This window comes from Lycium barbarum, chromosome 10 (assembly GCF_019175385.1).
Source record: "Lycium barbarum isolate Lr01 chromosome 10, ASM1917538v2, whole genome shotgun sequence".
NCBI classification, from domain to species: domain Eukaryota; kingdom Viridiplantae; phylum Streptophyta; class Magnoliopsida; order Solanales; family Solanaceae; genus Lycium; species Lycium barbarum.
This window is the reverse complement of record NC_083346.1, coordinates 19,984,092-20,119,468: the sequence shown is the minus strand read 5'-3', so window position 1 is coordinate 20,119,468 and position 135,377 is coordinate 19,984,092. Positions and strand designations below refer to the sequence as shown.

The following is a 135,377-nucleotide window of genomic DNA, read 5'->3' as shown; positions in this document are numbered from 1 at the left end:
ATAGCACATGATATGGAGGGTTTGTTAAAACACGCTTTATTAGGTTAAGCCTGGTGTTATCTTAGACATCGTGGAGAATTATTTATTTTCCTAGATCCTTTTCATATCAGAGTTTTATAAATGGGAAGCGTCCCAATTCATGTGGGGGGTTACAGCTCCTTGGATCTAGCTTCTGGTTAGTTCAATCTGTTTCTTTATATTTATTTATTTACGAATTTCTTCATTTAGGGATTTTTGTATGGTCTTTGCATTCTACACCATGTGTGCTTAAAATCCAGGCGCGTATTTCAGTTTATTCAGATTTTGCGCGTGAATGCAATTACTACTATTTTTGCTTTTTAGCTAGGAGCTTTTAAATCAGATTTTCTTTCAAAAGTTGGTGGTTATATTTTTATTTCAACTTCACTTCCGGAGTCGGTGTCTCTGGGCCCCCATTATAAAATCCACGTGACTACTCATCGAACGTCATCCTTCAGGTTTAGTCCTGGAACAACAATAAGTCGAGAAAACGGTAAAGTTGGAAGTGTTCCAGTATGCAATAAAATTGAAGAGAAAACATATACTATTACATAAATCAGCCTACTAACTTTCAAGCTAAAACATTACTACACTCCTTTCCTTAGGAGAATCTCACATTTAAAGCTTGTTTTAGAACTGAACAATTAAAAACATATCACTCATTCTAAAGTTAGTTGGATACTAATCAACCTGTTATAATTTAATTTTAAAACTAAAACATAAGTACATATATAAAAAATTCACATAGTAATAAAGCATCAGTAGTAGCAAGTACCTTCATAAATTTGAATATACCTCGTGTTCAATATTTAAAACAAGCAAGGTAAGGAAAAACCTAAGTTACTAGTGCTGATGAAGTTGGAAAATATATTGGGGGCCTCAAGTGCAGGAAAACTAATATTTTAAATCCGAAATTGGAAATTAAGTTGGGGCCACAGTACTATAACTTTCAGCTGGTACAGAAAGTAATTAAACTGAAAAGGAGCTGCTTTCTTGTAAAACGATGAAAAAATATACTCAAGCAGCAATATAGTACAATACCCTTAAAGCACTAAAATTACAGAATCCCGAAAATAACCCCGAGCTCAGCAAGCTGACATGTCAACGGAGTGCAGCCTGCTTCAGCTGCCACTCCGTGACTTGTTATATAGGAAGTCTAGTGACAAAGCGGCCATGCTAAGCGCAGGCCCAATGACTTATATTGTACTTCAACTGTGATCCTTAATATTTCTTTTTTCGGAGAATGTGAAAGGTGCATTACTACAAAAAGCAGTGGAAAGCAAAACTTTATGAAATTGTCAAAGATCTTCTCAAACTCTTTATTTTTTGAAGACCAAAGTACGTTTGTACAATAGAACGTATAATAAGATGTTATAAATACCCAAAAAAATCCCAAATTAATGATACAAGTATTCGAAATTCGTTTTCGTCAAGGGGGAAACTTGTTCTTCAGCAATAGTGTTGTGCTGGATAATGACATTTAGGATGAAACACATTTTCTAAGTGTTTTGCTGCCTTCTCCTTTCCAGAAAGACAAGTATGCAGATAAAGCAAAAAAGCGGCCGCGCCAATATAGCTTAATCATGGCCAGCAGAGCTGCATTAAACATTTATGATGGTAAAAGGCAAGAACCATACCTAATCGAAACGTCGATCAAGTAAATTAGACAAGATACTTTCTAATCATCTTCACATTTACAAGGATGAATTATTTCAAGAAATACTAAAGGGAAGGATATATGAGGAAACGAACATAAAATTAATGAATTTCACCTTAACAATGCCGAGCGAACATATTGCATTGCAGTACTGGCTACTGCTATTTCTCCAGGAAGAAGTGCTCCTACAAAGTCATATAAGCATGTTAAATGTAATTAAATGATAAGAGGAGGCAAATATCTACAGAGAAGATACTACATCCAATGGGAGAATGAAAGCTGGAAAAGAAAAAATGAGGAAGTGTATTCATGTACTGGTTTACTTCTTTAAACTGCTTGTTATTTTGTATATATTTGAGATTAAAATCTTTCTCAAGGCTTTAGCTCGTAAAAGCACTATGAGGGGAACATATAGCAGCATAATTTTTGTTTTATTTGCATGGGGAAGAAATCCTTTTAATGATGCTTTTTCTTTCTATAATGATTAACCGTTATTAAGGTAGATGTTGCAGGGCGCAATTAACGCTCACCAAGCAGCCCCGGCAGAAGCATTTCCAAAGCTATGGATATATTAAAAAGAAGGATTTGCGGCACAGTGTGTTCTATAGCAAACATACAATTGGGAGCAATATTTCAAAACTAATACACCTGAGGTCATGTACAACAATAAGTCGAGAAAACGGTAAAGTTGGAAGTGTTACAATATGCAATAAAATTGAAGAGAAAACATATACAATTACATAAATCAGCCTACTAACTTTCAAGCTAAAAGATTACTACACTCCTTTCCTTAGGAGAATCCCACATTTAACGCTTGTTTTAGAGCTGAACAAATTAAAAACATAGCACTCATCCGACAGTTAGTCGGATACTAACCAACCTGTTATAATTTAATTTTAAAACTACTCGCATATATCCAAATTTCACAGAGTAATAAAGCATCAGGAGTAGCAAGTACCTTCATAAATTTGAATATACCTCGTGTTCAATATTTAGCAAGTTTGCCTTGAATATGTTGTTTGGCTAGTCAAATAATTATATAATCTACTCGATAAGTATAAGCCAAATGGGCAAAATTGAAGTACACAAGGGGATTACGGATTCTATTCTTGGAGTAACTGTAGTGGGTGTAAAAGACAATTAAAAAAAGCTTGAGGCTATTGTACCAATACCAAAAATAAATAAATAATAAAGAAAGGTCAAAAAAGGAGATGTAAGACTATAAAGAAGCACTTTAATTTGTTGCAAATGGTGATTTTATCTCATATGCGAGTAGAAGAAATAACACATGATTTGGAGGGTTTGTTAAAACACACTTTATTAGGTTAAGTCTTGTGTTATCATCTTAGGCATCGTGGAAAATTATTTATTTTCCTAGAAAATAAATAAAAAGTCACTTATATTTAATAAGTTTTTTTCCTGAAAAATCTGTCACCTAGAATTTTTTATTTTTTATCACACCATATCCTTTGCCAATTCTCCAATGATTTGGATTTTAGAAAAGGTCATGCCCGGCAAAAGAGCATTCATTGGCATTGCACCGCACGCATAAATGCTAATTTCTTTTCATATATGCATTCCAAATGGATACATGACAGCCCAGTGCACTAAGCTCCCGTTATGTGTGGGATCCGAGGAAGGACCGAACAAGAAGCTCCAAATGGATACATGAATTTCAATAAATGAAATTTCAAATGAGAAACCTAGGAATTTACAGTTATATTATTATGATCATGATAATGAATTACCCAATAGAATAGCTTGTTTAGATAGAGTTAACGAATCGATAGTGCAAAAGCTGATGGACATATTGAAAGTGAATTCACACAGTATTTTCCTAAGATCTCTCTTAAATGTCGCATAATTATCATATTTCTATATTGCACTTAGATGTGACTCAAGCTTAGATCAAAGTTCATATAACTTACCCACTACCTCAGAGATTGCAGGAATATGGGTTGAAGAAAATTCTAGGGACACTATTTCTGCACCGCATATTCGAATTTATACCCACAGTAATAGAGCTCAGTTAGTCAATTATTATTATGGGTGCTATCGTTGTAGTATCCTTTATTGTTTCCATACGGTGAAAATGGATGGCATTGTGGAATCAAAAAAAATCCTTCGAACGAATAATGTGAGAAGTAGAGCTCACTGTGAACACGAACAATTTCCCAGTATATCAAATATGTGTTTAGTTGATGGATTTCTTGACATGGAAGCTGAGTCACTGCGAAAAGGAAAACGAAAAAGAGATACAGTGTCTTGCCGAGAATATTACTGTTACAAATTTTAAATAAGAGATAATGAAACAAATGAAGTACTACATTGTGGAAGAATATTCCAACAATTTATAGTAGATGTATATATAAAGCTTGAAAATCAAAGATTAGACTTTTTCACATTCAATCAAGATTTATTTAGAATTGAAGTGTTGCAGGGAATCCTTGATATTTTGAGAAGTGGCGAAAGGGAAGCCTCTAAAATTGGGAAGAAATTTTTTCTCCCTATTACTTTTATAGGGGGGCCAAGGGACATGCACCGACGATATATGGAGGCTATTGCATTAGTTCAATATTTTTGGAAAACCAGATTTGTTTATAACGATGACCTGCAAGCCATCTTGGCCAGAAATAAAAGAACGACTACTGTTCTCTGATGAGGTACAAAACCGAGCTGATTTGGTTAGTAGAGTTTTCATAGCGAGATAGAAGAATTAAAAAAAATATTATTGAAAAGACAAATTTTTGGAAGAGTTGCAGCTTTTATGTATACTATAAAATTTCAAAAACTCGGTCTTCTGCATGCTCATTTCCTTATTATACTTGTTGTGAAGTTGAGAAGATATTCAAGCCAATTCCTACTCAAAAGCGGAATGAAATAAAAGGAAACTTTTTTTCTTTGTTGGTTTTCGAGTGTTATTGGGATTTAGATCCTTTCTAGGAAAGGATTAGACCTAGTAGTATAAATATATGCTAGCTATGATTTATTAAGTAGGACAGAATATAGAACCTAAGAGTATTCAATCATGTAACTTACTTTCTCCCTTGATATTAATAAAAGTGTCGGCAGTTCTCCATGGACTAGGATCACATCAGTCCGAACTATGTTAATTACTGTGTTTTTATCGCTTCCGTGCTAACAATTGGTATCAGAGCCTACAGGTCGTGAGATCTAGGAGACAAGGAGACTATGGCATCTATGAAGTTTGAGGTAGCGAATTTTGATGGGAGAAGTAATAAATTCAACATCTGAAAGATCAAGATCATGGTATTGTTACGGAGAGAAGGATCAGTCTATGCTTTGGATGACTAGTATCCCCAAAATACGAAAGAGGCCAAGAAGCAGAAGATTGAGGTGGATGCATTTAGCGCAATTCAATTATCCTTATCAGATAGCGGGTTATGTGAAGTCAGTATCGAGAAACACTACAAGAGAACATGGAATTAGCTACGGCATTTGTCGGTAATCCCTAGCTAATCCGTCGCTAAATAGCTCCTCGCTAATTAGATTTTCTTATAATCTGTCGCTAATCCGTAGCTAAATGAGATTAGCATGGAATTTTGCTGTTTAGCTACGAAAATTTGTCCATCGCTAATTCCATGTTTTCTTGTAGTGAAAATAGCTGCGAGTTTGTGGAAGAAACTTGAAGATCTCTACCAGAAGAAATTAATAACAACTAGAATAATGTTATTAAGGCAGCGTTTACACACCTTCAAGATAAAGATAGGTACAACTTTACAGGATCATCTAAATTGGATATTGATAAGATTCAACCTAGGAAACTCTAGAAAAGTTGAAGAACAAGAAAAATAAAAATAAAAATAAAGGATGCATGAAGAATAGAAATGGGAGTAGGGTAGATGGATAGATACTTGACCCAAGAGCAAGAAATCTATGGACAAGAAAGGGTATGTTAAACCCTAACCCTTCCAACCGGATTATCAAACCCTAGAACCTAAATAATTCGAATCAACAAACGACTCAAATGAATCCACAAATGAGTAACATTGAATTCGATGGAAAACAATTCACTTCACAACTAGAAAGCAACACTTGGATATCCAACCAAACAATCTATATTAACTAAAGCTACACTAAACAATCTCTTATAAGAGTTTCATCAATCAACAAAGTCTCCTTGTAAATGAGGTCAAACCTCCTATTTATACTACTAGGAAATAAAAAGACACCTAGCTATTACATTATTTCCCTTAATGAGGCAAGGGCCTTGTTTGGCTAGTTGGATGTTGGCTTGAAATCCGAAAAGGCTTTCTTGCTCATATAGCCATTATCCAATCCTCAAGCTTGCAATTGTGGCCATTTGCATCGATACCCCTTCTTTGCACGTCTAGCCACATTTGCATTTCTGTCCCTTTGCGCCTCTAGCCGCTTTGAGTGTTGGCCTTCTTTCTTGTAGCTTCTTCATTCATTCCTCTCCAAGCTACTTTCGATTCTTCATAGGCCTTCTTATGTGGTTTGTATGCCTCTCCATGGGTATCCAATGCTCCTTTGGTCATCCTCCTAGCTTGAATGGATTGGAGTTCCATGCCTTGGTCTTCAATGTGAACCTTCAAGTGAAGTGTGCCTAGTAGGGTCATATCATCCTCCCCTTCTTGAAAAGGATTCGTCCTCGAATCCGAACCTTGTAAGAGCCAAATGAATATGGAAGACAACATACTCCTCAAGGATTGAGGGTTAGCACACACAATGATAACCACATAACCATGCCAAGGATGAACAAATTTGTGATACTGTCACACCCCAATCTTGATAGGGCATGATGGGCACCCGACCCTTACTTAGGGCCGAGCGAACCCGCTGGTTCTCGTTATACTCATAATCTCATAGGACTCTTAAGTTCTGAAATGAAACGCATAATGGAAGTTTTTCAAACACATTTTTTTCGTCTTTCTAGAATCAAATAAAATTTGTAATCATATGAATCTGTAACATAATGCATAATGACACATAGGCTTGAAGAGCCGCTTGCAAGACCGACATGCTATATACGTGACTCTGTTTGCAAAGTCTCTAACATGAACCAATATACCATAACATAGATACTCTGACTCGGCAACACTCCGGAAGGAAATGGAGCTCTCCAATCCAGCTGGAACATCTTCTAGCCATATCCTCTACTCATCTGTATGCACCTGCGTGGCATGAAACGCAGCGTCCACAAGAAGGGACATCATTACGAATAATGTACTGAGTATGTAAGGCATGAATAACAACATAACACAGATATGAAAAGTAACAAGGAATAAGAGAGATAACCTGTACATCTGAATGCCTCGTAGGGAGGATGCCATGCATTCTTAGCCTTTTAAAACAAAACATTTCTATGCATATACATAGTACCATGCCCGGCCATTAAGGCTCGGTGTCATATATATAGTATCATGCCCGGACATTAAGGCTCGGTGTCATATATATAGTATCATGCCCGGCCATTAAGGCTCGGTGTTATCATCATTAGCCCGCGTCCGGGGCAATATCATAACATGCCCACTGTAGTGGTGTGCACATCTACGTGCCATGCCCGGCCAACTATAGCGCGGCGCGGTTTGAGAAAATACATACATATATATAAAGCATGCATGAGAGCCAAATAAAAGCTATAAGTACATCGGAGTGACGTAAGGTCGGTAACCTCCGATTTTCATTATGGAATTATCATCATCGCTATATCTCACCTTGAAGGAACAATTATTATAAGGTGAGGTCAACAACAATGAATAAAATTGACATAATCATGAAATAAGCTCAATAATCTCATAAAAGCATTGATCTCATAACTTGAGACTTTTAACCATAAAATCATGATCATCATAATCATCATAAAAACATGTTCATCGTTGTTATCATAAGAGCCCACAGAATCATAAATCTCTAGTTTGGAAAATACGGCATTTTGGGAAAACGTTTATGGATTATCGGGAAAGGAATCATGCCTTGGAATCATTAAACATGAAATCGTTCTCCTCATAGTCACCATAGAAAAATATTCTCATCTTTGGCATCATTAAAAACTTTAAGCGTCATGAATCTCTAACATTCTTGGAAATGAATTTTTTTATGGAATTCATACATGGTTTGGTAGGAAAAGAATCCTGCCTTTAGAACTCAATAACATCATAAGGATCACGAAATTCGTGGACTTCCAGCATTTGCAGAACCAATGATATTATGGGTACGATACAAAGGTTTATAACGAAAGGATCATGCCTTTAGAAAGAAGGGGACTAGCCTTAACATACCTGGAAGACAATTTCTCGACTTCCAACTTACTTTCTGTCTTGCAATTCACTTAAGATCATTCGTAGCCTCGTAATCTACAAATACAACCATTCATACTATTGTTAGGATCATCATCATACGCTCGTCTTAAGCCCTTAATTAAAATCCTTTTAGGTTCTGTCGAAATTCGGGCAGCATCTCCCCTGTTTATATGCCTAGCCCGAAATCATTATATCAACAACCAATCAACAACAACAATACCAACATCATCAATACCATTATCCATACCAATATATAACCTAAAACATCCCACACGATGTTTTCTAAATTTCTCAACTAACCAACTTGTAATACGACTATTTGATAACTTTATTTCCGTAAAGAAGCCGAAATTAATACCAACAACATCAATAACAACATCATCAGCATCCTACAAGATAAATATATATATATATATTATCCAAAATTCTCTTCAAACCTCAATCCATAATTCAACAACATCATCACAACAAACTATAACCTTTATTCTTGCAAATATTCCTTAATCAAAGTCGATAAAGAAAAGATTCAATGATTCATACCTTATTTTTATGAAGGTAGCAAAATCTTCATCATTTTCTTGTCCCCAAGATAACTCCAACACCAAACGAAATTATAATCACGTCTACGCGTTGCCCGGACCTCGATTGATATTCCGTAGCTTGAAATTTTGCTCAAAATCTTCACTTTTATGTGAGATTAAGAGCCCTTTTTGGCTGAAAATTCTGGAACATTGGAGCATTTTTTTTATGATAAAAATGGGGATTTTTAGCCCTTTTATAGTGGGTTGGGCCGGCAGTACTGTAGCAGTACTGTAGCGCCCTGTTTCTGCGTTGACAGCTCCGTTTGTAACGTCTATAATTCTCTACTCCAATGTCCTATCGACGAGCGGTTTATTGCATTAGAAACTAGACTCGACGAAATTCATTTTAGGCTTTTGTTTCACCTTAAAACTCCTAATATGCTAGTAGATATGCCCCTCCAAAGTTGACTAAAAATCTGCCCAACATTTCTCAAATTTTCGTTAAACTTATTTTCTTCAATTTGCTTGATCTCGAAATCTTCCGAAACTCTCCATACATGATACTTATCATTTATTATACATGATAATGGCCACGTTCTTGAATTTCAAAATAGTCTTTCCCGCTTACGACTTACGAGATCATAATCATCCTTTACTTCATTGTTACATACTTCCCATGGCTTTTACCTTCCAAAACATCATGGGACGTCTCCGATACTTCGTTACTACGGTGATGTACGTGGCATGCTCATGCTCTGAAAATGCGGGGTGTAACAGATACAACCACACATCAATAGTAATCATGCATAGTAAGGGCATACATGGGATTTCAACACGGTGATTTCCCTAAAAACCAAGAAGTAAGGTAATATGAAGGAACTAATGTTATTAGAATAGGGAACAAAGGATACCACATTGGTTCCCAAAGAGATAAAGTACATTAATTCCTCACTCCCCAAGCAAGTTCTACCCTTATTTTGACTAAGTGTAAGATGTAAAGTAAGGTCATTCCAACCTAGAGCCCAACTCTCTACACTAGTCTCTTTCAACAATGATGTCACTACCAAGACACAACAAGAGGACACTACACTGGGGTCATAAACAAAGATATGCCTCAAGTCATGGTCTACACATTCCACTTGCAAACCTATCATAAGCTTAAGCAACATCATACAAAGGATTTTATAAGCAAAGAGGTTATAAGGAAAGGTATCACACAAGATATTGTTACCAATTTCTAGCCAAGTTTTACCCTCCTTTTCAAGATAATCCATTTTACCAATCAAGTCATATTCCCTCAAGAGGAGTTTTTTCTCACCAAGAAATGGATCATCATACCATAGTGGTTCTTTAGTGACTTTGTGATTCCAAAGAAGGGCTTCATTTTCAACATCACAAAACACAAGGTCATGCATTTCACAATCATCTACTATATCACTATCAAGCAAATTACCATCCTTGAAGAGAATAGGTTCAATCACAAGATCACATCCAAAACAAGCAAGTTCACTCTCAAAAGGATAAATATCAACACAAATCCTACCACTAGACGGACATAATTTACTCTAGCAAGAAGAGCCAATATAGTCATAAAAAGAATCAACTAGTGTATAAGCACTTTTCACCAAGACATCATCAATTGACAAAGGGTCACTAATTCCCACACAAGGCAAAACTTTGCCTCTACTCAATTGTTCATCAAGCACAAATTAATCCACATTTGCTAAAGTATAAGGGTTAGCTTTGTTACCTCTTTGTTGAAACATATCACCTTTGTCAATTTGGTCAAGTTCCTTGTATTGGTATTCCTCTTTGGAAGAGGGTTGCACTATTTCACTTTCCAAAGGGACTTGGAAACTCGGGTCCACTTCCTCTTTGGTGTGATCATCCACATAAGTACCTACAAAATAAACAAGACAACTAGAAAAAATAGAAAGGTTAGAGAGGTTAGCTTAACTTGGCACCAAGTCCTTCTCTTCACCACACCTTTCCCTCCTCCTAACTTTCCTCTAGTGACCATACACTTCATACTCTTCTCTTGGGTTGAACATTGTCCTCTTTGAGAAACCAAGGTCTCTTTTTCACTCACATCCATCTACTCCCTTTTCATCTTTTCACGTAGCTCTTTCATGACTCTATAGTCTTCACGTACTTCATGGGGAGTCAATGGAGCAAGGACATACCTTTTACCTTTGACCACAAAAGAATACTTGTTGGTTTGCCCACTATGTTGAGCATCCACATCAAATTGCCAAGGTCTTCCAAGTAAATATGGGACGCTTGCATTGGTACCACATCACATAAGATTTCACTTGCATTTCTCCACTTTCATTGAACCATTGAAGCCTGTAGGGGTGAGGGTGTTTTCTTGTGGGGAATTTCATACTTTCAACCAAAAATTGGATGACAGTATTAGTGCAACTCCCACCATCAATGATCAAGGAACAAACCTTGTCCAAAATCTTACACCTAGCATGAAAGAGATTTTCCCTTTGATCTACTTCTTCTCTACCTAAGGCCCTCATGGCTCTCCTTACGACAATGGCATGGTTCAACTTTTCTTCATACCTTATTCCAACCTCGTCATCCGAATCACCCTCACACTCACTACTTTCTCCCTCATGGTCATCACCAACACTTCCCTCATTTTCATTCTCGGTCCGGTACCCATCTCTCACAATAGTGATAGTCCTCCGGTTGGGACATTCACTTGCAATGTGACCTCTTCCTTGACATTTAAAGCATTGGATGGTAGAAGGACGATTATTATAGGGTTTAGAGTTGTTATCTCCTTTAGCCTTGTCATCACCTTTAGCTTGAGGTGTTGGAGTGTTGGATTCGAGCTTTTCCCAAGTGGAAGCCTTCCACTTATCTTTACCTTTGCTCCAAGTTGAAGTTGTTTTGCCCTTGTCTTTGTAATGCTTCTCCTCTTTCAAATCCGCTTTAACCTTGGACACATCATGAAATGCCTCTTCAAGACTATTATGAGTTTTGAGACTCATTGGTTTGCCAATGTCCCTAATTAAGTTGGGTACAAACCTTCTAATAGTGTTTTCCCTTTGTTCCTCTATCTTGGACTTCATCCTCAAATTCTCAAATTCGTCGAAGTACTCCTCAATACTCTTGGAGCCTTGTCTCAACATGTATAACTTCTTGAGGACGTCTTGAAGATATGTGGATGGAAGCCACCATGTCTCCATGAGCTCAATCAAGCCCTACCATGTCTCCATGAGCTCAATCAAAAACTCGTCGTTGAGCTCTTTCAAACTTCTTGGATTCCTACCATATCGATGCGTACCCCGCAAATTGGGTGAGGGGATGCCTTGTCTTTAAAGCTTCCGACACATTGTTGGTGGGGAATATCCTCTCACTTTACAAATTCCACTCTAAGAACTCTTCCAAATCATAACTCCCCGTGAACTTAGGGAGGTTCACCTTGATAGTATCCAAGTTCCGATCGTTGTCCCATCAGGCATCATTGCCTTGCCATCCCTCTTGGCCTACATGGTCTTGGAGCCTATCATCATGGCCATGGAGCCTTGCAAAACCTCCTTGTCTTCCCCGACCTCGATTATTCATACCTCCTCGTCTTCCTCCTTGATTATCATCCCACCACCTTTCTTGAGGATAATCATCATACTCATTTTCATTCATTGGGTATTGGTATTGGTTTTGGTTAAGAAAGGGATCTTGTATTTGGATTTGGGGTGGAGCTTGGGGTGCTTGTTGTAAGATTACTTGAGGGATTGCCTCATTCGGGTTGTTTTGGTAAACTTGGGGATAGGTTTGTCAATTGGTGTTTTGGAATGTGGAGTTTTGGGGTGGAAGGTTGGTTGTTTGGGGTGGTGGAGCTCTTTGGGTGGAGGTGGTTATGGTGTTGGGGTTGCACAAGGCATGTGCTTGTCTCGGGGTAATAGTTGGTGTGGTATCTTATGTTTTATCCCCATCACCTTCATTCCTAGAACGGGGAGTTCCCATTCTACTCGAACCATCCGCTTGGGCTTTCTCAATGCTCACCATCCGCTTGGGCTTTCTCAATGCTCATCATCCGCTCATCCATACCATTTAACTTCCCAACCACACCATGCATCTCTCCTTCCATGCCATTCAATTTCGATGTCAAGCTCGATAGTTGACTCATAATCATAGCCAATGAACTTGTTATAGATGTCATATCTTCCATCTGTTGTGTTATATCTCCTTGGTTAGACATAAAGACCTACAAAACTAGCAAACAAGATTAGTAATAAAAGCCTCACTTCACTCGTATTCAACTCTCACACCTTACCACACTCCCGTGCTCCTTCGAAGTTGTTGATGAATCGCTTAACCAATCGAATTCACATGGTTTCTTATACTTTGTGGTAGAATGGATTCTTGTTAAGATGAAGGAATGACTACTCAAAGCAAACAAACAAGAGCCAAAAAAAAAATCAACGAAATAAAACGAAGAAACTCTTGAAAGAAATTAGCACGAAAGAAATGCAGACACAAGAACTAGTAAACACAAGTATGAAAAACTACTAAATGGCTACTAGTTGAGAAACACAAGAAATTAGAATGCTAAAATTGAAAATAAATGAAATTTCGGGCCCCAGGTAGGTGACAACTTAAAAATGGGGTCTTGAAGCCTCAATTGATCCAATGTATCAATTTGAAATAACGAAAATTTTAAAATTTCTATACTTTTTTTTTTGTTCCCTACCTAAGAAATAGGGACACAATCAAGGCTCAAGAAATTTTTGAAACTGCTGGGAGATAAAATGAAATTTGGAATAAAAAATGTACCTCAAATTTACGGGTTGGAAGTTGTGTATCATACGGTCCATATAATATTGATGGACCGTAGAATTGAACCATAAATCAAGAGCAGAAATTCAGAATTTGGTACCCAAATTTACGGACCAAAATTACGGGCCATAAAATTTTAACAGTCCGTATTTTCCAACCGTAAATCACTAACAGAATACAACTTTTTTGGACTCCCAATTTTACGGACCAATTGTACGGACTGTAAAATTTATACGGTCCGTATGTGGGACCGTATAATGACTTCAGTGATTTCGTATTGAACTCATTCTTCTAAAAAATTAGATCAAATTTCTTGGATCTAATGACGTCTTGGGCCCCACACAACCTAGGACTTGCCCCTTTTGACCCAACAAACAACTTTCTACTTGTCCTTGGAAAAGCCTTTGGATCAAACCTTCTTCTTTGGTCTTCTTCTCCAATATGAAGATATGAATGTTGTTATGAACACCAAGAACACCCAAATGCAATCTAGGACCAAATCAACTCCTTTTTCGTCCAATTTTCAGATCCAAGCTACATTTGATATGGAGAACAAAACCCACTAATTAATTAGCTCCAATTTCAACCCAATCACCAAACCCACTTTTGAGTTCTTCAAAGCTTCAAAGCTCAACAATGGTGGTTCACTCCAAACTTGTCCAAATGAACTCTAATCTTGGTTTTAGGGGTTTTGGATATCAACAAACTCAAATATAACTTCAAATTCAAGAAACAAGAACAAAATTGTTGGGGTCTTTGGAATATGTTTTTTTTTTTTTTTGAATTTTCTTTGAACCAAAAATGAAGAATGTAAGAACACTCTTCTAACCTAGCTCCTGATACCAAATGATAAGATTCAACCTAGGAAACTCTAGAAAAGTTGAAGAACAATAAAAATCAAAACAAAAATAAAGGATGGATGAAGAATAGAAATGGGAGAAGGGTAGATGGATAGATACATGACCCAAGAGCAAGAAATCTATAGACAAGAAAAGGTATATTAAACCCTATCCCTTCCAACCGGATTATCAAACCCTAGAACCTAAGTAATTCGAATCAACAAATCACTCAAATGAATCTATAAATGAGAAACATTGAATTCGATGGAAAACAATTCACTTCACAACTAGGAAGCAACACTTGGTTATCCAACCAAACAATCTATATTAACTAAAGCTACACTAAACAATCTCTCATAAGAGTTTTATCAATCAACAAAGTCTCCTTGTAAATGAGGTCAAACCTCCTATTTATACTACTAAGAAATAAGAAGAGACCTAGCTATTACATTATTGTCCTTAATGAGGCAAGGGCTTTATTTGGCTAGTTGGATGTTGGCTTGAAATTCGAAAAGGCTCCTTCTTGCTCATATAGCCATCATCCAATCCTCAAGCTTGCAATTGTGACCATTTACATCGATACCCCTTTTTTTGAACATCTAGCCACATTTGCATTTTTGTCTCTTTGCGCTTCTAGCCACTTTGAATGTTGGCCTTCTTTCTGGTAGATTCTTCTTTCATTCCTCTCCAAGCTACTTTCCATACTTCATAGGCCTTCTTGTGGGGTTTGTATGCCTCTCCATGGTTCTCTAATGCTCCTTTGGTCATCCTCCTAGCTTGAATGGATTGGAGTCCCATGCCTTGGTCTTCAATGTGAGCCTTCAAGTGAAGTGTGCCTAGTAGGGTCATATTGGATCTTACTCATGCTAATATTAAAGTGGGAGATGAAAAACTAGCGTGCACTCTACTGTTTTCATTATCACCGGCGTACAAAGATGTAGTTAATTCAATGATGTACAGTGAGAAAGTGGTCACATTACAGATGATAAGACATGCATTGAATTCTGATGAATTAAGAAACCATATCAACAATGGTGAGAAAGAGGACCATGGTGAGGGTTTGACGGTTAGAGGTCGCTCGAGCCAAAGAGGGAGAGGCAAATCAGTAGCTAGGTCAAAGTCAAGGAAAAGATGAGTAGGAAGGATGCTGAATGTTGGGGTTGTCATCAAAAGGGTCACCTTGAGAGGGATTTCCTGAATAAGAAGATTGATAAAACAACAGCCAGTTCATCTAAGGTTCAGGTAGCTTAGACATCTGGAGAAGATTATGTGCTAACTTCTTCAACAGATGACATTCAAACACACAAGTGGATTTTAGATTCAGCTTGTACCTTTCACATGTGCTTTAGAAAAGATTTTCTTACTAGCTACGAGCAGACGAGTGGGACTGTACTTATGGGTGATGATGTTGTATGTGAAATAATAGGCATTGGTTCAGCCTATATATAGTGTCATGACGACATCATAAGAATATTGTCTAATGTTCGATATGTTCCTGATATGAAAAAGAATCTGATCTCTCTTGATACTCATGATATGCTCGGATATAAGCATGCGGGTGAAGGTGGAATCTGCAAGGTGACCAAGGGTTCTCTGGTCATGTTAAAGGCCAAACTGGAGGGTGGTCTTTATGTACTTATGGGCAACACCATTCTAGGTACTGTGAATACTACAACCTCACAGTTATCATATGATGGCAAGGTTAAGATATGGTATATGAGATTAGGTCACATGAGCGAGAGGGGGTTGGAAATTTTGAGCAACCGAAACATTTTGAAAGGTGTGAAGATTGGTACACTTGATTTTTTTGAGCATTGTGTCCTTGGAAAGCAGAAACAGACTAGCTTTAGCACGAGCAAGCACAAAACCGAAAGGGTACTTGACTATATTCATTCAAATTTATGGGGTCCATCTAGGTTCCATCTAAGGGTGGAAAGAGGTATCTTCTTACTTTCATTGATGATTTTTCACGCTAGGTTTTGGTATACCTCTTAAAGGCTAAAAGTGATGTCTTTGAGAATTTTAAAAACTGGAAGACATTAATTGAAAATCAATGTGACAGAAAGATTAAGTGTCTTCGAACAGATAATGGCTTGGAGTTTTGCAATGAAGAGTCTGACAATTTCTGCAAGATTCATAATGTACTGAGACAAAACTATTAGGCATACACCACAACAGAATGGAGTAGCTGAAAGGATGAACCGCACTCTTCTTGATAAAGCACGATGTATGCTCTCTAATGCCAAGGTGCCTAAGGAGTTCTAGGCGGAAGGAGTAAATACTGCTTGTTATGTTGTTAATCATTCTCCAGCGTCGGTGATTGACTTCAAAACTCCAAATAAGGTATGGTCAGGTAAACCGTCTGATTACTCGTACTTAAGAATCTTTAGATGTCCCGTATATTATCATGTAAGTGATGGAAAACTAGAACCTAGAGCTCAAAAAGGTTTATTTATGGGATATGCTGAAAGGGTAAAAGGATATAGAATATGGAGTTTAGATCCTCTTAAGTTTGTAATCAGTAGAGATGTTACTTTTGATGAGGCCTTTATGTTTGATCCTGGAAAGACTTCTATTGAGTTTGCATAATAGAAAGTTCTTACAACAGAAACGGTGGAGGAAAATGTGAAACTCACCGAGCAGGAGGATCAAGTGACTCAGGTGGAGTCAGATAATGAAAAAGCTCACACAGTAGTACCTGAAGGTGAACCGTACAGTATAGCTACTGGAAGGGACAAACGAACTCCGAAGCCTAATCCAAAATATTATCCTCAGCCTTCACAAGCTAATCTTGTGGCCTACGTATTAGCTACTGCTGCGGAGGAAATAAAGGATCTGGAACCCTCAAGCTATACAAAAGATACTATGTGTGGTGAAGTTGATCAATGGCATTAAGCCATGACCGAAGAGATGGATTCTCTGCACAAGAACCAGACATTGGATTTGGTGAGTCTACCAAAGGGGAAGAGAAATGTTGGTTGCAAATGGGTCTTCAGAAAAAAGGATGGCATTCCGGGTGTAGAAGATGTTTGATACAAAGTGAGATTGGTTCCTAAGGGTATTTGTCAGAAGGAAGGAATCGACTACAATGAGATTTTCTCACCAGTCGTGAAGCATAGCTCAATTCATTTGTTACTAGCTTTGGTTGCCCAATATGACTTGAAGCTTCATCAACTTGATGTCAAGACTGCATTCTTACATGGTGAACTTAAAGAGATGATCTTCATGAATCAGCCCGTGAGTTTCCTTATTGAAGGAAAAGAAGATCAGGTTTGTCAATTGTAGAAATCTTTGTATGATTTGAAATAGTCACCACGACAGTGGTACAAGAGATTTGATGTGTTCATGATTACTAAAGGTTTCTCGAGAAGTGCATTTGCTAGCTGCGTGTATCACATGACGGTATATGGTAATTCAAATATTTATTTACTGTTATATATTGATGATATGCTTATTGTTGCTAATACTATGACAGAGATAAATGATTTGAAAAAATTGCTAAGTAAGGAGTTTGACATGAATGATTTAGGTGAAGCTAAGAAAATCCTTGGAATGGAGATTTACAGGAAGAACGGTGAGGTACATCTCTCACAGAAAAAGTATATTGAGAAGGTAGTTCAGAGGTTTGGCATGAATAAATGTAAACCCGTTAATTTACCGGTAGCACAACATTTCAGAATTTTTTCTTTGATGGCACCGCAATCAAAGGAAGAGGTGGAGTACATGTCAAAAGTTCCTTATTCTAGTGCAATTAGTATCATTATGTATGCTATGGTTTTCACTCGACCGGATATTGCTCAAGCAGTGAGTGTGGTAAGTCGATTCATGTCTAATCCGGGTAAGACACATTGGGAAGCAATTAAGTGGAGATTGAGATATCTTAAAGGTTCTTTGGATGTTGGTCTAACTTTTTGTAGGATGAGAAATGAAGGCTTCTCGGTCCTTGGTTATGTGGATTCTGATTTTGCAAGTGACCTTGATAGAAGGAGATCAACAACGGGTGTAACAGTTAGCATTTTCGCGGGCGGGGTTAGTGCTCGAAAAAGCTACTTCGAACTCGTGGGTGCTCTTGCGGACTTTGTTTTAAAAGAGTCGCCACCTTATTTTTAGGAAATTAGGAAAATCAGTTTCGAAGGATTTATTCATATACAGTGAAAAAGCCTTCGTAATCCAAAGTTCTAGGTAAGGGTTCTGGTAATCCCCTAAGGAAGGTGTTAGGCACCCTAATATTAAGGATCCATACTATACATTTGACCTTCGAGTTCCAATGTATGAGTATTTGCATGAATTATTTATTTAGTGTTTATTCCCACATTTATAATATTTGTCATTTGCATATCATTTTGGGAAAGAATTGAGTATATCCCCTTTACATATAGGGTATTTAGGTTTGGACTTGTAATGTCCGGATAAATATAAGGAGGGTATATGTTTTTATAAAGAGTATAAAAATTGTTATGTTTTTTAACAACAAGTGAATATAACCCCATTCATGCTTAACTCATACTTGGCTCGGGTCAACTTATAATACTTTTAGAACGTTTCCCTTAAAACTTTTATAATTACGGATATGTTTTGGCCATTTACAGTTTATAAAAGGGTTTTCATGAACTTAGAATATATTGAACTTGTTCTTTTTTAATTGAGCTTTATAGCAAAAACGATTTTTTCATTTATGAAAGGAGTTTACAGTTTTTCTGGGTAAGGCCCAGATCCATTTCCGTTATTTAAAAGAATCCAGTTGAAGTTTTATCCATTTTATTAACCTTCTGTTTCTAAAAATTATGTGAGCTTTGGCCCAAATACTTTAATCGTCTGTTTTCTAAAAGGAAAAAGGTCCTGTGGGCTCTGGCCCAAAATTCTTTAACCGTTTCTTTCTAAAAGAAAAAAAATCATGTGGGCTCTGGCGCAAAAAACACTAACCATCTGTTTCTAAAAGAAGAAAAATCATGTGGGCTCTGGCCCAAAATACTTTATTTTTTGCCAATTCAAATCCAGAAAAAAACACGTCTTCCTTGAAAGGAATCGTTCAATTTGTTTCTCCCCTTTAGCTTTGAGTAAAATATCATGCCATTTTGACCTCAAAAGTCTCTTAGTCCTTTATTATTTAATTTATTGAAAACGAGTTTAGTCCCCATTTAAGTTCAAAAATTAATACGCAGATTCCTGGTTTTCAAAAATTGTTTTAAGGATCTAGAGTCAACTAAACGACATATGCACCGTTTGCCTAAGATGCCTAGTTCAAACCATAACTGATTCCAATAATACTGTGGTTTTTACAAGTATGAATACAATACAACATTTTAAGAAAATTGGAATAGCATAAATAATGTAGGAAGGATAGACTAGGGGTGTACCAAACCCCTAGTTAACCATTTTTACCCATGGTTGGGCCTTCGTGTCATTTTCACCCATAACTGGGCCTTCAAATATATACTGGCCTCCCTTTCTTTTTCTCGGACTCATGATTTCAAAAGAATTTTCCTATTAGGCCTTGGCCCAATAGGGTGACTGGACCTCGGCCCAAATGACCATGTAGTTAAGAAGAAAATAAGCAAAGACCCCAGTTAGTTTAATATCTTACTAATCTTATCATATGCATAGCTATACACACATACACACACAGTATCCTATTTACTCATAAGTTCTATCATATGCATAACTCTACACACATACATACATAGTATCCTATTTATTCACAAGTCCATGCAGTATGCATGCGCACTTCTATGCCCTTAAATTTATTTGGAGAAGACTTGGGTGGTGGCGAGGAAAAGTCATTGCCATCCTCATTCTTGATGCCGCACAGGTTAGAAGAGGTTTCATGAACCTCTGGTATGGATGGTCACCAACGGAAGGTTCAGACCAAGCGCCACCACCACCACACTCCCCCCCCCCCCCCCCCAAAAAAAACTGCCTCTCCCAACCAGCACAGCTATGGAGGACACAGACCTACATATCCACATACAGGCTTGGAATAAATAGGACAAGTCTAATGCACACAGTTATAGGATAGCCATAAACTAATAGGAACAGGTGAAAAGTATGGAGAGAAGAGATTAATGATCCAAGCAGATGTAATACTTCAATAAAGCAAGACCAATTCAATTGAACATGACTTAGACAAGGATGAAATAGCACATCTGGACACCATGTGACCAAATTTAGGCTAAGCCAAACAATCACAACATAAGTAGGTGTATGGAGGTGGCAAGTTCAAAATAGTCTTGAATAAAGTAGACATGATGCAGATGGAAGCTAGCTGCAAGCCTCCATCTTCATGGAAAATCCCAAAGCAATTTACATAATGGCAACCAATAAAATACATATGGAGACCTCATACACAACTGGGCAGGTTTATTTACACATCTGAACGAGGACATCATTTCATTTACAGAAGGACATGTGCAGGATCACATTATAGTGCAATAAAACTAATTAGGAATCTGGACAAGCATGGCAAAACTGAACAGAATCAAACCTCTTTGAATCTAACTAACTATTTCAGGGTATAGTGGTATTCAAGAAAAGAAAACAAACAACTAATGATGGTAATAAGATAAGAGTGTGCCAATCTAAGTCTATCTAGGAGTGATTCCCACATTCTTTTGAATTGATTTTAACTTGAGTCAACTAGTTGCTAAAGGGTTCATTAAGTCATTTTAATCCTCACAAAATCATTATATACTAGCCTGAATATCCAGCAAGTCATGTCATATTGTAGGCACTATCTAGCCTAGTCACAGAGATTTTATAAGGCAAACAGTCAAGTAATGGCCACTAAACTCATGGACCAAGTGTTAAGGCCCAGACCAGGACTCAAGGATTTCATAAAAAAAAAAAAAAAAAAAAAAAAAACATGACAGGTAGGTTTTCCTGCTGTGCCTTGAACCAGCTTGCTTTAAACAAGATCATGCAGGAATTTAATGACTTGGGCATGAATCTAGGTTAGTGACTTTAACTCACACTTTCTCTTTTTTCTTTATTTCAGACTTTGGACATGAGATAATCACACATATTAATTAGGACTGGTGTCAACTTCATTTAAATGCACTCAGGACCTTTAGACAGGATTCAAAGACAACTCATGTGACTAAGTGGTCAAACAGACTTAGGTTAATGGTGATCTTTTAAATACCTTATCTAATCTTCCTTCAAGACTTTTGACATAACTAGACTCTATGACAGGACTATAGAGTCAAATGTATTCAATGGCAAACACACCTCCATAGATTTATAGAGTAAGCCATGGCATCCTTTATTTGGAGGAAGGCACTATGAACTAAGTTGGACTTGGTTCCTCTAATCCTCTCTTTAAGATGCCTTTAAAAAGGCTCCTCTATTATCAAGTGGCTCACAGTTTGCCCATGGACACTTATATCCCTACAAATACCATTATTGAATCAATTTCCAACCAAACACTTGGCTAATATGGACTTGGATGAGTACTTTTAGTTATTTAGCCTAGAATTCTAATTATGGTATGACTTTAATCTATTTTTAATAATGACAGAGTTCAAAACAGGTCTGCACATCTCACTTTAAGCCTGATTTGACACAACAGTACAAGATAAGGCCAGACACTACATATTTTAACCTCAGAGAGAGCCAAACACCACCCTCAATAGTATTCTTAATCATGATCACCATAAACTTATCATTTGAACCCTAACACTTAAAATGATGCAAAGAGCTTAACAAAGAAAGATCTAGACATATTTCATACCTAGGCTCCCCTTTTTGCACTTCTGATCCTTTAAGACTAAGTGATTGGTATTAGTAAGACACCATTAGCACAAATGTCATATCAATGACTTATGTTAGCCTACCTTAGACCTTAATTACATGTTTAAAACCATTAAGGAAATCTAACATCATAGAATCCTAGTTCAGACTAAATAAAGTGTCAAAACACTTCTCCAATTCATTTTACTGATTAAACAAAATCATTTAGACCCATTTTGGCAGTCAGGCATCATATTCATCAGAAGGGATACTAACATGGATTTATCTTAATTAATTTACACTCAACATCCCTTTTTTACCATGTTCATTATCAGAACCAAGAACCATAACATATCTTGATTTTACAATACCATTCAGTGTACCAATATCCCACAGGAACAAGGATCAAAAACTTTCATTTATGCAACAATTGGTGCCAACAAACATCAAGAACAAGCAAACACCTCTCCTGGGTAGGTTTTCACACACAAACTTCATATGTTTTAAATAAAGGATACCTCATATATCACAGCACAGTAATTGAAAAGAAAGAAAACAACAAACCAAATACATGGATTTGGAAAACATCCTCGGAATCTGCAACAAGGTCATGGCACCTAACACTTAGGAATCTATATGAATTTTCAGATAACTTCACACATGTCAAGAAGATAGTTAATTAAGCAGTGTTCTCATGATAGACCATACTAGTACTTGGGACTCAGTGATCTCATTAACCATTCTTATTATTCAAAATTAGTGTTTGGACAGTCATATAAGAACCTCGGGTAAATCCCATAGTTATAGGAAATGAGATTTAGAAAGAGAAGAGAATCCCTAGGTCCTGAAGAAAAAAGGGAGCAAAGGCTCCACTGGTCATCACTTCCGGTTCATACCTAAGCTCACCCTTTACTCCCCAGGAACATACTCTCCTTCTCCATCCCCCATCCTAAACCAAGTGACACCACCAGGGTCTTCTTAAAGGTTAGGTAGTTAATTTTAATGCAACACCTCAAACATATGACCCTTTATTTTACGGACCAAATAATGTACAAACAAACCATGGCAGAAGAAAACAAACATATGTGCTTAAACTCCCCAGGGTCAACAATAACTCTCTTCTTGTCTAATTCCAGTTATGACCATGACACTACACAGATAGCTCATTCTCAAAGGACTTTGACAAACTAGAAACAGGTTTTCCCTTTTTATTCTTTCTCACCTTGCCCTTTTATTTCTCATAATGAAAGTACTATTCTCATGAAACAATCAAGACAAGGCAGGAGTCCTTAATTTTAAGTGTACATCAAATGAATGAAAGATTAGATCATGCCTTCACTTTGTGAGGATGACACATAATCATTTAAAGTCAGACAAACTTCACGAACACACTCAATCCCATCAGTTCAGGAGACCACATAAAGGGATCATTCATGGTTAAGTATGTTAACACTTAGTGTTGGATCAATTACTTTAATTCAAACAGGTTAATCCTATTTCTGATCAATGACTAATAAATAATTTAGTTCAAGCATCTAATGACCAAGCAAGATATTCATACTAGGACTGGACAAACAACAGATGCCTTTTATACTTCAACTATATTTTTTCTCAAATGACAAATGACTCAAAATCTATTTTCAACATTACAACCAATTCTGAATCTTAACTACAAGCAGTGTCTCTCTAAACCTGAGCTTACTTCAGCATTCTTTTTCCCATTTTTACTCTTAATTCAATCTTACTCAAGTAAAAAATCCAGATAAAAACATGAATTATTATACTGGTGGTTCTAAGTAGAACTCCATTTAGACTTGGTTTATAAAGTACTACTTAGTAATCATGATCACATGTTCACTACACATAATCACATACCAATATAATTCATCAAGACATCAAACTAGGCTAACATGTTTACTCTTGTAACTTCAACAAACCAATACTCAACTAAACAAGGAAGATTATAGTGAAGTGATCACAAAAACTCTAAAACAAACATAGCCTGACTTATTAATGCTCAACAGACAAGACAAACAAGAGAAAAAATAAAGAAACTAATATTATGGAAGATTAACTAAGCATAACAAATACTCCTAAATTAACAATGTTCCTAAATTAGACATATCATCATCCAAACTTAAAGGCAAATACAAAGAGGCAATAATAGGATAAAATGTTCCCTTTTTTATGCGCAGCCTTGTCAAGAGTTGAACTTGGATCCTTTGTGCTTCGAAACCCCGACTCAAACCACACAAAAAATGAAAGAAAACACAAATATTTCAGAAATAAAGAAAGACTTAAACCCAAGAACAAGGTCAAATCTTTTAAAATTTTACTGTGAACCTAGGCTTTGAGTTTTTATGCTCAAATCAAGGCTCTGAGATTTCAAGAACTTTTTCAACCTCTAAAAAACCTCTTCTTTGCGAGAGCCAAAGTTCATTCAAGAAATTAAATACACGATGTAGAACAAATCAAATTTCCCCAAAATTATCCTTTGTAAGCCTTCATACGGCCCAGCTTATCTTCAATCAACAACGAATGTCATATTTGAGTCTTGTTTGACTCGATCTGATCCATTCTTGTTCAACCAATGAGGCGTAAGCAAGGTACAACAATAAAGAACATAAATCACAGATTTAATCTTGAATAATTAAAGAAAATACAGCAAAGAGGCAATTTATTACCGTGTTTGGATTTTGTTTTCGTGAAACCAAGTGAAACATTATTTTTTTCACCATAATAGCCATGAAAAAACGGTGATTTCTCAGCTAAACTCTGCATTTGTACCATTTTTGGCGGAGAGAGAGGAGAGAAGGAAGATGTGGCGCCTAGGGTTTCATAGAAAAGGAAGAGAGAGAAGGGGGTGAAGGGAAAAGGGTGATTTGATATGAATGAAAAATGAATAAGGGGTATTATCCCCTTTTAGTCGTCAGGGCTTGGATTTTGGGCCAGGTTCCGGCCCATTTTTGGACTGGACTCGGTCCAAGTCTTTAAAAAAAATAGGTTGGTCTTTTTTATGTATACCGTATATACATATATGTATACCTAATGTATATACGTACATATAAAGTAAAGCAGGTAATTTAATAAATGAACAAAATTTAAAATATTAATTATTGGTCACAATATTTCAATTATAAGCAAATTAGGACATAATTAACCTATGTAAATAATTTAAAAGTGGCCAACTGTGTAAATGGGCTTAAATTGCGAATATGGCTCTAATTGATTTTAATCTAACTCATTATTTCAATTATGGCCATATTAGGCCTAATTAGCAAATTTTAAAACTAAATTGTATTAATGATCTCAATTAATTTGAGCCAATGAATTTGGTTATTTCAATTATAGCCATTAAGAGGCTAATTTGACTAAAATGACCCCAATTTCCTTAAACTATGAATTGATCAATTTGATTGTGGTCATAACAAAAATGTTTAAACAATTAAAAATCAATTTTCAATAATGACCACTTAATTGATTAATTAGCCTAATTAAAAAATTTGTAGACAATTATAAATAATTTTGACAAATTATGCAATCATACAAAATTAAAGATTAAGAGGTGAAATGGTTAATTATTTTGAGTATTCAAACTCCTTGAATTGAAGGGAATAAAGTATTTCCTAATTTTATTTTTTGACAATTTGAACAATTAAATAAATGATTATTATTTTTTAAACCAAATGCCTTTTTTTTTCTTTGATTAAATCTAATGAGTATTTCATAAAAGTGCCAATTAATTTCTAAATAATTTGTGATGTCATGTAAAACCTTTTTCACCAATTTAAAGGAGTAAAATATTGATCTAAACAATTTATAAAAATTATTTAAACCTTTTAAGCTGCATAGCTCATTTCATTTATTATTCAAGGACTCTGAGTGATCAAAATAAATTATGGGAGGTCATAAATTAGGTGTCAACAACAGGCTATACCTTTACTCTTGCAGGTAGTGCCATAAGTTGAAAGGCAACTCTCCCGTCTATAGTTGCTTTGTCCATAACAGAAGCTGAATATATGGCAGCAGAAGCAGTAAATGAGGCTATATGGTTGAAAGGTTTGGTGTCAGAATTGAGTAGGGTTCAACATGAACCAACTCAAAAATGTGATAGCCAGAGCGCCATTCACTTGATAAAAAATCACAGATTTCATGATCGCACCAAACACATTGATATCAGATTTCATTTTATTTGTGATGTTGTTGAACAAGGACAGTTAAGGTTTTGAAGGTTGACATAAAGCACAACGCATCGGATATGTTGACCAAGGTGGTTCTTTTTGTGAAGTTCAGCCATTGTATAAATTTGGTAGGAGTTCGCATCAACTGATGTGTCAGAATGGAGAATGGCAAGGCAAGGTAGAGCAACTAGTATGTACAAGGTTTCGGTTAGTGTCTCTTGTTTCATACACGGAGTTAGCTCACGTATGCTTAGAGACATTGGACTGAATGAAGTTCATACGGAAGCTCGAAATTCATATCTAGGTGGAGATTGTGAAGTTGAGAAGATATTCAAGCCAATTACTACTCAAAAGCGAAAAGAAATAAAAGGAAACTTTTTTCTTTGTTGGTTTTCGAGTATTATTGGGATTTAGATCTTTTTTAGGAAAGGATTAGACCTAGTAGTGTAAATACATGCTAGCTAGGATTTATTAAGTAGGATAGAACATAGAACCTAAGAGTATTCAATATTGTAACTTACTTTCTCCCTTGATATCAATAAAAGTGTCGGCTGTTCTCCGTAGACTAGGATCACATCAATCCGAACCAATTAATTATTGTGTTTTTATCGCTTCTGCGCAAGCACTTGCTGATGAACACAAAGTGTTGACTCCTGAATCTTATGATAAATTTGTTTGTGCTGAATTCCCTGATTTGTCTAAAGATCATGATCTATATTCACTTGTTATTAAACATATGATACATGGGCCTTGTGGAAAATTAAATCCCACAAATAGTTGCATGAAAAAAAAAGTTACTTGCAAATTCAAATATCCAAAATATTTTGCTAAACAAACATCTAAAGAGAAGAATTCTTATCCAATATACAGAAGGTGGAAAACTGGAGAATGTGAAGAAAAGAAAGGTCATTTTTCAGACAATTCATGGGTTGTTCCATATAATCCGTTTTTGCTATGCAAATACAGTTGTCATATGAATGTTGAAGTTTGTTCTGATATCAAAGTAGTGAAATATATTTATAAATATATTTATAAAGGGCATGACAAAATTGCTTTTTAGATACATGGTAGTGATATAGATAGAGACATAGATGAAATAAAAGGACATCAATCTGGTAGATGAGTCTTGTTATACCCCATTTTATACGGGTCAAAGTAGAGTACAGCATATTGGTGATTCCCAAATTATTTAACTTAAGGAGTCGCCACCTAATTAATTTTAAAGGTGAATTAGGACACCTAATTATTAACTAAGGTAAAGCCTAACTAAACCTCCGTTAATGGTCCGCTTAACTAATATGATTCTAGGTAAGAGTTCTTGATTATCCTAAAGGGAAGGGGTTAGGCATCCTTTAGAATCCGTTAACTACGGTTAACCGGTCAAACTTAGGTTAATTAATTAGGACTAAAAAAATACAAATATAACATTTTAAATATTTAAGAAAATAGTTTGTAAATATTATCAGGATTTCAAAAAATGGAGAATATAAGGCTACTATTTAGATTAAAATAAGGTAGTAATTTATAGAAGAAAGATTTTAGCCATATTATACTAAAAATATGTTGGATTAGTCAATACACTAATAGGCATTTGAAACAATTCAATGATTGATTATCAATTGATTTTAACTGCTTAGTTTATTAAGTGACAAAATAAGATTAAGAAGGCAAATAACAAATTAGCTCCCTACTATTATGTGAAAAGCGGTTTAAAACTGTAAATGTCTCTTTTATGAAAATTGGGCCTTGTTTAGAAAATAAGACATAAATTAAAATTTAAAAAAAGGGGCCATATCCTATCACTACTAGAAATGGTCATTTGTTGCTTTGAAATAGAATTAACCATAAGACTTAAAAAAAGGCTTATAAAAATAACGTTAAGTTATAGTTTGAAATAGGTGGATAATTTGAAACCGGATTTAATGCTTAATCAGATTACTTAATCCATTTTAGACTTGTAAAAGAGTAATTAATGGAAATTTTGAACTTGATGAAATAGACTAAATTATTAAACTTCTAAATACGTTATTTCGAAAGCAAATTCAAACTCTAACTAACCATTATCACTAAACTATCCCCACTAATTTTACTAGAATTTATCTAAACTAAGAAAACAAAAGAGAAGGTAAACGTTAGTCAAGCAATCAAATATACAAGAAAAACAGAGCAACGGAAATAAAATGTTTAAATGGGCTCGGCCCATTTTAATGCTATTGCGATCTGTGCTTGCTATTGGGCTTTGGCCCAGAATTCTTTTTTTTTTCTTTCTTTTTTGCTGCGGACAGGGGGCTGACTCAAGAGAGAGATCTCGTTGGGCTTTTAGCCCAACATCGAATACGGAAGAAGAAGAGTCCCTCGGACTCGTACGCGATGGTCATGCATAAAAAAATGAAAGAAAAGGATTAGTACGTAATCAATAAATAAGGCTAAACATATATATTGTAAATTAAAAGCAGGCCAGTGGATTATGTATATACAGTGTATATTTAAGTATACCTCATGTATACACATTCCTAAGGAGGCTTAGAGGGTTAATATTGAAAAGCTTTTGCCCTCGTCTTCCCGATGTTGCACAAGTTCCAAGGGATTTCATAAATCTCAGGCATGGCTAACACCGGGGAGGGTTCAAGCTTAATCCATAATGACCCACTAATCTCCCTATAAATGTAATAACTAAAGTATACTCTAGGTATACACATATATACATAATCACACAGTATACTTGCAATCATATAAAAAATTCAAAAGGGCACAGGATCAATATAATATTCATGAAATTTTTCTATAGCATATTAGTGGAATGAAATAGACTCCTGTTTAGACCCAGCTAAAACGACAACATTGCAAGAAAGCAGGCCCAAACATGTTACAGCAATAAAAGAGAATAAAAGTAGGCCCAGTTGAAGTAACAAATGGCAAAAACACAACCCAAATAAGGTCAATTAACCACAGATGCAAAGGAAGCCCAATACAGCAAAAATAAGGAGACAGTGCCCAAATCAAAGGATTTTACAGTACAAAGGTTTGCAATTCTGAGCCCTTACAAGTAGGGTTGTTCAAACTGAACCGCCACCGATAACCCAACCGTAAAATTGGCTTATTGGCTTATTGGTAGTGGGCTATCGGATTAGCGGTTTGGGAATGGATTAAAATTTTGTAGTTAACGGCTTATCGGTGCGGGGGCGGATTACACAATTTTCATATTGGGCAAACCGTTAACCCGTTAGCAATTTATCATATTTATATTTTTACCCCTAAACATATAAAATATGTATTGTAAACCTAAAACACTAAAATCTAAAGCTAAAGCACTAAAGTGAAAAGTCTGAACCATCAGTAATTATCTTCGGTAAACTCTTCCATTAACCATAAATTATTATTATTATTATTATTATTATTATTTTGTGTTGGAAGTTACTATTGCAATAATTGTGGTTCCGGAGAAAGGTGGTGAAGTGATCATCATCGGAAGGGTTGAGATTAAACTTGTGAATTCTAAACCGTTAAGTCCTGCCCTGTGGCTATGGGGCTTAATTGACTTCCTAGTTGTTAAATTATGAATAAAACGTTTGTCTTTCAAGGCAAAAAAAAAAAAAAAGTAGTTACGTAATTTAACCGGTACACCGCCCGATAACCGTCCGATAATTGCTAACTCGATACCGAACCAACCGATATCTTATCGGTTGGCTAGCGGATTAGTACTTTTAAAAGCCGATAACCGTTAAGCCAAACCGTTAAGCGTAGTTATCCGCCCAATCCGCCCGATAAGCAGCCCTACTTACAAGTGATATTCGATGTTTATACCGAATATACAAGTTTTTATATACTCCAGGTATATGGAAAGATACAACAAGATCTCAAAGATACAACAATGAGCAATTTGACAAAGCCAAACTGACTGAAGTGCAGAACAAGACTTCAAAATCATTTGACAGATGGATATGCACACTAGATAGTTTATTCCTTATTTGCAGTCTTATCATAACTATAGGAAATCAAAATAAGCATGAGTTTCCACATAAAGGACTAACAGGCAAATAGGACACCAACATTTTCTGGGTTTAGATCAAACTTCAAAAGGGAAATAATGCATTCCCAATTCATATGGGACAATCAAGACAAAACACTAATATTCAAAGAAAAGGAAAAGACATGCTCAGATGTAAAGAATATCACATAAACAGACATTTGGCCTTAGGCAAACAACACAAAACTTTTAAAGTTAACATGGATTAAGTATGTTAGTTAACATGCAGAGAATCTTCATTACACATCATAGAAGTTAAGTATTCCACTCAAAATGAAGGCAGTGTGTAGGATGAAGGACAAGCAAGCAACAATTCAATTCAAGAAAAACAAAAGGGACTCAAATATGCTCTCATGTGACCTGTTTGTGCAGCAAAGTGAATAGGACCTTACTACTCAAAGTTACCATTTCATTTCCATGACTATAATTGAATTCAGATTCATATGTTACTTCATTCAGACTTAATCAGGGACCACCTAAACTATTATCTTATCATGTTGAGGATTGAATGAAACAAGTAACTCATGCTAACACCAAACCCACCATTTTCAGCCTATGAATCAGCATAAGGACATATTTGTTACTATTTCAGGCTGGGGATATTATATGTCAATTAGAGATTATTAATCACGCCATTTAGTCAACTAAGCCATAAACATGTGTAGACTTATACTAAGGTGAGTTCAGACAATGCAAACACATGTCAGCATCAAGGTTAAAGCTAAATGAAACATAGGAGTAGGCTTATTTCAGTTAATCAGATAGTATGAGGCTCATATTGAAAGTACAGATTACATTGAGTCTCACTTAACATTTCCAAATACCAAAACAGCAGACCAAATAATCCACATAGGTAATTCAGTGGTCCTTTTGACATAATAAAACAGGACACACAACTAAACTATCCAACATGCTACTAACAACATGACTGAGTCAGTAAATGAGACACATATTGTTATTAAACTAAGTTAACATTTGTATCAGATCAGCAAATTGAACCTCAAACTACAATAATTCACTACTGATTTACTAAAATAACTAGTGAACACTTACTCACATGCTAGGTTATTAAGAATCAAAATTTCAATTGGCAAAAGCACCCACTATACTTAATCATAATTAATCATGGCTTAAGTAATCACAACCAAACAACTGATGCACATTTGAGCATGCTTAAGCAACTGTCAATCAGGAAATTAACTAATAAAGGCAACTAAATGCTTATTTACCATATTTAAGCCACTACCAATAGACAAACTTATCTAGATAGACATTCAGCAATAGTTTTAACTAAACAGCACAAGTATAAGCATACTAACTTAACTTAACTACCAAACAATACCTAAATGCACCCTAATCATGCTTGCACTACTAATATTAACTAACAAACTAACACATAGCAGGACAACAAACAAAAATCAAACAGAAAATAAAATAACTAAAGGGAGGAGGTTCACATATGGGCTAATTGAACTCGACTGCTACCTGCTAACATTGATGTGTAAACTAAGACAGAACTAATGCTAACACACATTAAGACTACACTAATTAACTGATTCATATGCAGAAATTACACAAGCCTAATCTAAGCAGAACTAGAATAACATCTATTGACATTGTCAAACTATTAGACTAACCTAGCAGTAAACCAACAAAACATGTAAAGCACATAAAACACCTAACACAAACAGAAAATGTTTAATTCACTGATAAATAAATAAAAGGGATGTTTACTGACCTTCTTCGGGTGCAGCGAAGTGGGTGCGGGTTCTCCGATACACACTCGAACACTACAAATCTCCGAGTTTGCGCGCACTCAGATTCGAAACAGCGAAAAGAGAATAAAAATGCTTAGTATTTTTGAATCAATATCAAAAAAGTGAGACTGAAAGATTAATATTTCAGGGAATTGAGGCGGCTCCCAAAACTTTTTCTCAAATGAATTCATAAGCGACCATTTATAGGAAGCATCTAGGGTTTTCTAGGGTTCAAAAATTGGGCGGGATTTTAAGTCAAAACGTTCGGATTTTTTGATATTTCAAACGCTTGGTCAGAAAAAGAAAGAAGTGGACAAAAACCTTGTACCCGAAAATGAAAGAAACTGATAAAGAAAAGGTTTAAGCTCATGAATGGACAAAACTCATTAAGGATGATTTCAGGTTGAAAGCAGAGAGAGACGAAGCAAACAAAGACCAACTTGTCAATGGGATGGAACTTTGAAGGCGAAGGACGGGATCATTAATTTCCCTTTCCTAAGATGGCCATGCATGTCCTGTGAGAATGGAAAGGGTTCTGCGGATTTACCGCTTTCGTCGAGGGAGAGAGAGGAAGGAGAGAGAGAGAGAGAGAGAGAGAGAGAGAAGAGAAGAGAGAGAGCGGCGGAAAGAGACGATTGTGTATAACCCTAGGGCTTCATCTCTTGAAAAGAGAATTGGGTCGGGTCATCGGGTTAATGAAATGGGCTAATGAATTAAAAAACGTGGGTTGGGTAGTGAGTTGGTCTCACACGGATTGGGCTGGTCAGGTAAAAGAAACATGTGGGCTGCTGAATTTAAGATATGGGCTGATCATTAATGGACTGGTCCGAAACACTTGTAAATTGATTGGGATGGATGGGCAAAAGATTTTTTTTTTATATTGCTTTGGGCCTCTAAATTTAAATAAAAGACCTATTTTAATTAACTATATACTAACGTGTGCTAAATATTACCTAATATAAAAGTATGTATTTATTAGTACTCAGATAAAAATTATATGACGTCGTAATAGCCGTGCGATATTATTTTTTAAAAGTTCATCAGTAAATAAACGCTATTATTTAATTGCGCGAAAATAAATGCGATGCGTGTGCATAAGATGGTAAAAAATGCTGAAATGATTATAATGCAAATTATAATAATACTGGTAAATATAATAATAACAAAAATAATAATAATAATAATAATAATAATAATAATAGTAATAGTAATAATAATAATAACAATAATGATAATAGTGATAATAGTGGTAGTAGTAACGGTTATAAAAAATAAAAATAATAACAGCTAGTGACTACAATAGGATAATGAAACGTTGATATTAATAAAAAGCTAATAATTGTAGTAAAGCATAAATAATTATTTCTTAAATTTCCAAAAATATTAGAAGCGTAAATAAATATTTTGGAGGAAGGCGAGACAAAATTGGGTGTCAACAGGTCTCACCTCCAGAAGCTGTCTTGCGATTATTTAGATTCCCAATCAATGAAATGTCTCCAAGTGCATTTCACCTTCAGTTACATTTGAAAGGACAACAATTTGCTTCTTTATAAAGTATTGAGAAGATAGATCGAATTGTGAATAACCCAATGGTTAGAAAAAAAAAATGTTGACTGAATTCTCTGTTTTGAACGAAACAAATAGATATGCTATGCAACTTTCATTATTATATAAAGAATTTCCTGAGTACTTTGTATGGTCACCAGCTTACAAAATGTGGACACGCCGGAAACAACATTCTGTTATTGGTCGTGTTGTAACCTGTCATCCAATGGAAGCAGAAAGATATTATCTTAGATTATTGTTGATGAATGTTAGAGGACCGAAATCGTATGAGGATTTACTTACAGTAAATGACAAATGTTGTAGTACATTTAGAGAGTTTGCAGAAAAAAGAGGTTTGTTACATTGTGATAACAACTTGGTAGAATGTATGTCTGAAGCTGTGAGTTATCAAATGCCGTAAAGTTTAAGGCATTTATTTACAACATTATTGGTCTATTGTAATCCAGCAAAAATTTGGAAACAATTTAAACATTTGATGTCGAAAGACTTCAAAATTTGCCTAACATGAATGCAAAAGATATTCGCAATGTGGCTTTGAATCATATCAATGACTTTTTGCACCTCATGGGACATGATATTAATGAATATAAACTTGTTGCAGAATGAATTAAACCTTCAGCTACTATTAGAGAAGATAATGATTGTCTGTTTGAAAGAAATATCATTGTTAGAGAAGAAGAAAACAAGTGAAACCGAAATCTCATCTGTCTAAAGCCGGAAACAAAGTTGATTTTGAAGTGGAGGTATTTTGGCTACTGCAGATTGACACAAGAAGTTTGATCCTACCCAATATAACTGCTATACCGGTTCTACGCTCTCATTTTTTTCTCCTAAAAGGTTGTATCAGAGTCAATCCCTTCTTGCTCAGGGATATTGCTTCAATTATCTTACAGAGTTTGGCAGTAGATGCTTAAAATGATCTAAAAGTTTTTTCGAAATATCATATTGGCCTATCTTGATGAAGTGCAACATACTCTCCCACTTAATTTGTCAAGCTACAGATCTGACCCATTGTTGGCACTAAGTCAGATTACTAGGTTATTTATTTTTGTTAGAAAAAGTATAGATAACCAGAAATTAGAGTCAATATTAACCTTGGTTAAAGACTCCATTCAGTTTACTGAAGTAGAGTTCAGTGAAAACTTTCTCTATTATTAACTGACTACTTGCTCTTCTCCTTTCTAATCCAGTACTTTATCAAAATTCAAAAGGTCTGTTGCATGCATATGCATCTCTTCTCAACCTGTGCTCTCTCATCTCTGCTCGTCTCAGGTTATTTCTCTTCTCATCTTCTACTTCTTTTGTCATCTCCTCCTCCTTCCATAATGTGCTAGCCATTTGTTTTTGTTTGTTTGTTTAATTATTATTTTTTTGGGAGTGGTTAAGGTCATTCTTGATTTCCTTCTCATTTTATGTTCGCACGTGGGAGTAATTATTTTTTCCTGTAAATGGTAGTCAACTTGAAGAAGAGGGTAAGGCTACAACTCAGCTGCAGCTGAAAGAATGAGAATTGTATTCAGCTTCTTCTAACCATTTATAAGAACGTGTAGAAGAAAAGGTTTGTAACTTCTTGGTGTTCCATAAACATGTATCTTACAAAAGTTGAACATTACGATAATTTAGCATCCTCAAAGTACCAGGATGCAAGATAGTTAACACTGTGCTAAAAAACTATAAATAAGTCCCTAAAAGTATACCAAAATCACAACAATGCTTAGGATTAAGATATTTCAAAAAATGGATTGTACTGCAATGTATCTAACATATATGTTGGTCTCTCTCTCTATAGATTACCGAGATGGTGTCTGATTTGCCTATGTTCAACTGCAGTTGTGATAAGCAATTGCACTAGATGGAAATGAAATAGCTGGCACTATAATTTGTTGGAGTAGGATCTAATCGCAACCCGATGGTATTTCTACCAGATGGAAGTAGACAATTCTGTTTTAAGAACATGTTGAAATTCTTGAACTGTTGTCAAATATCGACTCCGTGTTGTCTACTACCTCCATAGGTAAAACTGTGGATCCCAAGCTGAAACCTACTTCTTCCAAACATATTTTAATATTTTCATTAGCCTTCCCAATTATTCATATTTCAGTAAAGAAGGGTTAATGAAATCTCCATGTTGGTTCTTACATAGTTCATACGGTAGTCACCATGTTGAGCCCGTTCTCGGGCATTCCCTTTCCTAGTATATTATAGAAATGAGAGTTGGGCGTACCTAACAGGTGTGCAAACAGGGGCATTTTTTTGTTGATAGATTTGTGAGATTACGTGGCTTTAAATTGGGCTCTCGAACGGAAATGGAAGGCTAATACATGTATGTGTTTGGTAGTGTGAGTGTGGAACAATATATTTTTTGCAGAGATTGGTAATTTCTCTATTTGTATCTGGTGTGACCTTTATGTTTTAAAACTTATTTATGCAATTATTTTTTTATATATGTATTTTGCTTATTTATAATTTTGTGTGCACTATGCAGTATACACCCAAGATATGTCTCTAAAATAATATTGACTTCTATCATGGTCAGTATCAATTCAACCTACTGCTGCACTTATGCGTTCTCCTCCTCCTTTTTAATAGTAAAATATTCATTAATGTAATATTAGTAGATTGATAAAGAAAGTAACACCAAAATTATAATTTGACAGTAGGGATCTTTTCTCTTAGTGGTGGATGTTCAGCATTCAAAGATAAAAGAGACTCAAAGTGAAGGGATCAACCCTTTAAAAAATAGTACATATGTTTGCTTGGCGTTTCTTTTGAATAAGGTATCATAAAAACAGTGCAGTACTGTGTAGATCGTTCAAAAGATGTTAGTGTGCTTACCTAGGTTAGGGCGCAGATTTTCACAAGTTAAAGGTGCGATGATGAAAACCATTGAGAAGATAGGCTATACTAACCTCCGTTTTTGGGTTATACTCTTTCCAAACACTTGCTTCCTAATTTGAAAGCGGAAAGAACCTTAGATAACTGTATGTGCCTGGTTGATGTGATCATTGGCTTGTAGGTTTTTGATCGAGGGGAGAAGATTGAGCTTTTGGTAGATGAATCCGCCATTAATCCTATCCTGCTGTTAGATTTTATCCTAATGAGAAGATACTTCTCGCATCGAAAGGGTATAGTAGGTACCCTGTAGTTTAACTAAAAGGTCGTGGATGTTCCACTATTACAAGGTATTCAATTTTGTTTGTTTAAGCTGGAAATTCATGTATTCACTTAGTAACGATGATTGTCACCTTTCCTAGTCACTGCTTCTATAATAGTTCTTTTTGTAATTACTACTTATTTAATTATAATTGTTATGTCACTTTTTTTAAGTCAACGAGGCATGACACTGAAGGAAGTTTTCAAAAGAAAAGTTTCTGTAATTTAGAAACAAATCTGGTAACTTTAATACTTTTGAGCAGTACTAAGGACTTAGTGATTGAACAAACAAATTTTTACAAATTAATGGTAATGATGGTGGCGGAGATACTTTTTGTGAATAACTGAGTGCTTTTTGTGGAAAATATGCTGAAGTGATAAGAGTAATTCAAACCATGGATATTGTGTAAAGTTGGAAAGAGATGGTTGACCTCTGCTTTGATTGCAATACGAACTCCCGGACAACTCACTGGTCTTCAAGGTTACTTATCTATTTGACAATTCTCAGGATTGAATTGATGTAGAATCATTCACTATTATTTTTTTTTACAGGAAAGTCGCTTGAAAATATTCATTGTCAGGTTTTATCTCTATCTAAACCATATGTCGTAGCTGCGCCATCAAGTCTTCTGTCAAGGAAAGAAAGCAGTCTAGACTGAAGCAGGGTATGCAATGTCAACTTTCAAGAAAAGGCAACTTAATGACAACCAGTTTAAGCAATTGTGTTAGAGTTCTGCAACAACAATAAGTAATAGCTGGAAAAATATGTCGTAACTAAGGCTCTAGATTGGTGGTTTGAAGGGCACCGTTATGCTTTTCTGCATTGTAAAGAAAAGAACCTATAATAACCCATGTATAGAAAACTGTGTGGACTATAGTTATTCAATATCCTTTTTTTTTTTTTTTCCAATTACTAGGTGCTATCTAATTCCATTACCATTGCAAGAAAAAGATCAAACGCCTCACATGCGCACGGGCTTCATCCTCTAGTTACTAATATTATTATTTTATTATATATATATATATATATAAAGACAAGTTGATGAATAAACATCAACAAGTCAATTTCCTTAAACATGAAATTTATAATCTCAACATTGAGGAAATTTTGCAAAATCCTAAATTACAGCAAAAAATAGATTTTATAAAAAAATTGATTTTCATTACAAATTTGTAGTGATCATCCTAATGCATTTTGGGATAGGAAAAAGCATATTGTTACTCTTCCATATGAAGAAAATTTTTCCGAAGGAAATATTCCTACAAAAGCAAGACCATGTCAAATGAATTCTGAATATTTAGAATTATGTAAAAAATAAATTTCTTCTCTTTTACAAAAAGGTCTTATAAGATCTTCAAAATCTCCACGGTCATGTCCAGCTTTTTATGTTAATAAACATGCTGAACAGGAATGAGGAGTTTCAAGATTATTTATAAATTATAAACCTCTTAATAAAGTTTTGAAATGGATTCGATATCCGATTCCAAACAAAAAGGATGTATTAGACAGGCTTCATAATGCCCTAATATTTTCAAAATTTGATTTGAAATTAGGATATTGGCGAATTCAAATTGCCGAAGCAGATAAATATAAAACTGCTTTTAATATCTCCATAGGGAAATTCGAATGGAATGTTATGCCATTTGGATTAAAAAATACCCTTCAGAATTCCAAAAAATTATGAATGATATTTTTATGCTTTATAGCAATTTTATCATCGTTTACATAGATGATATCTTAGTATAATGCATTTTAAACATCTTGATGTATTCAAGAAGATTATTATTCAAAATGGGTTGGTTATATCCAAGGCAAAAATGTCTCTTTTTCAAATAAAAGTCAGATTTTTGGGACATAATATTGAGAAAGGAAAAATCATTCTTATTAATAGAAGTATTGAATTTGCTTCTAAATTTTCTGATATTATTACTGATAATACCCAGCTTCAAAGATTTCTTGGAAGTCTAAATTATATTTCCCCATTTTATAAAAATTTGGCAAAAGATACATCTATTTTATATGATAGATTGAAAAAGATTTCAAAACCTTGGACTGATGGTCATACCCAAGTAGTTCACAAAATCAAGGAAAAAGTGAATAACCTTCCTTGTCTTACTTTAACAATCCTAGTTGGCAAAAGAATATTGAAACAGATGCTTCTGATATTGGCTATGGCGGAATATTGAAACAATATTCTCCAGATGATAAACAGGAGTATTTAGTCCAATTTCATAGATGGACTACCCAGCTTATTTGCTGAAAGAGTTAGAAAAGCTCTTAGAAGAGGAGAAACTAGCATCAATTATGATGCATATACTTATGGTAAATTAATAGGAACCTGTATGCAAGAAGGTTTAGCCTTATGCAATGAGATTCGGCTGAATCAGCAAATTAAGAGACTTGATCTAAATGAAAGACAGCAATTTGGAGAATTTTGTGGACAACTTCACATGAATATTCCATGAACCAAGACGCCTCATAGGCATAAGAAAAAAGAAAAAAGATTTCCAAGCTTGGAAAGACAAACGCTTGCAAAAGAAAGCAAGAAGGAAAAAAGAATTTCGGAAACGGAAGAATTTTGTTAAATCAAAAAATCCTAAGGTTTGTTATAAGTGTGGCAGAGTCAGTCATTATTATAAAACTGCAAAGTTAAGGAAAAAATCAAGAGCCTTAACATTGATGATGATTTAAAAGAATCATTACTCAAGCTATTGCTAAATTCAGAACCAACGGATTCAGGCTTTGAATCAGATAAATCGGAAGACTCTACTTCAAATGAAGATCTTAGGGTTCGTGAGAATGAGAGTTATACCTCTACAGATTCAGATGAAGAATGCGTACAGTGTCAAATAGGGCAGCCTTGTACTAGTAAAGGCAACAAAGAGGAGGATGAATTTTATAATATCTATTCTCAGTTTCAAAATTTAAATATCAGTGTTTTAGATGGTAATAACCTAGTAGACCTACCAAATATTATTAAGGATCCAAAGCTCAGGTCTCGGATTATTGATAAAATAAATGAAGCCCCTGAAAAAACAGTAATTCAAGGTAGTACCAAAGGAGAAATTCATAAGTACTCCGACCACAACTCAGGATTTGGAAAAAGAGATTGATAATCTCAAAAAGGAGATCTCCACTCTCAAAAATCATAATATTATTCTAGATGAAAGAATTTCTAGAATTGAGAAGAGAGGAAAATAAATTATCGAACCAATTCAGGAACCTACTGAAATTGCAAATGCAATGGAAGGTATCAGTAATAACCAAGAAGGAGAATTTCTCAAGACATTAGAGATTATTACTTCTCAAAAGTTTTTTTATAAAAGTTACTCTTTTGATTTATTATAATTTCAAAAAAGAATTTACTGCTCTAGTTGATAGTGGAGTTGATTTAAACTGTACTCAAGAAGGATTAATTCCTTCAAAATATTTTCATAAAATTACCATAGTCTTCGATCTGCTAATAGGCAGAAAATGGGAATTACTTTAAAGTTACCAAAAACTTATATTTACCAAGACAAAGTTTGCATACCAGAAACTTTTGTATTGGTAAAAGTTATTTCCAATCAAATTATTCTAGGAACCCCATTCTTCCAAAAACTATTCCCCATTCAAAAATGGGATAATAAAGGTATTATAGGAACCTTTGAAAATCAAGCAATAGAATTTCAGTTTAGGGCTGTTGTTGGACTTGTTCTGGATTGGACAACCTCCTTGCCACGGTTATTGACCTAGTAAAAGTCCCTCCGTAGCACCAACCCTAAAATGCGATCCTGCTGAAGAGAATGGTATCAGAGCCATGTACACAGTAGTAATAGGTGATATAAACTCAACACACATCTTCTTAATGAATACCATTACGAGTAAAAATACTATTAAAAATAGTAAAAAAGAGGATTATGATATGCCTCAGCAATTAGATCTGCTTAATAAGTGGACTGTCCCTAAAATCCAGCCCAGATTAATTTATCAAATTGGTACTTTTAGAGAAATTAGGTCTCAAGCAAGTGGTAAAAAACCACTGAAGAAATAATTACAGTTGATAGTGATCATGCCACTTTTAGATTATTATGTGAAAGTGATTTAACCCTTATAGGGAAACCCATAGATTTATGCATATTGGGTTAGTATAGGTTGCATTTGAGCCACTTACATTAAGAGGCTTGCCTGAAAGCTTTATAGCAGCTTTAAGAGATGGTAGAAACCAAAATTGGCAAAAATCCCTCATAGGGATAGTTCAAACCAGTTTAGCAAATGGTCCTATATATTTTAATGCTTATCCTAATTGCAGGTATGTTTGCAGGACGAGAATTCTCTAAACACTTTAATATTGAGTGTTAATTTACATGGCTATGATTATATGCCCGATACTGAAATTATATGTATTTGTTATAGAATATATTTTAAACCATTATATACTACTATGAATCCTATGTGTAAAATTATGGATTTCAAAAATGAAACTATTTTGATAGAAACTAACTTTGGTAAATCCAAAGTTGTTACTCGTAGATCTATTAAATGGGATGAAATTGATTTCTCAAAGAATTGGTCATAGAGGGAGCTGCCCCTCCCCAAAATAATTTAAATACTGATATTACTGAAATAGAGTAGGCCCCAGATGGGACTATAAAGTTAAGGTTCGCAGAACCAAAATCTTTGTTAGATAAAGCTGAAAGTCATAGCATCAGCACCAGATCTAGACTAACTAGATCAAATTTTTCAAGTCATTCTTATATTTCACCCGTTGATTATATTGTCCAGTCTCCATCCAGAGCTTCTACTTCTCAAATTAGAGAAACTGATAATAATAGAATCAGTAGTCTTAATGGATCAAGGTAATATTGTTAGTGGTATTCAAGACACGGAATTGACCGAGTCAGACATGGATTTTCCAACCCTTTAATGGACCAAGACCACATAATTGATTGTAGTCGGGGATCACCCGCAAGAATTAAGATTAATGCATAATTTTTTACACCCATATGGGAACCATTTAGAAAATAATTTTTTGCAAGTTTTAACAATAACGAAACAACAGTTTTTCAAGAAGAATTTTATAAAGATCTTTCCAAAGCCAATAAGACTATATCTTTTGTTCCTTGGTTCATGGCTAAATATGTTGGAAATTATATTTCTGTCTTAGAACGAGAATATAAATTGACTAATGGAGAAATTACTAATACAGTATTTCCTCCACAACAATCTTTTCAAATTGGTAAGGATGATAAAGTCCTTCATTTTGCAGCTTTTTCAAAATTATTTGAAGCTGATACTTTGCAGGTTACTGCTAGGCATATTAATAATATGCTGAAACAACAAAATTATGTCAATATTTACATGAATATTTTGGGTAAACAAATTCTTTCACTACATGATAGAATTGATAAACTATTTTTCGAAATTGGAAAATTACATGATTCTGCTCTTATTAAAGGAAAAAAGCAGGAGACCATCACCACTTCGAGTATGCGGCCTCCACCTGAAATCAAAGATTTTAAATTAAAACCTTTTTTAGAATTAGAGCAAATGCATGATGAAAAATTCAAAGGTTTACAAATTCGTCCTTTAATAGCAAAAGATGACGATTTTTCCGATCAGGATTATAAGACCAAAGTATCGGAAGAAATAAATAAAATATCAGAGGCGTATGCTGTAAAGCCTTAGCAAAGGATGTTCTACTATCCTCGCCCTACTCCTCAAGATGTTCTACTTGAAGAACATGAGCATATAATTACCAATAGTTATAGTGATAAAGAAATATAAGTGCGGAAGAGGGACCAACACAGCATTGATGTAACGACCCGTCCGGTCGTTATTTAATATTTCGCGAACTCATGCTCAATCTAGGTCGAGGGTCGTAAATAATAAGCTCCATGATGTGTTTTAAGGGTTAAGAGTGGGAAAAATCAATTTCGAAAAAAATCAGAAATTGCAGGCCAGGGAAAGAAGCGGACCGCTATAGCGGTCAGTGGACCGCCATAGCGGTACCGCTATAGCGGCATACTGGCCGCCGCAGCGGTCCACACAGGGCAGTGGCCCCCTTTTCTGTTACTTAGTTTATTTTCTCTCCTTTTCCTATAGGAAACTCCCAAGAGCTACTCCTAGGGTTTCATATGAAAGAAAAAACCTTGACACCAAGAAAAAGAAACCTTCCTAATTTCCTTCCCACCATTCCCTATGAATATTGTCGCTCATGGGTTCGGATGAAAGCTAAGAAGACGAGCAATTCGTGGAGATTCAATCAGCTGGTCGTCAACAAGGTATGTTATGATTTACTTGAGTTAGACTTTGATTAGCGAATCGTATACACTTTTAGAGTTGACGGGAGACCGCATGATTAGGTCTTCGGACATGGATTTTGGATGGACATACTCTTTAATATGAGTAAAATATTGTGTAAATAATAGCTAGGGTAATAATGAGTTATTATTAAGAGAAAATGTTGTTATTACTGAAGGGTACTTCGTGATTTCCGTCTTTATACCCGATTGTGTTGAATATTCACATGGTTGTCTTCCTTCGAAACAAGAGATTTGTATTGAAAGAACTATATTGAGTTGGATTGGCACTACACCCATCATGGGCAAGATTTATGATTGGTTCGATATATTGCATCGTTGCATTGCATTACATGGTTTTATGAGAAAATACATGTAGCAGGCAACGCTGAGTGTGGGCATTGTGTTATCTGGTCTTGTGGCCGTTGAGTTGAATACGTGGAATATATATATAATTTGGATCTGCGTCCGAGGTTCGTTCCAGAGCGGAGGTTTGTGCTCGGGTCCAAGTAGTGAATCCGAAACGAGTGGTATATGGACACCATGGATCCCCTGCAGGTCATGACTACTGCGCATTATATGGACACCATGGATCCACATCAGATAGCATGTAGGTATAGTGTGTTTGGGCCCTTGCATCGCAGTTTGCATTTCACTTCATCTCATATTTCTATGATATACATGCGTGTACTACTGTCGTTGATATTGCATATTCATTTTTATGTTTTATTTGAGAGTCTGGGTGGAGAGGGGATTAATATCAGATAAGTATAGTAGTGGATTTTCAGATAGTGATCAATTCCCCTAGGTGCATCGTATTGTAGTAAGTAATTTGAGCAGGTGAACTTTACGAACATAAAGGGCAGAAGCTAGAGTATACGATGAGCGTGGAGACAAGCGTGAATAGGTTGGATGGAAGGGAAGGAACGATAGTGAGTAAGTAGAATGCCCGTAATTCTTAGAAACAAAAGAAGTGAACGGGGAGAGTGGGAAGGCAAGTTATAAGGATGTAATAACCTTTATCTAGAATCTTGAGTTGCATTGACTTATCTGCTTATCTTATTAACTTTATATTGTGTTGCATGAACTAATCTTAGTCGACCTATGATGCTTACCAGTACGTGTGGTGTACTGATACTACTCTTGTTATTGCCTTTCTGGGTGTAGATGTGTTGCAGGTCTTAATTGAAGTTTCGCCGTGGGAATTTTCCTGACATTCTCCTACAGTCTCGCTTATCTCACTCTCGGCGGAGGCTGTGTCATTTATTTTTGTCTTCCTGTACGATAGGAGCTCTTGTACCTGTCTAGTCTAGATCCTGGGAAATTTCTTTTCAGATTTATTGTATTTTGAAACAGCCTGTACGAAGTTTTTACTTTAATTCTGTAATTTTTAAAGATGGTTGTCGTAATAGTTTTAAATGTTGGGTTTATTGGTAAAGGTTCGCCTACTAGGTAAGTAATATGGTAGGTGTCCACACGACCCGTGGGTTGGGCCGTGACAATTGACTGCTTGTACCAAAAGCTTAATAAATTGTACACCTGAATGCTTGTACCAAAAGCTATATAACTTTTACACTTTAACCAACTACATTTTTTATCTCACGTGGACATATGTCATATTACTTTACATTTATTCCCTTCTCATGTATAGACGTATGCACTTCAATTTTAATTCTCCGATACATTTATTTCCTTTGTGCACTTTTATTTGTTCACTTTTGACTTTTCACGTTCTTGTTGAATATTTATTCTCTTTTCATGTATAGACGTATGCAATTCAATTTTAAATTTTCTACACAAAGTTATTTCCTCCGTGCACTTTTACCTGTTCACTTTTGACTTTTCACGTTCTTTAAGAATTAATAAATCCCATGTTGGACATATGTCATAGTACTGAATATTTATTCTCTTTTCATGTATGTGTATGCACTTCAATTTTAATTCTCCTACACATATTTATTTCCTCCGTGCACTTTTGCTTGATCACTTTTGACTTTTTACGTTCTTGCTGAATATTTATTCTCTTCCTATGTATACATATATGCACTTCAAATTTAATTCTCTGACACATATTTATTTCCTCCGTGCACTTTTACCTGTTCACTTTTGACTTTTCACGTTCTTTAAGAATTAATAAATGAAGTACTTCCTCCGTCTCATATTACTTGGCCACATTACTTGACTTTTCATGTTCTTTAAGAATTAATAAATGAAATACTCCTTTCATCCCATATTACTTGGCCACATTACTATACTTTATTTTTCACGTTCTTTAAGAATTAATAAATGAAGTATTCCCGTCGTCCCATATTACTTAGCCACATTACTAAAAATATATGTCTATTTTTCTGTTCTATATTTTTCTTATGATATATAAACGCCCAAGGTGGACGAACACAGCAACAATAGTTGTACGAAAAGCAACTAAAATTGTACTCTAAGCAGGGACTAACATGTGTACATTTCAGAAGTTGAACATTAATTCTACCTCTTGTTTGTTTACTTTTTAAGTCCTCACGGGTCCGTGGTATCTTAATTGTCCTTTCATTTCCTTCATTTGGCATATACTCCCTGTTGACACCCAATTTTGGCCCTCCACATTTTCTTATTAACTAGTCAAGCTTCTTGAATTTCAAACAGAGTGAAATAGAGTGACATACGTATTTCTAAAAGTTAAAAATATTTTCTTAACTAGTTTTGATGTATTTTATCATTTTATATGGGGAAAAAAGTCTTATATGTATAATATATATTTTACGTAACTTTTAAGTATTAATTCGGTTCAAGATAAGTGTTTAATTTAGTACTTATTCGAAATTGTCAATTTAAATTAATTGATGACTTAATTACTGCATTTAGTACACCCTTTGCAAATAAATATTTACTTTGTTTAAATCAAGAAGATTAATTAATTAATTATCAAATTGGCTTAATCTTAAACTAGTGTTTGACCATTTTCTAAACCCCAAGACCAGCCCATTATTTCGTTTGATTTTGGACCATTCAAGCCCAAAAAATTATCAGTCCAATTCTCTTTCAAACCCGGCCCACTTAGTCTAAAATAACCCCAGGTCCCATTCATTTTCAGCTCCATAGTTACTCTGATTAGGCCTGTGCACAAATCGGTTCAACCCGAATTTCCGAACCGATTCGAAACAATTCGGATAATTCAATTTGGATAATACAATTCAATTTCGATTTACAAATGCAATTGTAAAATATTACGGTTTAACGGTTCGGATACGGTTGGCTTCAATTATCAACCGAACTGACCCGAACAAACCGAATTTATATGCCAATAATGACTAATATAACTAATACTCTAATAGTCTAACTATATATACGCTTAATATTTAATAGTGAAGTAATATTTGTTTAACTTCAGAAGTGGTGCAAATGAATGTCTGCATGCACACCTTGCACTGGATATTCATGGCCTCAAGCTGACTTCCCTTTTGGTCTTTCATCTTTTCAGCGTTCTTCTCACAAGCCATCTTTGCCTTTTGGCCATTTTCCACCACCCATGACTTTTTTTGTTCTTTGATCTTAGCCTGTACAAATTAGAGTTTTTTTTTTTTTTGGTTTTTTTGAGGATGCAAATGGAGTTATTATGCTTGTCTACTTGCAAGTTGCAAGTTGCAAGATGCTGGACTATTAATTTGGTATATGTAATGTGGTGTTGGCATATTTGTATGCTTGCACAAGTTATCAAGCTCTTGTTTTGCTATTTATATGCTATTATGCTTGCAAGTTTATGGTTTTTTCTTAGTTAATGTCTTGGTTATAAGGCTGCAAATTTAGGATCTCATTATTTTTTGTTATGTTTACTCTAAAAATGAAATGAAAATAGTTACTTGTTTAAATTTCGAATAAACCGAACAAACCGATTTGTTTAACCGAACCGAAATAATAAAAAACGAATCGAATTGAACCTAGAATAGATCTATTTTGGTTGAGAATTTTAGAAAGTCGAAATTCGAAATTTCAACTCGATGATGGTCAAAACCGAACCGAACCGATTCGTGCACAGGCCTAACTCTGATGTCTCGTTTGATTCCAGTTCTTTTTTTTTTTTTTTTTTTTTTTTTTTTTTTGGTTTTGCTAAAAACTCTATGATTAGTTTAGCATGATGGAGTTTGTATGTTTAGATGTTAGCTTTCCCTGTAAGCTCAATATGAATGCACAATATGAGTGTAATGGTTCATTTTAGTTTTCATAGGAATAGTGATTTATTTAATATGTCCGTTTAGCTTAAACGTGAACTTCTGTTTTAGAGATTAATGAGGTATTGACTCTAGTTTATTTGTCTAAATATGCTTCATTATCTTCTCGGATTAGAGCCCGTTTGGATTGGCTTATAAGTTGCTTATAAGTTGTTTTCAGCTTTTTTGAGTGTTTGGCTGGCCAGCTTAAAGTCATTTTGTGCTTAAAATAAGCTCAAAAAAATAATTGGGCCCATTTGACCTAGCTTATCTAAAGCAGCTTATAAGCTGAAAACAACTTATAAGTCAAAAAAAATAAGTTAGACTATCCCAACTTATTTTTTTTTAGCTTATAAGCTGTTTGCAGCATAAGCCCATCCAAACAGGCTCTTAGTCGAGCTTTTGGTTGTTGTGTTCTAGTTTGAAAAGATAGGCAGATGATTTTGAACCTCTTTTACTCAAATCCAACTTAGTTACATTTTTAGAGATTTCTATTCATTATGTGTGAGCTACTAGAGTTAAAATATTGCTTTGTTTTGGGATTCAATTATGAGCTAATATTGAGTGAATTTGTTTGATATAACAATATATGCCTATCTTTTGAGACAACTGAATGTGATGTAAAGAGCTAACTCCTCTCTTTGCTTAGAAAATTTACTTTGTGCAACACTGTTGGTAAGTTTTCTCCTTTTTTATTTGGAGCCTTTACTTGTCTGAATAAATCTTATCTTCAGTTTAGACCCTAGGCAGTCTCCAATTAATACGTAATACATCTCGCAAATGCTTTGTCTAGATAAAATGCTCATTTGAAATGGCTGTTCAAACCAGTTAGTTTCATAATCCCCTAGGTCTTAATGTTTCATTCTTGTGCACTGTTTTGAGCTCGAATTCTGTTTTTAAATGACTTTAGCAGTCAGAACGTTGGTGTTTCCCGTTAGTCTTTGAAGTCCAAAATATTTTCCAAACTAATGAGTTTCTGATAAAAAAAAAAAAAGGATTCCAAATGAATTACTACTCCATGACAAACCAAGTGACTAGTACTTTATTTTTTTATTTTTATTTTTTTTAAAATGCCTCATGCCTTTGCTAAGTTAATCCAGTCGGGTATTTAGTTAAACAAGGTTTGTCTTAAACATGTTTAGAGCATTGGAATTTCCCTTTGTTTTGATTGAGAGTTTAGGTCATCAAGTACTATTTTTTTCAAGTAATAGTCCAAGACTCAATGGTTTCCAAAATGCATGTTAGAGCCCGTTTGGATTGGCTTATAAGTTGGCTTATAAGCTGTTTTCAGTTTTTTTGAGTGTTTGGCTGGCCAGCTTAAAGTCATTTTATGCTTAAAATAAGCTCAAAAAAATAATTGGACCCATTTAACTTAGTTTATCTAAAGCAGCTTATAAGCTGAAAACAGCTTATAAGCCAAAAAAAATAAGTTGGACTACCCCAACTTATTTTTTTCAGCTTATAAGCTGCAAACAGCTTTAAGCTGTAAGCCAATCCAAACGGGCTCTTAGTCTGCTTGGAGTACAATAGTTCAGAGTCCTTCATTTGCAACTTAGAGTCTTCAATAGTTCGCTTCAACCTGTGTACATTAGCAGATGAGTAGCTAAACGAGATTATGTCCATGTACTTCTATTTTGTTCATTTAGTATTAATTTTCGGGATTGCCCATGCATTTAGTATGCCCCATAAGGCGAAACTTTTCCTTAAAGCATAATTAAAAGTTTGCCTTGAAAAGTAAAAAAAAAAAAATATATATATATATATGTCTCAAGGCAAAGTCTGCCCCCTCCGGCATAACTTTAGTTTTTCCTTAAGGATTGTATGCCGAATCCGGCATAAAGTCCTTAAGGAAAAACTAAAGTTATGCCGGAGGGGGCATAACTTTTCCTTAAGGAACTATGTCTTATGGGGCAGACTTTTAATTAAGGCATAACCAAAAGTATGCCTTAAGGCAGAACTTTTCCTTAAGGCAAACTTTTAGTTATGCCTTAAGGAAAAGTTCCGCCTTATGGGGCATACTTTTAGTTATATTTTATGGGGCACACTTTTAGTTAAGGCATAACTAAAAGTATGTCCCATAAAGCGGAACTTTTCCTTAAGGCATAATTAAAAGTTTGCCTTGAAAAGTAAAAAAAAAAAATATATATATATATATATATATATATGTCTCAAGGCAAAGTCTGCCCCTTCCGGCATAACTTTAGTTTTTCCTTAAGGATTATATGCCGGATCCGGCATACACTCCCCCCGCCCTGCCTTGCGAAATTATTTTTTTATTTTATGCCTGAGCGGGGGTTCGAACTCAGAACCTCAGGTATCCAAGCGAAAGACAAAACTTAAAGAACATAAATATGAGGGGCAAAATTTAAAGACCACCCCAAAAGAAGGGCAATCCGTGCAAAAAAATGAATTGGAGCATCATGATATGGACCGAGAGCCCACTTAGCTAAAATTCTTTCTCCACATTATTTCCTCTTTGTGTATTTGTTGTGTTGTAAAAATTGATTAACATTTTTACTTTGTTTCTACTTTTCTTAACCAGATGAATCCCAGGCAGAATGTGAATCTTAGTTGCTGACATTGAGTGCTATTCTCATGATAAGTCTTTGCCATCTGCTATATTCAACATCAAATGAAATCATTTTATTATTTATTTTTTGAAAAATGTAAAGTGGGAATTTCAAAAATAAAAATAAAAAATGGATTAGACATGAAATGTACGTTTTCAATCTTGTTACACTTTCAGAAAGTGAGGCTCAAGGCCCAAAAGGAAAATTGAGCAAGAATGATTTTAAGAAAATATTTTAGACCAAGAGCTTGCTACGGAATCACTGTAAATAATTTTCAGAATTGGTTTGGGAAAAATCAAAAGGCATCAGATTCTTTGCATTTAAAGTGTCAATGTTGTTCCCATTTGGCTAAGGCCTAAAACTATTATAAAGTTAAAACACTTGTTGCCTAATAACTCAAAGATCACTCATATCTTCGAGTTAAAAGGAAATGAGTTCATTAACGGATTAAGAAGTTGAGTTATACTTATAATTTAAAGTCTTAATAAACCGTACATATTTTGAAGAGATTTATTCCTTCATAATTAGCCCAATTATGAAATTAATTCATTAATTGAATTGAAGATTTAATTGGAAAAAAAAAAGATTTAATTGAAATGCTAAAAATGATTTTCAAAAAGTAAAACGCCTCTAAAAGTTCATTTTTCAAATAAAATATACTTTCTAAAATAATTAGCCATGAATATGCTTCTTTCAAACTTTATATATATGACCTTAAACACATTTTACAAACAAGTTATACAAATTTTTAGTCATAAAACGTTAGATCCGTAGGTAAACCGCATTGGGCGGATCTTTAATAACGAGGTGCTTAAATCCTGCCTCAGGGGATCATCAGAACCCTTACCCGTTCTTTGAATTATTATTTTTTAAAGGTTTTTCAAAAATTAACCTTTTAAATTGGTTTCTAATTTCCATTCAATAAATTAGGTGGTGACTCTATTTGTTCACGACAAAAAGCCAAAATTATAAGAAGCTTTTATGCGCAAGCGTAAAAGAAGCGGACTGTAACACTCCCTCTGTCTCAATTCAAGTGTCTACGTTTGACTAGATACAGAGTTTAAGAAATAAAGATAAACTTTCAAATCTTGTGGTTCTAAATTAAAAATGTGTATAATATAATAAAATGTCTTTTGAATCTTGTGATTATAAACTTGACATATAGGATATTTGAATTGTCAACTTACTAAATATAAAAAGATGCGGACATAACTAAAATAAGATAAATTTTAACAGTAATTGAGAAATTAAGGGGAAAAATAAGAGGAAAAGAAAAAGAATATGGAGACTCACTACGGAGTATCGCAATATCCTTTGCAAAATATACAAACCATAAAGACTAATTAAATTGAGTAACCAAATTAATTATGTTGGCCCCGTGCATTGCACGGGCGTAGTTTGCTAGTGCATATATTTTTTTTTAATTTATATTTATATTTATATTATATATAAGTGTGAAGATGGGCCGAACACAGCTACACATATTGTACCAAAAGTTGTCCGAGTTGTACATTAAATTTGGACTTATTTCAATTGGACTTGGTTTTTTTCCTTTTTTTTTCAGTTGTGGGTCCACTTCATTTAACAAGTACTACTACTTGGTTTGCCACCTCTACAAGTATATTCCACTTTTACATTATCATATTTCTTTACTTCTACACTTCATTTTATTACTCTATTATAGAAAGCACATGAAATTGTACTCTAAGCAGGGACTAATATGTGTACATTTCAGAAGTTTACATTAATGTTACCTCTTATGTGTTTATTTTTTAGGTCCCCATGTCCGCAGTATCTCAATTGTCCTTTCATTTCCTTCATTTGACATATACTCCCTCTGTCTCAATTTAAGTGTCTAAATTTGACTAAACAATAAAAATAGACTTTTGAATCTTGTGGTTTTAAATTAAAAATGTGTTATAATATAATAAAATATCTTTTGAATCTTGTGATTATAAACTTGACATGTAGGACATTTGAATTGTTAACTTACTAAATATAAAAAGAGGCAGACATAACTAAAATAAGATAAATTTTAACAACAATTGAGAAATTAAGGGGAAAAATAATAGGAAAAGAAATAAAATATGGAGACTCGCTAAGGAGTTTCATTTGTGGATTGCTTCTTCGCTTAATTTTTTCATTGCTCCTCTTTTCTTTGATATTTAGTTTTACATTTTGTTGCTTATTTTATTCTTCTTTGCAATTCTCTGGTTATTGTTTCTTCACCTTTTCAAAATTTATTATTTTATATTTTCATTCAACAATTTGAGAATTTTACTTAGGGATTAAAATTATGTGATTTACCATATTACATCCATTTTTTTAATTTAAACTTCTACCATTCAGAAGTTTAACATTAATTCTACCTCTTGTGTGTTATTTTTTAGGTTCCCACGCGTCCACGGTGTCTCAATTATCCTTTCATTTCCTTCAATTGTTATATACTCCTTCTGTCTCAATTTAAGTGTCTAAGTTTGACTAGACGATAAAAATAAGCTTTTGAATCTTGTGGTTCTAAATTAAAAATATGTATAATATAATAAAATATCTTTTGAATCTTGTGATTATAAACTTGACATGTAGGATATTTGAATTGTCAACTTACTAAATATAAAAAGAGACAGATATAACCAAAATAAGATAAATTTTAACAACAATTGAGAAATTAAGGGGGAAAATAAGAGAAAAAAAACAAAATATGGAAACTCACTAACGAGTTTCATTTGTGGATTGCTTCTTCGCTTAATCGTTTGTCCTCTTAATTTTTTCGTTGCTTCTCTTTTCTTTGATATTTAGTTTTCCATTTTGTTGCTTATTTTATTCTTCTTTCCAATTCTCTGGTTATTGTCATCTTTTTAAAAATTATTATTTTATATTTTCATTTAGCAATTTGAGAATTTTACTTAGGGATTAAAATTATGTGATTTACCATATTACGTTCATTTTTTTAATTTAAACTTCTACCATTTAGTCAATGATTAGTTAGGATATACCCTAAATCATTTTTTTTTTTAAATTTTTACTAAGTCTCTTCAAATAATTAAATTGATTAAATATGGTGATTAATCATGTTGAGCCCCGTGCATCGCACGGGCATAGTTTGCTAGTTTCTATTATATTTAAGTGTCCAAGAGGGACTAACGCAACAATGAATATTTGTACCAAAAGCTATATAAATTGTACACTTTAACACAATAATGAATACTTGTACCAAAAGCTATATAAATTGTACACTTTAACCAACTACTTCTTTATGTCATACTAAATATTTATTCTCTTCTCTTGTATACACATATGCACTTCAATTTTAATTCTCCGACACATTTATTTCCTCCGTGCACTTTTACTTACTCACTTTTTACTTTTCACGTTCTTTAAGAATTAATAAATGAAGTACTCCCTCCGTACCATATTACTTGGCCACATTACTAAAAATATATGTCCAAATTATTTGTTCATTTACAAAACCAAGATAAAATTAATTAAATCTTTCCCATCTTACCCTCTCCGTCCCATATTACTTGGCTACTGAATATTTATTCTCTTCTCATGTATACACGTATGCACTTCAATTTTAATTCTCCGACACATTTATTTCCTCCGTGTACTTTTACTTGTTCACTGACTTTTCACGTTCTTTAAGAATTAATAAATGAAGTACTCCCTCCGTCCCATATTACTTGGCCACATTATTAAACTACTTTTTAATCTCACGTGGACATATGTCATGGTACTGATATTTATTCTCTTCTCATGTATACACGTATGCACTTCAATTTTAATTCTCCAATGCATATTTATTTCCTTCGTGCACTTTTAATTGTTCACTTTTGACTTTTCACGTTCTTTAAGAATTAATAAATGACGTACTCCTTCCATCCCATATTACTTGGCCACATTACTAAAAATATATGTTCAAATTACTTGTTCATTTATAAAATCAAGATAAAATTAATTAAATCTTAATTTTAATTTCTTTGTAACAATTCTTTTTATCTATGATTGTTAATATAAAAAATTATAATGTAACTAATTTACCCCTTATTAACATATTTTTTAATTAATTTAATAAAAATATTTTATTTGTTTTTGCTTTTAAAAAATCCAATATATACAACAATGGTTCTTATGTTTGGATCTGAACCGTTTGTTAATTGAGATGGATATCAACCTATCGGTATACATATAAGATATTAAAGAATTTAAAAGATAAAAATCTAGAATAAAAATATTAATTTCCCCTCATATTCTTACTAATTTTCTTTTTTTCACATCGATGAACAACTTTCATTGTCATGACAATGAGAAAAAAATCTGACTCTTTCCATTTCAAAGACTTAGTTCCATCATTTTTTAATTATATAACTAAAGTGGTGGTACATAAAATACATTTTGTATATGTTATTATATGTAATAACAATTAGAATCTTTTTAAAAGTTATTTGCAAAATACAAACCTTAAACACTGACTAATTAAAGTGACAGAGTTTAAGAAATAAAGATAGACTTTTGAATCTTGTTGTTCTAAATTAAAAATGTGTATAATATAATAAAATATTCTTTGAATCTTGTGATTATAAACTTGACATATAGGATATTTGAATTGTGAACTTACTAAATAGAAAAAGAGGCGGACATAACCAAAATAAGACAAATTTTAACAACAATTGAGAAATTAAGGGGAAAAATAAGAGGAAAAGAACAAAATATGGAGACTCACTAAGGAGAATCACGGTATCCTTTGCAAAATATACAAACCATAAAGACTAACTAAAATAAGTAACCAAATTAATCATGTTGGGTCCTGTGCATCGCACAGGCATAGTTTGCTAGTTTATATATATATATATATATATGTATAGAAATGGGAGTTGGGGTGGGACGAACACTGCACTAACTTATGATACCAATTTTTTTTTTATATAGAAATGGGAGTTGGGGTGAGACGAAATATATATATATATATAGAGAAATGAGAGTTGGGGTGAGACGAACACTGCACTAACTTATGGTACCAAAAGTAATATGAATAGTACTTTATGTTTGGCCTATCTGTTTAGCACTGTACATATCTTTGACTTGTTTTTGTTATATCATTCTATTATATATAAGTGTCCAAGAGGGACTAACAAAGTAATGAATCTTTATACCAAAAGCTATATAAATTATACACTACAACCAACTACTTTTTTATCTCACGTAGACATATGTCATAGTACTGAATATGTATTCTCTTCTCTTGTATACAATATGTACTTCAATTTTAATTCTCCAACACATTTATTCCTCCGTGCACTTTTACTTGTTCACTTTTGACTTTCAAGTTCTTTAAGAATTAATAAATGAAATACTCCTTCTGTCTCATATTACTTGGTCACATTACTAAACTACTTTTTTATCCCATATGGACATATGTCATATTAGTGAATTTTTATTCTCTTCTCATGTATAAACGTATGCACTTCAATTTTAATTCTCCGACACATATTTATTTTCTCCGTGCACTTTTACTTATTTACTTTTGACTTTTCACGTTATTTAAGAATTAATAAATGAAGTACTCCCTCCGTCCCATATTACTTGGTCACATTACTAAAAATATATATCCAAATTACTTGTTCATTTATAAAATCAAGATAAAATTAATTAAATCTTTTCCATCTTACCCTCTCTGTACCATATTACTTGGCCACATTACTAAAAATATCTGTCTAGATTACTTGTTCATTTACAAAATCAAGATAAAATTAATTAAATCTTTCCCATCTTACCCTTAGTAATAAATGTTCTTGAAAATAGTCAATTTTGATTAGAATATATTTATTGGAGAGAGATAGGGGTAAGATAATAAAAAATACATCTTTTATTTATGATTTCTTAAGGGGCGTGTAAAAGGGAAAGTGACAAGTACACAACAATGAATGCTTGTACCAAAAGCTATATAAATTGTACACTTTAACCAATTACTTTTTTCTCTCACGTGAATATATGTCATAGTGCTGAATATTTATTCTCTTCTCATATATACACGTATCCACTTCAATTTTAATTCTTCGACACAATTATTTCCTCCGTGCACTTTTACTTATTCACTTTTGACTTTTCAAGTTCTTTAAGAATTAATAAATGAAGTACTCCATCCGTCTCATATTACTTGGCCACATTACTAAACTACTTTTTAATCGCACGTTGACATATGTCATAGCACTGAATATTTATTCTCTTCTCATGTATACACGTATGCACTTCAATTTTAATTCTTCGACGCATATTTATTTCCTCCGTGCACTTTTACTTGTTCACTTTTGACTTTTCACATTATTTAAGAATTAATAAATGAAGTACTCCCCCCGTCCCATATTACTTGGCCACATTACAAAAAATATATATATCCAAATTACTTGTTCATTTACAAAATCAAGATAAAATTAATTAAATCTTTCCCATTTTTCCCTGTTCGTCCCATATTACTTGGCCACATTACTAAAAATATATGTCCAAATTACTTGTTCATTTACAAAATCAAGATAAAATTAATTAAATCTTTACCATCTTACCCTTAGTAATAAATGTTCTTGAAAATAATCAATTTTGATTAGAATATATTTATTGGAGAGAGATAGGGTAAGCTAGTAAAATATATCTTTTATTTATGATTTCTTAAGGAGTGTGCAAAACGGAAAGTGGCAAGTAATATGGGACGGAGGGAGAATATATTTTGCCATAATATTCATATTTATTGGTGTAAGTCTCAATAGCCTTGGAAAATGATTTGAAAATGAGTAATTAATGTGAAGGGTAAACTTAACAATACAACAACAACAACAACCCAGTGAAATCCCTGAAGGGTAAACTTAACAATAAGAACAAAAATTTCTTTCTCTCGATATGTTTAACATGGACAAGTAAAAGTGAACGGAGGGAGTGACTTTTATCCCCATTTTCCGTCTTTGTCAATACTTTAAACGTGAAGAGAGGACAAACAATAGCAATGCAAAGTTGTACCAAAAGTTATATACATTGTACAATTTAACCAACTATTTTTTTTATCTTACTTGGAATATGTCATAGTACTGAGTATCTATTCTTTTCTCATGTATACACATACACACTTCAATTTTAATTCTCCTACACATATTTATTCTCTCCGTGCACTTTTGCTTGTCCACTTTGACTTTTCACGTTCTTTAATAATTAATAAATGAAGTATATATTTTATCATAATATCCATATTTATTGGTGTATAGTCTCAATATCCTTATAAAATGATTTGAAAATGAGTAATTAATGTGAAAGGTAAAATAAGAAGAAAAAAAAATTCTTTCTCCTGATATGTCAACGTGGACAAGTAAAAGTGAAGGGAGGGAGTGACTTTTATCCCGTTTTCCTACTATGTTAATACTTTATTTATTTTACTCTCATTTGCATTCTCTAATTATTGTTTCTTTACATTTATAAAATGTATTACTTTATATTTTCATTTCGGAACTAAAATTTGGTGATTTACGATATAACATATATCTTTCTAATTTTGATTTCTTTGTAACAATTCTTTTTATCTGTAATTTTTAATATAAAAAATTATAATATATTTTTAATTAATTTAATAAAAATATGTTATTAGTTTTGCTTTTAAAAATCCAATATATACAACGATGGTTCTTATGTTTGGATCTGAACAATTAGTTAATTGAGATAGATATCAACCTATCGGTATACATATAAGATATTAATGAATTTAAAAGAAAAAATCTAGAATCAAAATACTAATTTTCCCTCGTATTCTTAATAAATTTTTTTCACATCGATGAATAACTTTCATTGTCATGACAATGAGAAAGAGGTCCGACTCTTTTCATTTCAAAGACTTAATTCCATCATATGTTTTAATTTTTAAGCTCCATTTTCTAACTATAACTAAAGTGATGGTACATAAAATACATTTTGTATATGTTGCTATATATAATAATAATTAGAATGTTTTTAAAAGTTATTTTTAAAACACAAACCTTAAAGACTGGCTAATTAAAGTGAATAAATATGTGTATATATATAGAGAGAGCGCGAGAAAATGGGAGTTGGGGTGGGACGAACACTCCACTAACTTATGGTACCAAAAGTAATATGAATAGTACTTTGTGTTTGACCCATCTGTTTAGTACTATAAAACATACTCCCTCAGTTCACTTTTATTTGACACGTTTTGATTTTTCATGCTGTTTAAAAAATAATGATTAAGATAAGTATTTTAACACAATATCCCTATTAAATGGTGTATAATTGTATAGAAGTTGGAAAAAATAATTTGAAATGAGTAATAAATGCTAAGGGTAAAACATAATTTTTTTTATCTTACTTGATATGTGAAAATTGATAAATAAAAATAAAAATGTATAAACAAGTAAAAGTGAATAGAGGCAGGGGCGGACCTAGTAAGCAGCCAGGGGGTTCATCCGAACCCCCTTCGGCGAAAAATTGCACTGTATATACAAGGTAAAAAATATTTTTTATGTATATCTAGTAGATGTTGAACCCCCTTAGCTTCTTCATTTATGATTTCTTTATATTTTTGAACCCCCTTGACATAAATTCTGGCTCCGCCACTGAATAGAGGGATAATCTTTTACCTATTTATGATATAATATTATAACACGAGGATTGCTCTTTATTTTTTAAGCAAACCACACGCACTCCTCTTTCTTTACCTCTTTTATTTCCTTTCAGTTTCTACTTTTTAACTACACCCTCTTCCAATCGTTCATGTTTAAGTTTGTTTCCACTGTTTTGTTTGCCCATTTTTTATTCGATCGGTTAGATGTTTTACTTCAATTTTGCTGATTTATTTGGTATTTGGGTTGTAGTAACGTCGCATGCAAAGAAAATTTCGAGTTATTGGATGTTGCTGCTGCTTTTGCTCCTTCTCCTCTCCTTCTTCCGGCTTTGGTTTCTATTTCAATTTTTTTTGGCTGAAGCGGTTAAAATACCCCTGAACTTGGCACATTTTGCAACTTCAGACCCCAAATTATTGATGAACTTCAAGACATCCTAAACTTGGCCAATTGAATTTAAATTCACCCCGGGTAGTGTTGCCACATGGCACAACAAGAAATACCAAGTGAACAGCGCTGAGGTGTCCTAACACGGGAGTGTAATAAAACTCATTTTAGCCGAGTTTAGGGTGTCTTTTAAGTCCATCAATAGTTTGGGGACTGAAGTTGCAAAATGTGCCAAGTTCAGGGGCGTTTTAATCACTTCAGCCTTTTTTTTTTTTGGTTCAGTGTTTCTCCTGGTTTGTTCTTGATGTGGGTGTTTTTCCAGTTTTTTAGTTTCTACTTGGAGGAGCGTAGGAAGCTCATATTATAAATTCTACCCATTTCCCGGAGACATTGCTATGCTGTTGTACTGCAGGTACATCGAGCTTAATTTACCAAAACCAAGAAAAACTGTTTTTAATAGTTGGTATTATCCCAAACAAACTAGGATTTTCATGTGTTTCTATTCAATGTGGTTTCATTATTTTCACCTTTATATTTCAGTACGGTTAGAACTATTGTCAGCTTAGCTTACCAATCATTAAATGCGACTATGATGCCTTATACTTGAAGATACCACGATCCCGTTAAACTTGGAGATGTATGTTAGTTCCTCCGATCGAGGCAGATCATTTCGATTGCGTGTGCCCTGGGTAAATTTTAAAATTCATTATATTCAATTGCATTTATTTCTAAGACTTGGCAAGGTGAGGAATTGAAATTTTACTTCTATATAAGATGTGAAATTACGTCTCTTTGAGAGTAAAGTATCTTAATTGTTGTATAGGAAAGTGAGTTTTTAAGCATTTTCCTTTGGAAGGTTCTAAAAATTTATAAGCTGAAATATTAGGAAAGGAACTGCCGATCCATTTGATGTTTCTGTGTTATAGTTTGAGCACCCCAGTATCGATATTATGTCATTTTTTGTACTGGATAAAGTATGCTTTAGTTGGCTTTGAAGACGGTTCTGCATTTTGCTACTTAAAGTGGCCAGTAGTAATTACATGCTGAACGAATTTTATCGCATCATAGGTGGTTCATTTTGTCTCTTCCTCCAAGAAATGTATTTATCTTCATGAATGTCCAATTTATTTTTCTCAAATTTTATTTATAAATATATTTATATAAAAAAAAAATATTAGCAAATATTTATACACAACTATTCAATACCTCTTTTTCCTTTTGATAGGGGAGGACTTAGCAATACTTACTAGACACCTGTGTATCCATAAGCTGCTAGTAAATCAGATATCTTCAACCTCTCCACGTGTTTCATTCACTACAAAAAAAAACAGCGTTTAGTGACGGACGTATTCCGTCGCTAATCAGCATATATCTGTTGCTAAACATGTGTTGCGACGGATTAGCGACGGAATATCGTCTGTTACGATTTTGCGCGTTGCTAACCTATTAGCGACGGAAAAATAAAATCCGTAGCAAAATTAGCGACAGAGTAGCGACGTATGAGATCCGTTCCACATTATAGCAACGGAATATTTTGTTGCTATTGTTATGAATTCCGTGACTAATTTCATATTTCATTTCGTCGTTTTAGTAAATTAGCGACGAAAACCATTGTCGCTAATCCGTCACAAAATATTGAATTATTTGTGCCTGCATTAGCGACAATACAATGTTTGTCGCAGTTTGTAGCCTGCTATTTTCCCTCTAGCAACGACCAAAATCCGTCGCAAATCTGTCACAAATATTTTTCTTTTGATTATTTTTTTAAATACACCTGTTGAAACATACTAAATACAAATTAATAAATACCCTTAAAAATAACTGACATTCACATAAAATAATATTTATAAAAAAAAATCAAAATAGATAGCGAAATCGAAAATGTTAAGTCCAAAACACCGACAACACCAAGCTATCAACTACCAAAAGAACCCACACATCCATCAAGTATTGTTAGTGCATAATTTTGTTCTTTCCAACAAAAAACAGATAACATAAAAAACTAATGCATGGGTGAAGGACTACGATCATCATCAGAAACTAAAGGATCAACATCGTCAACGTTAGCAGTAGTAGGAGGAGGCACTATGGGTGTCACAACTGATGGTTTGTCGATAGGAGTATTTGGATGATCTGATGGTGAAGAAATCACTCCACGTGCCTTCTCAATAAATAAAGGAAGCAAGCAATCAGTCAGTGTAGGAATCAATCGCATCACTAACTCCTCCATATTTTCTGTAGGTGCTGATTGAGAAGTTGAAGGTGCTGCTGATGCTGAAGCATTAAAGCCAAAATTGACGCAAAGATTCGGCCCATAGTAACTTTGTGCTTGAGATCCAAGATCATATATTCTTCTCTTCCTTGTTCCCCCAGCAGCTTCATAATATGCTTCACATTGATCAATATCAGACTGAGACTGTGATTTTTCCTGTAATATTTCTTGATATCTTTCCTGTAATAATTAGTGAAATTAAAACATCAAGAATACTAACCATTCAATTTTACCAAATAAAAAGAGAAATGAATTCCAAAGATAAGAGAGCAGATATTTATCCATTTTTCGTTGGAATTGAAGTCTCATGATGACCAACAAAAAAGAGTTTCATACAACTTGGATATAAATGATCATATACACTGTCTCATAGTCAAGTAACAGAACATGAAAAAAGACAATTAGAGTTCCTAAACAACAAATAGAAGGGCAATTTCAGGCTATTTCCTACTGATTTAAGTCACTACTGATACTACTTTTCAGTTCTTCCTGTCTAGTAGACTGTTTATATCAAGCAAAAGTAAATTGACCAACATCAATAGCAGGGCTCAAAGGATTCAATTTCAGCATTATTACACAAGGAGTAACAGCTATGGGAGTTTGAATAGGGCAACTAGCTACTGGTTCCACTGCATCACAGGAACAGGCTAGTGTTGTCACTTTGCGGACTTGGTTTGGTTGATGTTGGTGTACAAGTTATACAGACTAACAGGCACAAGGTTGCATAAATGCAGCACTTGTTGCTGCTGCGAGTCAGCAGGGGAACACAAGGATTAAAAAAAAAAAAGACTCTGCAGACATAAGGATTGCTGCAAAATTGGAGTCAAGAGTGCCAAATGTGGAAAATATATTGTTTCTGCTATGTGACTATGTCCTGATAGTCTGATACTACATATTTTCCTAGCGGATTGAATATGTCTGATTTGTTCAACCAGTATTCTATAGCTAAATGAAAGGAATGCTGACATTCTTTGTACCAAATAGTTGGTGATCATTTCTCCATCACATTTATATACCTATCATTTAAACATGATTTGATTAGGTTTTGAAGCTAGAGTAAAATGAATTTGGCTGAGGCACATGGTTGATAAATTAAATTATGTATGTATCAGTGAGGAATTAAATTAATAACAAGTGAACATACCATTGATGACTGAGACACATGGTTGATAAATTAAAACTTCACTTGACTAACGAATTGCTGAATGATTTGCTTAAACAAACTTAATTAATAGACTTAAGAATGATAAACAACGAACATCAATTAACTACACAATTATCATAGAACGACCACATTATGTACATGTTAATCATTCCGCTCAGTTAAAATACATTTTTGTTTGAGGTTAGTTATCATTAACCACACCTTTACGAGACGTGGGAAAAACACTGCTGTTTACAGCAGCTAGGTAAAAGCAGTGCAATGCATGGATTATACTATCACAAAGATAATCAGTTGTGTCAATGATCTAACTATAAAGTGAAGTGCAATTGGTTTTGCTAAGGATTTCCTTGCAATAAGTTCCTAAAGAGTGTTATCTCAAGCTGAGGGCACAGTACCAGAAAATACTGTCTGCATATTTGCAGCCGGGCTATTTACTAAAGTCATCATATAAGGCTTAAGTTTTTCATTAGTTTAATTCTGAAATTATAAAATTTTGAACTTACATGGTGTGAGGACCCACAGCTGGGCGCTGACTGTCACACCCCATTTTAACCGGGTTGATTTAGGGTATGACATATTGGTGATTCCTATTTTTTTTTTTTTAAGGAGTCGCCACCTAATTAATTTAACGGTGAATTAGGACACCTAAATGTTAACTAAGGTAAAGTTAAAACTAAACCTCAATTAATAATCTGCTTAACCAGTATGATTCTAGGTAAGGGCTCTATATTATCCTAAAGGGAAGGGGTTAGGCATCCTTTAGAATCCGTTAACTCACGGTTATCCGACCAAACTTAGGTTAATTAATTGAGATTAAAGATGTAGCATTTAAATTTCAAGAAGTGGGCTTGTAATGCTGCTAATGTTTCAAAGAAAAATATGAACTGCTTAAAATAAGATTTATACATATTGCTAAGGCTTTAAATAAGAAAGTTATTAAAATAAGACTAATACTTTGTATAAAAGAAAAATTTTAAAATACTATTTGAATAAAATTTATAATAGTTGCTAATAGATTTAAAGGAAGTAGCATAATAAAGATGAAGTTTACAAAGTACGATAACTTAAATATAAATAGAAGAAGATGCGAATTTATGCAATGTTTCAATAAATATTTAACAAAACTAAGCAATGAGATATTAATTGACTTTGAGCTTTAGAAGTGTGAATAAAAATATGAAATAGCTAATAGATTTCCTTTATCCATTTTTATATTATTTTTATCAACTATGCTTAATGAGGAATATGCGTGATTGACTCAAAAACTTGAAGAGTCATAAAAAATGTGTTTGAATTTATGTTTGCATATTAATGATGTTTTGAAATTTCTCGAATAGTAAAAATAAAATACGCTTCTCTTAACTCGAAATATAAAATCATGCCATTTTTTGCAAATCAAAGAAAATGAAATCAGAAAAGAGGAGAATAATCTTATCTTATGTGATTAAATGTTAGTCTTCCTTAAACTAACTACCCATTACTAGAACTAAACCTACTGATTAATTATGATTTATCGAAACTAACAAAAACAAAAAAAACAAAGAGTTAGTTACATAATACAGATTAAAAATGCAAAAAAGATAAAATAGAGGAGTAAATAAGTTAAATGGGCTCAACCCATTTTTAAAACTGCTGTAATCTGGACTGCTGACGGGAGTGGGCTCAGCCCATTTTTTAAACATGTTGTGGGCTGTCCGCATCTATTGGGCTTGGCCCAGAATTCATATTTTTTTTGCTGCAGATAGGGGCTGGATAGAGAGAGATCACATTGGGCTTTTAGCCCAAACCGAATGCGGAGGAAGAACGAGTCTCTCGGACTCGTATGCGATGTTCATGCATAAAACGGAAGAAAAAGGAATTAGTACACGATCAATAAATGATGTTAGACATATGAAATATAGACTTGCAAACAAATCAGCGAATTGTGTATATACTATGTATACACATTCATAACTATTTCAAATAGGGATATACCAGCAATATACGTAATATACATAAACCAACTGAAATATACTTGCAGCAATGCACAAAATTCAAACAACAGTCGATCTGGTAATTCATTCACGTGAAGGTGCTCGGAATATAGATTAAATATACTAGCAATGCACAATACATATCAGGCCTAGACATGGCATACAAATATCCACTGAATTCAGGAAGGATATTCATGGTATTCAATCACGTTTCCAGCTCATATTCCTGGTATTCAATCATGTTTCCCACATAACGAGCGATATATACTAGACAAACAGATCACTTTAAGAAAATTAGGAGTCTTTAGAGATAGGGATTCTCTGACTCAAACACTTATTCATACCCAAACAGTCCCCTGTATACAAATTCCTAAGATAGAGCAGATTCCATCAAACACAAACAAATCCTAATCATGAGTCATTTTAACAAACACCTTACCATATACCATAAATCAAACCAAATATATATCAAGTTCAGCACTGTCATTGAATCATTATTCAAGCACTCCGACAGGATTAACCGATGAAACTAAAATATGCATAACAGATCCACTTAAAAGAAAGTAGGATCACTATAATGGGTCATACATCAATAGAGCAGTCCTTAGGACTTATCTATATCCATGATTTATTTAACATGATGTTATCACAAAGCATTTATACAAGTTCATAATGTTCAGATAAAGTCTCGAAAGAAATCACCCGAGATATGAGGGAGAAGAGGAGGGTTCTAGTTTAAGGAAAAGGAAGGAAACTAGTTTTAAAACATATTTTGCCTCATCCTAAGTACTGAGCTGGAAGAACATCTCCTACACATGGAACATAGCCAAACTAAACTCTATAGTCTGTTAGAAATCCCAGAAAATGATTATTAAGTCAAGCTACTTCATTAAGCAGCAGTCGAACTACACAAATGCTGATGCCCTAACAAACAGGAATCAAAACCCAATACGGCAAAGAAACATATATGAAAAAATATTAATAACCTAAAGCTATCTGGACAAACATATTTGAACAGGACATGAACATAATTTGAAACATGTTTATAATAATCTTAGCAAGCACATAATTAGCTACTAGCATAGTTTCAGGCCACAAAACACAACAATTATATGTTTGAGAAAGTAGTAGGCCTGAAGATAGGATGATATACGCATAACAGCCTGGTTTAGGACCACTAATACTCAGATTGTACAGCAGTTAACTAATATATTCTAACCACAACAACATATAGGCCAGACAATGCAACATTTTAGACAAATTCAGTTGAAACAAGTCAAATTAACACCCAAACATACCCAACAGATCTTGCTCATATGTTTCGAACATTGACTAAGTCATCCCTACACCTAAACCCACACAAATCATATAAGATATGCCTTAACTACATAATTGGAATTACCTAACTAATTGCTAACATGTCGATATCTTAACTGCCAATCTAGGATAAACAGAGCACGGCTAGCAAAATTAAAGGAGAGCTAAACCAGTCCGAGACGAACACATAAGCAGATTAGCCTACTAACCTGAATAAACCGACATGCTTAAGTTGAATACATAACACATAATAATTAAAGGAGCAAGAACACGCAAAAAAAAATAAAGAAAAGGAAAGGTTATTGACCTTCTCGGGATGCAGCGAAATGGGTGTGGGGTTTCGATATCACTCGAACACTACAAACTCCGATCTCGAATTTATTCGGGCTCGAAAACGGTTGCTGGAAATGAAAGAGGACCAGAATAATCCTCTATTTCGAATCCATATCAAAACAAGATTAAAACTTATGAAGACTTAGTAATTTTTAGACGGGAATTTGAAGCGATTAAAAGAAACTCAAAACTTTAGGGGATTTCTGCCGCTAAACAAAATTGTTCTTGGGGAATTTTATAAATCAAAGATCTCGTTCCTGGGAGGTTCTTCCCGATCCAAAAAAATCCCCCCTTTTCGATTCAACCCTACCACCATTTATAGGTCTTTTGACCTTTGTATTGAAGAAAGAAAGAGGAAACGGGGACAGCGTCGAAGTGGGGGCAACAGTGGCGTGGGGAACAGGAAGGCGTGGGAGTAACGTGGTGAAGTGGAGTGACAGAAGGTAACGTGGGGGAGATGGGAGACGAAGGGAGCAGAGGGAAGTGGGGTGTCAGGGGTGTAGTGGAGGCGTGGGAGAGAGAATCAGTGGGAAGGGTGTGCGGCGGCTAGGTTTTAGGATGAAGGGGAGGTGTGGCGGAAGTGGGGCGGAGATGGAAGAGGTGGAGAAGGAGAGAGGGAAGGGAGAGGAGGTGCGGCGGTGGAGGAAAAAATGATAAGGAAACCCTAAAGGGTTTCCCTTATCCTAAACGAAAATGGGCTGGACCCGGTCCATTTTATGGACCGGGTCAATTTTTGGACCGGGTATTAAAAGAATGAGCTAGCGAATTAAAACACGGACTATTCCAAAAAATTGAGATCAAAATATGGGCTAGTCAGGAAATATTTATGAGTTGATTGGGATTTGATTTGGGATCCGATAAATCAAAATACGGACTGAGTGCAAGAAATAGTTTGGCTTCTAAATTTAAATAAAAGACCTGTTTAAACAACTTGTGTTAAATATTGCTCAATACAAAATACGCAATCATCAATGCTCGGGTAAAAAATGGCGTTGTAATGGCCGTGCAATAATATTTCGAAAATCCGCAGTAAGATAAATACTATTATTTAATTATGCAAAGATAAATGTGATGTGTGTGCGTAAGCTGGTAAAATGCCGAAATGATAAAAAATTATGAATTATAATAATAGTAATATATAATAATGATAATAATAATAATAATAATAATAATAATAATAATAATAATAATAATAATAATAATAATACTAATAATAATAATAATAATAATAATAATAAAATGCGGTAATAGTAATAAGAATAATTAATAGAATAATGCAATAGCGGTATTGATAAGAGGCTAATAATTATAGTAAACACATAATATATATATATATTTTTATTTTTTCCAAAAAATATTAGAAGCGCAAAAATAGGTATTTCGGCAGAGAGACGGGACAAAATTTGGTGTCAACAACTTGTCCCTCTTTGCCCGGTAATGATGAAAAGAGTTGTCGGGCAAAGACGTTGACTTAGTAGCCTATTTTGTCCCGGCTAAAGGAAACTTGAGAGGATTATGACTGGACTCCGGTCTCTGAGTTGCCTACATATCTCGGGCTATACGAGAATCAGGTCGAGTGTAGTTCTGGGACAATTACGACACTTGAACCCCAATTGGCGCAAAACTTGCAAAATATTGTCCCAGTGCTGAATTATGATAACACTGGGTATTGTGATAGAAACTTTAGAATTCTGAAAATTGAATTGCTGGAACGCAAGAGAATACTTGCAATTAGAGACGAGTGTTCGAGGTAGATCTTTGACCCGTGTCGGGAAGTTTGACTATCCTTCCTGACAAATTGCCCCAGTTCGCTGCCGAAGAAATAGTTCCACGATTTGATGTGTGATGCCAACTTTGATATTGCCAAAAGCCGTCAGCTAAAAACAAATGTTAGCAATAAAGAAATATATGTAAATAAGGCAGGGTTGGAGAAGTTACACTTGCAACCCCTGCTTCGAAAGTTGAATCCACATTCGGAGGTGGATGCCGGAACTGAAATATAAGATTCCCGCATTCGGAGGTGGGTGCCTGAACTTGAATATAAAATACCCGCATTCGGAGGTGGGTGCCTGAACTGAAATATAAGATATCCGCATTCGGAGGTGGGCGCCTGAACTGAAATATAAAATTCCCGCATTCGGAGGTGGGTGCCTGAACTTGAAATATAAGATACCCGCATTCGGAGGTGGGTGCCTGAACTTGAAATATAAGATACCCGCATTCGGAGGTGGCGCCTGAACTGAAAAATAAGATTCCCGCATTCGGAGGTGGGTGCCTGAACTTGAATATAAAATACCCGCATTCGGAGGTGGGTGCCTGAACTGAAATATAAGATATCCGCATTCGGAGGTGGGCGCCTGAACTGAAATATAAAATTCCCGCATTCGGAGGTGGGTGCCTGAACTTGAAATATAAGATACCCGCATTCGGAGGTGGGTGCCTGAACTGAACATTGAAATACCCGCATTCTAAGGTGGGCGCCTAAATTGAAAATTGACATACCCGCATTCTAAGGTGGGTGCCTAATTTGAACATTGAAATACCCGCATTCTAAGGTGGGTGCCTGAATTGAAAATTGACATACCCGCATTCTAAGGTGGGTGCCTAATTTGAACATTGAAATACCCGCATTCTAAGGTGGGTGCCTGAATTGAACATTGAAATACCCGCATTCTAAGGTGGGTGCCTGAATTGAATTTTGAAATACCCGCATTTTAAGGTGGGTGCCTAAATTGAAAATTGACATACCCGCATTCTAAGGTGGGTGCCTAAACTGAAATATAGAATACCCGCATTCGGAGGTGGGTGCCTGAACTGAAATATAAAATACCCGCATTCGGAGGTGGGTGCCTGAACTGAAATTGAAATACCCATCCATTTCTTCAATGCAAAAATGTGAATCCACATCTACTTCTATGTCCGTATTATACGGCATAATAAATCCACTTTTACTTCCACGTCCGTATTATACGGTGCAAAATAAATCCGCTTCTACTTTCGAAAAATCAATCTGCATCCACTTTCCATAATTCTATATGCATTTTCCTTTGTAATAGAAATCTACTTCCGCCTCCACGCTCACATCCACAATGTACTTAAGATGGTATTGTAAAAAGGTATTCACATTTATATCCCCAACCAATAACGGGCGACCATAGTGAGTGATACCCTTGAAGAAAGTTAAATCCACGATTTATGTGTATTTGATCCATTGAGAAATGCCACGAGCTAAAGCAACTGTTAGTGATAAGGATATGTAAATAGCTGGTTTTGAAAGAATTATACTCACAGCCCTTTGTTGAGAAGATAAATTCGTGTCCATCTTTTGCGATCAAGACTTCATGACGAGTGGAACAATATCCACCGTTTAAAAGCTAGCTCTTTGATCATGTCCATAATTAAAATTTTGAGAAGAGTCAGATATGCACCATTCATGTTAATTGAACCTGTCTGATCAAAGAAAAATTGTGAGTTTAAAAGAAAAATTGGTTGACTTGTGCATGTCGGGGAACTTGGCCCTTGAATTGATGTTTGTCTCGGTCGCATCCACGTTCTTCGATGTCTCACCACATATCTTGCTTTGCCGGGGAGTTTCAGTCATACAAAAATGTATTTTAGAAATAAAAGTAATGAGATTTGGATGACTTCGGAAGGAAATACTTAGTGACTCTAATCTGTACAATGATTAGAAAGACTCGAATTTTAAATTTATTCGCATTTTAGAAATATGGATGGGCTTTTATTTAAGAACACTTTTATGCTACTTCTAAAATTTGTCTCAGTTTCAGTCCTAGAGATGCTTGATTCTGGACAATTGAAAAGTAAAAATTTATAATGAAAGTTTTGAAAGTGATTTGACCGACTTCAAAATTTTGTCCCAGTTTCAAGTTCTGGAGACACTTGGTTCTAAACAATTGAAAAGTGAGAAAGTTGTAATGAAATTTTTTGAAAGTGATTTGAACGATTTCAAAATTTGTCCCAGTTTCAAGATACTAAGACACATGAATTTAAATGATGGGAAGACCAAATCTTGCATAAAAGTTCTTATGTGTTCTACATGGACCAAAATGGTTGGAAAATCGAAGATATTAAAAATTTTAAAATAGAAGGGCCGAACCCGCCTCGGGTTGCCTACGTATCCCAAAGGAATCAGGCCAGACGTAGTTCGTGGTAAAAATGAAGACTTTTGAATTTTTGTTTTTTTTTTTTAATAAAGGGGGGGCCGAACCCGATATGGGTTGCCTACGTATCCAAAAGGAAATCAGGCCACACGTAGTTCCACCCATACAACAAAACACTGAAATATTTTGAAAAAGTGGCCGAACCCGATGTGGGCTGCCTACGTATCCAACAGGAAGTCAGGCCAAACGTAGTTCGTTCATACAACAAAACACTGAAATATTTTGAAAAAGTGGCCGAACCCGATGTGGGCTGCCTACGTATCCAACAGGAAGTCAGGCCAAACGTAGTTCGTTACATACAAAATGACAGAATCTTAATTTAAAAAGGCCGTAACAAAACATAGAGGCAACATGACAAAAGGAACTAAATGTTCTAGTTGATACCTCCGGCCTACTACAAAAGGAAATTTAAACTGAAAATACTGAAACTCCCGACGAACCGGGGCTAAGATAGAAGTTCAATTTTGCAACTCAGGTTCTGGCTCAGCAGCCTATAAAGTCAATATTTCAGCAAAGTCTTTGATTATCGCAGCATGATCATTTTCATCTTCCACGAACAGGTTCTTGACTCCCTCCACGATATCATCATAGGCAACTTCAACAATCAGATCTGAAGGTTTTGAGAAAGTTTGATCAATGGTAGGAATAGGTTTTGGCAATGCAATCTCCTTCTTTTTATTCTTTCGTGCTTTCTTCACTTCTTCCTCAGTTGGCTCATATCCCAAACCGAATGTAAATTGTTGCGTAGGGAGAACGACTGGCTCAACCCGCCCATTTAGTGTTTTCCCTAGCCCAAATCCAGGTTGGTACCCATTTCTCACCATTTCTTTTGCAACCATAATTGCGGCACATGATCTTTTGAACTCTTGAGTTTGACATACTTCACTCTCCTTAGTGACATTCACAACCTCCCAAGCGTGGTAAGCTGCTCCGTCGAACCCTCCTTCTGCCTCGACGAATGGGGTGGATTGCTCTATATAGAAAGACGTGTCTCCTTCTCCATGTATACATATTTGTTGCTGATCCCACTCGAATTTGACAGTTTGGTGCAAAGTAGATGGTACGGCCCCAGCCAAATGGATCCACGGTCTACCTAACAGCATGTTGTATGTCGTGGAAATATCAAGTACTTGAAAATCCATAATGAATTCAACAGGGCCAATCAACACTTTCAACTCTATTTCCCCAATAGGGCGCCTTTGAGCCCCATCAAATGCTCGAATATTCATATCACTGGTCTTGAGCTCACTAACATTATATCCGATCTTCTTCAGACTTGCTAATGGACAGATGTTGAGTCCAGAACCCCCATCAATCAATACTTTAGCCACAAACATGTTACGACACTTGACAGTTATATAGAGTGCTTTGTTATGCATACATCCTTCTGGCGGCAGTTCTTCATTATCGAAGCTGATTCGATGGCTGTCAAGTACGCGCTCAATCATCCCAGCTAACGCCTCACTAGTTGTTTCGCTTGGAACATACGCTTCATTCAAGATCTTCAACAATGCATTCCTGTGCATATCTGAACTCAAAAGCAAAGAGAGAATAGGAATTTGAGCATTGGTCTTTTTCAACTGATCCACAACTGAGTACTCACTAGCCTTGATCTTCCTCAAAAATTCTTCTGCTTCGGTTTCAGTCACGACCCTTTTGGGAGGTACATTGGCTTCCTTAACTTGCCCCAATCTAACTAGCTCTTCTGGAGAATAGCATCTTCCAGACCTTGTCATTCCTGATGTCTTAACCTTGTCAGTGATCGTGTCCTTTCCTCGACATTCCATCACAGTTTGTTGATAATTCCATGGTACGGCTTTTGTATCGAGCACTGGTAACTGATTTGGTGCTTGAACTACTTCCACAGGCGTTGATGAAGCTCCTAATATCTCGACAGGCACACAACCCCTTATCACTACAGCCGGAGAAGCAACGGCTACAAAATCATGATCCTCCACACGATCCACAGGCACTATAAATTCGGCTGGGTCGTCAACATTTTCATCTATTCCAATCATATTTATCGTGGCCCCATCATGGGTCGGGAGTGGATTGTTAACCACATTTGGTGTTGGTGGTTTGACCGTGATCTGTTTTGCTTCAATAAGATCCTCAACCTTATGCTTCAATGCGTAACAACGATCAGTGGAATGGCCTTTTACCCCCGAATGATATGCACATGTTTTAGTGGGATCAAAGCTTCTGGGTAATGGATCTGGAATTCTACCTTCCACGGGATATACTAAGCCTGAAGCTTGCAGTCTTTCGAAAACAACGCTCAGTGGTTCTCCCAATGGTGTGAAATTGCGGAACGGTTTATTTGGGCGAGGTGCGGATGCATTGTTTGGATGATGAGTTTGTGATGGTGGAGCTGGATATGTTGGTGGTCGTGGAGCTCGATATGCTGGTTGTGTGTTGTAAACAGGGTAGGATATTTGTGGTGATTGAGGTTGGTAAGATGACAAAGCTTGGTCGTAGGGATGTGGAGAATATTGGAAATATTGTAAGTGGTGAGCGTTAGGCTGGTATCGCGGTGGTCGTTGATGGCGGTATGATGTGTTTCCCAAGGCCATCACCGATGCTGCTTCTTTCTCTTTTTTCTTTCCATTTCCGAGAGTACCAGTTTGTATAGCCCTACTGGTAGACTGCAAAGCTGCTAGACTTGTTATTCTCCCTGTCTTAATGCCATCTTCGATCATGTCCCCAGCTTTGATCACTTCTGCAAAAGTTTTTCCACTCATTGTCACCAAACGTTCATAGTATTCCGGTTCTAATGCTTGAATGAAGAAAGTAACCATTTCTGTCTCCTCCATGGGTGGGTGTACCCTAGATGCTTCTTCCCTCCACCGTATAGCATATTCTCGAAATGATTCGGTGAACTTCTTCTTCAACTTTGTAATTGAGATTCTGTCAGGAGCGATCTCAACATGAAACTTGTAGTGATCCACAAAAGCATTTGCCAAATCATCCCAAGTACGCCATTTGGTTGTATCTTGCTTAGAATACCACTCCAAGGCTTTTCCACTCAAACTCTGATTGAATAGTTTGACTCTTATCCCTTCATTCTTTCCTACGCCAATCAACTTTTCACAATAAACTTTCAAATGAAAGAAAGGGTTTCCCGACCCATCAAACTTCTCAAATTTTGGGATCTTGTAACCTGGTGGCAATTCTACCTCAGGAAATGCACATAATTCTTCATATCTCACGCTTTGGTTACTACCAAGTCCACGCAAACTTCTCATGGCATCTTCCAAACTTTTGAGCTTTCTATTTATCATTTCATCATTAACTGACCGTGCCTCATTTTCAACTTCGACATAATGATCAACATCTGTGCGACATTGTCCTTGAATCTGTGTCATGGGTGGAGCTGTGGTATAAGTATACACTGGCGGAACTTGATGTGTGTCATGTGCTGGCGGTATGAATTGAGCTTTTGAAGAGGTGGTTGTAAATAAAAAGGGAGCATTTTGAGTGAGGTGTTCGGAACGAACTGGCTGAGAAGTGGTGAAATAATTTGCTTGGTTAAATTCGTCCAAATTTGGGAATGGAGGTGGCACAGGCAAAGTCTGACGAACTCCCTGGGACGGAGTCATATGTGGCGGTGTTTGAGAAAATGACCGGTTGTGAAGTACCATATGACTTAGTTCGGCAACTCGTCGCTCCAGACGAGCAATGGTCTCCAAATGTGTTTCTGATTCTTTGGAGGATGTGGGATCACTCGTGATCGGTAAACTAAGAGATGGCTCAGATGAAGTGGTTGCATTGATCGAACTTTGCTCCATTTTAGAACGAGTCTTTTTAGTTAACCAGGCGATTAGTGATGAGTCAGAGTCTGATTTCTTGGCTCTAGACCGTGTGAAATATGGATGCTCCGCCAGTTCCCCTTTAGCGCAAGTCAACCTTTTATTTTGAAAATAAATTTTAAAAAGAAAAAGATAAAACAAGAAAAAGAAAAAAGAAAATGAGTCAGTATACGGTAAGGACATATTATTGCATATAAACACATTATTGCACATAATACATCGCGTTTTATAATGCAAGGGACCTCTTTATGCCAGAGGTAGGCCTAACGAATATTTGAAGGACAAACATGTCTTTTATGTATTATTCCACAACTCCTCCTAAAAGTACTTTGCAAGAATAAAAATTATTACATGCCAATAATACATCTCAAAATCAACCTAAGATATCTAATACTTCAACTTCACTAATTTCCTTTGGTTGTCTTCAACCTCCGGCATTAATTAATGCTCCACGGCAACCTGCAACAAAATGTCAGTTTCCTTGAAATATTTATCTATAGAGTATTAGGTCCACATATTCCACATATTTGTCCTTCAAATAATGCACATAGATAGTGAGTAGTGTCACTTAGAGTCATAGACTCATTTGGACATTTGGTAAGGTTGACTAATGAACTTAATACACCAAGGGTATTAAGCTTCCTAGGTTTAAAATGATGCATGTCCTTACAAGGTTTTGGTTTTCGCTCTACCTAGGTAGACTAAGAATGGTTTTCCTATGACACAAGGCTCCCCCAAGCGGACAACTTGGAAGTGGAAAGTCCGTGGCCGTCGACTGCACCGCCGATCGACTAAATCCACAAGACAAATCCAACTAAAGGGGTAATTTAGTAGTGCACGGGCGCAAACTGCGAAGCCGCTTTAAGTGTGTGAATATGTGTGAATTTTCCAGAAGTGGAGGAAATGTGAACGGAATGCCAATTTAAGGAAAGCAGTAATATACATATTACATAGAACAAAAAAATGCATATAAGGAATGGAACAATAATACTTGAAATCATATAAAACTACAATACAGGCAAAATAAAATAAAACAAACAAAATATCTCACAAATTATTTATTAACCTAAGTTGTTATGGTTAGAGCCTAAAGCTCCCCAGCGGAGTCGCCAAGCTGTCACACCCCATTTTAACCGGGTTGATTTAGGGTATGACATATTGGTGATTCCTATTTTTTTTTTTTTTAAGGAGTCGCCACCTAATTAATTTAACGGTGAATTAGGACACCTAAATGTTAACTAAGGTAAAGTTAAAACTAAACCTCAATTAATAATCTGCTTAACCAGTATGATTCTAGGTAAGGGCTCTATATTATCCTAAAGGGAAGGGGTTAGGCATCCTTTAGAATCCGTTAACTCACGGTTATCCGACCAAACTTAGGTTAATTAATTGAGATTAAAGATGTAGCATTTAAATTTCAAGAAGTGGGCTTGTAATGCTGCTAATGTTTCAAAGAAAAATATGAACTGCTTAAAATAAGATTTATACATATTGCTAAGGCTTTAAATAAGAAAGTTATTAAAATAAGACTAATACTTTGTATAAAAGAAAAATTTTAAAATACTATTTGAATAAAATTTATAATAGTTGCTAATAGATTTAAAGGAAGTAGCATAATAAAGATGAAGTTTACAAAGTACGATAACTTACATATAAATAGAAGAAGATGCGAATTTATGCAATGTTTCAATAAATATTTAACAAAACTAAGCAATGAGATATTAATTGACTTTGAGCTTTAGAAGTGTGAATAAAAATATGAAATAGCTAATAGATTTCCTTTATCCATTTTTATATTATTTTTATCAACTATGCTTAATGAGGAATATGCGTGATTGACTCAAAAACTTGAAGAGTCATAAAAAATGTGTTTGAATTTATGTTTGCATATTAATGATGTTTTGAAATTTCTCGAATAGTAAAAATAAAATACGCTTCTCTTAACTCGAAATATAAAATCATGCCATTTTTTGCAAATCAAAGAAAATGAAATCAGAAAAGAGGAGAATAATCTTATCTTATGTGATTAAATGTTAGTCTTCCTTAAACTAACTACCCATTACTAGAACTAAACCTACTGATTAATTATGATTTATCGAAACTAACAAAAACAAAACAAACAAAGAGTTAGTTACATAATACAGATTAAAAATGCAAAAAAGATAAAATAGAGGAGTAAATAAGTTAAATGGGCTCAACCCATTTTTAAAACTGCTGTAATCTGGACTGCTGACGGGAGTGGGCTCAGCCCATTTTTTAAACATGTTGTGGGCTGTCCGCATCTATTGGGCTTGGCCCAGAATTCATATTTTTTTTGCTGCAGATAGGGGCTGGATAGAGAGAGATCACATTGGGCTTTTAGCCCAAACCGAATGCGGAGGAAGAACGAGTCTCTCGGACTCGTATGCGATGTTCATGCATAAAACGGAAGAAAAAGGAATTAGTACACGATCAATAAATGATGTTAGACATATGAAATATAGACTTGCAAACAAATCAGCGAATTGTGTATATACTATGTATACACATTCATAACTATTTCAAATAGGGATATACCAGCAATATACGTAATATACATAAACCAACTGAAATATACTTGCAGCAATGCACAAAATTCAAACAACAGTCGATCTGGTAATTCATTCACGTGAAGGTGCTCGGAATATAGATTAAATATACTAGCAATGCACAATACATATCAGGCCTAGACATGGCATACAAATATCCACTGAATTCAGGAAGGATATTCATGGTATTCAATCACGTTTCCAGCTCATATTCCTGGTATTCAATCACGTTTCCCACATAACGAGCGATATATACTAGACAAACAGATCACTTTAAGAAAATTAGGAGTCTTTAGAGATAGGGATTCTCTGACTCAAACACTTATTCATACCCAAACAGTCCCCTGTATACAAATTCCTAAGATAGAGCAGATTCCATCAAACACAAACAAATCCTAATCATGAGTCATTTTAACAAACACCTTACCATATACCATAAATCAAACCAAATATATATCAAGTTCAGCACTGTCATTGAATCATTATTCAAGCACTCCGACAGGATTAACCGATGAAACTAAAATATGCATAACAGATCCACTTAAAAGAAAGTAGGATCACTATAATGGGTCATACATCAATAGAGCAGTCCTTAGGACTTATCTATATCCATGATTTATTTAACATGATGTTATCACAAAGCATTTATACAAGTTCATAATGTTCAGATAAAGTCTCGAAAGAAATCACCCGAGATATGAGGGAGAAGAGGAGGGTTCTAGTTTAAGGAAAAGGAAGGAAACTAGTTTTAAAACATATTTTGCCTCATCCTAAGTACTGAGCTGGAAGAACATCTCCTACACATGGAACATAGCCAAACTAAACTCTATAGTCTGTTAGAAATCCCAGAAAATGATTATTAAGTCAAGCTACTTCATTAAGCAGCAGTCGAACTACACAAATGCTGATGCCCTAACAAACAGGAATCAAAACCCAATACGGCAAAGAAACATATATGAAAAAATATTAATAACCTAAAGCTATCTGGACAAACATATTTGAACAGGACATGAACATAATTTGAAACATGTTTATAATAATCTTAGCAAGCACATAATTAGCTACTAGCATAGTTTCAGGCCACAAAACACAACAATTATATGTTTGAGAAAGTAGTAGGCCTGAAGATAGGATGATATACGCATAACAGCCTGGTTTAGGACCACTAATACTCAGATTGTACAGCAGTTAACTAATATATTCTAACCACAACAACATATAGGCCAGACAATGCAACATTTTAGACAAATTCAGTTGAAACAAGTCAAATTAACACCCAAACATACCCAACAGATCTTGCTCATATGTTTCGAACATTGACTAAGTCATCCCTACACCTAAACCCACACAAATCATATAAGATATGCCTTAACTACATAATTGGAATTACCTAACTAATTGCTAACATGTCGATATCTTAACTGCCAATCTAGGATAAACAGAGCACGGCTAGCAAAATTAAAGGAGAGCTAAACCAGTCCGAGACGAACACATAAGCAGATTAGCCTACTAACCTGAATAAACCGACATGCTTAAGTTGAATACATAACACATAATAATTAAAGGAGCAAGAACACGCAAAAAAAAATAAAGAAAAGGAAAGGTTATTGACCTTCTCGGGATGCAGCGAAATGGGTGTGGGGTTTCGATATCACTCGAACACTACAAACTCCGATCTCGAATTTATTCGGGCTCGAAAACGGTTGCTGGAAATGAAAGAGGACCAGAATAATCCTCTATTTCGAATCCATATCAAAACAAGATTAAAACTTATGAAGACTTAGTAATTTTTAGACGGGAATTTGAAGCGATTAAAAGAAACTCAAAACTTTAGGGGATTTCTGCCGCTAAACAAAATTGTTCTTGGGGAATTTTATAAATCAAAGATCTCGTTCCTGGGAGGTTCTTCCCGATCCAAAAAAATCCCCCCTTTTCGATTCAACCCTACCACCATTTATAGGTCTTTTGACCTTTGTATTGAAGAAAGAAAGAGGAAACGGGGACAGCGTCGAAGTGGGGGCAACAGTGGCGTGGGGAACAGGAAGGCGTGGGAGTAACGTGGTGAAGTGGAGTGACAGAAGGTAACGTGGGGGAGATGGGAGACGAAGGGAGCAGAGGGAAGTGGGGTGTCAGGGGTGTAGTGGAGGCGTGGGAGAGAGAATCAGTGGGAAGGGTGTGCGGCGGCTAGGTTTTAGGATGAAGGGGAGGTGTGGCGGAAGTGGGGCGGAGATGGAAGAGGTGGAGAAGGAGAGAGGGAAGGGAGAGGAGGTGCGGCGGTGGAGGAAAAAATGATAAGGAAACCCTAAAGGGTTTCCCTTATCCTAAACGAAAATGGGCTGGACCCGGTCCATTTTATGGACCGGGTCAATTTTTGGACCGGGTATTAAAAGAATGAGCTAGCGAATTAAAACACGGACTATTCCAAAAAATTGAGATCAAAATATGGGCTAGTCAGGAAATATTTATGAGTTGATTGGGATTTGATTTGGGATCCGATAAATCAAAATACGGACTGAGTGCAAGAAATAGTTTGGCTTCTAAATTTAAATAAAAGACCTGTTTAAACAACTTGTGTTAAATATTGCTCAATACAAAATACGCAATCATCAATGCTCGGGTAAAAAATGGCGTTGTAATGGCCGTGCAATAATATTTCGAAAATCCGCAGTAAGATAAATACTATTATTTAATTATGCAAAGATAAATGTGATGTGTGTGCGTAAGCTGGTAAAATGCCGAAATGATAAAAAATTATGAATTATAATAATAGTAATATATAATAATGATAATAATAATAATAATAATAATAATAATAATAATAATAATAATAATACTAATAATAATAATAATAATAATAATAATAAAATGCGGTAATAGTAATAAGAATAATTAATAGAATAATGCAATAGCGGTATTGATAAGAGGCTAATAATTATAGTAAACACATAATATATATATATATATTTTTATTTTTTCCAAAAAATATTAGAAGCACAAAAATAGGTATTTCGGCAGAGAGACGGGACAAAATTGGGTGTCAACACTGACCATGCTGTGAACCTCTGGGTATCTGACCCCATAACTGACTGCTGTGGCATCTGCGCCCTGCTGACTAGTCATGACATACTCAGGTATTGTATGAGCAAGAGACACAGACAATTCGATATACGCTGCAGCGGCTGGTATCGAACCCGTGACCTCTCCCCTTTTGTCCTCCCGAAGGAGACGACTCTTACCAATTGAGCTGGTCAGATACCCAGAGGTTCACAGCATGGTCAGCGCCCAGCTGTGGGTCCTCACACATGGACAGCTCGGGCACGCTCATCAACAAAAGATTCTCCATCATGATCATGTGTATGGACATGCAAATGTACCTCGCCTGGTGTTGGATCTCGACCCTTTGCAACAGCCTATGCAAAAGTTACTCATTTCAGAAGATTATACCAAGAACAATAACAGTATAACCAATTTTCAAGTAGTAAATATAAAAAATTTAAGAGTGTATGAAAAAAAATATATACTTACAAGTCTCTTGCGATGCTCCCCAATGCAGATAGAGCCACCCGTGTGAGTCCCGGCAGCAACTTCTTTCCCTCCACACCGATTCTTTGCATTTATTTCCGACTTTTCGACACACTTAGGATCCGCCCAAAGTTGCAACCAGCGTTCCCACACATTATCAGACACATAATCCGGCTTAATCCTTTTTTGTTTAATTTTGCTAATGAAATTCCTATACTTTGTTGCTGCCTTAGTATTCCAATGTTTTCTGATTACACTCTCAGGAATCGAAGAGTCCCAATGGTATGTCTTCTGAAAACAGTTTGTAAACTAATATTATTAGTATCGTAACTATAAAAGCTAATACACTTATAAAACGAATTATGATGAAAGTTATACCTTGAATTCCCCAAAATAAAAATTTCTAGTATCTTCTGAGACACCTTTCCAATTGATTCCATTGGGATCAAGTTGATTTTTGAAAGATGCGGATATGGTATTAGAGCATTCTTTAGAAGGTTCCAACCTGCATAAATTTGAAAATATTATTTCAAGGCCTACCACAAATTATATATATATAAAAAATACAAGCATGGACTAACCCTGCAGGAGTAAGAGTAACAAGTGTAAGTGTCCGCTGCATACGACGACTACTGGACTCTTTTTCGCTGACAGTGTTGCTATGGTTTGATGTACCCTCATCTACTGGGCTGCTCAGATCAGGTGTAATGGGAGATAATTCAGGGATGGTTGGGTTACTACCGTAATCTGATGCTTGAACCGGTGGCGTACCTAAAGTTTGAACATGGTTTATAGGATCTGGCCCACCTATGGAACTCGTACCACCTTGTTGAGACTAACCGTGGTGGGAATAGGAATAGTAGGCATGTTTGCATGACGAGCAGAATCACCCCTAAGTGAGGACTTTCCTACACGACCTTCGCTACCTCGACCTTTTCCTCGAGCGATATCTACAAAAAAATGTGGACGTGAGGAAATTAAAGCAACCATCAGTAAAGAGGTTTTTATACAAGCTGTTTGCAAGTCTACAAATATGACTAATCATGATTTACAAAATCTGCAGCTTGATTTACAAAATCTGCAACTTGTTACACAAGCAAACCTACAATTTATAGTTTCTATTATAAGAGGCAGTAGTTGCTACTACATGCAGGAAACTGAGAGGTTTAAATTATGGTTGTTGATGCTGCCATCAATATTATTTTTATTTCAGCAATTGTACAGGACAGTGAAACTTTCAAATATTTGAAACTCCTGAGAATTCTACCCCTTCCCCACCCATCTTGCAGGAACACTTTTGTCACCACAGCCAAGAAGAAAGAAAAAGTCACGAGGATCAATAAACAGACCTGAGGCTTGAACCGGTGGCGTACCACCTTGTTGAGGACTAACTGTGGTGGGAATGGGAATGGTAGGCATGTTTGCACGACCAGTAGAATCACACCTTAATGAGGACTTTCCTACACGACCTCCGCTACCTCGACCTCTGCCTCGAGCCATATCTACAAAAAAATATGGACATGAGGAAATTAAAGCAACCATCAGTAAAAAAGTAATCAGTAAAATGCAAGCAGGCTGCTAGTAAAGAGATTTTTAAACCCATGAAACATACAAATAACTTCTAGTTGGAATGAAATGTACAGCCCCTTCGTCTTAACGAACAAAGAATCCACCTTAAAAGAGTTATAGTTTAAATTGGACAGTCCACCCTTTTAAAGATCATGCTCAAATCAAGAGTTTGAAAAACCATAGGATCAACTTAAATCTATGAAAGATAGATTTATGCTCAACTTACAGCATGTCCTGATGCATGTTTTTTTTTTTTTTTTTTTTCAAAACTGAATGGTTGAGTCAAGTCCCTATCTCAGGTTATTATAAACATAAGGGCAAAGTCTTTCAAAAGAATATGCATTTTGGTAAGCAAGGTTACTAAACAACAAGGAAAAGATGTACTGTACATTTAAACTAAGCCATCACTGTGGATATTTAGGGAAAATTTTAAGGACATGAATACAGAGTAACTTTTTATTTGATCAAAATAGTAACTTCGTTTTTTTTCTTTTTAAGAACAAATGAATGATTTTTTTTTCTTCCAGCAAAACACACAAGTCTAGGTCAATCAATGCACTTAAAATAACTTGAAGTGGATGCAGTCATAATTCAAAACGAAATTCTTCCAAAGAACTTTAGCCAAAGTTTAAGACTAAGATCTGAAAGAGACTAAGATCCTAAATCATGGCAGATTATCCCATTTTAAGACTAAGGTCTCTTTGAATATAAAGAAAGAAAAGCTCTTACTCCAAACAAGTTCTAGGACTTATATAAGAAAAGGTATACAAACAGAAAGAGAGGAAATTATCAAAGAGTTCACACATGCCATAAAATAGTGAAAAAGTTTCCATGGTTTTCATTACTCCTCATGTACCAATTAACATACGAAACTGATGTAGTAGATAAGAACAGTGAATCAAACACCAACATTCGCTTAACAAGGGGGTAAGCTATTGGTTGAATTATCACAGCTCCCTAAGCAAACTTTATTAAACTAAAGAGCAAACTGATGCATGAATTAGGAAAAAAAAAACTAACACAAATGAATTGGAACGAGTCAACTAAGCCAAAATCTCTTTATGCTTACTAGAGAATTATACACAAAAATGAACTTTTGGTTCATGAGACATAAAGGAAACAGGGGAACTAACTTAAAGAAAGGCAAGCCAGTGAATACATCAAGAGAGCAACATTTGTTTCTGGAAACTCAAAGTGTAAATATGCTTAAACTGGAAATTTTAAGCATAACTTGATAAAAATCTATATAGCGATTAACATTTGTATAACTCTAACATGCTTGGAGAACAAAGAAAGTCACTCATTGTAATATATAATTTCATGTTTTTGGAACTAAAATGCTCAAGGAAGAAGTAAAACGGGCTGAAACATTAGGCAATACTCAATCTCATACTAATCTAAGCTTGAGCATAAGCTAAATCTCATAACATAAACTTATCGATGAAAGAGGAGCAACTAAGAAGAGAGGGGTATAAAAGAATGAAAGGAATGTCTTCGATCTGGCTCTTGTTCCCTGTAGGTTTATAGCACGCTAGGCTAGCTCATACAGCTCCCAGCCAGCAAGCAGTTAGCCATGAGGATTTCATTAAAAATTACAAAACTGGTATTTAACCAAACAAACATTTTCTAACGAGTTGAGCATACTGAAAAAAAAATAAACAACAAAGGGAAATAAACTCATGCTTTTCACTCAAATTTAAAGGAAGCTAAACATCTAAACCTGTAAACTTAATCATGCTGAATTCCTACAAAAATCAGAACGACGCTAACAAACATGAGATCGAGTCCATTAACTCATACTCACACAGAATTTAAATAGGCAGAAAACTTAACTAGGAAAATAGCTAAAAACGACACAGCCAAACAGAACCGGAAAAATTAAGAAAGAAGAAGGAGAATTTATGCTCAAACAAGAACTTAAACACTCAGATTTTAACACACACTAATTGACTAATAAACCAACTGACTTTTAGCGAGAAATGAAGAAAGGCTAAATATGGAAAAAAAAGTGCAGGAAATGCTAAGTAACTCATACTTTGCAATGGAGATGACAGGAGGAAATAAAATGGAAACTAACAAAGCATTAAATTAACTCATGTTTTCTATTCAAATGGAGTAACAACAACGACATGAAAATAGGATAGACTAACCAGTGAACATATTCTCATGTTAAATAGCAGGTAAAACGTTCTATTTCTACGGTCACGAATTAAAACAAACTTTAACCACCAAATAATATTATCCTACAAGGTTTAGCACAAACAAAGGTCGAATTTCCATTTTCATCGGATTTTGGCCCAAATAGAGATTCCCAACACTTAACCTTCAAATAAATTATAAACCCAACAGTTTTCAAGACACCCACCTTCGATTTTAGACAAAAAACACTTAAAGACACTCTGTCCTTTAGATAATAAGCAAAAAAACACAGATTTCTTAATTTCTATTTTAGGTTTAATGTCAGAAAACACAAAGAAGGAGACAAAGAAGAAAGAAACTGCCCATAAAACATAGAAAAATCAAAACATTCCTTTCCTTTAGATAAAAGATGCAGCAGAAGAAGAGAAAAATACAATAGAAACCCTAGATTCACATTATTTTGATCTCTGCTGTGCGCGCTCTCTCTCTATGTTAGCAATTTCGCATACTCTCTCTATATATCTGTGTTGGGAGTATTTTGAAGTGAAATAAACTGAAATGTTTACCCTAGGTTATATCTTCTATTTTAACACTTAGCGACGGAATAGCGACGGAATATAAAATCCGTCGCTAAATAATACATTGATTTCTTTTAATCATTAATATTGCAACAAATTTTTCCGTTGCTGCAAATATATATTTTTTTCGAGAAAAATTAAAAGGCCTAGCGACGGAGTTTTCGTTGCTGAATCCGTCGCTACATAAAAATAAAATTTGTCGCGCCTCTTCTGTTGCTAAATCTGTAGTGAAATTTAAGGCGCAAAAATTTTGAGCTAATCATTAGTGACGAAACTCAGTTTTCGTTGCTAATCCGTCGCTATATAATGAGATAAAATTTTAGTTGCTTTTCTAGCGACAAAATGAGTAATCCGTAGCTAATCCGTCGTTAATTAGCGACAGAATATGAGTTGTCGCTAATATTCCGTCACTAAACGCTGGTTTTTTAGTAGTGATTCTCTCTGGAATCTCGTTTAGCTTTGGAAAGTAATGGATACCGAGACCTTTAATCAGAGGCATTGCACTTGTGGCTAAATGCCATATTTCTAGGTTGTGAAGACTTAGAAGATGAAGGAACTCTAGTTGACAGAAGTTGTTATCATTGCAGGTAATCTCTTTTCCTTCATAAGCTTCTATTAATTCGAGATTCCTTAGGTTTGGCAACATTCCCAGAATAGGCATTGGATCTTCCGTGAGTTTTGAGTACCAAAGGATCATCATTGTGATTGAATTTGGAAATGGGTCCGACAGGGGCATTTTTTCTATTCTCCCCTGTAACAACAATTTCTGGAGCTTTTGACAAGAAGTAAGAAATTCAAGGGCTGGGAATGATTCACGAAATTCACACAACAATTTGAGAGTGCTAAGGCTTTTCAAGCTGCTAATGTTGTAAAGGGAGTAAGATTTCTCAATATCATACATGCTTAATTCTCGAACATTGACTAAATCAACAGGGTCGACATCTTTCCACTGATCACAACAGATGTATTCAAGAACTTGAAGACTTGTGAGTTTGTTTATATGTTGCAGAGGTTCTTTGTATGGAACGACTAAATGTCTTAGATTTACTAGGTTAGCTAACTCAGGAGGTAGTCGGGATCCATTATCAAGGTCTTCATCCAAGTCCTGGAGTGTCAGTAAATTCTTGAGGTTGCCTATGGAGGAGGGAATATCACAACTACCTCTAAAGCTTAAGTATCTGAGGCTGTACAAACTTCCTATGGCATCTGGTAGTGTAAATATGCCACAGTCATTCTCCAAGTATAGCACATATAAATGTTGGAACATATTGCAGAACTTTATCCTATCCAGCTCAAGACCTTTTTGATCAAAGAATGTAACTGATCTTAAGTTCAATCTGGAAAAATTAAGAGTGAGGTACCTTTCTCCTTGACCATTGATGGTATGTCTACGACATGAGGAGGATATGGAATGTTTTTTCGGACTATAAATGTCAAAGAAGTTTACCTCCAATGCCTTTTGTATGGCAAGATCCCGAAGTAGATCATGAATCCTACATCTAACAACTTCTTCCCAAAATGTATCTTCCACTTGAACCAAGCTTCGCCTTATCAGCTCATTCAGGAAGTCTTGAGCTACATCCTCGATTCTTTCTTCTCCTCTTGGTATCAATCCATCGGCCATCCACAACCACATGAGGTTCTTAGCATTAATCAGACGATCTTCTGGAAAAATACCAAAGTAAAAAAAGCATTGTTTGAGCACAGTTGGCAAATCATTGTAGCTCAGTGAGAGTATGTCCGAGATTGCAATGAAGTCATTTTTCACACGGTTCCAAAGGTGTTCCTTCACCCTTTCCCATTCTTCTGGCCCCCTTTTATGTGAAAGAAGCCCGCTTAGCGTAGCAATTGCAAGAGGTAAGCCTCTACACTTGAGCACCATTTCCCAAGCTAGCGTTTCCATTGCTGGGATCATTGCCTGAACGTCGAGTAGTTTCCTGCGAAAGAGGTCCCAACTTTCTTCTTCTGTTAGGAAATGAAGGCTATGGGGAAAACAGTTGTCATCTGCTCTTTTGGCCACATCCTCATTGCGTGTGGTAATAATAACTCTGCTTCCATTATTGTTGTTGGGGAATGCTCTTTCCAGCCTTTCCCATGCTTCTCTCTGCCATACATCATCAACCACCACAAGGTATTTTTTCTCTTCTAGTAGATTCCGAAGGTGTCTTTCTAGATCTATCACATCCGTCATCTTTTCCAACAAATCTAGAGTTTCCTTGTCACATCTTTGGATGGATTTGATGATATTCTTAAGGAGATCCGTGGTGTTATACTGTTGAGAAACACATACCCAAGCACGTGCATTGAAGATATTGGTTAGACTAGGGGAGTGGTAGAGATTTTTTGCAAGAGTAGTCTTGCCTAACCCGCCCATACCATAAATGGAGATGATGGTTCGGCGTGGCTCTGCTTTGACAAGTTCAGCAAGCAATCTTTCTACAACATCCTTAAAGCCAACAAAAATCTGATCCTGCTTATCCATATAGGAGGTAGTTCTCCTCAAGCCATATCTCTGATTGTTTGGCCTATAATTATTTGGCCCTTCTCCTGCAATATTATCGACATTTCTGATACCATAAGTCTCTCGTTTTCTAGAGATATCCATGATTCGCTGCTTGAGTGATTGAATCTCCTTACCGATGTTGTAGAATTTGGCCTCCTTCCTACATACGCAAGCGCAAGCCTTAAGACAACTAGCAAATCCTCCCTCATCACCTTTACCAGCCTCGAAATTGTAAGTCTCTAGTATCGCGACAGCGTCATTAGCAAAATCGTTAATTTCAAACACCCATTGTTGAACTCTTTGATCTCCAACTTGCTTTTCTTCTGCATCTTTGAGGAAACTCTGCATGAAGAGCAGCTCATTTCGCAGCCATCGCACATCCTCTCTCAGGCTTAAACGTAGGTTAACTTCCTGTATGAGGAAATCCCCAAGTTTTTGAACCGCAAATGACACAAAAGCATCAACCATATTTTGGAGTTTTGTTTTTTACTGTTATCAAGAGATCTTGAGTGTGGTGTTAAAGCAATATATAGCAGGCTTATAAGGTTGCTGTCCGTCCCCTTTGCTGTTTCCTCTTGTTTAAAAAAGTCATATGGAAGAAAGTTAAATCAAAGTTGGCTGCTAATTGCTGCCAAAAAGAAGTTTGATGCAGAGTAAGTATATTTTAATATGTTTTTAGCTGTTAATTAACTACTCTTATATTTTAATTGTTTCAAGTTTGACCAGCCACTTGCATCCACGCTCAATAATTGATGTTTGTTCCCCCATCCCCCACAAGAAAAAAAAGAAAAAAAAAAAAAAAACAGGATATGAATATTACTTTTGATCGTAATCATTCTACACAAAACAATAATTTCCAATTTGAATTAATATTAACTGGATTTGTATTCATTGTTTGTACACATCCCCTAGAAATTAATTTAACTTCATGTCATTGTCCGTCACTATATATAGAGTATTAAATAGTGGTAGCGGTAGTATAATTGGTTTGTTTGGAGTGGGAGACCTGAAAAGCATCTTTCTATACAATCATTTGATTTTATAGGAGAAAGTCAAATCAAAATTGGCTGCTAATTGCTGCCAGAAATAAGTTTGAGCAGAGTTTGTTATGAATGGGCCTGAACCAGTATTTGTAAATGGGCTGGTGGAATGGGATCCAGGGTGATAAATAGTGCCTTGCGGGAGCAATTGGGGTTATGCGAACCTCTCATCTCAAGAAATCTAAGCTTGTCATCTCCATTCTTTGTTTACTGTTTCATTTCTTAGTTTTCCAATTGTAATTTCCTATTTCAGTTTGTTAAATACAATCATCTTCCCAATTGTTGAGTATTTGTAGTTGTGTTTACTACAGAATAAAGTATATTTTAGTTTAGTTTCTTCTTTTTGGATTAAGTAAAACAATAACATCAAATGCCGATTGACATTAGTAACTACAGCATTATTCATTGTTCGTACACATTCCCCAAGAAAATTTAAAATTCATTTGGACGGCCAAGGAACTCCCTATTTTATGGCCCCGTTGAGTATTAAATAGGAGTAGTAAAATTGGTTTGGAAGCATCTTTCTATATAATCATTTGACTTTGTATTATTCCATCAGAATAATGATCAGACATTTTACATTGTGCCTCACATAACAAACACAATGTGTTCTTCTAATTTTATTATCCATTTGCTGTTCTCAGTGTCATTTGCCTTTTGTGTTTTCTGTCATTTTTATTCATCCTCTGCCTTTACGAACACCCATATGCTGCCTCTGATTTTTTTTTCCTTCTTCAGACTATCAATGCATATAACCACTATTTGTTTTGGTTTTTGGTTCTTGCCTTCGCTCTGCAACTCTTGCTGATGAGTTTGAACTTCTTTTTTCTTTTGACCTTCTTCTTGGCCTATCTTGATTCATTGATATGCATGGTGTTATGGCTGACCTTTTTTTTTTGTGAATATCGTTACACAAAGTGCCAGGTGTTTGGAAAAAATGCAGACCTTGTTCGCACTGTTGACAGGGGCGGATGTACCAAGAGCCCAGGGTGTTCACCCGAACACCCTGGACAAAAAATTACAGTGTATATTTAGGGTAAATTTTATGTGTTTATGTACATATATTAACTTTTGAACACCCTGAACATATATTACAGTGTATATTTAGGTTCAATTATTTTTTCGAATACCCTGAGTGAAAATTCTGAATCCGCCACTGACTGTTGAGGACCGGAAATCTAAGTTTTGTATACCAAGTTCTTCTGATTTTCACTTTCAAGTTACTTTAGTATCCTCACAACACACAGAATATAGTATAGATGTAATTGATAAAGAATTAATTGTGAATGTAAAAAAAGGTTTCGATATATTACCAGTAAAAAAAAGTTTCGATATATTACCTTGATAGGTCGACCCTTTCACATCACAAAATGCTACGACAGGTTTTGTATCTATCAGTTTTTGTAGTATTTCCCCATCTTTTTCGGGTAGCTCACCCCACAAGGTCACAGTTCTACGATCATACCTAAAAGTATCAATTAGATTATGTATTAGTTGCAGGAAATAAGCAAACATTCTTACATGCTTGGAGCTACAAAAACACAATCACTAATAGTAGTTGGTTATTTCTTTCAAACTGATTTATATGCTTGGAGCTACAAAAACACAATCACTAATAGGATACTTAAAGAGTAGTATCAATTGGGTTATGTATTAATTGCAGGAAATAAGCAAACATTCTTACATGCTTGGAGCTACAAAAACACAATCACTAATAGTAGTTGGTTATTTCTTTCAAACTGATTTATATGCTTGGAGCTACAAAAACACAATCACTAATAGGATACTTAAAGAGTAGTATCAATTGGGTTATGTATTAATTGCAGGAAATAAGCAAACATTCTTATATGCTTGGAGCTACAGAAACACAATCACTAATAGTAGTTGGTTATTTCTTTCAAACTCGTTTATATGCTTGGAGCTACAAAAACACAATCGCTAATAAGATACTTAAAGAGTCTCTGAGTCCTAAGTTTTAGCAGAGAGATCCAAGGCTTGTATTGCTGATTCAGCTAGTTGTTAGCACTTAGCAACTTGCTTTGCTGATTCAGCTATGAAGTGCTAAGCACGGGCCCAACGTGTATTTTTCAGATGTGCTTAGCACGGGTGATTCACCACTTTTTGATTTGCTTTGCAAATCTTTCTTTATCTATGGTGGGTTTTAACGAGCAATAGTGAATGCAGTCTAGAAAATTAGATTCTTTTACGTCTGCTTATAATGGTTATTAGTTTTCAAATGAGATTATTCTTTCTAGAAATATGATGCTCTTTCTTTATTAAATTTTGTTGACATTTTATTTTTTGATTTGTAGGGAGTTTTTTTACTTGAGAATGTGGGCCTTCCATGAAGGATTAGATAAGATTGTAATGATTAGAGATGTTCAAGCCCTTCCTGGGATGAAGACAGATTTCGTTTTACTCCACTTCTTTGGTTCAGAATAAGCTCCCTATATCCACAACTTTGTTAGAAACTGGGAATTAAAATCGACATGCTTTTTGTTAGGAATCTTGTTTTTTTTTTTTTTTTTTTTGGGATTCTTGAGTGATAAATGATGCTGTGTCATCTGTCCTATCTCCTTCATAAACAATATAAGTACTTTTCAATAAAAGAAAATGGAAGTAGACGAGGTTTTTTATTTAATTTGGTCACGATCTCACCTGTGAAGATACATCTTGAACTTCTTTGCTAGGTTTTCCCAATACACCTCAAAAATACTAATAAGTATTGAATGCAATTGATTTTTTTGCCAGAGGAGTCTTTTACTCATTTGAGTTAATAAATGGGAAGGACGAAGACAATGAATCATAATGTTCCAAGAAACAGTTAGCTCTCGCAAGAATTGCTTATTTTGATTTGTATAATTTTCATTAAATTCCATTTGTTTGTTTTAATCTTCTGGCTGCATTGTATGGATGATTGTTTGGTTTCTCATTTTTGCTCGAGTAGGTATGAATGATTTTGTCAGCACCATATTGAATTTTGAATTTTCTGCTTGCTTTATTTCAGCTTTCAGTCCGTGTTGTTATTGGTAAGTGTCGCTCTTTTGCTGCCTTTAGTTAGCTTCTTTGCATTGAAATGTTGAGTTTCCAAAGTATATAGTGCTCTTTTTGCTGGTAGTACATCAAGATGTGTTTGATCATCTTGGATATGCTTATTCTCTATTTTTTTATTTTTGTATAGAAATTACATGTTTTATGTTTATTGGAGTTGTTTCTACCGGTGATATGTCCCAAAAACAGGCATGCTGATTTCAACATTATACTCGCTCTTCTAATATAGTAAAAAAAAATTGTATGTATTATGTTTATTAGAGTTGTTTCTACCTTTGACATGTTCCCATAAATTGAGCTTGTATCACTGTATGACCATACTAAATAGTACTACTTATAAAACTTGTGAACACATGTTTTTACTTTTCCTGATGAAGGAAGTGGATAAATTAGTTTTCTTTGAATAGTTTCTGCCTTTCTGCATAGCTGAATTCTGTGTTAACATAAATGAGTAATCTGACAAAGATTGAATATAGGCTTTCAATAGAATACATATGATAGCTTTCTTGATTTAATGCAGTGTTTCTTTCTGCCAATTCCATTTGTTTCCTCCCTTTTTTTTTTTTTTTGTACACTTCAAGTTAGGCTCTTTATTTTAAAGATAATGTGGAATACTGCTGGTATATATTAGAATAGTGGCCATATTTTCACTGCATGTTTGAGTATTTACATATGCTATATTAGAGCAATAGATGACTATTTCCTCTATTTTTCTTACTTCAAGCTAGGCTCTTTAGTTTAAAGATAATGTGGAATACTGGTGGTTTAGAAAGAATAGTGGCCATATTTTCACTGCATGTTTTGAGTATTTACATATGCTATATTAGAGCTCTAGATGACTATTCTCTAATTTGAGTTTCTTCTTTCAAGGAAGAAGTACATGTTTTTCTTGAAAGGGTCTGAACTGAGGGAAAAATTGCAAAAAATATGTATATTGCCAAGAGGCAAAGTTCAGCATATGATAGCTTATGTTTGGTCCAGATTTATTTATGTGATAAACGAGAGAAATAGAAGGTTCTTTGAAGGTAGAACGACTCCAGTTAACATTACAACTCCAGTTAACATCTGAAATATATCCTCTATTTGGTGTAAATCTTGGAATACGAATAACATAGATCAAACTCTAGATTTTATTAGCTTTCTCAACAGCTATAAGCATTAGTATGCTTTAGCTTGAGTTGTCTATCTATGTGCGATTATTTTGTTTAAAGATCAAAGTGATTGAAACAACAGAGAGTTATTTTTGTTGGTGGATTAAGTGTCTATAGTCTTTTGAGAGTTGAAACTTCAAAATTGAGTTTTTTGTTTGTTAAGCTTAGGTTTAGTAAACCTTTTATTTTGGTTGGATTGGATGTTTCTTCAACTAAGTGACTCTACTTGGAGCCTTAAGATCTCTATTAATAAGCATTTTATATTTGTTCTCGCTAACAGTGTTCTGAATATGAGTCTGAATTTGGGAATGGAGTTCGACTACCAGAGGATGTTACGAGATGCCTTCCTGTATTGAAGAGCACTAGAGAGGAGTTTTCATAGTGTTGTCATGACTATGAATGGTGAAGCAGTTGGTGGGTGGAACAAATAGGGGCAATTTAGTATTTAATACTACATACATTGTAAGCCCTGATTTTTCATCTGTAAACCTTGAATGCTGGCTCTACGGAAACATTCGTTGATGCTGAGGAAACAATTCTTCAAGGATAAAACCTCTGGTGTAACTAGCCAAACAACATAATCAAGGCAAAGTTGCTCAATATTGAACACGAGGTATATTCAAATTTATGAAGGTACTTGCAACTCCTGATGCTTTATTACTATGTGAATTTTTGATATATGAACCTATGTTTTAGTTTTAAAATTAAATTATAACGGGTTGGTTAGTATTCGAATAACTGTCGGATGAGTGATATGTTTTTAATTTGGTCAGCTCTAAAACAAGCTTTAAATGTGGGATTCTCCTAAGGAAAGGAGTGTAGTAATGTTTTAGCTTGGAAGTTAGTAGGCTGATTTATGTAATAGTATATGTTTTCTCTTCAATTTTATTGCATATTGGAACACTTCCAATTTTACTGTTTTCTCGGTTTATTGTTGTACATGACCTCAGGTGCATTAGTTTTGAAATATTGCTTCCAATTTTATGTTTGCCATAGAACGCACTGTGCCGCAAAACCTTCTTTTTAATATATCCATAGCTTTGGAAATGCTTCTTCCGGGGCTGCTTGGTGAGCGTTAATTGCCCCCTGCAACATCTACCTTAAAAACGGTTAATCATTATAGTAAGAAAAAGCATCATTAAAAGGATTTCTTCCCCATGCAAGTAAAACAAAAATTATGCTGCTATGTGTTCCCCTCATAGTGCTTTTACGAGCTAAAGCCTTGAGAAAGATTTTTAATCTCAATTATACACAAAATAACAAGCAGTTTAAGGAAGTAAAACAGTACATCAATACACTTCCTCATTTTTCTTTTCCAGCTTTCATTCTCCTATTGGGTGTAGTATCTTCTCTGTAGATATTTGCCTCCTCTTATCATTTAATTACATTTAACATGCTTATATGACTTTGTAGGAGCACTTCTTCCTGGAGAAATAGCAGCAGCCAAGTACTGCAATGCAATATGTTCGCTCGGCATCATTAAGATGAAATACATTTTTGTGCTCATTTCCTCATATATCCTTCCCTTTAGTATTTCTTGAAATAATTTATCCTTGTAAATGTGAAGATTAAAAAATATCTTGTCTAATTTACTTGATCGACGTTTCTATTAGGTATGGTTCTTGCCTTTTACCATCATAAATGGTCAACGCAGCTCTGCTGGCCATGATTAAGCTATATTGGGGCGGCCGCTTTTTTGCTTTGTCTGCATACTTGTCTTTCTGGAAAGGAGAAGGCAGCAAAACACATAGAAAATATGTTTCATCCTAAATATGATTATCCAGCACAAAGAACTAGTTTCCCCCACTGATGACAACGAATTTCGAATACTTGTATCATTGATTTGGGATTTTTTTTGGGTATTTATAACTTCTTATTGTACAAACGTACTTTGGTCTTCAAAAAATAAAGAGTTTGAGAAGATCTTTGATAATTTCATAAAGTTTTGCTTTCCACTGTTTTTTATAGTAATGCACCTTTCACACTCTCGGAAAAATGAAAATATCAGTTGAAGTACAATATAAGTCACTGGGCCCGTGCTTAGCATGGGCGCTTCGTCACTAGACTTCCTCCACTGAAGCAGGCTGCACTCCGTTGACATGCCAGCTAGCTGAGCTCGCGGTTATTTTTGGGATTCTGTAATTTTAGTGCTTTAAGAGTATTGTACTATATTGCTGCTTGAGTATATGTTTTCATCGTTTTACAAGAAAGCAGTTCCGTTTCAATTTAATTACTTTCTGTACCAGCTGAAAGTTATAGTACTGTGGGCCCCAACTTAAGTTCCCATTTCAGACTTACAAGTTTAGTTTTCCTGCACTTGAGGCCCCCAATATATTTTCCAACTTCATCAGCATTTGTTACTTAGGTTTTTTCTTACGTTGCTTGTTTTAAATATTGAACACGAGGTATATTCAAATTTATGAAGGTACTTGCTACTACTGATGCTTTATTACTATGTGAATTTTTGATATATGTACCCATGTTTTAGTTTTAAAATTAAATTATAACAGGTTGGTTAGTATCCGACTAACTGTCGGATGAGTGATATGTTTTAAATTTGGTCAGCTCTAAATCAAGCTTTAAAAGTGGGATTCTCCTAGGGAAAGTAGTGTAGTAATCTTTTAGCTTGAAAGTTAGTAGGCTGATTTATGTAATAGTATATGTTTTCTCTTCAATTTTATTGCATATAGGAACACTTCCAACTTTACCGTTTTCTCGACTTATTGTTGTTCCAGGACTAAACCTGAAGGATGACATCCGATGAGTAGTCACATGGATTTTATAATGGGGGCCCAGAGACACCGACTGCAAAAGTGAAGCTATGTGTTGGTGCTCTTCCGTCTGGAAAATGGCGTTCCTGCTATAAACGCGGACTTACTTTCAACTTTAACTTCTACCTCTATGTAAACCGAACTTATGTAGTTCAATATACGAGTTGTGTGGAAAGTGTTGTGTCCTGCTAGAGGTGATGGTGTCCGTATAACATGTATTGTCTACAATTGTTCTTATAAGGCTTAATACCTAGATGAACCCTTAAACTTGGCATGTTTTGTAAGATAGGCATATAAACTTATAAGGTGACCAGATAGACACTTAAACTTACTCAAAGTGTATTTTTCAAGTTTTTCAGTTGTTTTGAAAACAAAAACTATATTTTTCAAACACTCACAATTTTCATGGCCAAACAAGCCCTAAATATATCACAAAATATTTTTTTTAAAATGCAAAAATAAGGCAAATGCATATACATGAGACTATAAATGTGCACTTAAACCAATAAATACTCGCTAATCGCAATTTTGCAGCTTTCAATTAACTCGGATTTTTTTTTTACACTTGAATAATTAAAAAACAATAACTTTAACCAATAAAAATCCTTAAAAAAAGAAATTTCAAATTAAGAAATTTCTAAGTTCAGTATTTCAAGTGTAAAAGAAATTTCAAATTAAGAAAACTGTAAAACCGAGAAGAAAATCCTTAAAAAAAAGAAATTTCTTAATTTGAAATTTCTTTTTTTAAGGATTTTTATTGGTTAAAGTTATTGTTTTTTAATTATTCAAGTGTAAAAAAAAAACCGAGTTAATTGAAAGCTGCAAAATTGCGATTAGCGAGTATTTATTGGTTTAAGTGCACATTTATAGTCTCATGTATATGCGTTTGCCTTATTTTTGCATTTTAAAAAAAATATTTTGTGATATATTTAGGGCTTGTTTGGCCATGAAAATTGTGAGTGTTTGAAAAATGTAATTTTTGTTTTCAAAACAACTGAAAAACTTGAAAAATACAGTTTGAGTAAGTTTAAGTGTCTATCTGGTCACCTTATAAGTTTATATGCCTATCTTACAAAACATGCCAAGTTTAAGGGTCTATCTGGGTATTAAGCCTTCTTATATAACTTAGACTAACATCATTAGACTCAAAGATGTGATCTATGTTATTGGGCCCCGTTATCTAGTGTATCTAAAAAGAAGCACAATGGCGAAACTGAAGCAGTCAAAGGGACACAGGTTGAACCTAGTCAAATAATTATATAATCTACTCGATAAGTATAGGTAAGCCAAATGGGCAAAATTGAAGTACACAAAGGGATTACGGATTCTATTCTTGGAGTAACTGTAGTGGGTGTAAAAGACAATTAAAAAAAGCTTGAGGCTAGAGTACCAATACCAAAAATAAATAAATAAATAAATAAATAAATAAATAATAAAGAAAAGGTTAAAAAAGAAGATGTAAGAATATAAAGTACTTTAATTTGTTGCTAATGGTGATATTATCTCATATGCGAGTAGAAGAAATAGCACATGATTTGGAGGGTTTGTTAAAACACATTTTATTAGGTTAAGCCTTGTGTTATCATCTTAGGCATCGTGGAAAATTATTTATTTTCCTAGAAAATAAATAAAACATCACTTATATTTAATAAGTTTTTTTCCTAAAAAATCTGCTACCTAGATTTTTTATTTTTTTGTTTTTTATCACACCGTGTATCTTTTTGCCAATTCTCCAATGATTTGGATTTTAGAAATGTCATGCCCGGCAAAAGAGCATTCATTGGCATTGCACCGTACGCATAAATGCTAATTTCTTTTCATGCATGCATTCCAAATGAATACATGATAGCCCGTTGCACTAAGCTCTCACTATATGTGGGATCTGAAGAAGGGCCGAAACACAAAGGTCTTTTGTACGCTTTCTACAAGAGGCTCCAAATGGATACATTACTTTCAATAAATGACATCACTAGTTTTAGTTCTAATATAAGTTTATTATAGGATAACTCGAACGTACATCGTTAATCGTTGTTTTTCCTTCATACCGGGTCCCTAAGGGGTGTTTGTATGTAACACCCTATTGAATCACACAGGCCAAAAAGCAACAGATTAATGTTGAATGACATTAAGTTTTTCTTTGATATCCCTGTCAATCCATACACGAAAATGTTCAGCGACTGTTTCCATACACACTGACGTATCTTTAGTTCCATATGGAAGTACTATAAAATCCTTGCCTTAGGTGTTGAAGAAAAGGATAAGCCTAAGGCTATATTACATTTAAAAAAATGTAAGTTCTATAATCACAAGATGGTTTTTTAACTCTTTATGGACAATTCAGAGAATCATTTTTACTTTCGACTAATCAAGAATTTGATCCTCGAGCTCAGGATTCGTCTGTCTATGGTATCATACTATCAGTTCAAGACTACAGTATGTTATTTAATGAACTCGCTGAGGCTAACACTGTCTCCGATGCTAACAGGTCGCAAAATGGGAAGTCCAAGATCAAATGGTCCCAAAGAGTCTTCCTGCAAGAAAACATAGGAAAGAAATAGGTTAAGTTCTCCTGTGGTCAAGAAGAAAAACTTCAGGTGGCACAAGATAAGTGAAAAGGCGGAAAGTACCCATTTGATGCCCTTTAGCCCAAGGCTGCTGTCTTCATCAAAAACACCCCGTGAACGAGAAAAGAGAGTTGTCTTTGGTTGCTCTGATGATTGATCTTGTGCGATCACACTTTGAGTTGAGCGCTGTAACAACATCAGAATGTAAGGAACCGTCAATCCTCCCATGAGAATACACGAAGTCATGTCACAGTGAAGCAGGAAACAAGATCAGGAAGCTCCACACTGAGCTCTTATCCTTATATGGAAGCAGTAATATCAAAACCCAAAAACTAATGATGGTTTGAAACTGAAAAATAATAATCTGAAAACGAGAAAAGACTACAGAGCAGACAAACCTCCGCAGCACTAGAGGATGATGGAATTCTGAAAGATTTTGAGCTTGTATACTCGTGACCGTTGCCAGAACCAGCTTGTCCACACGAAGTTGTTGCATTTTCATTTCCTGATGAAATTTTACGCACTGGAAATGCATGACATGTCTCTTCAGCATCCAAGATAGATGAGTGCAATTCATGAGATGATGACTTTGAAATTTCAGGGCGTGAATTCATGCGTGCAGCAACAAACGCATCAAGAGAGTCAGGTTGTGAGCTTGGTTTGTCCTCACTTCTTTGGTCATGATTTTTCACTTTCTCCAGCAGGGACGCCTCAGAGAGCAATCCTCCAATGCTCAAGTTAGTGAGATTAAAATCCCATGAAAATTTTGACTCAATGTGTGGCCCACACTTTGACGTTTCCTTCAAACCAGATGTTCCTTTTGAATCTAAATTGAAATCACTAATCTTTTCCCGAGAAGATGCTTCAGAAAGGAAGCCTCCTTTGCTAAAATAGGAACTAAATGTAGGTGGCTGCAATTCCACTCTGTTCTCTTGGTTCATTTCAGTAGATGTCTTACCCTGCAAAGACACTTCAGACAGCAAACCTCCTATACTAATATCAGAAACTGACTGGATTGGCTGCAAATCCAATTTATTTTCTGTCTTGCTGATCTTTCCTTGCAAAGATGCCTCAGAAAACAATCCTCCAATGCTTAAGTTGGTCAAAATATCATCCCATGGATTGTCTGTCTTTGAAGGGACATTTTGCTTTCTTACTTCATCAACCTAGAAAGGAGTATCAACTATCAGGGGCTGAATTTTAAGATGTGTATAGCCATTTCTGCTGGTAAAAGAACACATCTACGTCCATTGAGAGGAGTCACCTCTACGGACTAAAACAATAGTTAGACCAGTCCTAGAACACATCAAAATAATCACAGAAGGTACGGTAGTCGTTAACAACTGATCTTAGCACCTCATATGCAGTAAGGGAACCGCACCCTCCAGGAAGGTACGGTAGTCGTTAACAACTGATCTTAGCACCTCATATACCCTCCAGGTTTTGTGGCAATAAGTTTGGCAGGCAATTTTAACAATTGATTTATCCATAATCCTATAAAGAGACCATGTAATGAGGACATCTAATGCATTGGGCTCTCATTTATGAATTAATTAAAGCTTTTGCAACTGGCAACTCTAGCAGTATCAGTATTACTGCCAGAGTTCCCCACAATCACAGAATATAAGGGGCAGCATTATTTTTCAATCTGTAAAACTTTTCAGCATAAGTTCCTAACTTAAGCAAACTGAAATCAGCAAAATCATAAATGGTTTCAAATAGAATGACTGAGAAGATTTACAGAACAAGAGATTAAGCGAAGGAAGCAGACAGGCAAAATTACTTACCATATGATCAACCTGTATGTTTGAAGCCATCTTCTGATTCTCAATTACAATTTCATGCTCATTTTTGCAGATTGGTTTACTAAGCTCTTCATTTTTCAACTTAGCTCCCTTCACTTTGTCATTTGCTATGTCCATTGCATCAGCAAAGATTCTCTTAATACCCCTCGATTGTGCATGCATACCCGAGGCTGGGGAGATATCAGGTACCTCAAAAGCCTTGAGCTTAAGATCAGAAAAACAGCCATACCTAGAAAATTTGAGACAAATTAAAACCTTCTGATTGAAGAGCTATATGCTAAAAAATGAAATCAGACCAGTCTAAAACCTTAAGCGAAAAATGGCAGGACTTTCTATTGCTGCATACACTTCTCCTGCAGAAATGTTGGTATCTTTTGAGCTCCATCGTTTCTGTGATGCTATGTTTTCTGTATTAGTATCATAGGGGAATAGAAGGAGCTCCCCTAACCCCAAACTCGACGAACTCCACTTTGTATAAAGGTGCTTAATCACCGACGATATCTTCTTCTGAGCACTTAAAGTGAGTTCCTGGAACGGATTGCAGCCATCCTACCAGAAATACCAAAACCATCAAGAGTTATTCCAGGTGCATTTTATGCAGAGTTCTATTCATTTAATGTATCATTTCCTAGTTATACCTTCTCCAATCTCTGTCGGGTACTTTTATTTATTGGAAAAAGCTGTAGCTTAATCTTCTTACAAGAATCAAGCTGTTGACTCCCTGCTGCAGCATCGCCTTTTGTTACAGGGGAACAAGTCGTCCTTCCCGGAAGCTTTTGACAAGATACCTTCGAAGCTTGTAAGGGCAAAATCCCATCATTTTGCCCAGCTGAAAGATTTCTACATTCCCCTGAGAAGTACATAAGAAAAGTCATATCCCAGTTGAGAAAAAAGCCAAACAAAAGTAGATATCAATCAGAACACTCAACATACAGCTAACCAATCTCCTGGATCATGCAAGTATAAACTTAAATTTGGAAAGAAACAACTGTCTGCAAATTCGTGTCAGCTGCCTAACCTGCTGCATTCAGATTCTGCCGACTAATCCTACGTGTTGCTTTCTTTGATGCAACATTCTCCTTGTCACTGTATTTTTCATGAACCCCACCTATCTTTCTCTTCATCGATCGGCTAGATTTCATGGCAGCTTGCTCTGCTGCAAAAGAAATTTAATGACTGATTATTTCCATTTACTTTTTACTTCAGAAATTTCATTCATTTGATTCAACAAATATTTTCTCTATATTACATGTCATTATCAAATCTTTAGCAACAGCAGACTTGAAAAGTTCAGTTATTATAGAAGCATCAAATAGTTAAATCAATATCTACTTCTCGTAATGTCGATCACTCCAACAATATAAGGAACAGAAAAAGTCAAATGGTAAGCAATGAGTAATCAGCCTCTTAAGTGTCACTGCCAGCCAGTCTAGCAATGCTTCCTCTCATCTGGTTTTCCAAAGACAAACTGTAGCAATAGGTAAAACAAAAGTCACAAATAGTTCCTTGAGCGACAAAAGAAACAATAGCATAAATAAGGTAAGATAAATATTCTTCATTGACCTTATTCCCCAAACTTGCAAATTAAGCATATTCTTCCTATCATTTTTTATCTCAGCAGCAAAGTTCTCATAACCCAAATACTTTCGCCACTAAAATGCAGAAAACTAGTCGAGTATTAAACAATATGCCATGAATCAATTTTGGTCTCTGTATCTAGAACACTTTCAAGCCCCTTAATATTTTCACTAAAGCTTCTTAATTTAGAAGATTGAACTAAATCGTCAAATTGCAAAGAGAGAATGATCTGGTGAATCTCCTGAAAAGCCAACTTCCATGAACTCGGCCTTCCATGGCCCTATGTTCAAGTACCTCTTCTTCTATTCAAGCCTTGGCAAAGCGGTTTTTATCTTATTTGTATCCTAACGAATTGAAAAGGACTTCTTAATAATGCACCATATAGCACACCCTTGTTATGATGTCCATGCCAGCTTTCGCCTACCTTGACTAATTCATCCCATCATCACATGTACCGGGTAAATCTCTATCTACCAAGGCTTGAACAGATGGGACGAAATCACCTAGTGTTTTTGCATCCGTTCATGGTTCTCAACTTACTTCGTTGACCACTAGGACACACCTTGGGTGCCTATTGCACTTCTCCTCATTGAAATATTCTTGCTTTCAGTTTCCTCAACAATTCTCCCGTTTCCTTTTTAGAGCTACGCATCACAAACTGTTAAATGTTGCTCTTAAAAAGAGTTCCTTTCATAACTGCCTTAACATCAACTAGGTTAAACTCGAAATATTCTCTGCCCCCTATTTGACATCTGGAATCCATTCACCATTACTATCTAAGACGTTGTACGGTACAGAAGCAAAATTCAACTCAGCTCAGTATGAATTTCACATCTTTTTTGATAAGGTAAGGTTTTTTTTTTTTTTTTTTTTTTTTAAAAAAAACAGTTCTTATACATCATAGAGTCGAGGTTTAAACTTAAATTGAAAGTCAGTAAAATATCGAGTACAGAATTGTCAAGGGTGACGGAAGAGGGTTAACCCAAAGCTTGGGCAGATTGAAGTTAAAGTACTTGACAAACTGTTTCCTGAGACCCTAATTCAAGATGAATCCTGAACCATGTCTGTCTTTGTTTCCCGCTTTAGCACAGATTTCCGGCTTAGTTAAGATACCAAATTCAGTAGAAAGAGAGAGGATTGATTAACAATTACTCTCATCGTCCTAATGTACATGATAATCTTTCTATTTCAGAACGTCATATTTCACAGATTTCAAGATTCCAAATTGATTTAACCAATCAAAATTCAAAATTTGATGTGATATTCTTCTCTATCAACCATGATGATTCAGCTCTATTGATTTAACAATTACTTTGTGGGATTTCACTGGGTATGTTGTTCTGTATCAAACTAACTTGTCAACCACTGTTACATGTAAGTTAGTTTCAGGAAGAGCATTAATTCTCACTAGCTAAAATAAATGGCAAAGATTGAGTATTTATTCTCACTAGCAGACGGATATAAATCATTTCATTAAGGGTAAAAGGGAAATTTTAAAGTTAAGTTGTTTGTAATTATAGAAACGTAGGTAAAAAGGAAAGCTTGTCACATAATTACTAAACAGAAAATTCAGATTCAAAGGCATAAGGACAATTAAACTAACTTTGAAGAAACCGGAGCTAGGGTTTTCTTATAACCCTGAATTGCATAAATTCCAATTCCAAAGTGGCAATTAAAACTACGTTTTTTCAGTTCAATCAACAAATCAACAACACAGGTATAAACATATCATTTCCAACTGAATTTTATTTCAAATTCAGATCTTTAAATTACAGTTGATAATAGTTAAAACTAAACAAAAAAGATAAGTGGAAGGAAAATTGAGACTTGCCTGGAGATACAAATATAGTGGGCGGGAATGAAAGATTTTGAGAAACAACAACAACCACTCGCCGCCTATATTTTTTATTTTTATTTTGAATCTTTTTTCTTTTTCCGGTACACGTATTTATATGTGCATTTTTCCATATTTTTATTTTTTTTCTCCAATTTTTCTGTTTACTTGGGCTTCTGTGTGGTGTACCATAGAGCCCAAACCATGTACCTACGCCTTATATAATGGCCCTAAGGGAAAGGACACAAGTAGTCATCCGGGACAACCGAATGGCCCAAAAAGCTAAATAGACATTTTTTAGCCTTTTTAAAAATAATTTTATTTCGTAGCCTTTTTTCAACTAATTTCAGAATTTTTAGCCTTTTTAAAATAATTTTATTTCGTAGCCTTTTTTCAACTAATTCCAGAATTTTTAGCCTTTTTAAAATAATTTTATTTCGTAGCCTTTTTTCAACTAATTCCAGAAATTGTATAATTCTTGTATAGAATATGTATCACTATTGTATATGTATAGAAAATGTATCATACGTGTAAAAACTGTATCATTGTTGTATAGAATATGTACCCCTTCAGTATGTGTTTAGAAAATATTATAATTGTTATATAATTTATGTACAATACATGTATAATCAACGTATACTTACATATTATACACATATTATACACAATTTCCTCCTCACTTTTCTTTCTTCTTCATTTCTCTCATTTGTGAATTTTTTTCGTCACATATTTGTTTCCTTTTTGTGACACGCTTAGTCGCCACAAAATGCATAGTTCTTGTAGTGACCCAGTGGAGTCGTCACAAAAAATCCTTAGCAATTCCAATACATGCAGTGACTAGCGACTTTTTGATCTTTTGCAACAGTTTTAGTCGCCACAAAAATGTCTGATCTCTTATAGTGATTGAGCCGCTGGGCTAGCGCTCACTACTAAAAAACTGGCAAAAACCGACGGAAAAAAAAACCGACAGCAAAACCGAAGAAAAAAACCGACGGATTCCGTCGGCTTTTTGATAAATTTTTAAATCCTTTTTTGTTAAGAAAACCGACGGACGGCGTCGATTATTTCGCTCATTTTATAATTATTTTCTAAAATAAACAGACGGACTCCGTCGATTTTTTTTATTTTTTTATTCCGTCATTTTTTAATTTTTTTTTTTTTACATAACCGACGGAGTCCGTCAGTTTAAACCGACGCAATCCGTCGATTTTCAAAAATCGACGTAACATAAATCGACGGACATGTTGCATCGATTTTTCGTCGGTTTTCACTAGAAACCGACGCAGTCCGTCGATTTTTGCCTTTTTTTAGTAGTGGCTCATCAATTGTTTGGGCTAAAAGTCCATTTTGCGGCAATAAGGTAAAACTTGGGCCATTAAAATTTTTTATGGCCACACAATGTCCTTTTCTCTTATTACTACTCCATCCGTCTCAATGTATGCGACACTGTTTGACTAAGCACAAAGTTTAAGAAAGAAGTGAAGACTTTTGAAATTTGTGATCTCAAATAAACTTTAAAAATTTGTGTGACTATAAATCATTTCATTAAGGGTAAAATGAAAAATTAAAGTTAAGTTGTTTCTAGTTATAAACATGTGATATTCTTTTCGGATAGGCTAAAAAGAAAAGTGTGCCACATAAATTGGAGTTGGGGGAGTAGTAGAATTAAGCAACTCTGGAATAATTAGGATTTCTTTAGGGGATATTCCCTATATATACGAAATTAGGATCATATTTATCAATAGTAGCGGTATTTTTCAGTTTATTAGAACTAGTGACATTTTGCTAACAAAATATCCTGAATTACTATTGTGATTGGTGGCATATCTTTCGGGTTTCAGTTTAATGAAGATTTTATGTGATTCACCTAGATCTATACTGATCTTTTTACCTGTAACATCTTTGTTTCACTCCCAAACGCCAAGTGTCATTGACGGTCAAGTTAGAGCTTCAAAATTTGATAATTTTTTATACAATTTGTTGTAATAAAAATTCATTATTCGGATTCAACGTATAAAATTAGGTTCTGATCAGCCTACAACTTAAATGCAATTTTCATACAACTCATCACACAATTATAATACAACTTTTATACAAGAAAAGCCAAATCGAGCAACAAAAAAATTGTATGATACAATATACAACTTCCATACAACATTTATACAATACAACTACAAAACAACATACATCTTAAATACAAATTTCATACATTTTGCATATAAATGGAATAAAATATATCTTTATATGTATTTCGTATGTGATTTGTATATATTTTAATGTTTCAATGATCTAAATTTTTCATATCAATTCTTCTAGCCCAAGTATTGAATCATTGTTTTAAATCATGCCTTAAGCTTTGGACAATAATTTTCATACGAATCTCACATCAAATAATCACAACTTCAGAATGTTAAGCCATGACTTCGAGCGTCAAGTAACCTAGTCGTTTGGTCCTCGAACTTCCTCTAATAAATTCCAGTAATTTTTGACTTTCTCTAAAAAATTCCAGTGATTTTTTTGGCGAAACAATGACAGCAACCACGGAGGGGGTTGGGGGATGGAGAACGTGAGAAAGACATAATTGTTGTGTGACAATGTTATATCTACCTATATGTCTTGTAACTCGGACAAAATTGCTTAAGGAGATCTTATTGTGCAATATGCACCCACTCACTCCTGTGGATATTTTTACAAAGAAACTATTGTGATCTTAATTTTATCTTCTACGTCACAATCTGTCCATCATTTCTGACCGTCCAAATTAAGGGGCATATTAGACTCTTAACATGACATAAAATCCTCTTCCAGATTCAATCGGACGACGAATTCTTACGTGGTCCAAGGAAATCAAAGGTCCCCCCATTGTTGAAGATTTGCTCTTCTCAGGCTTTCTGTTGGCTTTTCCAATTCATTCGTGAATAATAATTCAAGGGCGTGAAGCGAGTAGGATTTGCTGGGAATTCTGGATCGAAGAAGAGGCAGATCAAAATATGATGCGAAAAAACCAAAATCGATATAAATGGAAGATGCCTATGAAACTCCTTTTTCTAGGTAAGGATAGGTACGAAGTTTCCACTGAGGCTAATATTAATAATAGTAATGCTGATGACGATTTAAAATTTTAGATCTTCCATCTGATAAAAAATATTTAGAAACCTAAAGTTCTCTATGTTAATTGTTATTGTAGATTCTTACATTAATATAAGATTATAGTCTCCTTATATAACTTGTCTTAATTTATCTGACTTTTAATGAATACTTTACTTGTTGTTATCATTTGGCTTAATGCATATGAGGCCCCCTAAAATTTGTATTTTTTTTCTTCATTTTAGCACTTTAATTAAGTGTTGTTCTTATTGAACCCGTGAACTTGTTCTCAAGTGTGTCTATCAAACACAATCCAACTTACATAGTATTCCATCTTCAATGTAGCAACATACTAATATATATTCTAATTTAATTATGCCATCTTTTAGCAAAGATTAGCAGTAATTGATAGAGGAAAAAAGAGTAGCTTTTAATTAAGCAACAGTGGAAGAGTAGAAATCAACACATCCATGACCTAAAGAATAACTTACCACATGTCTAAAATATTACTCCACCTTCATTTCCTCAATTTAGTTTCTACTTCTAATAAAAATCAGATTTAGGGGGTTTGATAGACACACTTGAAAACGAGTTCAGGAATTTAATAGGAACAATACTTAATTGAGATGTCAAAATGAAAAAAAAAAAAAAAAGTTTAGGGGACCGCATATGCATTACGCCTCATCATTTTGATAACCTGAAAGCGTGTCAAAAGTTCTTTTACATCCAAGTACATATTACATTTGATAAATATCTTTGTTATTTACCAAAGAAAAAATTGTAAGTAATTTAAAATTATGCACATTTATAAATTGAAAAACTTATAGTGTAAATTATTCAGTGTTCATATATATTAGAGACAACAACTTGCTAATCAAATATGTATTAAGAAATCTAGATGATCTCAACAGTTACATTTTTAACATAATCAACAAAGACATAAATAGTAGTAGCAATACAAGTAATATTGACCATGAAACGAAACAACATGAAAAAAAAAAAAAAACTTATAGTCAAAATAATAAAGTCACTCAAACTATTCTTTTAATACTTAGAATTCTTAAAAAGAAATTTTTATAAATACTAATTACTCTTTGCAAACAAATCAAATTTTGCATTCACAATATTTGGTTACCCCATTTTGAAAAGTAATACTCAAATTTCAAATTTATTTCTAAATATCAATATTTCATGATCTAGATCATTTTGTAGTGGAATCAAATGTATTTCTAAATATCAATATTTACTTCTCTTCCATGTACTATTTTTTTTTGTTATATACACTGTAAACACGTGATTTTTGACCCTCCCTAGTATTTTCTACCATTTTAGTGTCAAAATTTCTCTTTTAGGCCTAATCTTAATATTTAGGCTTTTATTTCATTTTAGTAGTTTTATTTGAAAATCACAAAACTAGGAATTGCGTTTTTAGGGTATATAAGTTTTATTTCATTTTTTTCAAAAGAAAGAGAAAATTTGCCAAAAGAAAAGATTTTTCTTTTAATTTAAGTTTAGCTGTCTTATTTTTTGGTTAGTCTAGAATCAACAACTCAATTAGTATTTTATTTCTATATTAATATTTTATTTTTCCTTTTAAAAATTGAACCAATAGAATAGTGCCACCTAGCAAAGATTCTCCCTTATCCACCCATAACTAACTTACACCTCACGGCACACGATTTCACATATTTTCTTATTTTTAACTAAACATTTCAATATTTGTGTGATTATTTTTTCGGGATTAAACTGAGAGTTCATTGAACAATATGTTACTTTTGTTTTGTGTTTATTTAGCTTTTCATTTCATGTGCTAGTATAGTATATGATTCGTTCTAACGGGCTAGATATAGTGCTCAACCGTAATTGGTTTTAAGGGAATATTAAGTTGTGTTGTAAAATAACAAAGCAAGCAAGAACAATATTGTAGACAAAGAGAGAAGAGAGGAGAATACTTTATTCCTCTTGAGGGATGTAAATACAATGAAGGGAACATCTCTATTTATAAGAGAAAACTAACTTGGTTCCAAAGTCATAAACCCTAGCTTTTCTCCAAAGATAGACATCCACAATAATAAATAAATAATATTTATAATACTCCCCCTGTTGTAAAATCAAGCTAAAAGGGTAACAATATAAAATGATGAAAGCAATAGAAATAGAGAGACAAGAGAAGAAAACTTTTTCATCCATCCAAGTATGTTCAAGTGTGTCCAACTATTACATACAACCCAACTATATATAGGAATACATTGAGAACACCAAAGGGTGTGTCATAAACATATGTAGTAACTATTTGGGGGTTATAAAAATAAAGCGTGGGAGTAGTGGTCATAAAGTAATGGGGGTTACTTCTACAAGAGTTATGAACATGAAGTAGTGAGAGTTATATGTAGAGGAGTAATAGACATCCACACATTAATATTTTCATAACACTCCCCCTTGGATGTCTATTGTTAGATAATATGCCTCGTTAAAACCTTACTAGGAAAAAACCAGTGGGAAAAATCCTAGTGAAGGAAAAAGAGTATGCTTATCTTGTAATACGCATTATCTGCTGCCTCGTTAAAAACCTTGTCAGGAAAACCCAGTGGGACAAAACCTCAACTAAGGAAAAAAGAATGCAGCGCGCATTTTACCCCCCTGATAATAACATCATTTGATATTTTGAAGATGACACATTCAAATCTTGTATATCAGCTTCTCAAATGTTGAGGTTGACCAAGCTGTCGTTAACAAATCTGCTAAATTGCCACTTGAATTTGTTGAATATCTTTTCACCATTCCTTTGAAGTCCGTGTGTGAAAATAACTTTCAGCGAGATGTGCTTTATTTTATTCCACCTTCAACGTATCAATTCTTGTAGATGATGCCTTCCAATGATCTTATATACGTGTTGATATTGGTCATGTCTTTGTGACCAACTCACATCCACAAAGATGTTAGATCCTTCAGCTCATCCTGATATCAATGTGTCATTTGCTTGCTTCATGATCATTGTTATCTTTGCATGATTTGCGTAAATAGCAAATAATTGACTTTAGCAGAACAATATAAATATGGCAGCACCCATATGCAAATAAATAACTTGTGTGCCATCGTATGTTACATAGAGCATATAATCTTCCTGCATTTGCGTAACCAACAAATCCTTGACAATATGGTTAGAAAAAATAAATCTATAGCAATATTTGATTTTACTCGAGTATCTCCACATAGAAGTAAAATTATTTCTTGCGAGCACATTAATAAAAATATTATGTCATGAATTATAAGAGCAAGAAATATAAGTGCACCAATTACACAAATACATGGTACTTTCTGACCATTTTCATGAGATTGAAATCGATCTTTCTTAATGTTAAGCGATGTCATGGCCATTGGGGTACTCAATGGAATGCTTTAAAACCTTTTAAATCCTTGAAGGATTTTCATATAAACTTCATTGTCTAGCTAGACATGACAACAATTCATTATACGCATTCAAAATTTTCATGTATTGCCAGACTGGTACGAAACCTCATTGCATCCACCACGGGAGAACTTATCTCCATACAATAATGCCAGGATTTGCGAAAAATCTTTATGCCACAAGGCACAAGTCGTACTTTATATCTTACGACTTTATTTTTCATTTTACTTTTTGCACAATAATTTATTTGTACCCCATTAACATTATATCTTGAGGTCCTTGGACTATAGATCCAAAATATCACTTTTCCAAGTGAAACCAAATATACTTGAATTGCGTATTTATTTGGCCAATCATTTATCTGTCCACTCTTTGACAGACTTAAATTCAAGATCCTCGTCACCATTTATAATATTAAGCGCTACATTATATCAAAAGATATCGTCGATTGGAACGTATCGAGATCTCTTTATTTTTCATCATTTTCAGGTACTTAAACCTAACCAAAGGTTGTATGAAATATTATGTCGTGGTGCTATTTTAAAGCACTTGCCTCATTAGTATGACCATCTTGATCATTTGCTCCTCTCCTTCTTCAAGGAGTTTTATCTTTGGAACCGATCGGTCTATCGCCATAGACTCTGTCCTTCAGGACTTTAATTCTAATTGGAATTGGAGCATTTACGACTGGAATATAATATTCACTTTTGGGTTAGTAAATGCATCTGGCAGTTAACTTGAATTATCTTTTTAATGAGGATCATATAATTCATTACATAGACCTTATTTTCCAGCCGCTTATCATCCATCCCCCTAATGTTAGGAAATCTAACATCTACCTCCCAACATTATTTGGGGACCCATCTTTATGCGTTGTGGTGGAGTAATTAAATCATATACCGCACTTTCAAAATTTTAGATGGGAATTATTTGGTTCCTGACTCTGAACCAATTATGATAGGGGACCTTATTATAACTTGTTGGCTTGATGCGTACAAGTGCTGCAACGTATTAAATAACATATCTCATCCCAAATTTCATTTTGGGAGTTTGTTCTCATAACCAATTGTTTAGCTATAATTGGAGGCATACAATTTCTACTAAACCAACTTAGATATAAACCAGCATTATCAACATCATTTCATAATTTGGAATCATGCTCTTAATTTAAAAATTTGAGCAAACAACCTTGCAAAAATCAAATTGCAAATTGATACCAAATGCACATGTGACCATAACATTGTTACACCTTGGAAATTTCATGTCGTCGTGTAGTGAATAAACCAATGCAAGCTTAAGGATAACAGGAAGTTCTTAAGACTATAATACGGATATTTAGTAGTCTTAGAATGCGTACGTTAAGATTTTTAAGTCATATGAATTGATGAAATAGGGATTGATAAGGACAAGTGGAGTATAAGTGGGGTTTAGGAAAGGTTTCGTAAAATTATTGCGTTAATAATTGTTTGGTAAGGCCTTGAGGACGAGTTATAGGGATTTTTAGATCATTAATGAAGTATTAAACAAGTGTTAATAAGGTTGTATAAGGATTGGAGATCAAACGAAACGACGAGGATAACTTCGGAAAAGCTATGAGTTATACGACTACCTTACACGGACCGTAGAACTTTATACGGACCGTATAAGGGTCTGTATAACCCAACAGGAAGAATGTTTTCCATGGTGGTGAACCACTGACACTTATACATACCGTACGTGGTTATACGGACCGTATAAGTGGTCCGTATAGTATCCGACGTGCTGGACAAGTTGTAAGTATAAATACATGTTTCCACTCTTATTTTCTCATTCTTTCCACTTCTCCACTTCTCTTCAAACTTCTAGACTATTCCATACACTTTTTCAACATAAAAATCAAGGGAAACCAAAGATCAAACACTAATATTCAAGGGAAATCAAGCATATGGAAGCTTGCTAGGGTTATGGAAGTTAGAAATTTCCTTTGGAATTGAAGCAAGGGTTTTCTCCAAGTGAATCAACCCTAACCAAAACCCGTTCCTACACATTCAAAGGTAAGTTTTATGATCTTTTCATGTTGTTTAAGGTATTGCGAAGTTGAAACACTTGGATTGTAGAAGGATATAGAAAAAAGGTCATGAATGTGAGAATAATGAGATTTTGAGTAGTAGCTTGAGATGAGTCATGGTTCTTGAGATATTGTGATTGTAAATATGTTATAAATGACATTAAGAACATGGGGTAAACATTATATGCAAGAAAACGTAGTAGTGTACTATGACCATGATTATGGAGGAATTGAAGTGATATTGTGAAATGTGAATAATGTAGATGAATGATGAATGTCGCCTATAATATTGTGAATGTTGTTATGGATGCTTGGAGTCGATATGTAATATGAAGAAAGTTGTATAAACAAAGGAAATGCTGCCCAATTTTCTCTAGCTTTAGTAAGCACGTTTTATAATCGATTAGCTAATGTTAATACGAACTTTCTTGAAGGTTGATGTGCCGTGAATTTCGGCACATTTTATGCCTTTGCCACTAGAAGCGTTGCTTGTTTTAAAGTGTTTTTACATCGTTTCTTATGTTATATTGGTGTTTTGTAGGGTTGGTTGAATAAGGAACGGAAATGATAAGAAATGCTGAAAAACGGACAACTTGGAGCAAAAGGATGGTCCGTAACTCATGTTACGGGCCGTAACGTGATCCGTACCAGAGAGGATACGTGCCGCTATAAAGGACGGTCCGTAACTCATGTTACGGGCCGTAACGTGTACCGTAAGCTGAGGAAAATTTCTAGAAAGTTGCCTAAGTAGTGTCACAGGTTACGCCCAGAAGGACGGTCCGTAATTTAGGTTACGGGGGCGTAACGTCATGGCGTAACGCATTGGCCACTGAAGACTGAGGCCATGATCTGCTGGAAGATACGGACCGTAACCTGTGTTACGGTCCATCGCAAGAAGCCGTGACATCAAGCTGACAAAGGACGAAACCGAAGGACGGACCGTAACCTGTGTTACGGTCCGTAACGATGCCGCGTAAGGGTCACTACAAAAAAATAGTGTTTAGTGACGGACGTATTTTGTCGCTAATCAGCATATATCTGTTGCTAAACATGTGTTGCGACGGATTAGCGACGGAATGTCGTCTGTTACAATTTTGCGCGTTGCTAACCTATTAGCGATGAAAATATGAAATCCGTAGCAAACTTAGCGACAGAGTAGCGACGTATGAGATCCGTTCCACATTATAGCAACGGATTATTTTGTTGCTATTGTTATGAATTCCGTGACTAATTTCATATTTCATTTCGTCGTTTTAGTAAATTAGCGATGAAAACCATTGTTGCTAATCCGTCGCAAAATATTTGAATTATTTATGCCTGCATTTAGCGACAATCTGTAGCCTACTGTTTTCCCTCTAGCAACGACCAAAATCCATCGCAAATCTGTCACAAATATTTTTCTTCCGATTTTTTTTTAAAATACACCTGTTGAAACATACTAAATACAAAGTAATAAATACCCTTAAAAATAACTGACATTCACATAAAATAATATTTATAAAAAATATTCAAAATAGATAGCGGAATCCTAATCGTTAAGTCCAAAACACCGACAACACCAAGCTGTCAACTACCAAAAGAACCCACACATCCATCAAGTATTGTTAGTGCATAATTTTATTCTTTCCAACAAAAAGCAAATAACATAAAAAACTAATGCATGGGTCAAGGACTACGATCATTATCAGAAACTAAAAGATCAACATCGTCAACGTTAGCAATAGTAGGAGGAGGCACTATGGGTGTCACAACTGATGGTTTGTCGATAGGAGTATTTGCCAAGACCATATATTCTTCTCTTCCTTGTTCCCCCAGCAGCTTCGTAATATGCTTCACATTGATCAATATCAGACTGAGACTGTGATTTTTCCCGTAATACTTCTTGATATCTTTCCTGTAATAAGTAGTGAAATTAAAACATCAAGAATACTAATCATTCAATTTTTACCAAATAAAAAGAGAAATGAATTCCAAAGATAAGGGAGCAGATATTTATCCATTTTTCGTTGGAATTGAAGTCTCATGATGACCAACGAAAAAGAGTTTCATACAACTTGGATATAAATGATCATATACACTGTCTCATAGTCAAATAACAGAACATGAAAACAAAGACAATTAGAGTTCCTAAACAACAAATGTAGTATCATGTTCAAAATAAGAAAAATATTTAAAGTAAGCATCTGAGTATCAACATGAGGCAGCTCTTTCCAACAACCTTAGACTAGTAGTTTTTGACCTTTGAACTTGCTCAAGTATAACAATTTTATCTCCAGCCCAACATCAACTATTCTATAGTAAAACCGTAGCAACATACAACAACAATTCTCCCCAAGTAAGGCATCATGATGTGGCCATGAATAAGTGCAGTTGCTTATCTTTATCACACCAGTAATTATGACAGTTCAACATCTAGCATATAGCAAGTGTTCTCAAGATCAGAAGCTGCTCGAAGTGATAACCGACACCGTAGCCAAGTATAGTAGCAACCAAAGGGAAGCAACCCTTAAATTGTAACAGATGTGTATGTCTCAAATGTGAACTCAGGTATAGCACCTGTTCCAACCGTTTATATGCAGTAACAGTAATACAAATTCCAGCAAAAGCACACCAGTAACAACATAGAACATCAACAGCAATGCAGGTTTATGTTTAGCAAAAAAAAAAAGGCTTAGTTCAAAATGGAACAACAAGTAACCTTATAGCACAACAGTTCCAACACCAAGATATATAGGAGCTTAATTCATCAGATGCAACGGCGAAATCACAAATACAACAGCAGCCCATAAAATGTAGCAGCACATGTCCTAATAGTTTCACTATTAGGCCAAAATGCTATGGCAAAAACCAAGCAACCATTTAATCTCAATTCATTACCGATCATAGAAGCCAACTGTAGGTAATGGCCAGATTTTATGGTGAAGTCTAAAAGTTGAATATAGAGAGCAAAGTAATAAAAGAAAGGATATATAATTCTTTCCATGCTTAGTTCAAGAGCCAACCAAATTCAAAATTCATAAACGATGTACATGGATTGCATACATATATCCCATTTGTAAAAATATAAAGCAGATTAAAGGAAACATATGAAATTATATATAAAGATTCCTGGAGATGGCTTGCCACATTCCCTCTTGTAACTCCTTCAACATTCATCAGGTCAAAATCTTCTTACGGACATTAGAAACAGGACGAAAAAAATTGTCCATTAATATGGAAGTATCCATATAATAAAAGATACACAAAGACTAACCACAGTGATGCTAAAGAAAATCACCTCCAATGCATAAATAATTAACTGCTGCAACAAGCTTCCTATGAAGCTCTATGTGAAGCTTTCATTAGGAATCCCTATGAAACTTTATAGACCAAAAAAAATTGCAGGATTTTCATTGCTTGCATCTTCTTCATCCTTCATTTTCTTGTTAAGATTCCCGTTTGATCTGGTTTTCCTGAAAGTTGTGCTTCTCACCTCTTCCTCCTATTTGATGAGGCTTGTCTTGATTGTTAGACTTATTAGAACTAACTGCAATGAAGATTGTGTCCGTTTAATAAAATCCCCATCTAATCTTTCTGCTTCATTCAACTTAGAAGGTTAGCTACTTGAGCTATGCTACAGGTCATATTTGTTGCTGGAATAGATAGCACAAGTTTTGCAGATAAGACGAACAATAAATCTGTCATACACTCTAATCAATCCATTAGGAACAATATCATCTTAAGAAATAACATCTTATAAGATTAATGTATCATAAGATAATAATAACTCCTTACCCTCACAAACTCTACCAATTTCTTCTTTTCGCCTTTGTCAAAGCATCTCCAATCAACTATGTTTAACGTCGTTAATTCTGGATTTCTAGCGACAAATCCTAGAAAGCTCGCAAGCTTGCAACCTTCTTTTCTAATGGCTTGGTTACGACTATTGAACTGCACAACAATTGTCTTTTCTGGAGGCAATTTCCAAATATCTTTTACTAATGTGGGCCCACAAACCTTCCTTTTTTCCGAAGTACCTAACATGAAAAAGATTCAAAGGTCATGAGTTAGTTGATGTCATAAACTATACATTAGTTATGGAACTAAATAGATTACCACATAAATCACCAGGAAACAAACAGTATGGAGAGGCCAAGCTTGGAATACAGTTTCAGTAGAGAGTAACCTTTAACCGTCAGCAGCATGTTCAAAATATTAACTTAATCAAATCATATATCGACTCTTTAAGACTAAAGAAACTAAATAGTACAAAAATTGATTTCCAACAGAGCCCATGCATATTATTTCTAGTATCAAGAATATTAATGATCTGTATACATATTACAACCCATACTTCAAATCTTTCTATTCGTAAGACATTAAATTTAAAAAGATTGAGCCATAAATCTTATTCTTAAAGCAGAACCGCGCACCTAACATGAATAAGAAATAGCAAATACCTTTGTTGAATGCTAAATGAGGAGTGCTTTGGCAGCAGATCATGAAATCTTTTAAGCTGTAGAATAAATAACAATTGACTTTTGGTCTTAACATGTATGAAGTATCAGGCTACGAGGTCAGTAGATTGAACGTTTAATTTAAAAAATAATTGCCATCAGTCAGAGATCATCAAAATGATTTAACAAAAATAAATAAACTTTATTTTGCAAATTAGAACTCGCCATAGTTGAACATCACAAAATCACAAATCGACTTAAACTCAAGTGTTGGATACCTCGTAATCAAATTTCTTTGACAAAAAAGACCAGAAAGTGAACGAGATGAATGATGCCCTAACAGTCTTGAAGCTTACATGAAATAGATCGAGAGTGAGAATATTGAGACAGCAGCCGAGCTCGAGCAGCGAAAACCAAAATTATCATCAATAAGAAAAATTCTTAACTTCCAATTCAGTGGTGTATATGTGTAATTTTGAAAGTGGTAGGTGTAATTTCTCTTTTCCAAACCCGAATCTGATGTCTTTCTAATTTCAGATTGACTGTCAAACCTCTAGATGGATTCTTTCTTAAACTCCTAGATAGGCTATCTTCTAATTACAGTATTATTTTTCTTTGAAGGTGTTCTTTTTGACTCTTAGCTTGACCATGATAAAGAGTCTACCCACCACGCCATGAAAGGCAACTAAAGATCGAAGGGTCTGCTTTCTTGCCCACAAATTACATTTACACACTACTTTCTTGTTTTTTTTTTTTTAATAAAAATCTCAAAATAATTCAACTCAGATTATTAGCCTTACAAGAACAAAACCACAAGAATTTGATATATGTTCCCACAAAATCTAATTTAATGGGATGAGTAGTCCATTATTTAATTTCACAGACCCACCATTATTTAATTTCACAAACTACTAGCCAGTTTCCTCGTTCTTGCTTTATCACACACAAAACTTAAAAAATCCATAACAAAATTCTTCTCTTAATTCTTCTCTAACCCAACACTTAAACTTCAAATAAATTATAAACCCAACAGTTTTTCAAGACACCCAACTTCGATTTTAGCAAGAAAACACTTAACGACGCTCTGTTCTTTAGATAATAAGCAAAAAAACACAGATTTCTTAACTTCTATTTCAGATTTAATGTCAGAAAACACAAAGAAAGAGATAAAGAAGAAATAAATTGCCCATAAAACATAGAAAAAACAAAACATACATGTCCTTTAGATAAAAGATGCAGCAGAAGAAGAGAAAAACACAATAGAAACCCTAGATTCACATTATTTTGATCTAAATTCACAATTTCTCACACTCTCTCTCTATATTGTGCGCTCTCTCTCTCTCTCTCTCTCTCTCTCTCTCTCTCTCTCTCTATATATATATATATATATATATATATATATATATATATATATATATATATATGTGTGTGTGTGTGTGTGTTGGGTGTGTTTGAAGTGAGAGGAAATAAATGAGTGCCCTAGGATATATCTTTTTTTTTTTTAATATTTAACGACGGACTAGCGACGGATTTTATATTTCGTCGCTAAATAATACATTGACTTCTTTTAATAATTAATATTGCGACGAATTTTTCTGTTGCTACGAATATATATTTTTTGGAGAAAAATTGAAAGGTCTGGCGATGGATTTTCCGTTGCTGAATCTGTCACTACATAAAAATAAAATTTGCCGCGCCTCTTCTGTTGCTAAATCTGTAGTGAAATTTAAGGCGCCAAAAGTTCGCGCTAATAATTAGTGATGAAATTCAATTTTCGTTGCTAGTCCGTCGCTATATAATGACATAAAATTTTAGTTGCTTTTCTTGCGACAAAATGAGCATTCCGTAGCTAATCCGTCGTTAATTAGCGACAGAATATGGTCTGTCGCTAATATTCCGTCACTAAACGCTGGTTTTTTAGTAGTGGGTGTTTTTGTCCAGAAAGTTGGCGCGATTTTTGGCCCTATAAATACTTAAAGTTAGGGTTTTAATTCATATTTCTGATTTTCTTTGGAGCATTAACTTAATTCTTGAATATTTGAAGTGGTTGGAGCATTTAAAACACCAACTTCACTTTCATTTCATATTGTATTAGAATCGTAAGTATATTATGTTAACTTTTAAGCTTTCTTTGTTAACCAAAATAATGAGTAGCTAATTTTAATTCTAAGGTTGTGGATCCCATGATGGCTATTATGTGAATGAGTTTCTACTATTGATATACGCATAATGGTTGTTGATATTTATTCTATCTTTGTGCATTAGCGTTGGGTAATGATTGCAAGCATTAGCCTAAGCTATTATACTCACTTTTCTTGGGAAAGAGAGTCAGTATAGGTAAGATTGAATAACAATGACTCGGGGCGTTAACCCTCGTTTAATAGACTAACTTAGGGATAAGAATAAGTCTAAATTGGCATTATTGGTCGCTCTTCGATTTCAACTCTTTTACATTTGGAAAAATCATAAAGAGGAAATACGGCCTAACTATTGGGAAACATTAGGAAGTCCTTAAGAGATCAAGTGCATACCCTTAGAACAACCGTTAGAAGTATATCACATTGAAACCTGAAGCATAATATCTATTCAAAATAGGGAACACAACCTTAGTCTCTCTCTCGCATTAAGTACAATTCAAGTCAAAGTATTCAATTACATTACTCAACAAATATTTCAAACTATTTGGAATAGGATAAAAGCCTTTAAAGACTAGTATCACATAAAATTAGTACCCTTTTCTCTCCATATTCCCTTTGGGATTCGACCCCAACCTTGTTTGGGTTACTATATTTGACAACGTCCGCTTTACGCCATTAATAGGTGTAATTTGAGCGTATCAAATTTTGGCGCCGTTGCTGGGGAATACGGCTTTGAAATTACTGATTGTATCGTACTCTTCTTTAAAAACTTTTTCTATTCCATCATACCTTGTTTGTTGTTGTGGTGAACCAGGTAAACATGGCTGGAAGACCGAATCGAAATCAAGGAAACCAAGGGGGACTCCAAGTGAACCCACCTGCACCAGAAGAGGACGAAGATGAGAATATATTTGCAGAATTCATCAATGAAGCTGATTATGCTTCTGCTGTGGTCCCTCCTAGGACTGGAAATGCTACGTTCAAAATTGATAGTTCTATCTATCAGATGCTGAAACTTGAAGGTTATTTCCGAAATTCTTTGGAGGATTGTCCACTTCGACATTTGAAGAACTTCCTGCACGTGTGTGCTCAACAATCCCAAGGTGCTGTTTCTGCTTATGCACTTCGGTTACGGGTCTTTAAATATTCCTTGGCTAGCCAAGCAAGGGAATGGTATGAAAAGCTTCCCAGCAATTCTATTCATAACTGGACCGAGCTAGCCAATACATTTCTGAAGAAGTGGTTCCTACCGAGCAAAAAGGCTGAACTTCGAGATAAGATCTTTGAGTTCAAATAGCTCCCGGGGGAATAATTATATTTGGCATGGGAGCGGTTCAAGTACTATCTATCTCAATCTCCAACTCACGGGTTTTCGGATGCTATTCCCACGGAGAAATTCTACAAGGGCTTAGATACAATGAATCAGATTGCTGTCAATACTGCCGCAGGAGGATGCTTCATGGACAAGTCATTTATCGTCATCACCCGTTTTCTTGATAAACTCACCACCCACAATCAAGCTTGGCATTCAACTGATAGTGAGAGTCTCTCTTATGGTAGTCCATCACTAGCTGCCGTTGCAAAAGAAAACCATGAGAGAGATTATGCCCTTGCTCAATTGCAAACCACGGTGGATCTATTATTAAAGAAGCTGGCAGAAAAGGATGCACAAGGGGTAAATGTTGTTGAGGAGTTACCACCTCATCCACAGGGAATGTATCAAGTCCCTGAGGGGATGTACCAAGATGGGCAACAACAGTATGAAGATGCTAATTATGTCAATAACTCGCAAGGGGGTTATCAAAGGAAAAATTATCAAGATCCAGGTTATCACCCATGGCAAAAGCCTCAACACCAATTTCAAGGGAACAATTATAGCAGAAATGATCAGGGAAATCCAAATCAAGGGAATTACAATAACAACAATTATGGTAACAAGAGCTCGAACCCCTACATTCCACCAAGGGGGAAAGCATCAAATTCCCAACAGTGGAGAGACAATTCAACTAGCAACTCTGCTAGTAATGCGCCTAATGATTCTGCAGAGCTGAAAAGTATGATGCAGAAAATGCTAATGAATCAGGACAGAACTGAGAGCACAATAAAGGGAATGTCTCAGGTTCAACTATCTCATTCAGCTTCCATTCAGAAGCTTGAATCGCAATTCAGAGACCTTTCTAGAGAAGTGCATACTCCTCAACGTGGACAACTACCAAGTGATACAGTACCAAATCTGAAAGGTAGTGGGGTAAACTCTGTGGAGCATGTAGCTGCTATTAGCACCAGAAGTGGAAAAATACTTCAAGGTGCTGATAAAAAGGTAGTTGATCTCGAGCCAATTGTTGAAGAAGAGGCACAAACTGATGTATCTAATGTTATTGTGGAGGAAGAAACAGAGTAGGAAGTCCCTATTATAGCTGAAGAGGAGCAGAATCTTGATAATCTCAAGGCACAAGGAGAAAAACAGGAAAAGGGGAAGGCAAAACTTTCTGGCGCTCTACGCCCTTTGAGCCAATTGTTCAAATCTTGACCGCCTTTCCCTCAAAGGCTAGTGAGGAAAACAGAAGATGACAAGTGATTGCGATTTTATGATCAACTCAAGCAGTTGACGATGAACATTTCTTTCATGGACGCTGTCCAAGAAATGCCTGGGTTTGCTAAGTATTTGAAGGATATCTTAACAAAGAAGAAGAAGCCATTGAAAAACGACACTGTGGGTATCACTCATCGCGTTAGTGCTATTATTTCTAAGACCACAGTGCAAAAAATGGAAGATCCTGGAGCATTCACCATTCCATGCACCATAGAGCAGCAGGATTTTGCCAAGGCTTTGTGTGATAACGGGGCTAGCATAAATCTTATGCCCCTTGAGATTTTCAAGAGATCAGGATTAGGGATACCAAGGCCAACTACCATGAGGTTGCAGATGGCTGACAGATCGATAAAAAGGCCAGTGGGGGTAGTTGATGATGTGCTTGTTCAAATCGGGCTCCAGCAAAACCGTCAATTATTGAGCCACCGAAGTTGGAGCTCAAGCAACTTCCATCCCATCTTAGATATGAGTTTCTTGGAGAAAATGCCACCCTCCCAGTTATTGTGTCATCACTTCTGAATGAAGGCCAAACTGGTAGACTCGTCGCAGTTTTGAGGAAACATTTGAGAGCTTTGGGTTGGACTATTGCAGACATCCGAGGGATTCCCTTCGGAATTTGTGAGCACCGAATTCAGTTGGAGGAGGAAAGTTCACCAAGTGTTGAGCATCAGAGAAGATTGAATCCACCGATGCAAGAGGTGGTAATGAAAGAGATTATTAAGTGGCTAGATGCTGGGGTGGTTTACCCGATTGCCAACAGTCCATGGGTAAGTTCAGTCCAATGTGTGCCAAAGAAAGGGGGCATCACTGTTGTCCCTAATTCTAAAAATGGGTTGATTCCTACAAGAACTATCACCGGTTGGAGGGTGTGTATGAACTACAGGAAGCTGAACACTGCATCTTGCAAGAATCATTTCCCGATGCCTTTTATTGATCAAATGCTTGATCGGCTAGCTGGAAGGTCTTATTATTGTTTCTTGGATGGGTACTCAGGGTACAAACAAATCAACATTGCATTGGAAGGCCAAGAAAAGACTACTTTCACTTGTCCCTATGGGACATTCTCTTTTAGCTGGATGTCATTTGGTCTTTGCAATGCCCCAGCTACTTTCCAACGATGCATGATGTCCATATTCTCTGACATGGTTGAAAACTTTCTTGAAGTCTTCATGGATGACTTATCTGTGGTGGGAGATTCATTCGATGAATGTTTAGACCATCTTGATCGGGTGCTACAAAGGTGTGAGGAGACAAACCTCGTTCTCAACTGGGAAAAGTGTCATTTTATGGTAAAGGAGGGAATTTTCCTTGGCCATAAGATTTCCGAAAGAGGGATTGAGCTTGATCAAGCCAAAATCGATGTGATTTCAAAACTCCCTCCACCCATCTCAGTAAAAGGGGTTCAGAGTTTCTTGGGGCACGCCGGATTCTATAGAAGATTTATGAAAAACTTCTCCAAAATTGCAATCCCAATGTGCAAACTCTTGGAAAAGGAGTCCAAATTCAATTTTGATGAGAAGTGTATCAAGGCTTTCGACAAGTTGAAGCTGAAATTAACCTCTATTGTGCCCCCGGATTGGTCGTTGCCCTTTGAATTAATGTGTGATGCCAGTGGTCTTGCAATTGGCGCTGTGCTTGGTCAGCGGCTCAACAAAATCTTGCACCCAATTTATTATGCCAGCAAAACACTAAATGGCGCTCAACTAAACTATACAGTAACAGAGCAGGAACTACTTGCTATTGTTTATGCCTTTGAAAAATTTCGGGCTTATTTATTGGGTGCCAAGGTAGTGGTTCACACTGACCATGCTGCCCTGTGATACTTGTTGGCTAAAAAAGATGCTAAGCCTCGATTGATAAGATGGGTGTTGTTGCTACAAGAATTTGACTTTGAAGTCAAAGACCGAAAAGGGTCAGAAAATCAAGTAGCTGACCATTTGCTCCAGACTTGAAGCACCAGGGAGACTGATTGATGTGCTAGATATTGATGACACTTTTCCGGATGAAAGAGTCTTGGTAATCTCCAATGATGTGGCACCATGGTATGCCGATATTGCCAATTATTTGGTAACTGGCATTGTTCCTGGAGATTTGAAGGCATATCAAAAGAAGAAATTCTTGAGAGATTGCCGACAGTATTATTGGGATGAACCTTACTTATTCAGGGCTTGTGCAGACAATATGATCAGAAGATGTGTGGTTGAATCTGAGGTGATGGATATTTTGAAGGCTTGTCATGATTCTCCAGTTGGTGGGCATCACAGTGGAAATAGAACTGCAGCCAAGGTGCTAGAGTGTGGGTACTATTGGCCAACTATCTATCGTGATACAAATATGTTGGCTCGTTCTTGTGATAAATTCCAATGCCAGGGCACAATAGGCCGGAAGCATGAAACACCGATGAATTTTGTACTTGAGGTGGAGCTCTTTGATGTGTGGGGCATTGATTTTATGAGGCCCTTCGTGAGGTCATATGGCCTGAAATATATTCTTGTTGCGGTGGATTATGTCTCCAAGTGGGTGGAGGCGGTGGCCTTGCCTAACAATGATGGTAGGAGAGTCAATGCCTTTCTAAAAAAAAACATCTTTACTAGATTGGGCACTCCTAGAGCTATTATTAGTGATGGTGGTTCTCATTTCTGCAACAAACCATTTGCTGATCTTTTTGAAAAATATGGTGTGCATCACAGGGTTGCCACTCCGTATCATCCTCAGACGAGTGGTCAGGTTGAAGTCTCCAACAGAGAGATAAAAAGCATCTTGGTAAAGACGGTCAATGTGAATCGCACTGACTGGTCCAAAAAGTTGGATGATGCTCTATGGGCATATCGCACGGCATTCAAAACGCCTATTGGGACTTCACCGTATAAGTTGTTATTTGGGAAGACATGTCATTTGCCTATTGAGCTTGAGCATAAGGCCCTTTGGGCATTGAAAAAGCTGAACATGGATTGGCATGAAGCAACAAAGCTGAGGTTGTTTCAAATCATCGAGATGGATGAATTTAGGTACAATGCCTATGAAAGTGCAACACTGTACAAGGAAAAGATGAAATACTATCATGACTCGAAGATCCTCAAAAGGTATTTTCAGCCGAAGGACTTGGTCTTGTTGTACAATTTGCGCCTAAAGTTCTTTCCGGGAAAGCTAAAGTCTCGATGGTCCGGTCCGTTTGAAATTGCAAGTGTTTCCCCAAATGGAAGTGTCATTGAGGTGAAAACCGAAGATGGCACTCGAACTTTTAAAGTAAATGCACAAAGATTAAAGCATTACCATTGGTGTATGATGATGGTAAGGTGGTTGATAGGTATCGTTTGAAATACGGTTCCTGAACTGGAAATTGAGGTATCACGTCGAGTTGTGACGTTAAACCAAGCGCTGTGTGGGAGGCAACCCATATTTACTGCTTTATAAGTAGTTTAAGTTTTGTATTTCCTTTGTTTTCTTTTATGTCTTTGATGTTTGCTGATGTGGTAGGATTCTGAGGACTGAAGAGGCCAAAAGAAAGTAAGTGCTGAGTTTTCAAGGAAAGGACGCTCCACGTTACGGCCCGTAAGTCATGTTACGGTTCGTATAATGGAGCGTAACAAGAGAAAAGAAAATGCAGAAATCACTGAAGGATGGAGCAAAAGTGTTACGGTCTGAGTTACGGACCGTCGATCATGTTACGGACCGTAACACATGAGCGTAACCTTGACAACAATCTGGGCAATCACTGGAAAAATTGTACCCGTTACGCTAGGTAATATGGACCATAACACGTGTTACGGTCCGTCGGCTGTAGTGCCATGTCATTAATGAAAGCTGAAAATGGGGTCGTTTGGTTGACCGTAACACGAGTTACGTCTCGTATCTTATGTTACAGTCCGTAACTCTAAGCGTAACGGTCGGCATGCTTAAATACATCCCCGATGGTTACCATTTCAAACCAAACCGACGTTTGAATTTTTTTTTAACCCCTCCCCTTTCCCTCATAACTTCCCTTATTCTCTCTTCTTCTCCCCCTCACCATCTGTCCATATTTCTTTCACCATAGTTGTTGTTTTTCTCGTCACAATCCCTTGCTGTTTTGCTTTAATCTCGAGTTTCATCCAAGCATCTCCAACGATTAGGTATAACAATGTGTTGAATCTCTTTCTTCTTTTATCTATCGATAAGATTGCTATAATCTTTCATGAGTAAATTCGTATGCAAGGCCATGTAATTATGATGTTGAATGATTTTGAATCCCCATTGAATAATTGCGCAGGATTTAACAATGGTGGGGGGTTGGGTTTGGTATGATTGCTGTTTGAGAGACTCGTGGGCACAAGAACATTGTCTCCCACTGAGTCGGAGGGCATCCCGATTGAAAGTTTCATTCGTGAAACTACTAAATTGGTTTGCCCACCAACTGTTTGATAAAAGGTTTCAAAGAAAACTTTGGTAAAACCGGGTGAAGTCTGAGTAACCCGAGGTATGTGAGGGTATCTACTGGTGTTTTAAACCATACCCAAGGAGCATAAAGTCGAAAATCTTAGCCTCGTGCTTAAACGAAAAAATTTGGCAAAAACTGTGCATCTGTGAACTGATTGCCCGACGTTCAGTGTTCCGGGCCGTAACGTGTGTTACGGACCGTAACGTGTGTTACGGACCGTAACACCCCATTGTAACACCGATGATTTCCATGAAAACTTTCTGCAAATTTGGGTGATGATACGGTAAGGTGTTACGGACCGTAACACGGTTGACGGTCCGTAACATCATACCGTAACACCTATGATTTCCAGAAAACTTTCTGGAAATTTGGGTCACGTTACGGTAAAATGTTACGGATCGTAACACGGATGACGGTCCGTCGAACATGTTACGTTTCCTGTGTTATAAATGAACAAATTGAGTTACGGTTGGAGATACGGTCCGTAACACCATCGACGGTCTGTCGACCGTGTTACGGTGCATGAACTAATTGAAGTCCTAAACTTAAACTAATAGGTTGTATAATTGAAAAGTTTCTCATGTATCATAGCTAACTTTGCCTTCCACAGGTATGGGTAACCCAAGGCAAGGAAAGAAGATTGCACCCAAGGTTGCAGGCAAAGGAAAAGGTCGTGGTGCAGGCAAAGTAACCTCTTGGTTGCGCAATGAAGATCAAATCAAAGAAACAAGGGCTACAAAGAAGCCCGCTGCACCTAGCAGGCCAGCCTCACCATCCGAAAGTTCCTCCTCTTCTGATGAGGAGAGTTCGTCTAGGTCGTCTAGCCATAGTGAACCCAGGCAGGTTGTCACACCACCACACCGGCCTCAAACACCCATTAGACAGCCTACTGCGGAGGAGCGCGAAAAAGAGCGCGAACAGGAACGGAGAGAGACTGACATCCGGATGAGGGCTATGTATGAGCAGGACCTCTGATTTTCTCTGGAGGGATCTGAAGAACTGTACAACAAAGGGTGTGAGCTAGCAAAGCATAAGGGGCAGGTCCCGAAGAGAAGTAATTTTTAGGAAAGGAACGTCAGCTTTGATGGTCTCGATGGATATCTGGGCATCCGTGACACTCTCCGCTTCCACAAGTTAGAGCTTTTAAAAAACCCTGTGGGGTCCTACATCCCGGCTCTTGTTTGGGAATTTTACGCTTCTTATGGGGCTGCTGTATTCAAAGCACAGAAAAAAAGGCAGCGCGCAACTCAAGTGCCGGCCATGAATGAAGTAGTAGTGCGCAAAAAGAAGATTGATATTTCTCCGACGGCCATCAATACAATACTATTCGGGGAGGATTATATTGCGCCTACAGCGGCGGAAGAAGGGGAGTTTGTATATAAAATTGAACAGAAAGATACAATCTCAGTCAGAAAATGGGTGGCCTTAGTGATTGCACGGTCGGCAGATCCCGAATGGGCAATTGTGCCAAAGTTGACAGCCACTACGCGGATTTGGAAAAACACCCTTACACCTGAGGCAAAGTTTTGGTGGCAGATTGTTCTGTTCCACATCCGTCCTACCCAAGCAGATAATTATTTGACTCCAGACAGAGCTGTTCTTGTGGCTGCCCTTATGTCAAGGTATAAAATCAACTTCGGAAGACTGGTAGCAGCAGATCTCCGGGAGAGAGCCACCCAACCAACCACTTCCCTCATTCATCCATGTTTTCTCACGTTATTATGCTTGCACGAGGGACCAGAACCCCTCCCCTTTATTGACCACAGTGTGATCGCCAGGAGTATCTATGACATCACAAAGGGGAGAGATGATATGTTGAGCCAAGGTACAATGCCATTTGCCTCATCTTCTGATGTGCCGGAGGGGCCAATGGGATTAAATGTTTTACCCTTGGCTATCATGGGTGCTGAGGACACTGCTGCGGGTCAGCCCACAGATTCTGAGGCCCCACAGGTTGACCATGCTACACAGCCCATGCCAGCTCCAGCTCCACCTATTTCGGGTGGTCCTACCTCTTCCATTGGAGCGAGCCCAACACCGGCTCAGCCCATACCGGGAGTCTCACCCGAACTTGCGCGAAAAATGATTTTCAACCGAGAGAATTTTGGGGCAGTGGTACTGCAAGCACATAGAACAGATAGGCAGGTCAAGCAGCTCATGACCGAGCTGAAATTGTACACAAAAAGGGCTATTGATGTAGCGTTGAGGCCGATAAAAGAACAGATGGTTGATGACCACCTACAAATCCACTCTCGGATAGATGGTATTGAGAACAGGATGACGGAGCTGACTAGGACACACCTCGCTGTGGAATTGGGCACTGTTCAGAGTGAGTTGCAGACACTAAAGGATGATGTGCAGAAATTGAAGGCACAGGAAGTGGGTGTTGTGACGTACCAGATTCCGAAAGTACACACAGAGTTGGTACAAAGCTTATACCAGCCGGTTCAGAGTCTACTTGGGGATGATGAGATCGAGGACACGGTTGATGAGGAGCAAGACGAGGAGTTGGAAGAGGATACCCACTCTTTGGCTAAAGGGAAGCGCAGGCGAGCCACGCCAGATGATGAAAACCTCGATCCCATTCTCAAGAGTCTTGATCCATTTGATGCTTTGCGCCCACAGAATGAGGAGGAGGACCAGTGAACATTAAAGAAGATCCGACAGGAGTCCCGGCTGGGTTCTGACACCACTGGAGCGACTTCTAGCTCAGCCCATCCCATTGACCCGGCTCACCATAATTCTGCTCCACCCACTGAGCCTGGGACTTCTAGCGTTGGCCAGCCTGATACCACTATTGCTCCTACCTCCGAGGTTACCCAACCTCATGATGCTGCAGCAGATCCAAGCGCCTAGTACGTTCGAGGGAGGCCCTCCATTCTATTGATGGACTATATTGATGCCTTGAGGGCAATGCATGTTTCTAAGTTGGGGGTGTAGGGTAATTGTTGGTATTGTTTTGGTATATCAGATATTGTTTGTTATTGTTTTTGTTTTTGTTGGTATTGTTTTTGCTTTTGTTAGTATTGTTTTCAATTATAATATTAAGTATGTGTTTAGGACCCTCTTCGGCTGTTCTTTGCCATGTTTTCTTTTTCCGAAGAATGTTATTTTTATGTTGAACCTGGAATGTTTAGGATGTTTAGTTAAGAGTAAAGTAATGATGACTTAAGTGGTGGTGGTCCGTGTTTTCTAGCATATATAAAAGTGTTTTTACAAGTCAATGATATCCCTCCGAAAAATAATTTGTGATGTACATTAAGAATGGGTTGTTGATATTGACATGTATGGTTCTTTTAATGACATTACAAATAAAGGGTGTCCATATGTGTGAAATCTTCAAACGGAAGTGAAGTCAGAGTATTTAAACAATCCTTATGCCATTGTGTTGTGATTTCTTAGTTTCTATTTGTATATGATGCTTGTAATCTAGAACTTGCCCGGTTGGTCGTGCGTGAATTCTAAGGAGAGTTTGATTGTGAAGTGATCTTAGGATTTCTTTGTATTGATTCCAAAGCCTGTTTATCTTAAATGAGCCTAGCCCGTACATAAAATGATCCCTAGTCTCCCATTTTGAGCCTATAGACTTTTTCTTTGATTAGCCGTGAAATAACCTCATTCCCTTCTATGAATAAACCCATTTGGCACTAAGTCCCTCCTTGAAACTAAAGAATGACAAATGAGGCTAAAAGCCTAAGTTGGGGGTGATAAGCGAAAGATGCGGATAATGAGGCCAAAGGCCTGTCGGGGTGATCGTGAGTATTGCGGGGCATGATTCAGTGTGAATATGTAAAAAACAAAGTATATATATAGATATATACATGTATATAGATAAAAATGTGTATATATATAGATATATACATGTATATAGATATATAAGTTCTAAATAAATCCACGCTAAAGCTGTAGGGTCAGAATTAAAACAAAAAAAAAAGGTGAATGAAGTCAAAATGAAGTGTCAAGGAGGGTGAGTCACGACTATCCAAATATTCATCCTACCCGTCCCCAAGACAATTTTACAAGCCTCAAAAGTCTTAATGTGATCACAGTCGAACTGTTCAAAGTTAAAGGCATGGAAAATAAAGGCAAGCCTATGGTATGTGCACGTATGGTATGCAAATTTCTTTGTGAGTGTGAGTGTCCTTCTGTCTCTTTAGTCTTCTGTCCCATTTATTTTGTAAATGTGTGTTGGGACATTCTTTGGTCTATGTGAGGGCGTAAGGATTGTAGATTGCGAAGTAACTGGCTTTCCGGAAATTGAAATTCATGTGCATAGAGACTCCCATACTATGATTGTGTCATTAATTGAGGTTGCATAGTGAATTGCAATTGTTCTGAAATGTGCGTCTTGTGTCACAAATAGGATGTGGATAAGAGCCCAATATTTTTCTTGGATTGAAGAGTCTGTATTAGAAACACATGCCAAAACCACCGTAGTCATTCTTATTTTGCTAGATGTCGTGTGTTAGTAGTGAGTCTTGTTGTAGTTACTTAAGGACAAGAAAAAAAACATAAGTTGGGGGTGTTGATGTGCCGTGAATTTCGGCATATTTTATGCCTTTGCCACTAGAAGTGTTGCTTGATTTTAAGTGTTTTTACATCGTTTCTTATGTTATTTTGGTGTTTTGTAGGGTTGGTTGACTAAGGAATGGAAATGATAAGAAATGCTAAAAAACGGACAACTTGGAGCAAAAGGACGGTCCGTAACTCATGTTACGGGCCGTAACGTGATCCGTACCAGAGAGGATACGTGCCGCTATAAAGGATGGTCCGTAACTCATGTTACGGGCCGTAACGTGTACCGTAAGCTGAGGAAAATTTCCAGAAAGTTGCCTAAGTAGTGTCACAGGTTACGCCCAGAAGGACGGTCCGTAACTTAAGTTACGGGGCGTAACGTCATGGCGTAACGCATTGGCCACTGAAGACTGAGGCCATGATCCGCTGGACGATACGAACCGTAACCTGTGTTACGGTCCATCGCAAGAAGCCGTGACATCAAGCTGACAAAGGACGAAACCGAAGGACGGACCGTAACCTGTGTTACGGTCCGTAACGATGCCGTGTAAGGGTGTTTTTGTCCAGAAACTTGGCGCGATTTTTGGCCCTATAAATACTTAAAGTTAGGGTTTTAATTCATATTTCTGATTTTCTTTGGAGCATTAACTCAAGTCTTGAATATTTGAAGTGGTTGGAGCATTTAAAGCACCGACTTCACTTTCATTCCATATTGTATTAGCATCGAAAGTATATTATGTTAACTTTTAAGATTTCTTTGTTAACCAAAATGATGAGTAGCTAATTTTAATTCTAAGGTTGTGGATCCCATAATGGGTATTATGTAAATGGGTTTCTACTATTGATATACGCATAATGGTTGTTGATATTTATTCTATCTTTGTGCATTAGCGTTGGGTAATGATTGCAAGCATTAGCCTAAGCCATTATACTCACTTTTCTTGGGAAAGAGAGTCAGTATAGGTAAGATTGAATAACAATGACTCGGGGCGTTAACCCTCGTTTAATAGACTAACTTAGGGATAAGAACAAGTCTGAATTGACATTATTGGTCGCTCTTCGATTTCAACTCTTTTACATTTGGAAAAATCATAAAGAGGAAATACGGCCTAACTGTTGGGAAACATTAGGAAGTCCTTAAGAGATCAAGTGCATACCCTTAGAACAACCATTAGAAGTATATCACATTGAAACCTGAAGCATAATATCTAATCAAAATGGGGAACACAACCTAAGTCTCTCTCTCGCTTTAAGTACAATTCAAGTCAAAGTATTCAATTACATTACTCAACAAATATTTCAAACTATTCGGAATAGGATAAAAACCTTTAAAGACTAGTATCGCATACAATTAGTACCCTTTTCTCACCATATTCCCTGTGGGATTCGACCCCGACATTATTTGGGTTACTATTTTTTACAACGTCCGCTTTACGCCATTAATAGGTGCAATTTGAGCGTATCAAAGGTAGAAACGTGAGCATCGAAGAAGAACAATCAAGCGATAGAATTGTTAAACGAAAGAGGTATGTGAGGCTAGTCCCTTCTTTCTAAGGCATGAATCTTATGTCATGATCTTCCCTCCTTTTCTATGAATTTCCTACATTCCGGAAAACTAAGAGTCTATGTTCATGAATAGCCATATGAGTTAAGAATGTGAGATATTATGAACATGATGATGATGAGCTTAAGTCCAAAGATTTTAGAGTTCACGAATATGATGTTAATTACGATCCATTGATGCTGTTCATTGTATACACTCACCTTATATGCTAATTCCTTCAAGGTGAGGCAGAATGCTTATGAATGCTCCATAACGGAATCGGGGGTTCACGACCATATGTCACCCCGATAAAGTATAGTTGTCTTTGAGTTCCTAGGCATGCATTATGATAATAGTATGATAAGATTATGATAAGTCTATGAGATGTACGTGATGATATCACACCGCGCCTATATGGCCGGGTAGACACCGCTAAAGCGGGCAGCGTATACACCATGTCTAGATGGAATGGGCAGACACCACTAGTGGGCGGCATGAGATGGTACCCCGGACGCGGGAGGCGTGGACGCGGGCTAATGATTATCACACCGTACCTATATGGTCGGGCAGCTTATACATATATGCATACATGATATGATGATGATTATGGAGTAAGCCAGCATGCATTATTTCTTTTATGATTGATAGTCAGTTACAGGTTGCTCCTCAATTGATGCTTCCTTATTTCATTAATATATTATTATTGTTGATGTCTTACATACTCAGTACAATGTTCGTACTGACGTCCGTTTTCTTTGGACGCTGTGTTCATGCCCACAGGTAGATAGGGAGACGGTGTAGATCCATATAAGCTATCATCAGATTTACATGAGCACTCCATTATTACGAAGGTGCTATTTGATTTATTATTTTGTGTACATATTTGGGCACGGCGGGGTCTTGTCCCGTCCATATGTCTAGTACTCTAGTAGAGGCTCGTAGATGCGTATGTATGGGTAGCATGGTCTCACGATGTCCTTATTGTATTTGTGTATGCATATATTATTTTGTTAGCCGAAGGGCTTATGTATATAAAGGTAAGCATGTTTCAAACGAAAATGGTTTTCCTATGATTATGAGCACAAGAATAATGAAGAAACGTATAATGAGTATGATGAGTAATAGAATGGGTGGTGCTCGGTGGTTAGCCCCGGGTACCCGTCATGGCCCTAGTCGGGTCGTGACAAAAGAGGCGGTGGTTAGAATTATTGAAAGATTATGATGTGAGTATTTTATACCACCCCGGAAAGGCAAATGTAGTAGCTGATGCGCTTAGTCTCCGATCGATGGGAAGCCTATGTGAAGCTCCTCCGGGAAAGAAAGAATTAATTCATGAGCTCCAACAACTAGCTAATCTTGGAGTACGTTTAATTGATTCAGGCAGTGCAAGAATTGGCATTAATAATCCCATAGTTTCGTCCTTAAATATGGAAGTGAAAGAGCGTCAATATGAAGACCCTCGGTTGAGCCATTATAGGAATACATTTCACGAAAAACAGAAGTCCCCATTTGAAACTTCGATGGATGGAATTCTTAGATACCGAGGTAGGCTATGTGTTCCGAATGTTGCAGAATTACGCCGCCGAATTCTAGAAGAAGCTCACTATTCTAGGTATTCTATTCACCCAGGTGCAACGAAGATGTATCATGATCTCAAGTTGATATATTGGTGGGATGGCATGAAGAGAGACATAGCAAAATCTGTAGCTCAATGTCCAAATTTCTAGCAAGTGAAAATCGAACATCAAAAGCTAGGAGGATTATTGCAGGCAATGGAAATCCTTACTTGGAAATGGGAAGTGATCAATATGGATTTTATTGTGGGATTACCTCGTTCCCGAAGCAAGTATGATTCTATATGGGTGATTGTGGATAGATTGACGAAAGCAGCTCATTTTCTTCCTGTTAGAACCACATACTCAGCAGAAGATTATGCAAGGTTGTATCTCAAGGAGATTGTGCGACTCCATGGTATTACAATATCCATTATCACAGATAGAGGAGCGCAATTTACAGCTAAGTTCTGGAGATCCTTCCAAGAAGGTTTGGGTACTCAAGTAAAGCTCAACACAACATTTCATCCGCAAACTGATGGGCAAGCCGAACGTACCATTCAGACCTTGGAGGATATGCTAAGAGCATGTGTTCTAGATTTTGGTGGTAGTTGGGATGAACACTTACCTCTAATCGAGTTTGCATACAACAATAGCTACCATTCCAGTATCCAAATGGCTCCGTATGAAGCTTTATATGGAAGGAAGTGTAGATCCCCAATTGGATGGTTTAAAATAGGACAATTACAGCTAATAGGCCCTAAGTTGATTTAACAAGCAGTAGAAAAAGTCAAGGTGATCCGAGATCGATTATCGACAACCCAAAGTTGCCAAAAATCTTATGCGGACAACCGCCGGCGAGACTTAGAATTTCAAGTTGATGATTGGATATTCTTAAAGGTGTCACCAATGAAAGGAGTCATGAGATTTGATAAGAAAGGAAAGTTAAGTCCTCGATACATTGGACCCTATAAGATTATCCGCAAGGTGGGTCAAGTAGCTTATGAATTGGACTTGCCTCTAGAACTTGAATCAGTCCATCCAGTTTTCCATGTCTCAATGCTCCGCAAGTGTGTTGGAGATCCTACGAGGATTGTTCCAGTAGATGATGTTCAAGTGACAGAAAAGCTAGTCTATGAAGAAGTGCCCATTGCCATATTAGACAGGCAAGTACGGAGACTTCGAAATAAGGAAGTAGCCTCAGTTAAAGTCCTATGTAACAACCGAGAAGAAATGACTTGAGAAGTAGAAGAGAGTATGAAATCCAAATACCCGCACTTATTTCAGCCCCCAGAAGAGATCCACGATGAAGCACCAAGATTATGAGGTATGTATGTTTTATTTTTATGCATGTGGGTCGCGTGTGGCCAACTTATATTGCTATTGTGTTGTGGCCCTGTGAGGAAATGTTATTGTGGGCTATTGTGACAGGATGGTAGTGCCATATTACAGGGGAAACTCTGGCGAAATGTTTATAGAATTCCCGAGTGCTTAACATTCGAGGACGAATGTTCCAAAAGGGGGGAAGAGTGTTACACCTTGGAAATTTCATGTCGTCATGTAATGAATGAACCAATGTGAGCTTAAGGATAATAGGAAGTTCTTAAAACTATAAGACGGATATTTAGTAGTCTTAGAATGCATACGTTAAGATTTTTAAGTCATATGAATTGATGAATAAGGATTGATAAGGACAAGTGGAGTATAAGTGGGGTTTAGGAAAGGTTTCGTAAAATTATTGCGTTAAGAATTGTTTGGTAAGGCCTTGAGGACGAGTTATAGGGATGTTTAGATCATTAATGAAGTATTAAACAAGTGTTAAGAAGGTTGTATAAAGATTGGAGATCAAACGAAACGACGAGGATGACTTCGGAAAAGCTGTGAGTTACACGACCACCTTACACGGACTGTAGAACTTTATACGGACCGTATAAGGGTCCGTATAACCCAACAGGAATAATGTTTTCCATGCTGGTGAACCACAGACACTTATACGGACCGTACATGGTTATACTGACCGTATAGTATCCGACGGGCTGGACAAGTTGTAAGTATAAATACATGTTTCCACTTTTATTTTCTCATTCTTTCCACTTCTCCACTTCTCTCCAAACTTCTAGACTATTCCATACACTTCTTCAACATAAAAATCAAGGGAAACAAAAGATCAAACACTAATATTCAAGGGAAATCAAGCATATGGAAGCTTGCTAGGGTTATGGAAGTTAGAAACTTCCTTTGGAATTGAAGCAAGGGTTTTCTCCAAGTGAAGCAACCCCAACCAAAACCCGTTCCTACACATTCAAAGGTAATTTTTATGATCTTTTCATGTTGTTTAAGGTATTAAGAAGTTGAAACACTTGGATTGTAGAAGGATATAGAAAAAAGGTCATGAATGTGAGAATAATGAGATTTTGAGTAGTAGCTTGAGATGAGTCATGATTCTTGAGATATTGTGATTGTAAATATGTTATAAATGACATTAAGAACATGGGGTAAACATTATATGCAAGAAAACGTAGTAGTATACTATGACCATGATTATGGAGGAATTGAAGTGATATTGTGAAATGTGGATAATGTAGATGAATGATGATTGTTGCCTATAATATTGTGAATGTCGTTATGGATGCTTGGGAGTCGATATGTAATATGAGGAAAGTTGTATAAACAAATGAAATGCTGCCCAATTTTCTCTAGCTTTAGTAAGCAAGTTTTATTATCGATTAGCTAATGTTAATACGAACTTTCTTGAAGGTAGAAACGCGAGCATCGAAGAAGAACAATCAAGCTATAGAATTGTTAAACGAAAGAGGTGTGTGAGGCTAGTCCCTTCTTTCTAAGGCATGAATCTTATGACATGATCTTTCCTCCTTCAACATGGATTTCCTACATTCCGGAAAACTAAGAGTCTATGTTCATGAATAGCCATATGAGTTAAGAATACGAGATATTATGAACATGATGATGATGAGCTTAAGTCCAAAGATTTTAGAGTTCACGAATATGATGTTAATTACGATCCATTGATGTTGTTCATTGTATACACTCACCTTATATGCTAATTCCTTCAGGGTGAGGCAGAATGCATATGAATGCTCCATAATGGAATCGGGGGTTCACGACCTTATGTCACCCCGATAAAGTATAGTTGTCTTTGAGTTCCTAGGCATGCATTATGATAATAGTATGATAAGATTATGATAAGTCTATGAGATGTACGTGATGATATCACACCGCGCCTATATGGCCAGGTAGACACTGCTAAAGCGGGCAGCGTATACACCATGTCTAGATGGCATGGGCAGACACCACTAGTGGGCGGCATGAGATGGTACCCCGGAC

At 35.7% G+C, this 135,377-nt stretch overlaps 2 protein-coding genes, 2 long non-coding RNA genes and 1 other non-coding gene across 11 annotated transcripts; 2 read left to right on the top strand and 3 right to left on the bottom strand.

Moving 5' to 3' along the window:
* Positions 1-58,701: 58,701 nt before the first annotated feature.
* Positions 58,702-59,889, top strand: LOC132614393 (uncharacterized). The gene is made up of 3 exons (XR_009572288.1): positions 58,702-58,984; positions 59,113-59,261; positions 59,798-59,889. It is a non-coding gene; the product is annotated as an uncharacterized LOC132614393 (long non-coding RNA).
* Positions 59,890-60,530: 641 nt separating this feature from the next.
* Positions 60,531-81,211, bottom strand: LOC132612812 (uncharacterized). Its single transcript, XM_060326899.1, has 6 exons — positions 81,061-81,211; positions 80,293-80,482; positions 80,090-80,216; positions 79,715-80,002; positions 79,492-79,599; positions 60,531-61,024 (listed from the first exon to the last, which is right to left on the bottom strand). The coding sequence occupies exons 1-6, from the start codon at positions 81,209-81,211 to the stop codon at positions 60,575-60,577; spliced, it is 1,314 nt and encodes a 437-aa protein (XP_060182882.1). The 3' UTR covers positions 60,531-60,574.
* Positions 81,212-84,437: 3,226 nt separating this feature from the next.
* On the top strand, positions 84,438-94,748 carry LOC132614392 (uncharacterized). The gene is made up of 3 exons (XR_009572287.1): positions 84,438-87,153; positions 92,023-92,355; positions 93,156-94,748. It is a non-coding gene; the product is annotated as an uncharacterized LOC132614392 (long non-coding RNA).
* Positions 94,749-96,758: 2,010 nt separating this feature from the next.
* LOC132614363 (TSL-kinase interacting protein 1) lies at positions 96,759-102,462 on the bottom strand. Of its 7 annotated transcripts, none has more exons than XM_060328793.1 (9): positions 102,292-102,462; positions 100,287-100,350; positions 99,901-100,038; positions 99,521-99,732; positions 99,190-99,431; positions 98,865-99,111; positions 97,476-98,243; positions 97,141-97,263; positions 96,759-97,044 (listed from the first exon to the last, which is right to left on the bottom strand). In XM_060328793.1, exons 3-9 carry the CDS (start codon positions 100,022-100,024, stop codon positions 96,952-96,954), a joined length of 1,809 nt encoding a protein of 602 aa, XP_060184776.1. In that variant the 5' UTR covers positions 100,025-100,038; positions 100,287-100,350; positions 102,292-102,462; the 3' UTR covers positions 96,759-96,951. The 7 variants fall into 7 exon arrangements, with proteins under 7 accessions (XP_060184776.1, XP_060184777.1, XP_060184772.1 ...); XM_060328794.1 differs by having other exon boundaries at positions 99,901-100,035; XM_060328789.1 differs by lacking the exon at positions 102,292-102,462 and adding an exon at positions 102,064-102,234 and having other exon boundaries at positions 100,132-100,350.
* A 16,214-nt stretch (positions 102,463-118,676) lies between these two features.
* On the bottom strand, positions 118,677-118,782 carry LOC132616365 (small nucleolar RNA R71). The gene has a single exon (XR_009573151.1). It is a non-coding gene; the product is annotated as a small nucleolar RNA R71 (small nucleolar RNA).
* Positions 118,783-135,377: the final 16,595 nt, after the last annotated feature.

Coding starts and splice junctions, on each gene's coding strand:
- LOC132612812 (XM_060326899.1), bottom strand. CDS start 81,211: ATGGCTCGAGGCAGAGGTCGAGGTAGCGGAGGTCGTGTAGGAAAGTCC. Junction 80,483..81,060: donor GCCACCGGTTCAAGCCTCAG/GTCTGTTTATTG, acceptor TTCAAACTTTAG/GTACGCCACCGGTTCAAGCA. Junction 61,025..79,491: donor AGCGTGCCCGAGCTGTCCAT/GTGTGAGGACCC, acceptor TAATTATTACAG/GAAAGATATCAAGAAATATT.
- LOC132614363 (XM_060328789.1), bottom strand. Junction 99,733..99,900: donor GCAGAATCTGAATGCAGCAG/GTTAGGCAGCTG, acceptor TGTACTTCTCAG/GGGAATGTAGAAATCTTTCA. Junction 98,244..98,864: donor ACATACAGGTTGATCATATG/GTAAGTAATTTT, acceptor ACTCCTTTCTAG/GTTGATGAAGTAAGAAAGCA.